This window comes from Triturus cristatus, chromosome 1_1 (genome assembly GCF_964204655.1).
Source record: "Triturus cristatus chromosome 1_1, aTriCri1.1, whole genome shotgun sequence".
NCBI lineage: Eukaryota > Metazoa > Chordata > Amphibia > Caudata > Salamandridae > Triturus > Triturus cristatus.
In genome coordinates this window covers 649,985,394-650,129,572 of record NC_140579.1, presented here as the reverse complement: position 1 = coordinate 650,129,572, position 144,179 = coordinate 649,985,394, and positions in this window count along the sequence as shown.

Genomic DNA, 144,179 nt, shown 5'->3' with positions numbered 1-144,179 from the left:
AAACCCTAAAACACTACCCACAACATGACCCACTACACTACACAAACACCAGTGCACTACCCTAAACCCTTAAAAACTACCCCCAGCACAACACCCTACACTACACAAGCACCACCGCACTACCCTGAACCCTAAAACTCGACACCCTACACTACACAAATACCACTGCACTACCCTAAACCCTAAAACACTACCCCCTACACTACACAAACACCACTGCACTACCCTAAACCCTAAAACACTACCCCCTGAGACGACCCCCTACACTGCACAAACACCAAGGCACCTCCCTAAACCCTAAAACACTTCCCACAACATGACCCACTACACTACACAAACACCAGTGCACTACTCTAAACCCTTAAGAACTACCCCCAGCACAACACCCTACACTTCACAAGCACCACCGCACTACCCTAAACCCTAAAACACTACCCCAAGCACGACCACCTACACTACCAACACACCACTGCACTACCCTAAACCCTAAAACACTACCCCAGTACGAAACCCTATACTACACAAACACCACTGCACTATCCTAAACCCTAAAACACTACCCCCAGCATGAATCCCTACTGTGCACAAACACCACTGCACTACCGTAAACCCTAAAACACTACCCAAAGCACAACCACCTACACTACACAAACACCACTGTACTACCCTAAACCCTAAAACCCTACCCCAGCACGACCCCCTTCACTACCCAAACACAACTGTTCTTCCCTAATCCCCAAAGCACTACCCCCAGAGCGACCCCCTACACTACCCAAACACCACTGCACTACCCTAAACCCTAAAACACGATCCCCTACACTACACAAACACCACTGCACTACCCTAAACCCTAAAACACTACCCCCAGGACGACCCCCTACACTACACAAACACCACGGCACCACCCTAAACCCTAAAACACTTGCCCCTACACTACACAAACCCCACTGCACTACCCTAAATCCTAAGACACTATCCCCAGCATGACCCACTACACTACACAAACACCAGTGCACCACCCTAAACCCTTAAAAACAACCCCAGCGCAACACCCTACACTACACAAGCACCACTGCACTACCCTAAACCCTAAAATTCGACACCCTACACTACACAAATACCACTGCACTACCCTAAACCCTAAAACACTACCCCCTACACTACACAAACACCACTGCACTACCCTAAACCCTAAAACACTACCCCCAGTACGACCCCCTACACGACACAAACACCAAGGCACCACCCTAAACCCTAAAACACTACCCACAACATGACCCACTACACTACACAAACACCAGTGCACTACCCTAAACCCTTAAAAACTACCCCCAGCACAACACCCTACAATACACAAGCACCACCGCACTACCCTAAACCCTAAAACTCGACACCCTACACTACACAAATACCACTGCACTACCCTAAACCCTAAAACACTACCCCTACACTACACAAACACCACTGCACTACCCTAAACCCTAAAACACTCCACCCTGAGACGACCCCCTACACTACACAAACACCAAGGCACCACCCTAAACCCTAAAACACTACCCACAACATGACCCACTAAACTACACAAACACCAGTGCACTACCCTAAACCCTTAAAAACTACACCCAGCACAACACCCTACACTTCACAAGCACCACCGCACTACCCTAAACCCTAAAACACTACCCCAAGCACGACCGCCTACACTACCAACACACCACTGCACTACCCTAAACCCTAAAACACTACCCCAGTATGAAACCCTATACTACACAAACACCACTGCACTATCCTAAACCCTAAAACACTACTCCCAGCATGAATCCCTACTGTGCACAAACACCACTGCACTACCGTAAACCCTAAAACACTACCCAAAGCACAACCACCTACACTACACAAACACCACTGTACTACCCTAAACCCTAAAACCCTACCCCAGCACGACCCCCTTCACTACCCAAACACAACTGTTCTTCCCTAATCCCCAAAACACTACCCCCAGCGCGACCCCCTACACTACCCAAACACCACTGCACTACCCTAAACCCTAAAACACGATCCCCTACACTACACAAACACCACTGCACTACCCTAAACCCTAAAACACTACCCCCAGGACGACCCCCTACACTACACAAACACCACGGCACCACCCTAAAACACTTCCCCCTACACTACACAAACCCCACTGCACTACCCTAAATCCTAAGACACTACCCCCAGCATGACCCACTACACTACACAAACACCAGTGCACCACCCTAAACCCTTAAAAACGACCCCAGCGCAACACCCTACACTACACAAGCTCCACTGCACTACCCTAAACCCTAAAACTCGACACCCTACACTACACAAATACCACTGCACTACCCTAAACCCTAAATCTACCCCCAGCAATACCCCCAACACTACCGCAACACCACTGCACTACCCTAAACCCTAAAACACTACCCTCAGCACTACCCCTACACTACCCAAAAACCACTGCACTACCCTAAAACACTACCTGCAGCACGACCCCCTACACGACCCAAACACCACTTCACTACCCTAAAACCTAAAACACTACTCCCAGCACGACCCCTTACACTACCCAAACACCACTGCACTACCCTAAACCGTAAGACACGACCCCCTACACCACACAAACACCACAGCAATACCCTAAACCCTAAAACACTACCCCCAGCACGACCCCCTAAACTACACAAACACCACTGCACTACCCTAAACCCTAAAACACTATCTCCAGCACGACTCCCTACTCTACCGAAACACCACTGACCTGCTCTAAACCCTAAAACACTTCCACCAGCACGATCCCCCTACACTACCCAAACACCACTGCACTGCACTAAATCCTAAAACCCTACCCCCAGCAAGACCCCCTACACTACCCAAACACCACTGCACAATTCTAAACCCTAAAACACTACCCCAGCACGTCCCCCTACACTACACAAACACTACTGCACTACCCTAAACCCTAAAACACTACGTCCAGCATGACCCCTACACTACACAAACACCACTGCACTGCAGTAAACCCTAACACACAACCTGCAGCACGACCACCTTCACTACCCAAACACCAGTGCATTACCCTAAACCCTAAATCTACCCCCAGCATGACCCCCTACACTACACAAACACCACTGCACTACCCTAAACCCTAAAACACTAACCCCAGCTTGACCCCCTACACTGCACAAACACCACTGCACTGCCCTAAACCCTAAAACACGACCCCCAGCACGACCCCCTACACTACCAAAACACGACTGCACTACCCTAAACCCAAGAACACTACCCCCAGCATGACTCCCTACACTACCCAAACACCACTGCACTATCCTAAACCCTAAAACACAACCCCCTCCACTACACAAACACCACTGCACTATCCTAAACCCTAAATCAATACTCTGCAGCACGACCCCTACACTACACAAACACCATGGCACTACCCTAAACCACTACCCCAGCCTGAACCCCTATACTACACAAACACCACTGCACTACCCTAAACCCTAAAACGCTACCACCAGCATGAACCACTATACTACACAAACACCACTGCACTACCCTAAACTCTAAAACACTTCCCCAAGCATGACCCCCTACACTACACAAACACCACTGTATTACCATAAACCCTAAAACACTACCCCCAATACGACCCCTTTCACTACCCAAACACAACTGCACTACCCTAAACCCAAGAACACTACCCCCAGCATGACTCCCTACACTACCCAAACACCACTGCACTATCCTAAACCCTAAAACACGACCCCCTCCACTACACAAACACCCCTGCACTATCCTAAACCCTAAATCAATACCCCGCAGCACGACCCCTACAACACACAAACACCATGGCACTACCCTAAACCACTACCCCCTACACTACACAAACACCACTGCACGACCCTAAACCCTAAAACACTACCCCCAGCACGACCCCCTACACTACACAAACACCACTGCACTACGCTTAACCCTAAAACACTACCCCTAGCATGACCCCCTACACTACCCAAACACCACTGCACTACCCTAAACCCTAAAAGACTTACCACAGCACGACACCCTACAGCACACATACACTACTGCACTACCCTAAACCCTAAAACACTACCCCCGTACGACCCCCTATAGTACCCAATCACCACTCCACTACCCTAAACCCTAAAACACTTACCCCAGCACGACCCCCTACACTACCCAAACACCACTGCACTACCCTAAACTCTAAAACACTACCCCCAGCACTACCCGTACACTACCCAAACACGGCTGCACTACCCTAAACCCTAAAACACTACCCCCAGAACTACCCCCAATACTACACAAACACCACACACTACCCTAAACCCTACACCTACCCCCAGCATGACCCGCTACACTACACAAACACCACTGCACTGCCCTAAACCCTAAAAGACGATCCCCTACACTACACAAACACCAGTGCACTACCCTAAACCCTAATAGACTACCCCCATCTTGACCCCCTACATTATACAAAAACCACTGCACTACCCTAAATATTAAAACACTACCCCCAGAAAGACCCCCTAGACTACACAAACAACACTGCACTATCCTTAACCCTAAAACACTACCCCTAGCACGACCGTCTACACTGCACATACACCACTGCACTACCCTAAACCCTAAAACACTACCCCAGCACGAACCCCTATACTACACAAACACCACTGCACTTCCCTAAACCCTAAAACACTACCGCCAGCATGAATCCCTACTGTACACAAACACCACTGCACTACCGTAAACCCTAAAACACCACCCAAAGCACAACCATATACACTACACAAACACCACTGCACTACCCTAAACCCTAAAACACTAACCCCAGCTTGACCCCCTACACTGCACAAACACCACTGCACTGCCCTAAACCCTAAAACACGACCCCCAGCACGACCCCCTACACTACCAAAACACAACTGCACTACCCTAAACCCTAAAACACTACCCCAGCCTGAACCCCTATACTACAAAAACACCACTGCACTACCCTAAACCCTAAAACGCTACCACCAGCATGACCCCCTACACTACACAAACACCACTGTATTACCCTAAACCCTAAAACACTACCCCCAACACGACCCCTTTCACTACCCAAACACAACTGCACTACCCTAAACCCAAGAACACTACCCCCAGCATGACTCCCTACACTACCCAAACACCACTGCACTATCCTAAACCCTAAAACACGATCCCCTCCACTACACAAACACCACTGCAGTATCCTAAACCCTAAATCAATACCCCGCAGCACGACCCCTACACTACACAAACACCATGGCACTGCCCTAAACCACTACCCCCTACACTACACAAACACCACTGCACGACCCTAAACCCTAAAACACTACCCCCAGCACGACCCCCTACACTACACAAACACCACTGCACTACGCTTAACCCTAAAACACTACCCCTAGCATGACCCCCTACACTACCCAAACACCACTGCACTACCCTAAGCCCTAAAAGACTTACCACAGCACGACACCCTACAGCACACAAACACTACTGCACTACCCTAAACCCTAAACCACTACCCCCATACGACCCCCTATAGTACCCAATCACCACTCCACTACCCTAAACCCTAAAACACTTACCCCAGCACGACCCCCTACACTACCCAAACACCACTGCACTACCCTAAACTCTAAAACACTACCCCCAGCACTACCCGTACACTACCCAAACACCGCTGCACTACCCTAAACCCTAAAACACTACCCCCAGAACTACCCCCAATACTACACAAACACCACACACTACCCTAAACCCTACAGCTACCCCCAGCATGACCCGCTACACTACACAAACACCACTGCACTGCCCTAAACCCTAAAAGACAACCCCCAGCTTGACCCCCTACTCTACACATATACCACTGCACTGCCCTAAACCCTAAAAGACTACCCCCAGCTTGACCCCCTACACTACACAAACTCTACTGCACCACCCTAAACCCTAAAACACTACCCCCAGCACGACCCCTTACACTACCAAAACACCACGCACTACCCTAAACCCTAAAACACTACCCCAGCATGAACCCCTATATTACACAAACACCACTGCACTACCCTAAACCCTAAAACACTTACTCCAGCATGACCCCTACACCACACAAACACCACTGCACTATCCTAAACCCTAAAACATTACCACTAGCACGACCCCCTACACTACCCACACACCACTGCACTACCCTAATCCCTACATCTACCCCCAGCACAACCCCCTACACTACACAAGCACCACTGCACTACCCTACACCGTAAAGCACTACCCCTAGCACGACCCCTATACTACACAAACACCACTGCACTACCCTAAACCCTAAATCTCTGTCCCCAGCATGACCCGGTACACTACCCAACACCACTGCAGTACCCTAAACCCTAAAACACTACCCCCAGCAGTACCCCCTACACTACCCAACACCACGGCCCTACCCTAAACCCTACATCTACCCCCAGCACAACCCCCTACACTACACCAACGCCACTGCACTACCCTACACCCTAAAACACTATCCCCAGCATGACCCCCTACACTACACAAACACCACTGTACTACCCTAAACCCTAAAACACTACCCCTAGCATGACGCCCTACACTACCCAAACACCACTGCACTACCCTAAACCCTAAAACACTTACTCCAGCATGACCCCTACACAACACAAACACCACTGCACTACCCTAAACCCTAAAACACTACTCCCAGCACGACCCCTTACACTACCCAAACACCACTGCACTACCCTAAAGCCTAAGAGACGACCCCCTACACTACACAAACACCACAGCAATACCCTAAACCCTAAAACACTACCCCCAGCACGACCCCCTAAACTACACAAACACCACTGCACTACCCTAAACCCTAAAACACTACCTCCAGCACGACTCCCTACTCTACCGAAACACCACTGAGTTGCTCTAAACCCTAAAACACTTCCACCAGCACGATCCCCCTACACTACCCAAACACCACTGCACTGCACTAAATCCTAAAACCCTACCCCCAGCATGACCCCCTACACTACCCAAACACCACTGCACTATCCTAAACCCTAAATCTACACTCGTACAACCCCCTACACTACAGAAATACCACTGCACTACCCTACATCCTAAAACACTACCCCAGCACGTCCCCCTACACTACACAAACACCACTGCACTACCCTAAACCCTAAAACACTACGTCCAGCATGACTCCTACACTACACAAACACCACTGCACTGCAGTAAACCCTAACACACTACCTGCATCATGACCTCCTACACTACCCAAACACCAGTGCATTACCCTAAACCCTAAATCTACCCCCAGCATGACCCCCTACACTACACAAACACCACTGCACTGCCCTAAACCCTAAAACACTACCCCCAATACGACCCCCTACACTACCAAAACACGACTGCACTACCCTAAACCCTAAAACACTAACCCCAGCTTGACCCCCTACACTACACAAACACCACTGCACTGCCCTAAACCCTAAAACACTACCCCCAGCACGACCCCCTACACTACCAAAACACGACTGCACTACCCTAAACCCTAAAACACTACCCCCAGCATGAGGCCCTACACTACCCAAACACCACTGCACTACCCTAAACCCTAAAACACTTACTCCAGCATGACCCCTACACAACACAAACACCACTGCACTACCCTAAACCCTAAAACACTACTCCCAGCACGACCCCTTACACTACCCAAACACCACTGCACTACACTAAACCCTAAGACACGACCCCCTACACTACACAAACACCACAGCAATACCCTAATTCCTAAAACACTACCCCCAGCACGACCCCCTAAACTACACAAACACCACTGCACTACCCTAAACCCTAAAACACTACCTCCAGTACGACTCCCTACTCTACCGAAACACCACTGAGCTGCTCTAAACCGTAAAACACTTCCACCAGCACGATCCCCCTACACTACCCAAACACCACTGCACTGCACTAAATCCTAAAACCCTACCCCCAGCATGACCCCCTACACTACCCAAACACCACTGCACTATCCTAAACCCTAAATCTACACTCGTACAACCCCCTAAACTACACAAATACCACTGCACTACCCTACATCCTAAAACACTACCCCAGCACGTCCCCCTACACTACACAAACACCACAGCACTACCCTAAACCCTAAAACATTACGTCCAGCATGACCCCTACACTACACAAACACCACTGCACTGCAGTAAACCCCAACACACTACCTGCAGCACGACCCCCTACACTACCCAAACACCAGTGCATTACCCTAAACCCTAAATCTACCCCCAGCATGACCCCCTATACTACACAAACACCACTGCACTACCCTAAACCCTAAAACACTAACCCCAGCTTGACCCCCTACACTACACAAACACCACTGCACTGCCCTAAACCCTAAAACACTACCCCAGCACGACCCCCTACACTACCAAAACACGACTGCACTACCCTAAACCCTAAAACACTACCCCAGCATGAACCCCTATACTACCCAAACACCACTGCACTACCCTAAACCCTAAAACACTTACTCCAGCATGACCCCTACACAACACAAACACCACTGCACTACCCTAAACCCTAAATCTCTGTCCCCAGCATGACCCGGTACACTACCCAACACCACTGCAGTACCCTAAACCCTAAAACACTACCCCCAGCAGTACCCCCTACACTACCCAACACCACGGCCCTACCCTAAACCCTACATCTACCCCCAGCACAACCCCCTACACTACACCAACGCCACTGCACTACCCTACACCCTAAAACACTATCCCCAGCATGACCCCCTACACTACACAAACACCACTGTACTACCCTAAACCCTAAAACACTACCCCTAGCATGACGCCCTACACTACCCAAACACCACTGCACTACCCTAAACCCTAAAACACTTACTCCAGCATGACCCCTACACAACACAAACACCACTGCACTACCCTAAACCCTAAAACACTACTCCCAGCACGACCCCTTACACTACCCAAACACCACTGCACTACCCTAAAGCCTAAGAGACGACCCCCTACACTACACAAACACCACAGCAATACCCTAAACCCTAAAACACTACCCCCAGCACGACCCCCTAAACTACACAAACACCACTGCACTACCCTAAACCCTAAAACACTACCTCCAGCACGACTCCCTACTCTACCGAAACACCACTGAGTTGCTCTAAACCCTAAAACACTTCCACCAGCACGATCCCCCTATACTACCCAAACACCACTGCACTGCACTAAATCCTAAAACCCTACCCCCAGCATGACCCCCTACACTACCCAAACACCACTGCACTATCCTAAACCCTAAATCTACACTCGTACAACCCCCTACACTACAGAAATACCACTGCACTACCCTACATCCTAAAACACTACCCCAGCACGTCCCCCTACACTACACAAACACCACTGCACTACCCTAAACCCTAAAACACTACGTCCAGCATGACCCCTACACTACACAAACACCACTGCACTGCAGTAAACCCTAACACACTACCTGCATCATGACCCCCTACACTACCCAAACACCAGTGCATTACCCTAAACCCTAAATCTACCCCCAGCATGACCCCCTACACTACACAAACACCACTGCACTGCCCTAAACCCTAAAACACTACCCCCAGCACGACCCCCTACACTACCAAAACACGACTGCACTACCCTAAACCCTAAAACACTAACCCCAGCTTGACCCCCTACACTACACAAACACCACTGCACTGCCCTAAACCCTAAAACACTACCCCCAGCACGACCCCCTACACTACCAAAACACGACTGCACTACCCTAAACCCTAAAACACTACCCCCAGCATGAGGCCCTACACTACCCAAACACCACTGCACTACCCTAAACCCTAAAACACTTACTCCAGCATGACCCCTACACAACACAAACACCACTGCACTACCCTAAACCCTAAAACACTACTCCCAGCACTACCCCTTACACTACCCAAACACCACTGCACTACACTAAACCCTAAGACACGACCCCCTACACTACACAAACACCACAGCAATACCCTAATTCCTAAAACACTACCCCCAGCACGACCCCCTAAACTACACAAACACCACTGCACTACCCTAAACCCTAAAACACTACCTCCAGTACGACTCCCTACTCTACCGAAACACCACTGAGCTGCTCTAAACCGTAAAACACTTCCACCAGTACGATCCCCCTACACTACCCAAACACCACTGCACTGCACTAAATCCTAAAACCCTACCCCCAGCATGACCCCCTACACTACCCAAACACCACTGCACTATCCTAAACCCTAAATCTACACTCGTACAACCCCCTAAACTACACAAATACCACTGCACTACCCTACATCCTAAAACACTACCCCAGCACGTCCCCCTACACTACACAAACACCACAGCACTACCCTAAACCCTAAAACATTACGTCCAGCATGACCCCTACACTACACAAACACCACTGCACTGCAGTAAACCCCAACACACTACCTGCAGCACGACCCCCTACACTACCCAAACACCAGTGCATTACCCTAAACCCTAAATCTACCCCCAGCATGACCCCCTATACTACACAAACACCACTGCACTACCCTAAACCCTAAAACACTAACCCCAGCTTGACCCCCTACACTACACAAACACCACTGCACTGCCCTAAACCCTAAAACACTACCCCAGCACGACCCCCTACACTACCAAAACACGACTGCACTACCCTAAACCCTAAAACACTACCCCAGCATGAACCCCTATACTACCCAAACACCACTGCACTACCCTAAACCCTAAAACACTTACTCCAGCATGACCCCTACACAACACAAACACCACTGCACTACCCTAAACCCTAAAACACTACTCCCAGCACGACCCCTTACACTACCCAAACACCACTGCACTACCCTAAACCCTAAGACACGACCCCGTACACTACACAAACACCACAGCAATACCCTAAACCCTAAAACACTACCCCCAGCACGACCCCCTAAACTACACAAACACCACTGCACTACCCTAAACCCTAAAACACAACCTCCAGTACGACTCCCTACTCTACCGAAACACCACTGAGTTGCTCTAAACCCTAAAACACTTCCACCAGCACGATCCCCCTACACTACCCAAACACCACTGCACTGCACTAAATCCTAAAACCCTACCCCCAGCATGACCCCCTACACTACCCAAACACCACTGCACTATCCTAAACCCTAAATCTACACTCGTACAACCCCCTACACTACAGAAATACCACTGCACTACCCTACATCCTAAAACACTACCCCAGCACGTCCCCCTACACTACACCAACACCACTGCACTACCCTAAACCCTAAAACACTACGTCCAGCATGACCCCTACACTACACAAACACCACTGCACTGCAGTAAACCCTAACACACTACCTGCATCATGACCCCCTACACTACCCAAACACCAGTGCATTACCCTAAACCCTAAATCTACCCCCAGCATGACCCCCTACACTACACAAACACCACTGCACTGCCCTAAACCCTAAAACACTACCCCCAGCACGACCCCCTACACTACCAAAACACGACTGCACTACCCTAAACCCTAAAACACTAACCCCAGCTTGACCCCCTACACTACACAAACACCACTGCACTGCCCTAAACCCTAAAACACTACCCCCAGCACGACCCCCTACACTACCAAAACACGACTGCACTACCCTAAACCCTAAAACACTACCCCCAGCATGAGGCCCTACACTACCCAAACACCACTGCACTACCCTAAACCCTAAAACACTTACTCCAGCATGACCCCTACACAACACAAACACCACTGCACTACCCTAAACCCTAAAACACTACTCCCAGCACGACCCCTTACACTACCCAAACACCACTGCACTACACTAAACCCTAAGACACGACCCCCTACACTACACAAACACCACAGCAATACCCTAATTCCTAAAACACTACCCCCAGCACGACCCCCTAAACTACACAAACACCACTGCACTACCCTAAACCCTAAAACACTACCTCCAGTACGACTCCCTACTCTACCGAAACACCACTGAGCTGCTCTAAACCGTAAAACACTTCCACCAGCACGATCCCCCTACACTACCCAAACACCACTGCACTGCACTAAATCCTAAAACCCTACCCCCAGCATGACCCCCTACACTACCCAAACACCACTGCACTATCCTAAACCCTAAATCTACACTCGTACAACCCCCTAAACTACACAAATACCACTGCACTACCCTACATCCTAAAACACTACCCCAGCACGTCCCCCTACACTACACAAACACCACAGCACTACCCTAAACCCTAAAACATTACGTCCAGCATGACCCCTACACTACACAAACACCACTGCACTGCAGTAAACCCCAACACACTACCTGCAGCACGACCCCCTACACTACCCAAACACCAGTGCATTACCCTAAACCCTAAATCTACCCCCAGCATGACCCCCTATACTACACAAACACCACTGCACTACCCTAAACCCTAAAACACTAACCCCAGCTTGACCCCCTACACTACACAAACACCACTGCACTGCCCTAAACCCTAAAACACTACCCCAGCACGACCCCCTACACTACCAAAACACGACTGCACTACCCTAAACCCTAAAACACTACCCCAGCATGAACCCCTATACTACCCAAACACCACTGCACTACCCTAAACCCTAAAACACTTACTCCAGCATGACCCCTACACAACACAAACACCACTGCACTACCCTAAACCCTAAAACACTACTCCCAGCACGACCCCTTACACTACCCAAACACCACTGCACTACCCTAAACCCTAAGACACGACCCCGTACACTACACAAACACCACAGCAATACCCTAAACCCTAAAACACTACCCCCAGCACGACCCCCTAAACTACACAAACACCACTGCACTACCCTAAACCCTAAAACACAACCTCCAGTACGACTCCCTACTCTACCGAAACACCACTGATCTGCTCTAAACCCTAAAACACTTCCACCAGCACGATCCCCCTACACTACCCAAACACCACTGCACTGCACTAAATCCTAAACCCCTACCCCCAGCATGACCCCCTACACTACCCTAACACCACTGCACTATCCTAAACCCTAAATCCACACTCGTACAACCCCCTAAACTACACAAATACCACTGCACTACCCTACATCCTAAAACGCTACCCCAGCACGTCCCCCTACACTACACAAACACCACTGCACTACCCTAAACCCTAAAACATTACGTCCAGCATGACCCCTACACTACACAAACACCACTGCACTGCAGTAAACCCCAACACACTACCTGCAGCACGACCCCCTACACTACCCAAACACCAGTGCATTACCCTAAACCCTAAATCTACCCTCAGCATGACCCCCTATACTACACAAACACCACTGCACTACCCTAAACCCTAAAACACTAACCCCAGCTTGACCCCTACACTACACAAACACCACTGCACTGCCCTAAACCCTAAAACACTACCCCCAGCACGACCCCCTACACTACCAAAACACGACTGCACTACCCTAAACCCTAAAACACTACCCCAGCATGAACCGCTATACTACACAAACACCACTGCACTACCCTAAACCCTAAAACACTACCCCCAGCATGAACCACTATACTACACAAACACCACTGCACTACCCTAAACTCTAAAACACTTCCCCAAACATGACCCCCTACACTACACAAACACCACTGTATTACCCTAAACCCTAAAACACTACCCCCAACACGACCCCTTTCACTACCCAAACACAACTGCACTACCCTAAACCCAAGAACACTACCCCCAGCATGACTCCCTACACTACCCAAACACCACTGCACTATCCTAAACCACTACCCCCTACACTACACAAACACCACTGCACTACCCTAAACCCTGAAACAATACCCCCAGCACGACCCCTACACTACACAAACACCATGGCACTACCCTAAACCACTACCCCCTACACTACACAAACACCACTGCACGACCCTAAACCCTAAAACACTACCCCCAGCATGACCCCCTACACTACACAAACACAACTGCACTACCCTAAACCCTACATCTACCCCAGCTCAACCCCCTACACTACACAAACACCACTGCACTACGCTTAACCCTAAAACACTACCCCCCGTACGACCCCCTATAGTACCCAATCACCACTCCACCACCGTAAACCCTAAAAAACGTACCCCAGCACAACCCCCTACGCTACCCAAACACCACTGCACTACCCTAAACTCTAAAACACTACCCCCAGCACTACCCGTACACTACCCAAACACCGCTGCACTACCCTAAACCTTAAAACACTACCCCCAGAACTAACCCCAATACTACACAAACACCACACACTACCCTAAACCCTACACCTACCCCCAGCATGACCCCTACACTACACAAACACCACTGCACTGCCCTAAACCCTAAAAGGCAACCCCCAGCTTGACCCCCTACTCTACACATATATCACTGCACTGCCCTAAACCCTAAAAGACTACCCCCAGCTTGACCCCCTACACTACACAAACTCCACTGCACCACCCTAAACCCTAAAACACTACCCCAGCACGACCCCCTACACTACCAAAACACCACTGCACTACCCTAAACCCTAAAACACTACCCCAGCATGAACCCCTATATTACACAAACACCACTGCACTAACCCTAAAACACTTACTCCAGCATGACCCCTACACCACACAAACACCACTGCACTATCCTAAACCCTAAAACATTACCGCTAGCACGACCCCCTACACTACCCACACACCACTGCACTACCCTAATCCCTACATCTATCCCAGCACAACCCCCTACACTACACAAGCACCACTGCACTACCCTACACCGTAAAGCACTACCCCTATCACGACCCCTATACTACACAAACACCACTGCATTACCCTAAACCCTAAATCTCTGCCCCCAGCATGACCCCCTACACTACCCAACACCACTGCAGTATCCTAAACCCTAAAACACTACCCCCAGCAGTACCCCCTACACTACCCAACACCACGGCACTACCCTAAACCCTACATCTACCCCCAGCACAACACCCTACACTACACCAACGCCACTGCATTACCCTACACCCTAAAACACTACCCCCAGCATGACCCCCTACACTACACAAACACCACTGTACTACCCTAAACCCTAAAACACTACCCCTAGCATGATGCCCTACACTACCCAAACACCACTGTACTAACCTAAACCCTAAAACACTTACTCCAGCATTACCCCTACACAACACAAACACCGCTGCACTACCCTAACCCCTAAAACACTACCACCAGCACGACCCCCTACTCTACCAAAACTCCACTTCACTACGCTAAACCCTAAAACACTAACCACAGCACGACCCCTCCACTACTGAAACACCACTGCACTACCCTAAACCCTAAAACTCTACCCCCAGCATGACCCCCTACACTACCCAACACCACTGCAGTACCCTAAACCCTAAAACACTACCCCCAGCAGTACCCTTTCCACTACCCAACACCACGGCACTACCCTAAACCCTAAAACACTACCCCCAGCAGTACCCACTACACTACCCAAACACAACTGCACTACCCTAAACCTTAAAAAATTACCCCCAGCACGATCCCCTACACTACACAAATTCTACTGCACTGCACTAAACCCTAAAACACTACCCCCACCCTGACCCCCTACACTACCCAAACACCACTACACTGCACTGCACTAAACCCTAAAACATTACCTGCAGCATGACCCCCTACACTACCCAAACACCACTGCATTACCCTAAACCCTTAATCTACCCCCAGAATGACCCCCTACACTACACAAATACAACTGCACTACCCTAAACCCTAAAACACTATTCCCAGCATGACCCCTACAATACCCAAACACCACTGCACTACCCTAAACCCTAAAACACTTCCCCCAGCATGACCACCTGCACTACCCAAACACCACTGCACTACCCTAAAGCCTAAAACATGACCCCCTACACTACACAAACAACACTGCACTACCCTAAACACTAAAACACTATCCCAGCACAACCCACTACACTACCCAAACACCACTGCACTACCCTAAACCTTAAAACAAGACCCCCTACACTACACAAACATCACTGCACTACCCCAAACCCTAAATCTACCCCCAGCACAACCCCTACACTACACAAACACCTTTGCACTGCCCTAAAACACTACCTCAGCATGACCCCCTGCACTACCCAAACACCACTGCACTGCCCTAAACCCTAAAACACTTCCAACTGCACGATCCCCCTACACTACCCAAACACCACTGCACTGCCCTAAACTCTAAAACCTTACCCCCAGCACCCCCCCTACACTACACAAACACCACTGCACACCCTAAACCCTGAAACACTACCCCCATCATGACCCCCTACACTACCCAAACACCACATCACTGCCCGAAAGCCTAAAACATTGCCCCCAGCATGACCCCCTATACTACACAAACACCACTGCACTGCCCTAAACCCTAAAACAATACCTGCAGCATGACCCCTTACACTACACAAAGACCACTGCACTACCCTAAACCTTAAAACATTACCCCAGCACGATCCCCTACACTACACAAATTCTACTGCACTGCACTAAACCCTCAAACACTACCCCCACCCTGACCCCCTACACTACCCAAACACCACTACACTGCACTGCACTAAACCCTAAAACATTACCTGCAGAATGACCCCCTACACTACCGAAACACCACTGCATTACCCTAAACCCTTAATCTACCCCCAGAATGACCCCCTACACTACACAAACTCCACTGCACCAACCTAAACCCTAAAACACTACCCCAGCACGACCCCCTACACTACCAAAACACCACTGCACTACCCTAAACCCTAAATCACTACCCTAGCACGAACCCCTATATTACACAAACACCACTGCACTACCCTAAACCCTAAAACACTTACTCCAGCATGACCCCTACACCACACAAACACCACTGCACTATCCTAAACCCTAAAACATTACTGCTAGCACGACCCCCTACACTACCCACACACCACTGCACTACCCTAATCCCTACATCTACCCCCAGCACAACCCCCTACACTACACAAGCACCACTGCACTACCCTACACCGTAAAGCACTACCCCTATCACGACCCCTATACTACACAAACACCACTGCATTACCCTAAACCCTAAATCTCTGCCCCCAGCATGACCCCCTACACTACCCAACACCACTGCAGTACCCTAAACCCTAAAACACTACCCCCAGCAGTACCCCCTACACTACCCAACACCACGGCACTACCCTAAACCCTACATCTACACCCAGCACAACACCCTACACTACACCAACACCACTGCATTACCCTACACCCTAAAACACTACCCCCAGCATGACCCCCTACACTACACAAACACCACTGTACTACCCTAAACCCTAAAACACTACCCCTAGCATGATGCCCTACACTACCCAAACACCACTTGTAGGAAGGTGGATATCTGACTATGGTTACCCCCAAATTTTTGCCTAGTGTCTAGCTGGTTTTTCGACTTAGTTGGCCTGAGATCCTGCCATTCAGGCTCTCAGGCTATCTGCTCTCTCTGTAAAATGGACTCCATGTACCCTAGGTACATACCCAATTGGTTGGATCACCCTGTCAGCCCCTGTACCAGTGTACACTAGGTACCCAGGGCATTGGTGTATCCAAGGCCTGCCAGGGGCTGAAGCATGTATTATGCCACCCCAGGCTTGGCCTAACAATCTGACACAACTGGCTGATCACTCAGCTGGGGTAAGTTGGTGTAATCACCTCTTACTTAGGTGTAGTATACCTATACCTAAACTTAAATGGGACACCTGGTAACCTATAAGTCACTCCTATGGCAGGCCTTAACAATCCTGAAGGCAGAGTGCTTGGTTCCATGTGAGATGGTGCTCTGGCATGAGCTGAGCCTGTCTGCAGTGGTCGGAACAACTTCCTTCTACTGTTTCCAGATATCGTCATACCATATACTCTTAAGTGCATTATGAACCTCGCGGTTAAATGCTATCTTTGGTTTGGCTTTATCAAAACATGTCGAGTAAGGTGTCATACGAATTGGAATACTAACCCCTCGCCAATTCTGGCGACGGGGTTAGCATTCCACCCTTCTAGAGGGACACGACATGTACAGTACCTGAAACCCGGGTAAAATCAGACATAGCCTCAGCTCCACAAAATGGATGCTGCCACCACAGACACAAGTCTGCCCTCCTGCTGCTGGGAGTCCTTCCAGCTTGGGAGGTGTGGACAAAGGGTTTCCTGCCAGGGGAGGTGCATGCACCACCCCAGACAGGATTTTGTGTATTGGTCAGGTAGGGCTTGAAAGAAACCAGACATGCCTGTGGCTCACAAGGAGCCTCGGTGCATATGCCAGTTCAAACCGGTCCTGGGGCACACCAGTCCCGGGCCTGGGGCGAGCTGGACAAAGGATTGGGGGTGTAACCACCCCCCTTCCTGGTCCCACCCATAGGGAGGGACCTAGCAGGTAGTCCGGCCCCTAGAATCCGAATAAAGGTAGGAGCTGTGTCCTAAGACTTCAGACATCCTGGAATCAACTTGAAACTAAGAAGAAGACGGGAACTTCGACATTCTGCTGCACAGAAGACTGAAGAAAATCTCCCCTGTGGTCAGGGAGTGACCACCTTGCTAACGCAAGCACCATCCAGCGCATCAACATCTGCTTTGCCGCCGCCTCCCGCCGGAGCCCGAGCCCAGAGACTGACAAGACCTGGACCTCCAGACCTCTCACCGCCCGATCCACAGTCCCTGCAAAGAGGAGACCCGTGGAGGCACCGAGACACGTGGAGCCAGCCATCTTGGAACGACTACGACAAGCTGACAAGTGCAACAACCGAGGCTCCCTCCAAGTTGTGCTTTGGGTCCTGAGAAGCCCAACCCTCGAGCAGCATCTGCACCAAAGGTGAGCCCTCCAGCATCTCCACGATCTGCGTGGGGCCCTTCTGCATTTTGCCACTCGACGCGCCTAACCGGTTGCTGGCCCGCTGGCTAGTGGCCATCTTGGCGACGAAATCTACGACAAACACCGCTGGTCTGGTTGCTCCAGACTGGCCCTTGCTCCCCTCCAAAGGAGCAATCCCTCTGACCTTGCTGGTCAGAACCAACAGCTGATTTCCGAATCCTCCTGCAATTGCTTTTGCCAAGGCTTGTTTGCTTCGATCAAGTCGCCGACACCGCCGACAGCGAGAGCCTGCGTGGGACAGCTCGTGAGCCGACTCCTGGACGTCGTCGACCTTCAGGGACCACGTGGCTGCGGAGACAAGCTACCCCTCATCACCTGTTTGCACCCGACATCGCCTGGTACCCACCTGGTGCCACGCTGGTCACTGGCTAGTGACTGTGAACACTGTCCCCTCTGCTTACAGGTCTTCAACATCTCCGATCCACTCTTGGATCCACTGCATCTCTTCCCGACCGACCGCCTGCAGCATCTTTGTCCCAGGCTCAACGGAACAGATAGAAGAAACCCGACGCACTTTGAGGCCTATGCACCCGCTTCCTGTGGGTGAGGTAAAGCTGGCACTCCGGTGCCCATGTGTAGTAATACATCTCTAGTGCCTGGGTTCCAAATCTTAAGTTCCTAGGTCATCCGGAAGATTCCTTTTGCAGTAACTTTGTACTTTTTACGCACCCATTGAAACCTATGGGAGCCCGCGTGTGACTATTTGCTCTGCACACGCCACCCGTGGACCTCCTGGTCACTAACTGACGTTAGCTCCTTGTAGGCCCAGCGATTCTAGAGGCCCTAGGCCTTTTCCCTTTTCTGTTCGTGGTACTTATACCACTATTTTAGTATATGGTTCGAGTGGCCACCAGGGCCTATCCATATAAAGTGCAACTTCTGTGTATTCTGTGATAATCTTGTTTGACGATTTGTGCTCCTGTGCTCATAAAGAGACTAGGGGTTACTTTGAGAAATAAATACATATATATTTTGAATATATATCTGTGTGGTGTCCTTTCATTGGTATAAAAGGGGGTTACTATTGGTAAAACAGCTTGCTTAACACGTTTCACGAGTTTAGCCTCAAAGACTGCTTAGCCTACGCTACCACTAGGGCAGCTAGTCCAAAAAGGTTGACTTACAACCACACCATAAGGGTTGCTTGGCATGGTACAAGGTGGTCACTAGAACTAGTGAACAGCATATACCAGGCCAACTTCTCACATTGGTGAGCAGCGGTTGGATTTGAGCTTGCTGTGTTTTACCATTGTAATCTCTTGGTTACCAATTGAAAGATCACATAGGTACCTGTAGGTACATATAAAACAAGATTAGATATACTTAAGTTCTACTGAACTTAGTTGTTGTAGAGCAAAGGGAGTAGCACACCCTGACTACAACTACTAGATAGGTTTAGTAGGTAAACCCAAGTGTAGGTAGATTGCAACACATCCACCCACACTTAAGAGCAATGGCCGGGGCAGAGGGGTCCACTGTACCCATCTCTGTTGAGAGTGACCCCCAGAGGGCACCATCCAGCTTTGCTACCCTTAATCAGAATGAGCTCAGGCATTTGGCAACTCTTAGAGGCCTTAAACAGCCCAAGAACCCAAACTCTGCTGAGCTCAGAGAGCTCTTACAGAATGATGAGAATCAGAGAGCACTCAAGAAAGCTTCCCAGTTAGCCCCCTTAGGGACAGGAACAGGAGGCCCCCCTTCTAAAGATGCCACTGAAGTACCCCTTCCCAATAGTCACCCCTTAGATGGGATGCCTACCACAGAGGATGAGAGTGAAAAGGATACTGACAGTAGTGAGGATGAAGGGAGAACTAGCCCAGTGCCAAGTGTTATACTTGGCCCAGCTAAACTAAGGCTGTTGGGGACTGACAGTGGGTTCACCCCATTGGATCTCCCCAGTGGACTTAACACAGGGCTTGGAAGGCAAAGGAATCGCTCAGGTGACTCCAATGCTTCCCATGGCTCTAGAGGCTCTCAAGGTCACTCCAGAAGGAGACTGACCACCCCTCAGAGGAGGGAACATGAGGCCAGAATGCAGGAAGCCCAGCTGAGGATCAGGAAGCAGGAGCTAGAAGTAGCCCTGATGGAAGAAAAACTGAACAAGGCTAGGCAGCCTAGAGAGAGTGGGTCTATACCCACTGGTGGCAGCAATGTCCCTAGGGACAAAGATAGGGTCTTTGACAATAGGAACCTGTCCAAGATTGTGCCCCCCTACAAAAGTGGGGATGACATCCACAAATGGATGACTGCTCTTGAGAGAGCCTGCAAAGTGCAGCAGGTTCCTGAAGACCAGTGGGCAGCAATCTTATGGCTCTCCTTTGAGGGGAGAGGCAGAGATAGACTCCTCACTGTTAGAGAAGAGGATGTCAGAAATTACAGAGTCCTGAAGAGTGTCCTAGTTGATGGGTTAGGCTTAACCACTGAACAGTACAGGTTAATGTTCAGAGACACCCAGAAGACACAGACTCAGGACTGGTCTGAATATGTGGAATGTGCCACTAAGGCTTTGGAGGGTTGGTTGCTGGGAAGTAAGGTGTCTGATTATACAGGATTGTACAATTTGATGATGAGAGAGCAGATTTTAAGTAATTGTCAAAACCAGCTTCTCCATCAACACCTGGTAGACTCAGATTTGACCTCTCCCCAAGAATTGGGAAAGAGGGCAGATAAATGGGTCAGGACCAGGATCAGGCCTAAAAACCAGGGTGGTGACCAAAAGAAAGATACCACCAAGCCTCAAGAGAAGGGTGGGGATAAAGAAAAAGAGAAACCTTCCTCAGGGCCCCAAAACTCCACACAGGGTGGTGGGTCCCAAGCTCCCTCCTCTACCACAGCTAAAAAGCCCTACTGCCATGAGTGTAAAACTCCTGGGCATTGGAAAACTGACAGCGGTTGCCCAAGGGCTAAAAACAAAACTGTTCCTCCAATTACTCCTGTCACACCACCTATTACTGTCAGCAGTAATCCCCCAGGTGGTGGGAGTGCCCCCAGAAATCTGGGTGGGTTTACTTGGGGAACACAGGGGGACCCTGGCTTAGCCAATTCCCCTACAGCAACCACTCTTGTCTGTGATGGTGGCATGGGGTTTGCCAACTTCACTGCCTGTCCCAACACTTTGGGTAGGTACAGACAGGAGCCCTACATCAATGGTACAAAAGCTGAGGCCTACAGAGACACTGGAGCTAGCATCACAATGGTGGCCCATTGGCTAGTTCCCTCTGAGCAGCTTTTGCCTGGTTTCTCCTACCAGGTGACTAACATTGATGGCAAACAAAACAGTCATCCCATGGCAGAGGTATGTCTCAGCTGGGGAGGGGTCACTGGCCCTAAAAGGGTAGCAGTGTCCCCAACCTTGCCTGTAGACTGCTTACTGGGGAATGACTTAGAACTCTCAGCTTGGGCTGGAGTTGAACAAGACACCCATTCTAAAATGGTAGGCCTTTCACAAAAGGGTAGGGGGGTTGTGCCATTCACAACCCCTGTCCAAATAGATTTCCTCCCTGAAAAGGTTGGAAGGGCAGTGGTAGCCACAGCCCAGGCACAGACAGACTTCCCTGTAGGGACTGGCAGAGCTGTGACAGTCACAGCTCAAACACAAACTGAGTGCCCCCCTGAAAAGGTTGGCAAGGCTGTAATGGTCTCAGCCTATACTCAGACTGACATAGGTGTAGTGAAGCCTGAAACAATGGATCACTCCACACAAACTGAGAGTAGTGGGGAGGAAGAAAAGTCTCCCTCTCCCCAGACATTAGGAAAAGGTCAGCCTCCTCAGGGATCTGACCTCACCCCTTGTGAAGGAACTGCCCCAGAGGTAGCCAGGCCTGGCCTGGCAGAGCCTCTGATGTCAGTGGCCCCTTCCAAGGTGGGATCCAGTCTGGTGCAGGTAGCCTGCCTCTCTCTACCCTGCCTCAGTCAGCCCAGGGCTGCAGAGGTCAGGGAGGCCAGTGGACCCCCAGAGGGCCCCTGTCCACAAGAACCCCCCCATCAAAAGAATGAGGATTGCCTGGCTAGTAGCCCTAGTCAGGTGATGGGTAAAAACATTCCTGAGGGATCTCCTTTACAGGTAGTTAGGGACCTCCCCCAGGGGGATTCTGTTGGGCACAGGCAAACATGGGACCTTAGGGCCCCAAACCTGACCTGTCCCTCCAGTAAGCCCACAAAAGGGACCCAGCCTCCAGCTTTAGGTAGCCAGAGGCTGACCCTGAGAGCACAGTGCAACTCAGTTAAAGAAAGAAAGGCATCCATGGTGGAGGATGATTGGAGGAAGCTGAGGCCTCACTTTGAGGACACTCACTTCAGTACTCCATCTCAACACCAGCCTTTTACTTTGCCAAGACACACCACAGGTAGAGATTCCCTATGGTGGAGACCCTCTGATACCCTTAGGGTGAGGGATTGCTTAGTGGACCATGAGACAGGGGGTAACCATGCCAGTGCTGGTTCCTCCTTATATGGCCACTTGGGCAATATAGGCTTACCTGGTCAAGGTCAGCCTTATCTCCCTTCATTTGGGGGGGGGTTGTGTAGGAAGGTGGATATCTGACTATGGTTACCCCCAAATTTTTGCCTAGTGTCTAGCTGGTTTTTCGACTTAGTTGGCCTGAGATCCTGCCATTCAGGCTCTCAGGCTATCTGCTCTCTCTGTAAAATGGACTCCATGTACCCTAGGTACATACCCAATTGGTTGGATCACCCTGTCAGCCCCTGTACCAGTGTACACTAGGTACCCAGGGCATTGGTGTATCCAAGGCCTGCCAGGGGCTGAAGCATGTATTATGCCACCCCAGGCTTGGCCTAACAATCTGACACAACTGGCTGATCACTCAGCTGGGGTAAGTTGGTGTAATCACCTCTTACTTAGGTGTAGTATACCTATACCTAAACTTAAATGGGACACCTGGTAACCTATAAGTCACTCCTATGGCAGGCCTTAACAATCCTGAAGGCAGAGTGCTTGGTTCCATGTGAGATGGTGCTCTGGCATGAGCTGAGCCTGTCTGCAGTGGTCGGAACAACTTCCTTCTACTGTTTCCAGATATCGTCATACCATATACTCTTAAGTGCATTATGAACCTCGCGGTTAAATGCTATCTTTGGTTTGGCTTTATCAAAACATGTCGAGTAAGGTGTCATACGAATTGGAATACTAACCCCTCGCCAATTCTGGCGACGGGGTTAGCATTCCACCCTTCTAGAGGGACACGACATGTACAGTACCTGAAACCCGGGTAAAATCAGACATAGCCTCAGCTCCACAAAATGGATGCTGCCACCACAGACACAAGTCTGCCCTCCTGCTGCTGGGAGTCCTTCCAGCTTGGGAGGTGTGGACAAAGGGTTTCCTGCCAGGGGAGGTGCATGCACCACCCCAGACAGGATTTTGTGTATTGGTCAGGTAGGGCTTGAAAGAAACCAGACATGCCTGTGGCTCACAAGGAGCCTCGGTGCATATGCCAGTTCAAACCGGTCCTGGGGCACACCAGTCCCGGGCCTGGGGCGAGCTGGACAAAGGATTGGGGGTGTAACCACCCCCCTTCCTGGTCCCACCCATAGGGAGGGACCTAGCAGGTAGTCCGGCCCCTAGAATCCGAATAAAGGTAGGAGCTGTGTCCTAAGACTTCAGACATCCTGGAATCAACTTGAAACTAAGAAGAAGACGGGAACTTCGACATTCTGCTGCACAGAAGACTGAAGAAAATCTCCCCTGTGGTCAGGGAGTGACCACCTTGCTAACGCAAGCACCATCCAGCGCATCAACGTCTGCTTTGCCGCCGCCTCCCGCCGGAGCCCGAGCCCAGAGACTGACAAGACCTGGACCTCCAGACCTCTCACCGCCCGATCCACAGTCCCTGCAAAGAGGAGACCCGTGGAGGCACCGAGACACGTGGAGCCAGCCATCTTGGAACGACTACGACAAGCTGACAAGTGCAACAACCGAGGCTCCCTCCAAGTTGTGCTTTGGGTCCTGAGAAGCCCAACCCTCGAGCAGCATCTGCACCAAAGGTGAGCCCTCCAGCATCTCCACGATCTGCGTGGGGCCCTTCTGCATTTTGCCACTCGACGCGCCTAACCGGTTGCTGGCCCGCTGGCTAGTGGCCATCTTGGCGACGAAATCTACGACAAACACCGCTGGTCTGGTTGCTCCAGACTGGCCCTTGCTCCCCTCCAAAGGAGCAATCCCTCTGACCTTGCTGGTCAGAACCAACAGCTGATTTCCGAATCCTCCTGCAATTGCTTTTGCCAAGGCTTGTTTGCTTCGATCAAGTCGCCGACACCGCCGACAGCGAGAGCCTGCGTGGGACAGCTCGTGAGCCGACTCCTGGACGTCGTCGACCTTCAGGGACCACGTGGCTGCGGAGACAAGCTACCCCTCATCACCTGTTTGCACCCGACATCGCCTGGTACCCACCTGGTGCCACGCTGGTCACTGGCTAGTGACTGTGAACACTGTCCCCTCTGCTTACAGGTCTTCAACATCTCCGATCCACTCTTGGATCCACTGCATCTCTTCCCGACCGACCGCCTGCAGCATCTTTGTCCCAGGCTCAACGGAACAGATAGAAGAAACCCGACGCACTTTGAGGCCTATGCACCCGCTTCCTGTGGGTGAGGTAAAGCTGGCACTCCGGTGCCCATGTGTAGTAATACATCTCTAGTGCCTGGGTTCCAAATCTTAAGTTCCTAGGTCATCCGGAAGATTCCTTTTGCAGTAACTTTGTACTTTTTACGCACCCATTGAAACCTATGGGAGCCCGCGTGTGACTATTTGCTCTGCACACGCCACCCGTGGACCTCCTGGTCACTAACTGACGTTAGCTCCTTGTAGGCCCAGCGATTCTAGAGGCCCTAGGCCTTTTCCCTTTTCTGTTCGTGGTACTTATACCACTATTTTAGTATATGGTTCGAGTGGCCACCAGGGCCTATCCATATAAAGTGCAACTTCTGTGTATTCTGTGATAATCTTGTTTGACGATTTGTGCTCCTGTGCTCATAAAGAGACTAGGGGTTACTTTGAGAAATAAATACATATATATTTTGAATATATATCTGTGTGGTGTCCTTTCATTGGTATAAAAGGGGGTTACTATTGGTAAAACAGCTTGCTTAACACGTTTCACGAGTTTAGCCTCAAAGACTGCTTAGCCTACGCTACCACTAGGGCAGCTAGTCCAAAAAGGTTGACTTACAACCACACCATAAGGGTTGCTTGGCATGGTACAAGGTGGTCACTAGAACTAGTGAACAGCATATACCAGGCCAACTTCTCACACCACTGTACTAACCTAAACCCTAAAACACTTACTCCAGCATTACCCCTACACAACACAAACACCACTGCACTACCCTAAACCCTTAAACATTATCCCTAGCACGTCCCCCTACACTACCCACACACCACTGCACTACCCTAATCCTTACATCTACCCCTAGAACAACCCCCTACACTACACAAGCACCAATTTGCTACCCTACACCGTAAAGCACTACCCCTAGCACGACCCCCTACACTACCCAACACCACTGCAGTACACTCAACCCTAAAACACTACCCCAGCAGTACCCCCTCCACTACCCAACACCACAGCACTAACCTAAACCCTAAAACACTATCCCCAGCATGAACCCCTACACTAAACAAACACCACTACACTACCCTAAACCCTAAAACACTACCCCGAGCTCGACCCCCTACACTACACAAACACCACTGCGCTACCCTAAACCCTAAAACACTACCCCCAGCAATACCCCTACAATACACAAACACCGCTGCACTACCCTAACCCCTAAAACACTACCACCAGCACGAACCCCTACTCTACCAAAACTCCACTTCACTACGCAAAACCCTAAAACACTACCCACAGCACGACCCCTCCACTACTGAAACACCACTGCACTACCCTAAACCCTAAAACTCTACCCCCAGCATGACCCCCTACACTACCCAACACCACTGCAGTACCCTAAACCCTAAAACACTACCCCCAGCAGTACCCTTTCCACTACCCAACACCACGGCACTACCCTAAACCCTAAAACACTACCCCCAGCAGTACCCACTACACTACCCAAACGCAACTGCACTACCCTAAACCTTAAAACATTACCCCAGCACGATCCCCTACACTACACAAATTCTACTGCACTGCACTAAACCCTAAAACACTACCCCCGCCCTGACCCCCTACACTACCCAAACACCACTACACTGCACTGCACTAAACCCTAAAACATTACCTGCAGCATGACCCCCTACACTACCCAAACACCACTGCATTACCCTAAACCCTTAATCTACCCCCAGAATGACCCCCTACACTACACAAATACAACTGCACTACCCTAAACCCTAAAACACTACTCCCAGCATGACCCCTACAATACCCAAACACCACTGCACTACCCTAAACCCTAAAACACTTCCCCCAGTATGACCCCCTGTACTACCCAAACACCACTGCACTACCCTAAAGCCTAAAACATGACCCCCTACACTACACAAACACCACTGCACTGCCCTAAACCCTAAAACACTATCCCAGCACAACCCACTACACTACCCAAACACCACTGCACTACCCTAAACCTTAAAACAAGCCCCCCTACACTACACAAACATCACTGCACTACCCCAAACCCTAAATCTACCCCCAGCACAACCCCTACACTACACAAACACCTTTGCACTGCCCTAAAACACTACCTCAGCATGACCCCCTGCACTACCCAAACACCACTGCACTGCCCTAAACCCTAAAACACTTCCAACTACACGATCCCCCTACACTACCCAAACACCACTGCACTGCCCTAAACTCTAAAACCTTACCCCCAGCACCCCCCCTACACTACACAAACACCACTGCACACCCTAAACCCTGAAACACTACCCCCATCATGACCCCCTACACTACCCAAACACCACATCACTGCCCGAAACCCTAAAACATTGCCCCCAGCATGACCCCCTATACTACACAAACACCACTGCACTGCCCTAAACCCTAAAACAATACCTGCAGCATGACCCCTTACACTACACAAAGACCACTGCACTACCCTAAACCCTAAAACACAACCCCCAGCAAGACCCCCTACACTACCTAAACACCACTGCATTACCCTGAACCCTAAATCTAGCCCTAGCATGACCCCCTACACTACACAAACACCACTGCACTACCCTAAACCCGAAAACACTACCCCCAGCTTGACCCCTTACACTACACAAAGACCACTGCACTACCCTAAACCCTAAAACACAACCCCCAGCAAGACCCCCTACACTACCTAAACACCACTGCACTACCCTAAACCCTAAAACACGACCCCCTACACTACACAAACACCACTGCACTACCCTAAACCCTAAAACACTACCCCAGCACAACCCCCTACACTACCCAAACACCACTGCACTACCCTAAACCGTAAAACAAGACCCCCTGCACTACACAAACACCACGGCACAACCCTAAACCCTAAAACACTACCCCTACACTACACAAACACCACTGCACTACCCTAAACCACTACCCCCAGCATGAACCCCTACACTACGCGAACACCACTGCACCACCCTAAACCCGACATCTACCCCAGAACAACCCTCTACACTACACAAACACCACTGCACTACCCTAAACCCTAAAACACTACCCCCAGTAGACACCCTACACTACACAAACACCACTGCACTACCCTAAACCATAAAACACTACCCTCAGCACGACCCCCTATACTACCCAAGCACTACTCCGCTACCCTAAACCCTAAAACACTTACCCCAGCACGACCCCCTACACCACACAAACACCACTGCACTACCCTAAAAAAAGTACCCCCAGCTCTACCCCTACACTACACATACACCACTGCACTAACCTAAACCCTAAAACACTGCCCCCTACACTACACAAAAACCACTACACTACCCTAAACCCTAAAACACTACCCCGAGCATGACCCACTGCACTACACAAACACCAGTGCACTACCCTAAACCCTTAAAAACTACCCCCAGCACAACACCCTACACTACACAAGCACCACGGCACTACCCTAAACCCTAAAACTCGACACCCTACACTACACAAATACCACTGCACTACCCTAAACCCTAAATCTACCCCACCACGACCCCCTACACTATACAAACACCACTTCACTACCCTAAAACCTAAAACACTACTCCCAGCACGACCCCTTACACTACCCAAACACCACTGCACTACCCTAAACCCTAAGACACGACCCCCTACAATACACAAACACCACAGCAATACCCTAAACCCTAAAACACTACCCCCAGCACGACCCCCTAAACTACACAAACACCACTGCACTACCCTAAACCCTAAAACACTACCTCCAGCACGACTCCCTACTCTACCGAAACACCACTGAACTGCTCTAAACCCTAAAACACTTCCACCAGCACTATCCCCCTACACTACCCAAACACCACTGCACTGCACTAAATCCTAAAACCCTACCCCCAGCAAGACCCCCTACACTACCCAAACACCACTGCACAATTCTAAACCCTAAATCTACACCCGTACAACCCCCTACACTACACAAATACCACTGCACCACCCTACATCCTAAATCACTACGCCAGCACGTCCCCCTACACTACACAAACACTACTGCACTACCCTAAACCCTAAAACACTACGTCCAGCATGACCCCTACACTACACAAACACTACTGCACTGCAGTAAACCCTAACACACTACCTGCAGCACGACCCCCTTCACTACCCAAACACCAGTGCATTACCCTAAACCCTAAATCTACCCCCAGCATGACCCCCTACACTACACAAACACCACTGCACTACCCTAATCCCTAAAACACTAACCCCAGCTTGACCCCCTACACTGCACAAACACCACTGCACTGCCCTAAACCTTAAAACACGACCCCCAGCACGACCCCCTACACTACCAAAACACGACTGCACTACCCTAAACCCTAAAACACTATCCCAGCCTGAACACCTATACTACACAAACACCACTGCACTACCCTAAACCCTAAAACGCTACCACCAGCATGAACCACTATACTACACAAACACCACTGCACTACCCTCTACTCTAAAACACTTCCCCAAGCATGACCCCCTACACTACACAAACACCACTGTATTACCCTAAACCCTAAAACACTACCTTCAACACGACCCCTTTCACTACCCAAACACAACTGCACTACCCTAAACCCAAGAACACTACCCCCAGCATGACTCCCTACACTACCCAAACACCACTGCACTATCGTAAACCCTAAAACACGACCCCCTCCACTACACAAACACCACTGCACTATCCTAAACCCTAAATCAATACCCCGCAGCACGACCCCTACACAACACAAACACCATGGCACTACCCTAAACCACTACCCCCTACACTACACAAACACCACTGCACGACCCTAAACCCTAAAAGACTACCCCCAGCTTGACCCCCTACACTACACAAACTCTACTGCACCACCCTAAACCCTAAAACACTACCCCCAGCATTACCCCTTACACTATCAAAACACCACGCACTACCCTAAACCCTAAAACACTACCCCAGCATGAACCCCTATATTACACAAACACCACTGCACTACCCTAAACCCTAAAACACTTACTCCAGCATGACCCCTACACCACACAAACACCACTGCACTATCCTAAACCCTAAAACATTACCGCTAGCACGACCCCCTACACTACCCACACACCACTGCACTACCCTAATCCCTACATCTACCCCCAGCACAACCCCCTACACTACACAAGCACCACTGCACTACCCTACACCGTAAAGCACTACCCCTAGCACGACCCCTATACTACACAAATACCACTGCACTACCCTAAACCCTAAATCTCTGTCCCCAGCATGACCCGGTACACTACCCAACACCACTGCAGTAACCTAAACCCTAAAACACTACCCCCAGCAGTACCCCCTACACTACCCAACATCACGGCCCTACCCTAAACCCTACATCTACCCCCAGCACAACCCCCTACACTACACCAACCCCACTGCACTACCCTACACCCTAAAACACTATCCCCAGCATGACCCCCTACACTACACAAACACCACTGTACTACCCTAAACCCTAAAACACTACCTCTAGCATGACGCCCTACACTACCCAAACACCACTGCACTACCCTAAACCCTAAAACACTTACTCCAGCATGACCCCTACACAACACAAACACCACTGCACTACCCTAAACCCTAAAACACTACTCCCAGCACGACCCCTTACACTACCCAAACACCACTGCACTACCCTAAAGCCTAAGAGACGACCCCCTACACTACACAAACACCACAGCAATACCCTAAACCCTAAAACACTACCCCCAGCACGACCCCCTAAACTACACAAACAACACTGCACTACCCTAAACCCTAAAAAACTACCTCCAGCACGACTCCCTACTCTACCAAAACACCACTGAGTTTCTCTAAACCCTAAAACACTTCCACCAGCACGATCCCCCTACACTACCCAAACACCACTGCACTGCACCAAATCCTAAAACCCTACCCCCAGCATGACCCCCTACACTACCCAAACACCACTGCACTATCCTAAACCCTAAATCTACACTCGTTCAACCCCCTACACTACAGAAATACCACTGCACTACCCTACATCCTAAAACACTACCCCAGCACGTCCCCCTACACTACACAAACACCACTGCACTACCCTAAACCCTAAAACACTACGTCCAGCATGACCCCTACACTACACAAACACCACTGCACTGTAGTAAACCCTAACACACTACCTGCATCATGACCCCCTACACTACCCAAACACCAGTGCATTACCCTAAACCCTAAATCTACCCCCAGCATGACCCCCTATACTACACAAACACCAATGCACTACCCTAAACCCTAAAACACTAACCCCAGCTTGACCCCTACACTACACAAACACCACTGCACTGACCTAAACCCTAAAACACTACCCCAGCACGACCCCCTACACTACCAAAACACGACTGCACTACCCTAAACCCTAAAACACTACCCCAGCATGAACCCCTATACTACCCAAACACCACTGCACTACCCTAAACCCTAAAACACTTACTCCAGCATGACCCCTACACAACACAAACACCACTGCACTACCCTAAACCCTAAAACACTATTCCCAGCACGACCCCTTACACTACCCAAACACCACTGCACTACCCTAAACCCTAAGACACGACCCCGTACACTACACAAACACCACAGCAATACCCTAAACCCTAAAACACTACCCCCAGCACGACCCCCTAAACTACACAAACACCACTGCACTACCCTAAACCCTAAAACACATCCTCCAGTACGACTCCCTACTCTACCGAAACACCACTGAGCTGCTCTAAACCCTAAAACACTTCCACCAGCACGATCCCCCTACACTACCCAAACACCACTGCACTGCACTAAATCCTAAAACCCTACCCCCAGCATGACCCCCTACACTACCCAAACACCACTGCACTATCCTAAACCCTAAATCTACACTCGTACAACCCCCTAAACTACACAAATACCACTGCACTACCCTACATCCTAAAACACTACCCCAGCACGTCCCCCTACACTACACAAACACCACTGCACTACCCTAAACCCTAAAACATTACGTCCAGCATGACCCCTACACTACACAAACACCACTGCACTGCAGTAAACCCCAACACACTACCTGCAGCACGACCCCCTACACTACCCAAACACCAGTGCATTACCCTAAACCCTAAATCTACCCTCAGCATGACCCCCTATACTACACAAACACCACTGCACTACCCTAAACCCTAAAACACTAACCCCAGCTTGACCCCCTACACTACACAAACACCACTGCACTGCCCTAAACCCTAAAACACTACCCCCAGCACGACCCCCTACACTACCAAAACACGACTGCACTACCCTAAACCCTAAAACACTACCCCAGCATGAACCGCTATACTACACAAACACCACTGCACTACCCTAAACCCTAAAACACTACCCCCAGCATGAACCACTATACTACACAAACACCACTGCACTACCCTAAACTCTAAAACACTTCCCCAAACATGACCCCCTACACTACACAAACACCACTGTATTACCCTAAACCCTAAAACACTACCCCCAACACGACCCCTTTCACTACCCAAACACAACTGCACTACCCTAAACCAAAGAACACTACCCCCAGCATGACTCCCTACACTACCCAAACACCACGGCACTATCCTAAACCCTAAAACACGACCCCCTCCACTACACAAACACCACTGCACTACCCTAAACCCTGAAACAATACCCCCAGCATGACCCCTACACTACACAAACACCATGGCACTACCCCAAACCACTACCCCCTACACTACACAAACACCACTGCACAACCCTAAACCCTAAAACACTACACCCAGCATGACCCCCTACACTACACAAACACAACTGCACTACCCTAAACCCTACATCTACCCCAGCTCAACCCCCTACACTACACAAACACCACTGCACTACGCTTAACCCTAAAACACTACCCCCCGTACGACCCCCTATAGTACCCAATCACCACTCCACCACCCTAAACCCTAAAAAACGTACCCCAGCACAACCCCCTACGCTACCCAAACACCACTGCACTACCCTAAACTCTAAAACACTACCCCCAGCACTACCCGTACACTACCCAAACACCGCTGCACTACCCTAAACCTTAAAACACTACCCCCAGAACTAACCCCAATACTACGCAAACACCACACACTACCCTAAACCCTACACCTACCCCCAGCATGACCCCCTACACTACACAAACACCACTGCACTGCCCTAAACCCTAAAAGGCAACCCCCAGCTTGACCCCCTACTCTACACATATACCACTGCACTGCCCTAAACCCTAAAAGGCTACCCCCAGCTTGACCCCCTACACTACACAAACTCCACTGCACCACCCTAAACCCTAAAACACTACCCCAGCACGACCCCCTACACTACCAAAACACCACTGCACTACCCTAAACCCTAAAACACTACCCCAGCACGAACCCCTATATTACACAAACACCACAGCACTACCCTAAACCCTAAAACACTTATTCCAGCATGACCCCTACACCACACAAACACCACTGCACTATCCTAAACCCTAAAACATTACTGCTAGCACGACCCCCTACACTACCCACACACCACTGCACTACCCTAATCCCTACATCTACCCCCAGCACAACCCCTACACTACACAAGCACCACTGCACTACCCTACACCGTAAAGCGCTACCCCTATCACGACCCCTATACTACACAAACACCACTGCATTACCCTAAACCCTAAATCTCTGCCCACAGCATGACCCCCTACACTACCCAACACCACTGCAGTACCCAAAACCCTAAAACACTACCCCCAGCAGTACCCCCTACACTACCCAACACCACGGCACTACCCTACACCCTACATCTACCCCCAGCACAACACCCTACACTACACCAACGCCACTGCATTACCCTACAACCTAAAACACTACCCCCAGCATGACCCCCTACACTACACAAACACCACTGTACTACCCTAAACCCTAAAACACTACCCCTAGCATGATGCCCTACACTACCCAAAAACCACTGTACTAACCTAAACCCTAAAACACTTACTCCAGCATTACCCCTACATAACACAAACACCACTGCACTACCCTAAACCCTTAAACATTATCCCTAGCACGACCCCCTACACTACCCACACACCACTGCACTACCCTAATCCTTACATCTACCCCTAGAACAACCCCCTACACTACACAAGCACCAATTCGCTACCCTACACCGTAAAGCACTACCCCTAGCACGACCCCCTACGCTACCCAACACCACTGCAGTACACTCAACCCTAAAACACTACCCCCAGCAGTACCCCCTCCACTACCCAACACCACAGCACTAACCTAAACCCTAAAACACTATCCCCAGCATGACCCCCTACACTAAACAAACACCACTACACTACCCTAAATCCTAAAACACTACCCCGAGCTCGACCCCCTACACTACACAAACACCACTGCGCTACCCTAAACCCTAAAACACTACCCCCAGCAATACCCCTACAATACACAAACACCGCTGCACTACCCTAACCCCTAAAACACTACCACCAGCACGAACCCCTACTCTACCAAAACTCCACTTCACTACGCTAAACCCTAAAACACTACCCACAGCACGACCCCTCCACTACTGAAACACCACTGCACTACCCTAAACCCTAAAACTCTACCCCCAGCATGACCCCCTACACTACCCAACACCACTGCAGTACCCTAATCCCTAAAACACTACCCCCAGCAGTACCCTTTCCACTACCCAACACCACGGCACTACCCTAAACCCTAAAACACTACCCCCAGCAGTACCCACTACACTACCGAAACACAACTGCACTACCCTAAACCTTAAAATATTACCCCCAGCACGATCCCCTACACTACACACATTCTACTGCACTGCACTAAACCCTAAAACACTACCCCCACCCTGACCCCCTACACTACCCAAACACCACTACACTGCACTGCACTAAACCCTAAAACATTACCTTCAGCATGACCCCCTACACTACCCAAACACCACTGCATTACCCTAAACCCTTAATCTACCCCCAGAATGACCCCTACACTACACAAATACAACTGCACTACCCTAAACCCTAAAACACTACTCCCAGCATGACCCCTACAATACCCAAACACCACTGCACTACCCTAAACCCTAAAACACATCCCCCAGCACGACCCCCTGCACTACCCAAACACCACTGCACTACCCTAAAGCCTAAAACATGACCCCCTACACTACACAAACAACACTGCACTACCCTAAACACTAAAACACTATCCCAGCACAACCCACTACACGACCCAAACACCACTGCACTACCCTAAACCTTAAAGCAAGACCCCCTACACTACACAAACATCACTGCACTACCCCAAACCCTAAATCTACCCCCAGCACAACCCCTGCACTACCCAAACACCACTGCACTGTCCTAAACCCTAAAACACTTCCAACTGCACGATCCCCCTACACTACCCAAACACCACTGCACTGCCCTAAACTCTAAAACCTTACCCCCAGCACCCCCCCTACACTACACAAACACCACTGCACACCCTAAACCCTGAAACACTACCCCCATCATGACCCCCTACACTACCCAAACACCACATCACTGCCTGAAACCCTAAAACATTGCCCCCAGCATGACCCCCTATACTACACAAACACCACTGCACTGCCCTAAACCCTAAAACAATACCTGCAGCATGACCCCTTACACTACACAAAGACCACTGCACTACCCTAAACCTTAAAACATTACCCCCAGCACGATCCCCTACACTACACAAATTCTACTGCACTGCACTAAACCCTAAAACACTACCCCCACCCTGACCCCCTACACTACCCAAACACCACTACACTGCACTGCACTAAACCCTAAAACATTACCTGCAGCATGACCCCCTACACTACCCAAACACCACTGCATTACCCTAAACCCTTAATCTACTCCCAGAATGACCCCCTACACTACACAAATACAACTGCACTACCCTAAACCCTAAAACACTACTCCCAGCATGACCCCTACAATACCCAAACACCACTGCACTACCCTAAACCCTAAAACACTTCCCCCAGCACGACCCCCTGCACTACCCAAACACCACTGCACTACCCTAAAGCCTAAAACATGACCCCCTACACTACACAAACAACACTGCACTACCCTAATCCCTACATCTACCCCAGCACAACCCCCTACACTACACAAGCACCACTGCACTACCCTACACCGTAAAGCGCTACCCCTATCACGACCCCTATACTACACAAACACCACTGCATTACCCTATACCCTAAATCTCTGCCCACAGCATGACCCCCTACACTACCCAACACCACTGCAGTACCCTAAACCCTAAAACACTACCCCCAGCAGTACCCCCTACACTACCCAACACCACGGCACTACCCTAAACCCTACATCTACCCCCAGCACAACACCCTACACTACACCAACGCCACTGCATTACCCTACACCCTAAAACACTACCCCCAGCATGACCCCCTACACTACACAAACACCACTGTACTACCCTAAACCCTAAAACACTACCCCTAGCATGATGCCCTACACTACCCAAACACCACTGTACTAACCTAAACCCTAAAACACTTACTCCAGCATTACCCCTACACAACACAAACACCACTGCACTACCCTAAACCCTTAAACATTATCCCTAGCACGACCCCCTACACTACCCACACACCACTGCAGTACCCTAATCCCTAAAACACTACCCCCAGCAGTACCCTTTCCACTACCCAACACCACGGCACTACCCTAAACCCTAAAACACTACCCCCAGCAGTACCCACTACACTACCGAAACACAACTGCACTACCCTAAACCTTAAAATATTACCCCCAGCACGATCCCCTACACTACACACATTCTACTGCACTGCACTAAACCCTAAAACACTACCCCCACCCTGACCCCCTACACTACCCAAACACCACTACACTGCACTGCACTAAACCCTAAAACATTACCTGCAGCATGACCCCCTACACTACCCAAACACCACTGCATTACCCTAAACCCTTAATCTACCCCCAGAATGACCCCTACACTACACAAATACAACTGCACTACCCTAAACCCTAAAACACTACTCCCAGCATGACCCCTACAATACCCAAACACCACTGCACTACCCTAAACCCTAAAACACATCCCCCAGCACGACCCCCTGCACTACCCAAACACCACTGCACTACCCTAAAGCCTAAAACATGACCCCCTACACTACACAAACAACACTGCACTACCCTAAACACTAAAACACTATCCCAGCACAACCCACTACACGACCCAAACACCACTGCACTACCCTAAACCTTAAAGCAAGACCCCCTACACTACACAAACATCACTGCACTACCCCAAACCCTAAATCTACCCCCAGCACAACCCCTGCACTACCCAAACACCACTGCACTGTCCTAAACCCTAAAACACTTCCAACTGCACGATCCCCCTACACTACCCAAACACCACTGCACTGCCCTAAACTCTAAAACCTTACCCCCAGCACCCCCCCTACACTACACAAACACCACTGCACACCCTAAACCCTGAAACACTAACCCCATCATGACCCCCTACACTACCCAAACACCACATCACTGCCTGAAACCCTAAAACATTGCCCCCAGCATGACCCCCTATACTACACAAACACCACTGCACTGCCCTAAACCCTAAAACAATACCTGCAGCATGACCCCTTACACTACACAAAGACCACTGCACTACCCTAAACCTTAAAACATTACCCCCAGCACGATCCCCTACACTACACAAATTCTACTGCACTGCACTAAACCCTAAAACACTACCCCCACCCTGACCCCCTACACTACCCAAACACCACTACACTGCACTGCACTAAACCCTAAAACATTACCTGCAGCATGACCCCCTACACTACCCAAACACCACTGCATTACCCTAAACCCTTAATCTACTCCCAGAATGACCCCCTACACTACACAAATACAACTGCACTACCCTAAACCCTAAAACACTACTCCCAGCATGACCCCTACAATACCCAAACACCACTGCACTACCCTAAACCCTAAAACACTTCCCCCAGCACGACCCCCTGCACTACCCAAACACCACTGCACTACCCTAAAGCCTAAAACATGACCCCCTACACTACACAAACAACACTGCACTACCCTAATCCCTACATCTACCCCCAGCACAACCCCCTACACTACACAAGCACCACTGCACTACCCTACACCGTAAAGCGCTACCCCTATCACGACCCCTATACTACACAAACACCACTGCATTACCCTATACCCTAAATCTCTGCCCACAGCATGACCCCCTACACTATCCAACACCACTGCAGTACCCTAAACCCTAAAACACTACCCCCAGCAGTACCCCCTACACTACCCAACACCACGGCACTACCCTAAACCCTACATCTACCCCCAGCACAACACCCTACACTACACCAACGCCACTGCATTACCCTACACCCTAAAACACTACCCCCAGCATGACCCCCTACACTACACAAACACCACTGTACTACCCTAAACCCTAAAACACTACCCCTAGCATGATGCCCTACACTACCCAAACACCACTGTACTAACCTAAACCCTAAAACACTTACTCCAGCATTACCCCTACACAACACAAACACCACTGCACTACCCTAAACCCTTAAACATTATCCCTAGCACGACCCCCTACACTACCCACACACCACTGCACTACCCTAATCCTTACATCTACCCCTAGAACAACCCCCTACACTACACAAGCACCAATTCGCTACCCTACACCGTAAAGCACTACCCCTAGCACGACCCCCTACACTACCCAACACCACTGCAGTACACTCAACCCTAAAACACTACCCCCAGCAGTACCCCCTCCACTACCCAACACCACAGCACTAACCTAAACCCTAAAACACTATCCCCAGCATGACCCCCTACACTAAACAAACACCACTACACTACCCTAAACCCTAAAACACTACCCCGAGCTCGACCCCCTACACTACACAAACACCACTGCGCTACCCTAAACCCTAAAACACTACCCCCAGCAATACCCCTACAATACACAAACACCGCTGCACTACCCTAACCCCTAAAACACTGCCACCAGCACGAACCCCTACTCTACCAAAACTCCACTTCACTACGCTAAACCCTAAAACACTACCCACAGCACGACCCCTCCACTACTGAAACACCACTGGACTACCCTAAACCCTAAAACTCTACCCCCAGCATGACCCGCTACACTACCCAACACCACTGCAGTACCCTAATCCCTAAAACACTACCCCCAGCAGTACCCTTTCCACTACCCAACACCACGGCACTACCCTAAACCCTAAAACACTACCCCCAGCAGTACCCACTACACTACCGAAACACAACTGCACTACCCTAAACCTTAAAATATTACCCCAGCACGATCCCCTACACTACACACATTCTACTGCACTGCACTAAACCCTAAAACACTACCCCCACCCTGACCCCCTACACTACCCAAACACCACTACACTGCACTGCACTAAACCCTAAAACATTACCTGCAGCATGACCCCCTACACTACCCAAACACCACTGCATTACCCTAAACCCTTAATCTACCCCCAGAATGACCCCTACACTACACAAATACAACTGCACTACCCTAAACCCTAAAACACTACTCCCAGCATGACCCCTACAATACCCAAACACCACTGCACTACCCTAAACCCTAAAACACTACTCCCAGCATGACCCCTACAATACCCAAACACCACTGCACTACCCTAAAGCCTAAAACATGACCCCCTACACTACACAAACAACACTGCACTACCCTAAACACTAAAACACTATCCCAGCACAACCCACTACACTACCCAAACACCACTGCACTACCCTAAACCTTAAAGCAAGACCCCCTACACTACACAAACATCGCTGCACTACCCCAAACCCTAAATCTACCCCCAGCACCACCCCTGCACTACCCAAACACCACTGCACTGTCCTAAACCCTAAAACACTTCCAACTGCACGATCCCCCTACACTACACAAACACCACTGCACACCCTAAACCCTGAAACACTACCCCCATCATGACCCCCTACACTACCCAAACACCACATCACTGCCTGAAACCCTAAAACATTGCCCCCAGCATGACCCCCTATACTACACAAACACCACTGCACTGCCCTAAACCCTAAAACAATACCTGCAGCATGACCCCTTACACTACACAAAGACCACTGCACTACCCTAAACCCTAAAACACTTCCCCCAGCACGACCCCCTGCACTACCCAAACACCACTGCACTACCCTAAAGCCTAAAACATGACCCCCTACACTACACAAACAACACTGCACTACCCTAAACACTAAAACACTATCCCAGCACAACCCACTACACTACCCAAACACCACTGCACTACCCTAAACCTTAAAACAAGACCCTCTACACTACACAAACATCACTGCACTACCCCAAACCCTAAATCTACCCCCAGCACAACCCCTACACTACACAAACACCTTTGCACTGCCCTAAAACACTACCTCAGCATGACCCCCTGCACTACCCAAACACCACTGCACTGCCCTAAACCCTAAAACACTTCCAACTGCACGATCCCCCTACACTACCCAAACACCACTGCACGGCCCTAAACTCTAAAACCTTACCCCCAGCACTCCCCCTACACTACACAAACACCACTGCACACCCTAAACCCTGAAACACTACCCCCATCATGACCCCCTACACTACCCAAACACCACATCACTGCCCGAAACCCTAAAACATTGCCCCCCGCATGACCCCCTATACTACACAAACACCACTGCACTGCCCTAAACCCTAAAATAATACCTGCAGCATGACCCCTTACACTACACAAAGACCACTGCACTACCCTAAACCCTAAAACACAACCCCCAGCAAGACCCCCTACACTACCTAAACACCACTGCATTACCCTAAACCCTAAATCTAGCCCTAGCATGACCCCCTACACTACACAAACACTACTGCACTACCCTAAACCCGAAAACACTACCTCCAGCTTGACCCCTTACACTACACAAAGACCACTGCACTATCCCAAACCCTAAAACACAACCCCCAGCAAGACCCCCTACACTACCTAAACACCACTGCACTACCCTAAACCCTAAAACACGACCCCCTACACTACACAAACACCACTGCACTACCCTAAACCCTAAAACACTACCCCCAGCACAACCCCCTACACTACCCAAACACCACTGCACTACCCTAAACCGTAAAACAAGACCCCCTGCACTACACAAACACCACGGCACAACCCTAAACCCTAAAGTTCGAGGCATGTGGGCTGCTGAATTCATATCTGTGCATAGATCGCCGCCTAGTGTTGGGCCTGGATGATTGCACATTGTTGTCCTGGAAGAGTCTTCGAAGTATCCTGAGATGGGTGACTCCTCCCCTGGACCACAGTGCGCATGGGCATCCTCTCCATCCTCAGATTGTTTTTTGCCGCCATTGGGTTCGGATGCAACTATCTTAGCTCAACTTCGGAATACTTAGTTTTCGGCCAAAAGGCCTATAGTTTTCGTCGGTACAGTTACCGTTCGGTGTCAACTACTAGTTCTAGTGCTCCACACCCTTCTTCCCAATTTCGAATCGAATTGGTCCAAACTTCGACGCTCCATCGACGATGGAATCGAGAACTCCGTTCAAGAGGTGTCCGTTGTGCCACGCCAAGTACCCTCACATCGATGTCCACCCGGTCTGTAATAAATGCCTCTCGCCGGATCACGACGAATCAAAGTGCATGGCCTGCGCGCGGTTCCGATCCAAGAAAACTCTACGGAACCGACGGGCAGCGAGGCTCGAGGCGCAGCAGGCAGCGCCCGCACCCACCAACATATTCAGCACCGAGGACGAGGACGCCGAGAGCGTGGAAGAAATACTATCTAGCCCCGCTTCGGAGCATGGTTCCCAATCAGACGACGATGACGAAGAACTCTTTCGACGTGAAGAAGCCGTCGACGAGGTAGGGGACATCGACGAAGCCTATGGGGCTGAAGAAGACAGCTCTCCCGAGGAGTTAGGCCAATCCGTCGAAACGGAGGCCGAAATTAGTCGTCAGGCTCCGGTCGAGGGATCGCCTTCGGGCCTTACCCAAGACCTAATCCATGGTTCCTCGGCCCCGCCTTCCGGCCCGGCACTGAACACTATGCAAGAGCCAATATTACCCAAGACGACCGGGTTGTTAAACCCGAAAACATCCATCGCTCCAGTCCCTTCCAAATCGAAAGCGAAACTGGTGTTGGTCGGATCAAAGGCGTCGAAACAGTCCACTGCCTCGGCGCCAACGCCGAAGAAAGTCGTCGGCTCCGAACGCGCACAAAAAGACTTCGGCGCCGAGCTCACCGCAGCAGACACGGTCGACGCACTGAAGAAGCGCGCCCCCGTGCACCACAAGGCACCGACACCTTCGGCGCCGACACCGAAGCCCGTCGCCTCCACAGTCAAAATGGCCGCCTCGGCTACGTCGAAGCCTAAAGCACCGATGCCAAAGAAGTCCTCGACTACGTCGACTATCGATGCATCCCTTCAAACCAGTGACCCCCTTCCGACAAAAAAGTCGGGGTCGGCCTCCACACCTACTACCAAGATGCCCACCAAACCACCATCTCAGTTTGCTGTGCAACAGGTCTCTGCATCTCTCCAACGTATCCGGGACCAGGTGGCCCTCCACTCTACCTCGGGTCCCCACACTACCTCACACGGTACAGTGCACTCGGAGCCCACCAACATTACCTTTGGGCTGCCACCGACATCGGCACCGAAACTCTTTCAAATTCGGACACGTGTCCTCCACACACAATCCACCACCTCTGGCCTACCAGAACACGAACCTTCAGGGCCACAGTTTATCGACGCCGACACTGGCAGGCTCATGCTCCACAAGCGCAAGATCACTCCAGTCAGGGAAGAGGTGCCATACAAAATTCCTCTTAAACGCAAGCTACCGGCGGAGCAGGAACCAGTGCTACAAGAGCACCTCCATCCCCTCCACTTAGATCCGCAGTCCTTTTCTCCTACCCCTTCTGAATCGGACCCAATGCAGGAATATGGCGGGGACGATGCCATCTACCTCGGGGACGAGGATCCCGATGAAACACAGGATCCTGATCAGGCATGGGATGACCCCACAGACCCAAGTGTCACGCCACATGCTCAGGACGCACAACTCTACAATATTAAAACTTCCCCTACAGAGGACACGGCCGCATTTAATGCCCTTATCGAACGGGCTGCTGCTCATCATGGGGTGGAACTGCACTCTGACGCCATTGAGGAGGACTTTCTGCTTGACACTTTCGCATCTTCGGAAAGAACTGTCAAGACCCTACCCATGCTTAAAGGGGTTCTGAAGCCTGCCAAAGACATTTTCAAAGACACCACAAGAGCCCGAGTCTTAAACCCCAGGATTGAAAAGAAATATAAGCCTGCACCTGGTGACCCTAAATACATTAGGGGTCGGTTGCCATTAGACTCTATGGTGGTTGCCAACGCTCGCAAAAGAGCCCACTCACAGACAACTGGTGATGCTCCTCCCCCAGACAAAGAGTCTAAGGTCCTTGAAACATCTGGCAAACGTGTGGCAGCGCAAGCAGCCAATATCCTGCGCATTGCCAATACACAGGCACTCCTGGCACGTTATGACAGGTCACATTATGACACGCTAGAGTCACTGCTCCAACACCTACCAGAGGAGTATAAAGAGTCAGCGGAGCTCCTCATTAGAGAAGGACAACTCCTCACTAACGCGTCCATAAAATGCGCCCTAGACGCAGCTGACACAGCGGCCAGGGTAATAAACACTAGTGTCATGCTACGACGCCATGCCTGGTTACGCATCTCAGGCTTCAAACCCGAGATACAAAACAATATCCTCAACTTACCGGTTAACACGGAATTTTTATTTGGCCCAGACGTTGACACTACCCTGGAGAAAATAAAAAAAGACACAGATACTGCCAAATCTATGGGGGCGCTACAAACCCAACAATTTCGTAGTGGCTCCTTTCGTCGCACTGGAAATAGGGGAACATCAAGAGGCCAGGGGTCACAACAACAGTATGCCAAAGGTGGCACACAAACCACCTACGACAAAAACAACAGGGGTGGATACCGTGGATCCAGTGCCAAAGGCAGGGGACGTGGATATGGCAACACCAGGTCCTCCCCAAAAAACAAACAGTGACGCCATCTCCCTACCCCCGACCACTTAACACCTGTCGGGGGGCGACTCCAGCTGTTCCTGCCCGCATGGAAGAACATCACCACGGACAGGTGGGTCAGGGACATCATTCAACATGGGTACTGTCTGGAACTAACTTCCACTCCACCCAATATACCACCAAAGCACCGCCCTATGTCAGCCGAACACTTACATTTACTCCAGCAAGAAGTGCTTGCTATGCTCGCAAAAGGGGCCATAGAAGTAGTGCCCACCACCCAGCAGGGCACAGGAGTGTACTCTCTGTACTTCTTGATCCCAAAAAAGGACGGCTCGCTCCGACCTATCCTAGACCTGCGACCCCTAAACCTATATATACTGTCGGAGCATTTCCATATGCTCACCCTCCAACAGGTTCTCCCACTACTCACTCAGGGGGATTTCCTAGCTACACTAGACCTGAAGGATGCATACTTCCACATACCAATACACCCTTCACACAGGAAATACCTCAGATTCACCATTCAAGGGAATCACTATCAGTTCAAAGTTCTCCCCTTCGGAGTAACAACAGCGCCCAGGGTCTTTACCAAGTGCCTGGCGACAGTGGCCGCGCATCTACGAAGACAAAATATTCACGTCTTCCCTTATTTGGACGACTGGCTAGTTCAGGCCAAATCAGCACAACAATGTGCCGCCCACATGTCCCACACCATTCACCTTCTTCACGATCTGGGATTCTTACTAAATTACCCAAAATCAAGTCTCCAACCTGCGCACGTACAACAGTACTTAGGCGCGACAATCAACACTCTGGCTGCCACAGCTCAGCCAACTTTAGTGAGAATCAACAGCATGCAACTGCTGATCTCAAAATTCAAACCTCAACACTCCCTTTCGGCGCGAGTGTTCATGCAGTTGATAGGCATGATGGCCTCCTGCATCTTCATAGTCCCACACGCGAGACTACATATGCGCCCACTTCAGGAGTGCTTAGCACGGCAGTGGAATCAGGCTCAAGGACAGTTGAAAGACCTAGTGTTGGTGAGCGGTCGGGCATACAACTCTCTGCATTGGTGGAATCCACAAAACCTTTGCAAGGGCCGACCGTTCCAAGAGCCTGTCCCACAAATAATACTGACAGCGGACGCGTCTCTCCAGGGATGGGGAGCTCATGTACTCAATTACACAGTGCAGGGACTATGGACTACACAACAGAAAAAGATGCACATCAACCTTCTGGAACTGATGGCAATCTTCCTGGCAATGAAAGCATTAAAAGTACACCCGTGCAACAAGGTCGTGTTGATCCGGACGGACAACATGACTGCCATGTACTACATACAGAAGCAGGGAGGAACACACTCTCCACAGCTGTCTCATCTGGCTCAGAGCATGTGGAAGTGGGCCATCCAGAGGAACATATTCCTCATGGCGGAACACCTCCCCGGCAAGGACAACCAGATGGCGGATCTGCTCAGCAGACACAGCCACCAAATGCACGAGTGGGAGTTACACCCATCAGTACTCCAACCGTACTTCCAGCAGTGGGGTCATCCAGAGATAGACCTATTCGCCACAAGGGAAAACGCAAAATGCCAAAGCTTTGCCGCCAGGTTCCCACATCCACAGTCGCAGGGCAATGCGATATGGATGAACTGGTCCGGCAGATTTGCGTACGCTTTTCCCCCAGCGCCGCTGATACCGCTGGTGGCACGCAAACTGCGACAGCACTCACTGACACTCATCCTGGTTACTCCAACATGGGCACGCCAGCCATGGTACACCACCTTTCTGGAACTTTCCGTGGTGCCGCATCAAAGACTGCGGATCAAACCCGCGCTTTTGACGCAGAACCATGGAGAAATTCAACACCCAGATCCGCAACAGCTGAACCTGGCAATCTGGCTCCTGAAGTCCTAGAGTTTGGCTACCTAAACCTGCCACCTGAATGTATGGACATCATTAAGGAAGCTAGGAGACCCACTACCAGAGCTTGCTATGCAGCCAAATGGAAGCGGTTTGTCGTTTATTGCACCAACAATCACATTAACCCGCTAGACGCATCTATTCAGAACATAATCTGCTATCTATTACACCTATACCGATGCAATCTAGCATACACCTCAATACGTGTCCATTTAACCGCAATAGCAGCCTATCTCCAAAACAGGCAGCACCTCTCTTTATTCAGAGTGCCTGCCATCAAAGCCTTCTTGGAAGGCCTTAAACGGGTGATTCCCCCAAGGCACCCCCCAGCCCCGGTGTGGAACCTCAACTTGGTCCTCACCAGACTAATGGGTCCACCCTTTGAACCTCTCCATTCTTGTGAGATTCAATTCCTTACCTGGAAAGTGGCTTTCCTGGTTGCCATCACTTCCTTAAGAAGAGTTAGTGAACTCCAGGCACTAACCATTCAAGAGCCATTTATACAAGTTCACGCAAACCGGGTCGTACTGCGTACCAACCCCAAATTCATGCCTAAAGTGATATCGCAGTTCCACATGAACCAAACCATCGAACTGCCTGTTTTCTTTCAAAACCCACAAAATGTCGCTGAGAGGATGCTCCACACACTAGATGTAAAGAGGGCCCTCATGTACTATATTGACAGAACTAAAAACTTTAGGAAGACTAAACAACTCTTTGTTGCCTTCTCTCCACAACACAAAGGCAACGCCATTTCCAAAGCAGGTATAGCCAGATGGATCGTTAAATGTATCCAAATTTGTTATCAAAAAGCTAAACGCACATTAACGATTCCACCACGAGCCCACTCAACACGGAAGTTAGGGGCCTCCATGGCTTTCCTGGGAAACATTCCTTTACAAGAAATATGTAGAGCAGCCACATGGTCCACTATACATACATTTACAAAACACTACTGTGTAGATGTACACTCAAAACAGCAGGCAGCTGTTGGACAGGCTGTTCTCAAAACTCTTTTTCAGACTGCTGCAGCTGGCACGGGTAGCCGCCGCTAATAGGAGGTACTGCTGTGTATTCTATGCACAGATATGAATTCAGCAGCCCACATGCCTCGAACTGAATATGCTACTTACCAGTATGCATCTGTTCTTGGCATGTAGGGCTGCTGACATTCATATCGCCCACCCTCCTCCCCGGCGCCTGTCGCAGCTGCAGCTCTCAGAATTACTGTATAGCATGGTCATCACTTCCTGTATCTACTCCATCACTGCCACAATGGCGAAAAACAATCTGAGGATGGAGAGGATGCCCATGCGCACTGTGGTCCAGGGGAGGAGTCACCCATCTCAGGATACTTCGAAGACTCTTCCAGGACAACAATGTGCAATCATCCGGACCCAACACTAGGCAGCGATCTATGCACAGATATGAATGTCAGCAGCCCTACATGCCAAGAACAGATGCATACTGGTAAGTAGCATATTCAACACTACCCCCTACACTACACAAACACCACTGCACTACCCTAAACCCTAAAGCACTACCCCCAGCATGAACCCCTACACTACGCAAACACCACTGCACCACCCTAAACCCTACATCTACCCCAGCACAACCCTCTACACTACACAAACACCACTGCACTACCCTAAACCCTAAAACACGACCCCCAGTAGACACCCTACACTACACAAACACCACTGCACTACCCTAAACCATAAAACACTACCCCCAGCACGACCCCCTATACTACCCAAGCACCACTCCACTACCCTAAACCCTAAAACACTTACCCCAGCACGACCCCCTACACCACACAAACACCACTGCACTACCCTAAAAAAACTACCCCCAGCTCTACCCCTACACTACACATACACCACTGCACTACCCTAAACCCTAAAACACTGCCCCCTACACTACACAAAAACCACTACACTACCCTAAACCCTAAAACACTACCCCGAGCATGACCCACTGCACTACACAAACACCAGTGCACTACCCTAAACCCTTAAAAACTACCCCCAGCACAACACCCTACACTACACAAGCACCACCGCACTACCCTAAACCCTAAAACTCGACACCCTACACTACACAAATACCACTGCACTACCCTAAACCCTAAATCTACCCCACCACGACCCCCTACACTATACAAACACCACTTCACTACCCTAAAACCTAAAACACTACTCCCAGCACGACCTCTTACACTACTCAAACACCACTGCACTACCCTAAACCCTAAGACACGACCCCCTACACTACACAAACACCACAGCAATACCCTAAACCCTAAAACACTACCCCCAGCATGACCCCCTAAACTACACAAACACCACTGCACTACCCTAAACCCTAAAACACTACCTCCAGCACGACTCCCTACTCTACCGAAACACCACTGAACTGCTCTAAACCCTAAAACACTTCCACCAGCACTATCCCCCTACACTACCCAAACACCACTGCACTGCACTAAATCCTAAAACCCTACCCCCAGCAAGACCCCCTACACTACCCAAACACCACTGCACAATTCTAAACCCTAAATCTACACCCGTACAACCCCCTACACTACACAAATACCACTGCACTACCCTACATCCTAAAACACTACCCCAGCACGTCCCCCTACACTACACAAACACTACTGCACTACCCTAAACCCTAAAACACTACGTCAAGCATGACCCCTACACTACACAAACACCACTGCACTGCAGTAAACCCTAACACACTACCTGCAGCACGACCCCCTTCACTACCCAAACACCAGTGCATTACCCTAAACCCTAAATCTACCCCCAGCATGACCCCCTACACTACACAAACACCACTGCACTACCCTAAACCCTAAAACACTAACCCCAGCTTGACCCCCTACACTGCACAAACACCACTGCACTGCCCTAAACCATAAAAAACGACCCCCAGCACGACCCCCTACACTACCAAAACACGACTGCACTACCCTAAACCCTAAAACACTACCCCAGCCTGAACCCCTATACTACACAAACACCACTGCACTACCCTAAACCCTAAAACACTACCCCCAACACGACCCCTTTCACTACCCAAACACAACTGCACTACCCTAAACCCAAGAACACTACCCCCAGCATGACTCCCTACACTACCCAAACACCACTGCACTATCCTAAACCCTAAAACACGACCCCCTCCACTACACAAACACCACTGCACTATCCTAAACCCTAAATCAATACCCCGCAGCACGACCCCTACACAACACAAACACCATGGCGCTACCCTAAACCACTACCCCCTACACTACACAAACTCCACTGCACGACCCTAAACCCTAAAAGACTACCCCCAGCTTGACCCCCTACACTACACAAACTCTACTGCACCACCCTAAACCCTAAAACACTACCCCAGCACGACCCCTTACACTACCAAAACACCACGCACTACCCTAAACCCTAAAACACTACCCCAGCACGAACCCCTATATTACACAAACACCACTGCACTACCCTAAACCCTAAAACACTTACTCCAGCATGACCCCTACACCACACAAACACCACTGCACTATCCTAAACCCTAAAACATTACCGCTAGCACGACCCCCTACACTACCCACACACCACTGCACTACCCTAATCCCTACATCTACCCCCAGCACAACCCCCTATACTACACAAGCACCACTGCACTACCCTACACCGTAAAGCACTACCCCTAGCACGACCCCTATACTACACAAACACCACTGCACTACCCTAAACCCTAAATCTCTGTCCCCAGCATGACCCGGTACACTACCCAACACCACTGCAGTACCCTAAACCCTAAAACACTACCCCCAGCAGTACCCCCTACACTACCCAACACCACGGCCCTACCCTAAACCCTACATCTACCCCCAGCACAACCCCCTACACTACACCAATGCCACTGCACTACCCTACACCCTAAAACACTATCCCCAGCATGACCCCCTACACTACACAAACACCACTGTACTACCCTAAACCCTAAAACACTACCCCTAGCATGACGCCCTACACTACCCAAACACCACTGCACTACCCTAAACCCTAAAACACTTACTCCAGCATGACCCCTACACAACACAAATACCACTGCACCACCCTAAACCCTAAAACACTACTCCCAGCACGACCCCTTACACTACCCAAACACCACTGCACTACCCTAAAGCCTAAGAGACGACCCCCTACACTACACAAACACCACTGCACTACCCTAAACCCTAAAACACTACCTCCAGCACGACTCCCTACTCTACCGAAACACCACTGAGTGGCTCTAAACCCTAAAACACTTCCACCAGCACGATCCCCCTACACTACCCAAACACCACTGCACTGCACTAAATCCTAAAACCCTACCCCCAGCATGACCCCCTACACTACCCAAACACCACTGCACTATCCTAAACCCTAAATCTACACTCGTACAACCCCCTACACTACAGAAATACCACTGCACTACCCTACATCCTAAAATACTACCCCAGCACGTCCCCCTACACTACACAAACACAACTGCACTACCCTAAACCCTAAAACACTACGTCCAGCATGACCCCTACACTACACAAACACCACTGCACTGCAGTAAACCCTAACACACTACCTGCATCATGACCCCCTACACTACCCAAACACCAGTGCATTACCCTAAACCCTAAATCTACCCCCAGCATGACCCCCTACACTACACAAACACCACTGCACTGCCCTAAACCCTAAAACACTACCCCCAGCACGACCCCCTACACTACCAAAACACGACTGCACTACCCTAAACCCTAAAACACTAACCCCAGCTTGACCCCCTACACTACACAAACACGACTGCACTGCCCTAAACCCTAAAACACGACCCCCAGCACGACCCCCTACACTACCAAAACACGACTGCACTACCCTAAACCCTAAAACACTACCCCAGCCTGAACCCCTATACTACAAAAACACCACTGCACTACCCTAAACCCTAAAACGCTACCACCAGCATGAACCACTATACTACACAAACACCACTGCACTACCCTCTACTCTAAAACACTTCCCCAAGCATGACCCCCTACACTACACAAACACCACTGTATTACCCTAAACCCTAAAACACTACCCCCAACACGACCCCTTTCACTACCCAAACACAACTGCACTACCCTAAACCCAAGAACACTACCCCCAGCATGACTCCCTACACTACCCAAACACCACTGCACTATCCTAAACCCTAAAACACGACCCCCTCCACTACACAAACACCACTGCACTATCCTAAACCCTAAATCAATACCCCCCAGCACGACCCCTACACAACACAAACACCATGGCACTACCCTAAACCACTACCCCCTACACTACACAAACTCCACTGCACGACCCTAAACCCTAAAAGACTACCCCCAGCTTGACCCCCTACACTACACAAACTCTACTGCACCACCCTAAACCCTAAAACACTACCCCCAGCACGACCCCTTACACTACCAAAACACCACGCACTACCCTAAACCCTAAAACACTACCCCAGCACGAACCCCTATACTACACAAGCACCACTGCACTACCCTACACTGTAAAGCACTACCCCTAGCACGACCCCTATACTACACAAACACCACTGCACTACCCTAAACCCTAAATCTCTGTCCCCAGCATGACCCGGTACACTACCCAACACCACTGCAGTACCCTAAACCCTAAAACACTACCCCCAGCAGTACCCCCAACACTACCCAACACCACGGTCCTACCCTAAACCCTACATCTACCCCCAGCACAACCCCCTACACTACACCAACGCCACTGCACTACCCTACACCCTAAAACACTATCCCCAGCATGACCCCCTATACTACACAAACACCACTGTACTACCCTAAACCCTAAAACACTACCCCTAGCATGACGCCCTACACTACCCAAACACCACTGCACTACCCTAAACCCTAAAACACTTACTCCAGCATGACCCCTACACAACACAAACACCACTGCACTACCCTAAACTCTAAAACACTACTCCCAGCACGACCCCTTACACTACCCAAACACCACTGCACTACCCTAAAGCCTAAGAGACGACCCCCTACACTACACAAACACCACTGCACTACCCTAAACCCTAAAACACTACCTCCAGCACGACTCCCTACTCTACCGAAACACCACTGAGTTGCTCTAAACCCTAAAACACTTCCACCAGCACGATCCCCCTACACTACCCAAACACCACTGCACTGCACTAAATCCTAAAACCCTACCCCCAGCATGACCCCCTACACTACCCAAACACCACTGCACTATCCTAAACCCTAAATCTACACTCGTACAACCCCCTACACTACAGAAATACCACTGCACTACCCTACATCCTAAAACACTACCCCAGCACGTCCCCCTGCACTACACAAACACCACTGCACTACCCTAAACCCTAAAACACTACGTCCAGCATGACCCCTACACTACACAAACACCACTGCACTGCAGTAAACCCTAACACACTACCTGCATCATGACCCCCTACACTACCCAAACACCAGTGCATTACCCTAAACCCTAAATCTACCCCCAGCATGACCCCCTACACTACACAAACACCACTGCACTGCCCTAAACCCTAAAACACTACCCCCAGCACGACCCCCTACACTACCAAAACACGACTGCACTACCCTAAACCCTAAATCACTAACCCCAGCTTGACCCCCTACACTACACAAACACCACTCCACTACCCTAAACCCTAAAACACTTACCCCAGCACGACCCCCTACACCACACAAACACCACTGCACTACCCTAAAAAAACTACCCCCAGCTCTACCCCTACACTACACATACACCACTGCACTACCCTAAACCCTAAAACACTGCCCCCTACACTACACAAAAACCACTACACTACCCTAAACCCTAAAACACTACCCCGAGCATGACCCACTGCACTACACAAACACCAGTGCACTACCCTAAACCCTTAAAAACTACCCCCAGCACAACACCCTACACTACACAAGCACCACCGCACTACCCTAAACCCTAAAACTCGACACCCTACACTACACAAATACCACTGCACTACCCTAAACCCTAAATCTACCCCACCACGACCCCCTACACTATACAAACACCACTTCACTACCCAAAAACCTAAAACACTACTCCCAGCACGACCCCTTACACTACTCAAACACCACTGCACTACCCTAAACCCTAAGACACGACCCCCTACACTACACAAACACCACAGCAATACCCTAAACCCTAAAACACTACCCCCAGCACGACCCCCTAAACTACACAAACACCACTGCACTACCCTAAACCCTAAAACACTACCTCCAGCACGACTCCCTACTCTACCGAAACACCACTGAACTGCTCTAAACCCTAAAACACTTCCACCAGCACTATCCCCCTACACTACCCAAACACCACTGCACTGCACTAAATCCTAAAACCCTACCCCCAGCAAGACCCCCTACACTACCCAAACACCACTGCACAATTCTAAACCCTAAATCTACACCCGTACAACCCCCTACACTACACAAATACCACTGCACTACCCTACATCCTAAAACACTACCCCAGCACGTCCCCCTACACTACACAAACACTACTGCACTACCCTAAACCCTAAAACACTACGTCCAGCATGACCCCTACACTACACAAACACCACTGCACTGCAGTAAACCCTAACACACTACCTGCAGCACGACCCCCTTCACTACCCAAACACCAGTGCATTACCCTAAACCCTAAATCTACCCCCAGCATGACCCCCTACACTACACAAACACCACTGCACTACCCTAAACCCTAAAACACTAACCCCAGCTTGACCCCCTACACTGCACAAACACCACTGCACTGCCCTAAACCCTAAAACACGACCCCCAGCACGACCCCCTACACTACCAAAACACGACTGCACTACCCTAAACCCTAAAACACTACCCCAGCCTGAACCCCTATACTACACAAACACCACTGCACTACCCTCTACTCTAAAACACTTCCCCAAGCATGACCCCCTACACTACACAAACACCACTGTATTACCCTAAACCCTAAAACACTACCCCCAACACGACCCCTTTCACTACCCAAACACAACTGCACTACCCTAAACCCAAGAACACTACCCCCAGCATGACTCCCTACACTACCCAAACACCACTGCACTATCCTAAACCCTAAAACACGACCCCCTCCACTACACAAACACCACTGCACTATCCTAAACCCTAAATCAATACCCCGCAGCACGACCCCTACACAACACAAACACCATGGCACTACCCTAAACCACTACCCCCTACACTACACAAACTCCACTGCACGACCCTAAACCCTAAAAAACTACCCCCAGCTTGACCCCCTACACTACACAAACTCTACTGCACCACCCTAAACCCTAAAACACTACCCCAGCACGACCCCTTACACTACCAAAACACCACGCACTACCCTAAACCCTAAAACACTACCCCAGCACGAACCCCTATATTACACAAACACCACTGCACTACCCTAAACCCTAAAACACTTACTCCAGCATGACCCCTACACCACACAAACACCACTGCACTATCCTAAACCCTAAAACATTACCGCTAGCACGACCCCCTACACTACCCACACACCACTGCACTACCCTAATCCCTACATCTACCCCCAGCACAACCCCCTATACTACACAAGCACCACTGCACTACCCTACTCCGTAAAGCACTACCCCTAGCACGACCTCTATACTACACAAACACCACTGCACTACCCTAAACCCTAAATCTCTGTCCCCAGCATGACCCGGTACACTACCCAACACCACTGCAGTACCCTAAACCCTAAAACACTACCCCCAGCAGTACCCCCTACACTACCCAACACCACGGCCCTACCCTAAACCCTACATCTACCCCCAGCACAACCCCCTACACTACACCAATGCCACTGCACTACCCTACACCCTAAAACACTATCCCCAGCATGACCCCCTACACTACACAAACACCACTGTACTACCCTAAACCCTAAAACACTACCCCTAGCATGACGCCCTACACTACCCAAACACCACTGCACTACCCTAAACCCTAAAACACTTACTCCAGCATGACCCCTACACAACACAAATACCACTGCACTACCCTAAACCCTAAAACACTACTCCCAGCACGACCCCTTACACTACCCAAACACCACTGCACTACCCTAAAGCCTAAGAGACGACCCCCTACACTACACAAACACCACTGCACTACCCTAAACCCTAAAACACTACCTCCAGCACAACTCCCTACTCTACCGAAACACCACTGAGTGGCTCTAAACCCTAAAACACTTCCACCAGCACGATCCCCCTACACTACCCAAACACCACTGCACTGCACTAAATCCTAAAACCCTACCCCCAGCATGACCCCCTACACTACCCAAACACCACTGCACTATCCTAAACCCTAAATCTACACTCGTACAACCCCCTACACTACAGAAATACCACTGCACTACCCTACATCCTAAAACACTACCCCAGCACGTCCCCCTACACTACACAAACACAACTGCACTACCCTAAACCCTAAAACACTACGTCCAGCATGACCCCTACACTACACAAACACCACTGCACTGCAGTAAACCCTAACACACTACCTGCATCATGACCCCCTACACTACCCAAACACCAGTGCATTACCCTAAACCCTAAATCTACCCCCAGCATGACCCCCTACACTACACAAACACCACTGCACTGCCCTAAACCCTAAAACACTACCCCCAGCACGACCCCCTACACTACCAAAACACGACTGCACTACCCTAAACCCTAAAATACTAACCCCAGCTTGACCCCCTACACTACACAAACACCACTGCACTGCCCTAAACCCTAAAACACGACCCCCAGCACGACCCCCTACACTACCAAAACACGACTGCACTACCCTAAACCCTAAAACACTACCCCAGCCTGAACCCCTATACTACACAAACACCACTGCACTACCCTAAACCCTAAAACACTTCCCCAAGCATGACCCCCTACACTACACAAACACCACTGTATTACCCTAAACCCTAAAACACTACCCCCAACACGACCCCTTTCACTACCCAAACACAACTGCACTACCCTAAACCCAAGAACACTACCCCCAGCATGACTCCCTACACTACCCAAACACCACTGCACTATCCTAAACCCTAAAACACGACCCCCTCCACTACACAAACACCACTGCACTATCCTAAACCCTAAATCAATACCCCGCAGCACGACCCCTACACAACACAAACACCATGGCACTACCCTAAACCACTACCCCCTACACTACACAAACTCCACTGCACGACCCTAAACCCTAAAAGACTACCCCCAGCTTGACCCCCTACACTACACAAACTCTACTGCACCACCCTAAACCCTAAAACACTACCCCCAGCACGACCCCTTACACTACCAAAACACCACGCACTACCCTAAACCCTAAAACACTACCCCAGCACGAACCCCTATATTACACAAACACCACTGCACTACCCTAAACCCTAAAACACTTACTCCAGCATGACCCCTACACCACACAAACACCACTGCACTATCCTAAACAATAAAACATTACCGCTAGCACGACCCCCTACACAACCCACACACCACTGCACTACCCTAATCCCTACATCTACCCCCAGCACAACCCCCTACACTACACAAACACCACTGCACTGCCCTAAACCCTAAAACACTACCCCAGCACGACCCCCTACACTACCAAAACACGACTGCACTACCCTAAACCCTAAAACACTACCCCAGCATGAACCCCTATACTACCCAAACACCACTGCACTACCCTAAACCCTAAAACACTTCCCCAAGCATGACCCCCTACACTACACAAACACCACTGTATTACCCTAAACCCTAAAACACTACCCCCAACACGACCCCTTTCACTACCCAAACACAACTGCACTACCCTAAACCCAAGAACACTACCCCCAGCATGACTCCCTACACTACCCAAACACCACTGCACTATCCTAAACCCTAAAACACGACCCCCTCCACTACACAAACACCACTGCACTATCCTAAACCCTAAATCAATACCCCGCAGCACGACCCCTACACAACACAAACACCATGGCACTACCCTAAACCACTACCCCCTACACTACACAAACTCCACTGCACGACCCTAAACCCTAAAAGACTACCCCCAGCTTGACCCCCTACACTACACAAACTCTACTGCACCACCCTAAACCCTAAAACACTACCCCCAGCACGACCCCTTACACTACCAAAACACCACGCACTACCCTAAACCCTAAAACACTACCCCAGCACGAACCCCTATATTACACAAACACCACTGCACTACCCTAAACCCTAAAACACTTACTCCAGCATGACCCCTACACCACACAAACACCACTGCACTATCCTAAACAATAAAACATTACCGCTAGCACGACCCCCTACACAACCCACACACCACTGCACTACCCTAATCCCTACATCTACCCCCAGCACAACCCCCTACACTACACAAACACCACTGCACTGCCCTAAACCCTAAAACACTACCCCAGCACGACCCCCTACACTACCAAAACACGACTGCACTACCCTAAACCCTAAAACACTACCCCAGCATGAACCCCTATACTACCCAAACACCACTGCACTACCCTAAACCCTAAAACACTTACTCCAGCATGACCCCTACACAACACAAACACCACTGCACTACCCTAAACCCTAAAACACTACTCCCAGCACGACCCCTTACACTACCCAAACACCACTGCACTACCCTAAACCCTAAGACACGACCCCGTACACTACACAAACACCACAGCAATACCCTAAACCCTAAAACACTACCCCAGCACGACCCCCTAAACTACACAAACACCACTGCACTACCCTAAACCCTAAAACACAACCTCCAGTACGACTCACTACTCTACCGAAACACCACTGAGCTGCTCTAAACCCTAAAACACTTCCACCAGCACGATCCCCCTACACTACCCAAACACCACTGCACTGCACTAAATCCTAAAACCCTACCCCCAGCATGACCCCCTACACTACCCAAACACCACTGCACTATCCTAAACCCTAAATCTACACTCGTACAACCCCCTAAACTACACAAATACCACTGCACTACCCTACATCCTAAAACACTACCCCAGCACGTCCCCCTACACTACACAAACACCACTGCACTACCCTAAACCCTAAAACATTACGTCCAGCATGACCCCTACACTACACAAACACCACTGCACTGCAGTAAACCCCAACACACTACCTGCAGCACGACCCCCTACACTACCCAAACACCAGTGCATTACCCTAAACCCTAAATCTACCCTCAGCATGACCCCCTATACTACACAAACACCACTGCACTACCCTAAACCCTAAAACACTAACCCCAGCTTGACCCCCTACACTACACAAACACGACTGCACTGCCCTAAACCCTAAAACACTACCCCCAGCACGACCCCCTACACTACCAAAACACGACTGCACTACCCTAAACCCTAAAACACTACCCCAGCATGAACCGCTATACTACACAAACACCACTGCACTACCCTAAACCCTAAAACACTACCCCCAGCATGAACCACTATACTACACAAACACCACTGCACTACCCTAAACTCTAAAACACTTCCCCAAGCATGACCCCCTCCACTACACAAACACCACTGTATTACCCTAAACCCTAAAACACTACCCCCAACACGACCCCTTTCACTACCCAAACACAACTCCACTACCCTAAACCCAAGAACACTACCCCCAGCATGACTCCCTACACTACCCAAACACCACTGCACTATCCTAAACCCTAAAACACGACCCCCTCCACTACACAAACACCACTGCACTATCCTAAACCCTAAATCAATACCCCGCAGCACGACCCCTACACAACACAAACACCATGGCACTACCCTAAACCACTACCCCCTACACTACACAAACTCCACTGCACGACCCTAAACCCAGAAGACTACCCCCAGCTTGACCCCCTACACTACACAAACTCTACTGCACCACCCTAAACCCTAAACCACTACCCCTAGCACGACCCCTTACACTACCAAAACACCACGCACTACCCTAAACCCTAAAACACTACCCCAGCACGAACCCCTATATTACACAAACACCACCGCACTACCCTAAACCCTAAAACACTTGCTCCAGCATGACCCCTACACCACACAAACACCACTGCACTATCCTAAACAATAAAACATTACCGCTAGCACGACCCCCTACACTACCCACACACCACTGCACTACCCTAATCCCTACATCTACCCCCAGCACAACCCCCTATACTACACAAGCACCACTGCACTACCCTACACCGTAAAGAACTACCCCTAGCACGACCCCTATACTACACAAACACCACTGCACTACCCTAAACCCTAAATCTCTGTCCCCAGCATGACCCGGTACACTACCCAACACCACTGCAGTACCCTAAACCCTAAAACACTACCCCCAGCAGTACCCCCTACACTACCCAACACCACGGCCCTACCCTAAACCCTACATCTACCCCCAGCACAACCCCCTACACTACACCAACGCCACTGCACTTCCCTACACCCTAAAACACTATCCCCAGCATGACCCTCTACACTACACAAACACCACTGTACTACCCTAAACCCTAAAACACTACCCCTAGCATGACGCCCTACACTACCCAAACACCACTGCACTACCCTAAACCCTAAAACACTTACTCCAGCATGACCCCTACACAACACAAACACCACTGCACTACCCTAAACCCTAAAACACTATTCCCAGCACGACCCCTTACATTACCCAAACACCACTGCACTACCCTAAAGCCTAAGAGATGACCCCCTACACTACACAAACACCACTGCACTACCCTAAACCCTAAAACACTACCTCCAGCACGACTCCCTACTCTACCGAAACACCACTGAGTTGCTCTAAACCCTAAAACACTTCCACCAGCACGATCCCCCTACACTACCCAAACACCACTGCACTGCACTAAATCCTAAAACCCTACCCCCAGCATGACCCCCTACACTACCCAAACACCACTGCACTATCCTAAACCCTAAATCTACACTTGTACAACCCCCTACACTACAGAAATAGCACTGCACTACTCTACATCCTAAAACACTACCCCAGCACGTCCCCCTACACTACACAAACACCACTGCACTACCCTAAACCCTAAAACACTACGTCCAGCATGACCCCTACACTACACAAACACCACTGCACTGCAGTAAACCCTAACACACTACCTGCATCATGACCCCCTACACTACCCAAACACCAGTGCATTACCCTAAACCCTAAATCTCCCCCCAGCATGACCCCCTACACTACACAAACACCACTGCACTGCCCTAAACCCTAAAACACTACCCCCAGCATGACCCCCTACACTACCAAAACACGACTGCACTACCCTAAACCCTAAAACCCTAACCCCAGCTTGACCCCCTACACTACACAAACACCACTGCACTGCCCTAAACCCTAAAACACGACCCCCAGCACGACCCCCTACACTACCAAAACACGACTGCACTACCCTAAACCCTAAAACACTACCCCAGCCTGAACCCCTATACTACACAAACACCACTGCACTACCCTAAACCCTAAAACGCTACCACCAGCATGAACCACTATGCTACACAAACACCACTGCACTACCCTCTACTCTAAAACACTTCCCCAAGCATGACCCCCTACACTACACAAACACCACTGTATTACCGTAAACCCTAAAACACTACCCCCAACACGACCCCTTTCACTACCCAAACACAACTGCACTACCCTAAACCCAAGAACACTACCCCCAGCATGACCCCCTACACTACCCAAACACCACTGCACTATCCTAAACCCTAAAACACGACCCCCTCCACTACACAAAAACCACTGCACTATCCTAAACCCTAAATCAATACCCTGCAGCACGACCCCTACACAACACAAACACCATGGCACTACCCTAAACCACTACCCCCAACACTACACAAACTCCACTGCACGACCCTAAACCCTAAAAGACTACCCCCAGCTTGACCCCCTACACTACACAAACTCTACTGCACCACCCTAAACCCTAAAACACTACCCCCAGCACGACCCCTTACATTACCAAAACACCACGCACTACCCTAAACCCTAAAACACTACCCCAGCACGAACCCCTATACTACACAAGCACCACTGCACTACCCTACACTGTAAAGCACTACCCCTAGCACGACCCCTATACTACACAAACACCACTGCACTACCCTAAACCCTAAATCTCTGTCCCCAGCATGACCCGGTACACTACCCAACACCACTGCAGTACCCTAAACCCTAAAACACTACCCCCAGCAGTACCCCCTACACTACCCAACACCACGGCCCTACCCTAAACCCTACATCTACCCCCAGCACAACCCCCTACACTACACCAACGCCACTGCACTACCCTACACCCTAAAACACTATCCCCAGCATACTACCCTAAACCCTAAAACACTACCCCTAGCATGAGGCCCTACACTACCCAAACACCACTGCACTACCCTAAACCCTAAAACACTTACTCCAGCATGACCCCTACACAACACAAACACCACTGCACTACCCTAAACCCTAAAACACTACTCCCAGCACGACCCCTTACACTACCCAAATACCACTGCACTACCCTAAAGCCTAAGAGACGACCCCCTACACTACACAAACACCACTGCACTACCCTAAACCCTAAAACACTACCTCCAGCACGACTCCCTACTCTACCGAAACACCACTGAGTTGCTCTAAACCCTAAAACACTTCCACCAGCACGATCCCCCTACACTACCCAAACACCACTGCACTGCACTAAATCCTAAAACCCTACCCCCAGCATGACCCCCTACACTACCCAAACACCACTGCACTATCCTAAACCCTAAATATACACTCGTACAACCCCCTACACTACAGAAATACCACTGCACTACCCTACATCCTAAAACACTACCCCAGCACGTCCCCCTGCACTACACAAACACCACTGCACTACCCTAAACCCTAAAACACTACGTCCAGCATGACCCCTACACTACACAAACACCACTGCACTGCAGTAAACCCTAACACACTACCTGCATCATGACCCCCTACACTACCCAAACACCAGTGCATTACCCTAAGCCCTAAATCTACCCCCAGCATGACCCCCTACACTACACAAACACCACTGCACTGCCCTAAACCCTAAAACACTACCCCCAGCACGACCCCCTACACTACCAAAACACGACTGCACTACCCTAAACCCTAAAACACTAACCCCAGCTTGACCCCCTACACTACACAAACACCACTGCACTGCCCTAAACCCTAAAACACTACCCCCAGCACGACCCCCTACACTACCAAAACACGACTGCACTACCCTAAACCCTAAAACACTACCCCCAGCATGACGCCCTACACTACCCAAACACCACTGCACTACCCTAAACCCTAAAACACTTACTCCAGCATGACCCCTACACAACACAAACACCACTGCACTACCCTAAACCCTAAAACACTACTCCCAGCACGACCCCTTACACTACCCAAACACCACTGCACTACACTAAACCCTAAGACACGACCCCCTACACTACACAAACACCACAGCAATACCCTAAACCCTAAAACACCACCCCCAGCACGACCCCCTAAACTACACAAACACCACTGCACTACCCTAAACCCTAAAACACAACCTCCAGTACGACTCCCTACTCTACCGAAACACCACTGTGCTGCTCTAAACCGTAAAACACTTCCACCAGCACGATCCCCCTACACTACCCAAACACCACTGCACTGCACTAAATCCTAAAACCCTACCCCCAGCATGACCCCCTACACTACCCAAACACCACTGCACTATCCTAAACCCTAAATCTACACTCGTACAACCCTCTAAACTACACAAATACCACTGCACTACCCTACATCCTAAAACACTACCCCAGCACGTCCCCCTACACTACACAAACACCACAGCACTACCCTAAACCCTAAAACATTACGTCCAGCAGGACCCCTACACTACACAAACACCACTGCACTGCAGTAAACCCCAACACACTACCTGCAGCACGACCCCCTACACTACCCAAACACCAGTGCATTACCCTAAACCCTAAATCTACCCCCAGCATGACTCCCTATACTACACAAACACCACTGCACTACCCTAAACCCTAAAACACTAACCCCAGCTTGACCCCCTACACTACACAAACACCACTGCACTGCCCTAAACCCTAAAACACTACCCCAGCACGACCCCCTACACTACCAAAACACGACTGCACTACCCTAAACCCTAAAACACTACCCCAGCATGAACCCCTATACTACCCAAACTCCACTGCACTACCCTAAACCCTAAAACACTTACTCCAGCATGACCCCTACACAACACAAACACCACTGCACTACCCTAAACCCTAAAACACTACTCCCAGCACGACCCCTTACACTACCCAAACACCACTGCACTACCCTAAACCCTAAGACACGACCCCGTACACTACACAAACACCACAGCAATACCCTAAACTCTAAAACACTACCCCCAGCACGGCCCCCTAAACTACACAAACACCACTGCACTACCCTAAACCCTAAAACACAACCTCCAGTACGACTCCCTACTCTACCGAAACACAACTGAGCTGCTCTAAACCCTAAAACACTTCCACCAGCACGATCCCCCTACACTACCCAAACACCACTGCACTGCACTAAATCCTAAAACCCTACCCCCAGCATGACCCCCTACACTACCCAAACACCACTGCACTATCCTAAACCCTAAATCTACACTCGTACAACCCCCTAAACTACACAAATACCACTGCACTACCCTACATCCTAAAACACTACCCCAGCACGTCCCCCTACACTACACAAACACCACTGCACTACCCTAAACCCTAAAACATTACGTCCAGCATGACCCCTACACTACACAAACACCACTGCACTGCAGTAAACCCCAACACACTACCTGCAGCACGACCCCCTACACTACCCAAACACCAGTGCATTACCCTAAACCCTAAATCTACCCTCAGCATGACCCCCTATACTACACAAACACCACTGCACTACCCTAAACCCTAAAACACTAACCCCAGCTTGACCCCCTACACTACACAAACACCACTGCACTGCCCTAAACCCTAAAACACTACCCCCAGCACGACCCCCTACACTACCAAAACACGACTGCACTACCCTAAACCCTAAAACACTACCCCAGCATGAACCGCTATACTACACAAACACCACTGCACTACCCTAAACCCTAAAACACTACCCCCAGCATGAACCACTATACTACACAAACACCACTGCACTACCCTAAACTCTAAAACACTTCCCCAAGCATGACCCCCTCCACTACACAAACACCACTGTATTACCCTAAACCCTAAAACACTACCCCCAACACGACCCCTTTCACTACCCAAACACAACTGCACTACCCTAAACCCAAGAACACTACCCCCAGCATGACTCCCTACACTACCCAAACACCACTGCACTATCCTAAACCCTAAAACACGACCCCCTCCACTACACAAACACCACTGCACTATCCTAAACCCTGAAACAATACCCCCAGCACGACCCCTACACTATACAAACACCATGGCACTACCCTAAACAACTACCCCCTACACTACACAAACACCACTGCACGACCCTAAACCCTAAAACACTACCCCCAGCATGACCCCCTACACTACACAAACACAACTGCACTACCCTAAACCCTACATCTACCCCAGCTCAACCCCCTACACCACACAAACACCACTGCACTACGCTTAACCCTAAAACACTACCCCCCGTACGACCCCCTATAGTACCCAATCACCACTCCACCACCCTAAACCCTAAAAATTTACCCCAGCACAACCCCCAACGCTACCCAAACACCACTGCACTACCCTAAACTCTAAAACACTACCCCCAGCACTACCCGTACACTACCCAAACACCGCTGCACTACCCTAAACCTTAAAACACTACCCCCAGAACTAACCCCAATACTACACAAACACCACACACTACCCTAAACCCTACACCTACCCCCAGCATGACCTCCTACACTACACAAACACCACTGCACTGCCCTAAATCCTAAAAGGCAACCCCCAGCTTGACCCCCTACTCTACACATATACCACTGCACTGCCCTAAACCCTAAAAGACTACCCCCAGCTTGACCCCCTACACTACACAAACTCCACTGCACCATCCTAAACCCTAAAACACTACCCCAGCACGACCCCCTACACTACCAAAACACCACTGCACTACCCTAAACCCTAAAACACTACCCCAGCACGAACCCCTATATTACACAAACACCACTGCACTACCCTAAACCCTAAAACACTTACTCCAGCATGACCCCTACACCACACAAACACCACTGCACTATCCTAAACAATAAAACATTACCGCTAGCACGACCCCCTACACTACCCACACACCACTGCACTACCCTAATCCCTACATCTACCCCCAGCACAACCCCCTATACTATACTAACACCACTGCACTACCCTACACCGTAAAGCACTACCCCTAGCACGACCCCTATACTACACAAACACCACTGCACTACCCTAAACCCTAAATCTCTGTCCCCAGCATGACCCGGTACACTACCCAACACCACTGCAGTACCCTAAACCCTAAAACACTACCCCCAGCAGTACCCCCTACACTACCCAACACCACGGCCCTACCCTAAACCCTACATCTACCCCCAGCACAACCCCCTACACTACACCAATGCCACTGCACTACCCTACACCCTAAAACACTATCCCTAGCATGACCCCCTACACTACACAAACACGACTGTACTACCCTAAACCCTAAAACACTACCCCTAGCATGACGCCCTACACTACCCAAACACCACTGCACTACCCTAAACCCTAAAACACTTACTCCAGCATGACCCCTACACAACACAAACACCACTGCACTACCCTAAACCCTAAAACACTACTCCCAGCACGACCCCTTACACTACCCAAACACCTCTGCACTACCCTAAAGCCTAAGAGACGACCCCTACACTACACAAACACCACAGCACTACCCTTAACCCTAAAACGCTACCACCAGCATGAACCACTATACTACACAAACACCACTGCACTACCCTCTACTCTAAAACACTTCCCCAAGCATGACCCCCTACACTACACAAACACCACTGTATTACCCTAAACCCTAAAACACTACCCCCAACACGACCCCTTTCACTACCCAAACACAACTGCACTACCCTAAACCCAAGAACACTACCCCCAGCATGACTCCCTACACTACCCAAACACCACTGCACGATCCTAAACCCTAAAACACGACCCCCTCCACTACACAAACACCACTGCACTATCCTAAACCCTAAATCAATACCCCGCAGCACGACCCCTACACAACACAAACACCATGGCACTACCCTAAACCACTACCCCCTACACTACACAAACTCCACTGCACGACCCTAAACCCAGAAGACTACCCCCAGCTTGACCCCCTACACTACACAAACTCTACTGCACCACCCTAAACCCTAAAACACTACCCCCAGCTCGACCCCTTACACTACCAAAACACCACGCACTACCCTAAACCCTAAAACACTACCCCAGCACGAACCCCTATATTACACAAACACCACTGCACTACCCTAAACCCTAAAACACTTACTCCAGCATGACCCCTACACCACACAAACACCACTGCACTATCCTAAACAATAAAACATTACCGCTAGCACGACCCCCTACACTACCCACACACCACTGCACTACCCTAATCCCTACATCTACCCCCAGCACAACCCCCTATACTACACAAGCACCACTGCACTACCCTACACCGTAAAGCACTACCCCTAGCACGACCCCTATACTACACAAACACAACTGCACTACCCTAAACCCTACATCTACCCCAGCTCAACCCCCTACACTACACAAACACCACTGCACTACGCTTAACCCTAAAACACTACCCCCCGTACGACCCCCTATAGTACCCAATCACCACTCCACCACCCTAAACCCTAAAAATTTACCCCAGCACAACCCCCAACGCTACCCAAACACCACTGCACTACCCTAAACTCTAAAACACTACCCCCAGCACTACCCGTACACTACCCAAACACCGCTGCACTACCCTAAACCTTAAAACACTACCCCCAGAACTAACCCCAATACTACACAAACACCACACACTACCCTAAACCCTACACCTACCCCCAGCATGACCCCCTACACTACACAAACACCACTGCACTGCCCTAAATCCTAAAAGGCAACCCCCAGCTTGACCCCCTACTCTACACATATACCACTGCACTGCCCTAAACCCTAAAAGACTACCCCCAGCTTGACCCCCTACACTACACAAACTCCACTGCACCATCCTAAACCCTAAAACACTACCCCAGCACGACCCCCTACACTACCAAAACACCACTGCACTACCCTAAACCCTAAAACACTACCCCAGCACGAACCCCTATATTACACAAACACCACTGCACTACCCTAAACCCTAAAACACTTACTCCAGCATGACCCCTACACCACACAAACACCACTGCACTATCCTAAACAATAAAACATTACCGCTAGCACGACCACCTACACTACCCACACACCACTGCACTACCCTAATCCCTACATCTACCCCCAGCACAACCCCCTATACTATACTAACACCACTGCACTACCCTACACCGTAAAGCACTACCCCTAGCACGACCCCTATACTACACAAACACCACTGCACTACCCTAAACCCTAAATCTCTGTCCCCAGCATGACCCGGTACACTACCCAACACCACTGCAGTACCCTAAACCCTAAAACACTACCCCCAGCAGTACCCCCTACACTACCCAACACCACGGCCCTACCCTAAACCCTACATCTACCCCAGCACAACCCCCTACACTACACCAATGCCACTGCACTACCCTACACCCTAAAACACTATCCCTAGCATGACCCCCAACACTACCCAAACACGACTGTACTACCCTAAACCCTAAAACACTACCCCTAGCATGACGCCCTACACTACCCAAACACCACTGCACTACCCTAAACCCTAAAACACTTACTCCAGCATGACCCCTACACAACACAAACACCACTGCACTACCCTAAACCCTAAAACACTACTCCCAGCACGACCCCTTACACTACCCAAACACCACTGCACTACCCTAAAGCCTAAGAGACGACCCCCTACACTACACAAACACCACAGCACTACCCTTAACCCTAAAACGCTACCACCAGCATGAACCACTATACTACACAAACACCACTGCACTACCCTCTACTCTAAAACACTTCCCCAAGCATGACCCCCTACACTACACAAACACCACTGTATTACCCTAAACCCTAAAACACTACCCCCAACACGACCCCTTTCACTACCCAAACACAACTGCACTACCCTAAACCCAAGAACACTACCCCCAGCATGACTCCCTACACTACCCAAACACCACTGCACTATCCTAAACCCTAAAACACGACCCCCTCCACTACACAAACACCACTGCACTATCCTAAACCCTAAACCAATACCCCGCAGCACGACCCCTACACAACACAAACACCATGGCACTACCCTAAACCACTACCCCCTACACTACACAAACTCCACTGCACGACCCTAAACCCAGAAGACTACCCCCAGCTTGACCCCCTACACTACACAAACTCTACTGCACCACCCTAAACCCTAAAACACTACCCCCAGCTCGACCCCTTACACTACCAAAACACCACGCACTACCCTAAACCCTAAAACACTACCCCAGCACGAACCCCTATATTACACAAACACCACTGCACTACCCTAAACCCTAAAACACTTACTCCAGCATGACCCCTACACCACACAAACACCACTGCACTATCCTAAACAATAAAACATTACCGCTAGCACGACCCCCTACACTACCCACACACCACTGCACTACCCTAATCCCTACATCTACCCCCAGCACAACCCCCTATACTACACAAGCACCACTGCACTACCCTACACTGTAAAGCACTACCCCTAGCACGACCCCTATACTACACAAACACCACTGCACTACCCTAAACCCTAAATCTCTGTCCCCAGCATGACCCGGTACACTACCCAACACCACTGCAGTACCCTAAACCCTAAAACACTACCCCCAGCAGTACCCCCTACACTACCCAACACCACGGCCCTACCCTAAACCCTACATCTACCCCCAGCACAACCCCCTACACTACACCAACACCACTGCACTATCCTAAACCCTAAATCTACACTCGTACAACCCCCTAAACTACACAAATACCACTGCACTACCCTACATCCTAAAACACTACCCCAGCACGTCCCCCTACACTACACAAACACCACTGCACTACCCTAAACCCTAAAACATTACGTCCAGCATGACCCCTACACTACACAAACACCACTGCACTGCAATAAACCCCAACACACTACCTGCAGCACGACCCCCTACACTACCCAAACACCAGTGCATTACCCTAAACCCTAAATCTACCCTCACCATGACCCCCTATACTACACAAACACCACTGCACTACCCTAAACCCTAAAACACTAACCCCAGCTTGACCCCTACACTACACAAACACCACTGCACTGCCCTAAACCCTAAAACACTACCCCCAGCACGACCCCCTACACTACCAAAACACGACTGCACTACCCTAAACCCTAAAACACTACCCCAGCATGAACCGCTATACTACACAAACACCACTGCACTACCCTAAACCCTAAAACACTACCCCCAGCATGAACCACTATACTACACAAACACCACTGCACTACCCTAAACTCTAAAACACTTCCCCAAGCATGACCCCTCCACTACACAAACACCACTGTATTACCCTAAACCCTAAAACACTACCCCCAACACGACCCCTTTCACTACCCAAACACAACTGCACTACCCTAAACCCAAGAACACTACCCCCAGCATGACTCCCTACACTACCCAAACACCACTGCACTATCCTAAACCCTAAAACACGACCCCCTCCACTACACAAACACCACTGCACTACCCTAAACCCTGAAACAATACCCCCAGCACGACCCCTACACTACACAAACACCATGGCACTACCCAAACAACTACCCCCTACACTACACAAACACCACTGCACGACCCTAAACCCTAAAACACTACCCCCAGCATGACCCCCTACACTACACAAACACAACTGCACTACCCTAAACCCTACATCTACCCCAGCTCAACCCCCTACACTACACAAACACCACTGCACTACGCTTAACCCTAAAACACTACCCCCCATACGACCCCCTATAGTACCCAATCACCACTCCACCACCCTAAACCCTAAAAAACTTACCCCAGCACAACCCCCTACGCTACCCAAACACCACTGCACTACCCTAAACTCTAAAACACTACCCCCAGCACTACCCGTACACTACCCAAACACCGCTGCACTACCCTAAACCTTAAAACACTACCCCCAGAACTAACCCCAATACTACACAAACACCACACACTACCCTAAACCCTACACCTACCCCCAGCATGACCCCCTACACTACACAAACACCACTGCACTGCCCTAAACCCTAAAAGGCAACCCCCAGCTTGACCCCCTACTCTACACATATACCACTGCACTGCCCTAAACCCTAAAAGACTACCCCCAGCTTGACCCCCTACACTACACAAACTCCACTGCACCATCCTAAACCCTAAAACACTACCCCAGCACGACCCCCTACACTACCAAAACACCACTGCACTACCCTAAACCCTAAAACACTACCCCAGCACGAACCCCTATATTACACAAACACCACTGCACTACCCTAAACCCTAAAACACTTACTCCAGCATGACCCCTACACCACACAAACACCACTGCACTATCCTAAACAATAAAACATTACCGCTAGCACGACCCCCTACACTACCCACACACCACTGCACTACCCTAATCCCTACATCTACCCCCAGCACAACCCCCTATACTACACAAGCACCACTGCACTACCCTACACCGTAAAGCACTACCCCTAGCACGACCCCTATACTACACAAACACCACTGCACTAGCCTAAACCCTAAATCTCTGTCCCCAGCATGACCCGGTACACTACCCAACACCACTGCAGTACCCTAAACCCTACATCTACCCCCAGCACAACCCCCTACACTACACCAATGCCACTGCACTACCCTACACCCTAAAACACTATCCCTAGCATGACCCCCTACACTACACAAACACCACTGTACTACCCTAAACCCTAAAACACTACCCCTAGCATGACGCCCTACCCTACCCAAACACCACTGCAGTACCCTAAACCCTAAAACACTTACTCCAGCATGACCCCTACACAACACAAACACCACTGCACTACCCTAAACCCTAAAACACTACTCCCAGCACGACCCCTTACACTACCCAAACACCACTGCACTACCCTAAATCCTAAGAGACGACCCCCTACACTACACAAACACCACTGCACTACCCTAAACCCTAAAACGCTACCACCAGCATGAACCACTATACTACACAAACACCACTGCACTACCCTCTACTCTAAAACACTTCCCCAAGCATGACCCCCTACACTACACAAACACCACTGTATTACCCTAAACCCTAAAACACTACCCCCAACACGACCCCTTTCACTACCCAAACACAACTGCACTACCCTAAACCCAAGAACACTACCCCCAGCATGACTCCCTACACTACCCAAACACCACTGCACTATCCTAAACCCTAAAACACGACCCCCTCCACTACACAAACACCACTGCACTATCCTAAACCCTAAATCAATACCCCGCAGCACGACCCCTACACAACACAAACACCATGGCACTACCCTAAACCACTACCCCCTACACTACACAAACTCCACTGCACGACCCTAAACCCAGAAGACTACCCCCAGCTTGACCCCCTACACTACACAAACTCTACTGCACCACCCTAAACCCTAAAACACTACCCCCAGCACGACCCCTTACACTACCAAAACACCACGCACTACCCGAAACCCTAAAACACTACCCCAGCACGAACCCCTATATTACACAAACACCACTGCACTACCCTAAACCCTAAAACACTTACTCCAGCATGACCCCTACACCACACAAACACCACTGCACTATCCTAAACAATAAAACATTACCGCTAGCACGACCCCCTACACTACCCACACACCACTGCACTACCCTAATCCCTACATCTACCCCCAGCACAACCCCCTATACTACACAAGCACCACTGCACTACCCTACACCGTAAAGCACTACCCCTAGCACGACCCCTATACTACACAAACACCACTGCACTACCCTAAACCCTAAATCTCTGTCCCCAGCATGACCCGGTACACTACCCAACACCACTGCAGTACCCTAAACCCTAAAACACTACCCCCAGCAGTACCCCCTACACTACCCAACACCACGGCCCTACCCTAAACCCTACATCTACCCACAGTACAACCCCCTACACTACACCAACGCCACTGCACTTCCCTACACCCTAAAACACTATCCCCAGCATGGCCCCCTACACTACACAAACACCACTGTACTACCCTAAACCCTAAAACACTACCCCTAGCATGACGCCCTACACTACCCAAACACCACTGCACTACCCTAAACCCTAAAACACTTACTCCAGCATGACCCCTACACAACACAAACACCACTGCACTACCCTAAACCCTAAAACACTACTCCCAGCACGACCCCTTACACTACCCAAACACCACTGCACTACCCTAAACCCTAAAACACTACCTCCAGCACGACTCCCTACTCTACCGAAACACCACTGAGTTGCTCTAAACCCTAAAACACTTCCACCAGCACGATCCCCCTACACTACCCAAACACCACTGCACTGCACTAAATCCTAAAACCCTACCCCCAGCATGACCCCCTACACTACCCAAACACCACTGCACTATCCTAAACCCTAAATCTACACTCGTACAACCCCCTACACTACAGAAATACCACTGCACTACTCTACATCCTAAAACACTACCCCAGCACGTCCCCCTACACTACACAAACACCACTGCACTACCCTAAACCCTAAAACACTACGTCCAGCATGACCCCTACACTACACAAACACCACTGCACTGCAGTAAACCCTAACACACTACCTGCATCATGACCCCCTACACTACCCAAACACCAGTGCATTACCCTAAACCCTAAATCTACCCCCAGCATGACCCCCTACACTACACAAACACCACTGCACTGCCCTAAACCCTAAAACACTACCCCCAGCACGACCCCCTACACTACCAAAACACGACTGCACTACCCTAAACCCTAAAACCCTAACCCCAGCTTGACCCCCTACACTACACAAACACCACTGCACTGCCCTAAACCCTAAAACACGACCCCCAGCACGACCCCCTACACTACCAAAACACGACTGCACTACCCTAAACCCTAAAACACTACCCCAGCCTGAACCCCTATACTACACAAACACCACTGCACTACCCTAAACCCTAAAACGCTACCACCAGCATGAACCACTATACTACACAAACACCACTGCACTACCCTCTACTCTAAAACACTTCCCCAAGCATGACCCCCTACACTACACAAACACCACTGTATTACCCTAAACCCTAAACCACTACCCCCAACACGACCCCTTTCACTACCCAAACACAACTGCACTACCCTAAACCCAAGAACACTACCCCCAGCATGACTCCCTACACTACCCAAACACCACTGCACTATCCTAAACCCTAAAACACGACCCCCTCCACTACACAAACACCACTGCACTATCCTAAACCCTAAATCAATACCCCGCAGCACTACCCCTACACAACACAAACACCATGGCACTACCTTAAACCACTACCCCCTACACTACACAAACTCCACTGCACGACCCTAAACCCAGAAGAATATCCCCAGCTTGACCCCCTACACTACACAAACTCTACTGCACCACCCTAAACCCTAAAACACTACCCCCAGCACGACCCCTTACACTACCAAAACACCACGCACTACCCTAAACCCTAAAACACTACCCCAGCACGAACCCCTATATTACACAAACACCACTGCACTACCCTAAACCCTAAAACACTTACTCCAGCATGACCCCTACACCACACAAACACCACTGCACTATCCTAAACAATAAAACATTACCGCTAGCACGACCCCCTACACTACCCACACACCACTGCACTACCCTAATCCCTACATCTACCCCCAGCACAACCCCCTATACTACACAAGCACCACTGCACTACCCTACACCGTAAAGCACTACCCCTAGCACGACCCCTATACTACACAAACACCACTGCACTACCCTAAACCCTAAATCTCTGTCCCCAGCATGACCCGGTACACTACCCAACACCACTGCAGTACCCTAAACCCTAAAACACTACCCCCAGCAGTACCCCCTACACTACCCAACACCACGGCCCTACCCTAAACCCTACATCTACCCCCAGCACAACCCCCTACACTACACCAACGCCACTGCACTTCCCTACACCCTAAAACACTATCCCCAGCATGGCCCCCTACACTACACAAACACCACTGTACTACCCTAAACCCTAAAACACTACCCCTAGCATGACGCCCTACGCTACCCAAACACCACTGCACTACCCTAAACCCTAAAACACTTACTCCAGCATGACCCCTACACAACACAAACACCACTGCACTACCCTAAACCCTAAAACACTACTCCCAGCACGACCCCTTACACTACCCAAACACCACTGCACTACCCTAAAGCCTAAGAGATGACCCCCTACACTACACAAACACCACTGCACTACCCTAAACCCTAAAACACTACCTCCAGCACGACTCCCTACTCTACCGAAACACCACTGAGTTGCTCTAAACCCTAAAACACTTCCACCAGCACGATCCCCCTACACTACCCAAACACCACTGCACTGCACTAAATCCTAAAACCCTACCCCCAGCATGACCCCCTACACTACCCAAACACCACTGCACTATCCTAAACCCTAAATCTACACTCGTACAACCCCCTACACTACAGAAATACCACTGCACTACTCTACATCCTAAAACACTACCCCAGCACGTCCCCCTACACTACACAAACACCACTGCACTACCCTAAACCCTAAAACACTACGTCCAGCATGACCCCTACACTACACAAACACCACTGCACTGCAGTAAACCATAACACACTACCTGCATCATGACCCCCTACACTACCCAAACACCAGTGATTACCTTAAACCCTAAATCTACCCCCAGCATGACCCCCTACACTACACAAACACCACTGCACTGCCCTAAACCCTAAAACACTACCCCCAGCACGACCCCCTACACTACCAAAACACGACTGCACTACCCTAAACCCTAAAACCCTAACCCCAGCTTGACCCCCTACACTACACAAACACCACTGCACTGCCCTAAACCCTAAAACACGACCCCCAGCACGACCCCCTACACTACCAAAACACGACTGCACTACCCTAAACCCTAAAACACTACCCCAGCCTGAACCCCTATACTACACAAACACCACTGCACTACCCTAAACCCTAAAACGTTACCACCAGCATGAACCACTATACTACACAAACACCACTGCACTACCCTCTACTCTAAAACACTTCCCCAAGCATGACCCCCTACACTACACAAACACCACTGTATTATCCTAAACCCTAAAACACTACCCCCAACACGACCCCTTTCACTACCCAAACACAACTGCACTACCCTAAACCCAAGAACACTACCCCCAGCATGACTCCCTACACTACCCAAACACCACAGCACTATCCTAAACCCTAAAACACGACCCCCTCCACTACACAAACACCACTGCACTATCCTAAACCCTAAAACACTACCCCCAGCACGACCCCTTACAGTACCAAAACACCACGCACTACCCTAAACCCTAAAACACTACCCCAGCACAAACCCCTATATTACACAAACACCACTGCACTACCCAAAACCCTAAAACACTTACTCCAGCATGACCCCTACACCACACAAACACCACTGCACTATCCAAAACAATAAAACATTACCGCTAGCACGACCCCCTACACTACCCACACACCACTGCACTACCCTAATCCCTACATCTACCCCCAGCACAACCCCCTATACTACACAAGCACCACTGCACTACCCTACACCGTAAAGCACTACCCCTAGCACGACCCCTATACTACACAAACACCACTGCACTACCCTAAACCCTAAATCTCTGTCCCCAGCATGACCCGGTACACTACCCAACACCACTGCAGTACCCTAAACCCTAAAACACTACCCCCAGCAGTACCCCCTACACTACCCAACACCACGGCCCTACCCTAAACCCTACATCTACCCCCAGCACAACCCCCTACACTACACCAACGCCACTGCACTACCCTACACCCTAAAACACTATCCCCAGCATGACCCCCTACACTACACAAACACCACTGTACTACCCTAAACCCTAAAACACTACCCCTAGCATGACGCCGTACACTACCCAAACACCACTGCACTACCCTAAACCCTAAAACACTTACTCCAGCATGACCCCTACACAACACAAACACCACTGCACTACCCTAAACCCTAAAACACTACTCCCAGCACGACCCCTTACACTACCCAAACACCACTGCACTACCCTAAAGCCTAAGAGACGACCCCCTACACTACACAAACACCACTGCACTAGCCTAAACCCTAAAACACTACCTCCAGCACGACTCCCTACTCTACCGAAACACCACTGAGTTGCTCTAAACCCTAAAACACTTCCACCAGCACGATCCCCCTACACTACCCAAACACCACTGCACTGCACTAATTCCTAAAACCCTACCCCCAGCATGACCCCCTACACTACCCAAACACCACTGCACTATCCTAAACCCTAAATCTACACTCGTACAACCCCCTACACTACAGAAATACCACTGCACTACCCTACATCCTAAAACACTACCCCAGCACATTCCCCTGCACCACACAAACACCACTGCACTACCCTAAACCCTAAAACACTACGTCCAGCATGACCCCTACACTACACAAACACCACTGCACTGCAGTAAACCCTAACACACTACCTGCATCATGACCCCCTACACTACCCAAACACCAGTGCATTACCCTAAACCCTAAATCTACCCCCAGCATGACCCCCAACACTACACAAACACCACTGCACTGCCCTAAACCCTAAAACACTACCCCCAGCACGACCCCTACACTACCAAAACACGACTGCACTACCCTAAACCCTAAAACCCTAACCCCAGCTTGACCCCCTACACTACACAAACACCACTGCACTGCCCTAAACCCTAAAACACGACCCCCAGCACGACCCCCTACACTACCAAAACACGACTGCACTACCCTAAACCCTAAAACACTACCCCAGCCTGAACCCCTATACTACACAAACACCACTGCACTACCCTAAACCCTAAAACGCTACCACCAGCATGAACCACTATACTACACAAACACCACTGCACTACCCTCTACTCTAAAACACTTCCCCAAGCATGACCCCCTACACTACACAAACACCACTGTATTACCCTAAACCCAAGAACACTACCCCCAGCATGACTCCCTACACTACCCAAACACCACTGCACTATCCTAAACCCTAAAACACGACCCCCTCCACTACACAAACACCACTGCACTATCCTAAACCCTAAATCAATACCCCGCAGCACGACCCCTACACAACACAAACACCATGGCACTACCCTAAACCACTACCCCCTACACTACACAAACTCCACTGCACGACCCTAAACCCTAAAAGACTACCCCCAGCTTGACCCCCTACACTACACAAACTCTACTGCACCACCCTAAACCCTAAAACACTACCCCCAGCACGACCCCTTACACTACCAAAACACCACGCACTACCCTAAACCCTAAAACACTACCCCAGCACAAACCCCTATATTACACAAACACCACTGCACTACCCTAAACCCTAAAACACTTACTCCAGCATGACCCCTACACCACACAAACAGCACTGCACTATCCAAAACAATAAAACATTACCGCTAGCACGACCCCCTACACTACCCACACACCACTGCACTACCCTAATCCCTACATCTACCCCCAGCACAACCCCCTATACTACACAAGCACCACTGCACTACCCTACACTGTAAAGCACTACCCCTAGCACGACCCCTATACTACACAAACACCACTGCACTACCCTAAACCCTAAATCTCTGTCCCCAGCATGACCCGGTACACTACCCAACACCACTGCAGTACCCTAAACCCTAAAACACTACCCCCAGCAGTACCCCCTACACTACCCAACACCACGGCCCTACCCTAAACCCTACATCTACCCCCAGCACAACCCCCTACACTACACCAACGCCACTGCACTACCCTACACCCTAAAACACTATCCCCAGCATGACCCCCTACACTACACAAACACCACTGTACTACCCTAAACCCTAAAACACTACCCCTAGCATGACGCCGTACACTACCCAAACACCACTGCACTACCCTAAACCCTAAAACACTTACTCCAGCATGACCCCTACACAACACAAACACCACTGCACTACCCTAAACCCTAAAACACTACTCCCAGCACGACCCCTTACACTACCCAAACACCACTGCACTACCCTAAAGCCTAAGAGACGACCCCCTACACAACACAAACACCACTGCACTAGCCTAAACCCTAAAACACTACCTCCAGCACGACTCTCTACTCTACCGAAACACCACTGAGTTGCTCTAAACACTAAAACACTTCCACCAGCACGATCCCCCTACACTACCCAAACACCACTGCACTGCACTAAATCCTAAAACCCTACCCCCAGCATGACCCCCTACACTACCCAAACACCACTGCACTATCCTAAACCCTAAATCTACACTCGTACAACCCCCTACACTACAGAAATACCACTGCACTACCCTACATCCTAAAACACTACCCCAGCACATTCCCCATCACTACACAAACACCACTGCACTACCCTAAACCCTAAAACACTACGTCCAGCATGACCCCTACACTACACAAACACCACTGCACTGCAGTAAACCCTAACACACTACCTGCATCATGACCCCCTACACTACCCAAACACCAGTGCATTACCCTAAACCCTAAATCTACCCCAGCATGACCCCCTACACTACACAAACACCACTGCACTGCCCTAAACCCTAAAACACTACCCCCAGCACGACCCCCTACACTACCAAAACACGACTGCACTACCCTAAACCCTAAAACACTAACCCCAGCTTGACCCCCTACACTACACAAACACCACTGCACTGCCCTAAACCCTAAAACACTACCCCCAGCACGACCCCCTACACTACCAAAACACGACTGCACTACCCTAAACCCTAAAACACTACCCCCAGCATGACGCCCTACACTACCCAAACACCACTGCACTACCCTAAACCCTAAAACACTTACTCCAGCATGACCCCTACACAACACAAACACCACTGCACTACCCTAAACCCTAAAATACTACTCCCAGCACGACCCCTTACACTACCCAAACACCACTGCACTACACTAAACCCTAAGACACGACCCCCTACACTACACAAACACCACAGCAATACCCTAAACCCTAAAACACTACCCCCAGCACGACCCCCTAAACTACACAAACACCACTGCACTACCCTAAACCCTAAAACACAACCTCTAGTACGACTCCCTACTCTACCGAAACACCACTGAGCTGCTCTAAACCGTAAAACACTTCCACCAGCACGATCCCCCTACACTACCCAAACACCACTGCACTGCACTAAATCCTAAAACCCTACCCCCAGCATGACCCCCTACACTACCCAAACACCACTGCACTATCCTAAACACTAAATCTACACTCGTACAACCCCCTAAACTACACAAATACCACTGCACTACCCTACAACCTAAAACACTACCCCAGCACGTCCCCCTACACTACACAAACACCACAGCACTACCCTAAACCCTAAAACATTACGTCCAGCATGACCCCTACACTACACAAACACCACTGCACTGCAGTAAACCCCAACACACTACCTGCAGCACGACCCCCTACACTACCCAAACACCAGTGCATTACCCTAAACCCTAAATCTACCCCCAGCATGACCCCCTATACTACACAAACACCACTGCACTACCCTAAACCCTAAAACACTAACCCCAGCTTGACCCCCTACACTACACAAACACCACTGCACTGCCCTAAACCCTAAAACACTACCCCAGCACGACCCCCTACACTACCAAAACACGACTGCACTACCCTAAACCCTAAAACACTACCCCAGCATGAACCCCTATACTACCCAAACACCACTGCACTACCCTAAACCCTAAAACACTTACTCCAGCATGACCCCTACACAACACAAACACCACTGCACTACCATAAACCCTAAAACACTACTCCCAGCACGACCCCTTACACTACCCAAACACCACTGCACTACCCTAAACCCTAAGACACGACCCCGTACACTACACAAACACCACAGCAATACCCTAAACCCTAAAACACTACCCCCAGCACGACCCCCTAAACTACACAAACACCACTGCACTGCCCTAAACCCTAAAACACAACCTCCAGTACGACTCCCTACTCTACCGAAACACCACTGAGCTGCTCTAAACCCTAAAACACTTCCACCAGCACGATCCCCCTACACTACCCAAACACCACTGCACTGCACTAAATCCTAAAACCCTACCCCCAGCATGACCCCCTACACTACCCAAACACCACTGCACTATCCTAAACCCTAAATCTACACTCGTACAACCCCCTAAACTACACAAATACCACTGCACTACCCTACATCCTAAAACACTACCCCAGCACATCCCCCTACACTACACAAACACCACTGCACTACCCTAAACCCTGAAACATTACGTCCAGCATGACCCCTACACTACACAAACACCACTGCACTACCCTAAACCCTAAAACACTAACCCCAGCTTGACCCCCTACACTACACAAACACCACTGCACTGCCCTAAACCCTAAAACACTACCCCCAGCACGACCCCCTACACTACCAAAACACGACTGCACTACCCTAAACCCTAAAACACTACCCCAGCATGAACCGCTATACTACACAAACACCACTGCACTACCCTAAACCCTAAAACACTACCCCCAGCATGAACCACTATACTACACAAACACCACTGCACTACCCTAAACTCTAAAACACTTCCCCAAGCATGACCCCCTACACTACACAAACACCACTGTATTACCCTAAACCCTAAAACACTACCCCCAACACGACCCCTTTCACTACCCAAACACAACTGCACTACCCTAAACCCAAGAACACTACCCCCAGCATGGCTCCCTACACTACCCAAACACCACTGCACTATCCTAAACCCTAAAACACGACCCCCTCCACTACACAAACACCACTGCACTACCCTAAACCCTGAAACAATACCCCCAGCACGACCCCTACACTACACAAACACCATGGCACTACCCTAAACAACTACCCCCTACAATACACAAACACCACTGCACGACCCTAAACCCTAAAACCCTACCCCCAGCATGACCCCCTGCACTACACAAACACAACTGCACTACCCTAAACCCTACATCTACCCCAGCTCAACCCCCTACACTACACAAACACCACTGCACTACGCTTAACCCTAAAACACTACCCCCCGTACGACCCCCTATAGTACCCAATCACCACTCCACCACCCTAAATCCTAAAAAACTTACCCCAGCACAACCCCCTACGCTACCCAAACACCACTGCACTACCCTAAACTCTAAAACACTACCCCCAGCACTACCCGTACACTACCCAAACACCGCTGCACTACCCTAAACCTTAAAACACTACCCCCAGAACTAACCCCAATACTACACAAACACCACACACTACCCTAAACCCTACACCTACCCCCAGCATGACCCCCTACTCTACACATATACCACTGCACTGACCTAAACCCTAAAAGACTACCCCCAGCTTGACCCCCTACACTACACAAACTCCACTGCACCATCCTAAACCCTAAAACACTACCCCAGCACGACCCCCTACACTACCAAAACACCACTGCACTACCCTAAACCCTAAAACACTACCCCAGCACGAACCCCTATATTACACAAACACCACTGCACTACCCTAAACCCTAAAACACTTACTCCAGCATGACCCCTACACCACACAAACACCACTGCACTATCCTAAACCCTAAAACATTACCGCTAGCACGACCCCCTACACTACCCACACACCACTGCACTACCCTAATCCCTACATCTACCCCCAGCACAACCCCCTACACTACACAAGCACCACTGCACTACCCTACACCGTAAAGCACTACCCCTATCACGACCCCTATACTACACAAACACCACTGCATTACCCTAAACCCTAAATCTCTGCCCCCAGCATGACCCCCTACACTACCCAACACCACTGCAGTACCCTAAACCCTAAAACACTACCCCCAGCAGTACCCCCTACACTACCCAACACCACGGCACTACCCTAAACCCTACATCTACCCCCAGCACAACACCCTACACTACACCAACGCCACTGCATTACCCTACACCCTAAAACACTACCCCCAGCATGACCCCCTACACTACACAAACACCACTGTACTATCCTAAACCCTAAAACACTACCCCTAGCATGATGCCCTACACTACCCAAACACCACTGTACTAACCTAAACCCTAAAACACTTACTCCAGCATTACCCCTACACAACACAAACACCACTGCACTACCCTAAACCCTTAAACATTATCCCTAGCACAACCCCCTACACTACCCACACACCACTGCACTACCCTAATCCTTACATCTACCCCTAGAACAACCCCCTACACTACACAAGCACCAATTCGCTACCCTACACCGTAAAGCACTACCCCTAGCACGACCCCCTACACTACCCAACACCACTGCAGTACACTCAACCCTAAAACACTACCCCCAGCAGTACCCCCTCCACTACCCAACACCACGGCACTACCCTAAACCCTAAAACACTAACCCCAGCATGACCCCCTACACTAAACAAACACCACTACACTACCCTAAACCCTAAAACACTACCCCGAGCTCGACCCCCTACACTACACAAACACCACTGCGCCACCCTAAACCCTAAAACACTACCCCCAGCAATACCCCTACAATACACAAACACCGCTGCATTAACCTAACCCCTAAAACACTACCACCAGCACAACCCCCTACTCTACCAAAACTCCACTTCACTACGCTAAACCCTAAAACACTACCCACAGCACGACACCTCCACTACTGAAACACCACTGCACTACCCTAAACCCTAAAACTCTACCCCCAGCATGACCCCCTACACTACCCAACACCACTGCAGTACCCTAAACCCTAAAACACTACCCCCAGCAGTACCCTTTCCACTACCCAACACCACGGCACTACCCTAAACCCTAAAACACTACCCCCAGCAGGACCCACTACACTACCCAAACACAACTGCACTACCCTAAACCTTAAAACATTACCCCCAGCAAGATCCCCTAAACTACACAAATTCTACTGCACTGCACTAAACCCTAAAACACTACCCCCACCCTGACCCCCTACACTACCCAAACACCACTACACTGCACTGCACTAAACCCTAAAACATTACCTGCAGCATGACCCCCTACACTACCCAAACACCACTGCATTACCCTAAACCCTTAATCTACCCCCAGAATGACCCCCTACACTACACAAATACAACTGCACTACCCTAAACCCTAAAACACTACTCCCAGCATGACCCCTACAATACCCAAACACCACTGCACTACCCTAAACCCTAAAACACTTCCCCCAGCACGACCCCCTGCACTACCCAAACACCACTGCACTACCCTAAAGCCTAAAACATGACCCCCTACACTACACAAACAACACTGCACTACCCTAAACACTAAAACACTATCCCAGCACAACCCACTACACTACCCAAACACCACTGCACTACCCTAAAACTTAAAACAAGACCCCCTACACTACACAAACATCACTGCACTACCCCAAACCCTAAATCTACCCCCAGCACAACCCCTACACTACACAAACACCTTTGCACTGCCCTAAAACACTACCTCAGCATGACCCCCTGCACTACCCAAACACCACTGCACTGCCCTAAACCCTAAAACACTTCCAACTGCACGATCCCCCTACACTACCCAAACACCACTGCACTGCCCTAAACTCTAAAACCTTACCCCCAGCACCCCCCCTACATTACACAAACACCACTGCACACCCTAAACCCTGAAACACTACCCCCATCATGACCCCCTACACTACCCAAACACCACATCACTGCCCGAAACCCTAAAACATTGCCCCCAGCATGACCCCCTATACTACACAAACACCACTGCACTGCCCTAAACCCTAAAACAATACCTGCAGCATGACCCCTTACACTACACAAAGACCACTGCACTACCCTAAACCCTAAAACACAACCCCCAGCAACACCCCCTACACTACCTAAACACCACTGCATTACCCTAAACCTAGCCCTAGCATGACCCCCTACACTACACAAACACCACTGCACTACCCTAAACCCGAAAACACTACCCCCAGCTTGACCCCTTACACTACACAAAGACCACTGCACTACCCTAAAACACAACCCCCAGCAAGACCCCCTACACTACCTAAACACCACTGCACTACCCTAAACCCTAAAACACGACCCCCTACACTACACAAACACCACTGCACTACCCTAAACCCTAAAACACTACCCCAGCACAACCCCCTACACTACCCAAACACCACTGCACTACCCTAAACCGTAAAACAAGACCCCCTGCACTACACAAACACCACGGCACAACCCTAAACCCTAAAACACTACCCCCTACACTACACAAACACCACTGCACTACCCTAAACCCTAAAGCACTACCCCCAGCATGAACCCCTACACTACGCAAACACCACTGCACCACCCTAAACCCTACATCTACCCCAGCACAACCCTCTACACTACACAAACACCACTGCACTACCCTAAACCCTAAAACACTACCCCCAGTAGACACCCTACACTACACAAACACAACTGCACTACCCTAAACCATAAAACACTACCCCCAGCACGACCCCCTATACTACCCAAGCACCACTCCACTACCCTAAAACACTTACCCCAGCACGACCCCTACACCACACAAACACCACTGCACTACCCTAAAAAAACTACCCCCAGCTCTACCCCTACACTACACATACACCACTGCACTACCCTAAACCCTAAAACACTGCCCCTACACTACACAAAAACCACTACACTACCCTAAACCCTAAAACACTACCCCGAGCATGACCCACTGCACTACACAAACACCAGTGCACTACCCTAAACCCTTAAAAACTACCCCCAGCACAACACCCTACACTACACAAGCACCACCACACTACCCTAAACCCTAAAACTCGACACCCTACACTACACAAATACCACTGCACTACCCTAAACCCTAAATCTACCCCACCACGACCCCCCACACTATAAAAACACCACTTCACTACCCTAAAACCTAAAACACTACTCCCAGCATGACCCCTTACACTACCCAAACACCACTGCACTACCCTAAAGCCTAAGAGACGACCCCCTACACTACACAAACACCACAGCAATACCCTAAACCCTAAAACACTACCCCCAGCACGACCTCCTAAACTACACAAACACCACTGCACTACCCTAAACCCTAAAACACTACCTCCAGCACGACTCCCTACTCTACCGAAACACCACTGAGCTGCTCGAAACCCTAAAACACTTCCACCAGCACGATCCCCCTACACTACCCAAACACCACTGCACTATCCTAAACCCTAAATCAATACCCCGCAGCACGACCCCTACACAACACAAACACCATGGCACTACTCTAAACCACTACCCCCTACACTACACAAACACCACTGCACGACCCTAAACCCTAAAACACTACCCCCAGCACGACCCCCTACACTACACAAACACCACTGCACTACGCTTAACCCTAAAACACTTACCCCAGCACGACCCCCTACACTACCCAAACACCACTGCACTACCCTAAACTCTAAAACACTACCCCCAGCACTACCCGTACACTACCCAAACACAGCTGCACTACCCTAAACCCTAAAACACTACCCCCAGAACTACCCCCAATACTACACAAACACCACACACTACCCTAAACCCTACACCTACCCCCAGCATGACCCGCTACATTACACAAACACCACTGCACTGCCCTAAACCCTAAAAGACAACCCCCAGCTTGACCCCCTACTCTACACATATACCACTGCACTGCCCTAAACCCTAAAAGACTACCCCCAGCTTGACCCCCTACACTACACAAACTCTACTGCACCACCCTAAACCCTAAAACACTACCCCCAGCACGACCCCCTACACTACCAAAACACCACGGCAATACCCTAAACCCTAAAACACTACCCCCAGCACGACCTCCTAAACTACACAAACACCACTGCACTACCCTAAACCCTAAAACACTACCTCCAGCACGACTCCCTACTCTACCGAAACACCACTGAGCTGCTCGAAACCCTAAAACACTTCCACCAGCACGATCCCCCTACACTACCCAAACACCACTGCACTATCCTAAACCCTAAATCAATACCCCGCAGCACGACCCCTACACAACACAAACACCATGGCACTACTCTAAACCACTACCCCCTACACTACACAAACACCACTGCACGACCCTAAACCCTAAAACACTACCCCCAGCACGACCCCCTACACTACACAAACACCACTGCACTACGCTTAACCCTAAAACACTTACCCCAGCACGACCCCCTACACTACCCAAACACCACTGCACTACCCTAAACTCTAAAACACTACCCCCAGCACTACCCGTACACTACCCAAACACAGCTGCACTACCCTAAACCCTAAACACCGTAAAGCACTATCCCTAGCACGACCCCTGTACTACACAAACACCACTGCACTACCCTAAACCCTAAATCTCTGTCCCCAGCATGACCCTGTACACAGCCCAACACCACTGCAGTACCCTAAACCCTAAAACACTACCCCCAGCAGTACCCCCTACACTACCCAACACCACGGCCCTACCCTAAACCCTACATCTACCCCCAGCACAACCACCTACACTACACCAACGCCACTGCACTACCCTACACCCTAAAACACTATCCCCAGCATGACCCCCTACACTACACAAACACCAGTGTACTACCCTAAACCCTAAAACACTACCCCTAGCATGACGCCCTACACTACCCAAACACCACTGCTCTACCCTAAACCCTAAAACACTTACTCCCAGCACGACCCCTTACACTACCCAAACACCACTGCACTACCCTAAAGCCTAAGAGAGGACCCCCTACACAAAACAAACACCACTGCACTACCCTAAACCCTAAAACACTACTCCCAGCACGACCCCTTACACTACCCAAACACCACTGCACTACCCTAAAGCCTAAGAGAGGACCCCCTACACTACACAAACACCACAGCAATACCCTAAACCCTAAAACACTACCTCCAGCACGACTCCCTACTCTACCGAAACACCACTGAGCTGCTCGAAACCCTAAAACACTTCCACCAGCACGATCCCCCTACACTACCCAAACACCACTGCACTGCACTAAATCCTAAAACCCTACCCCCAGCATGACCCCCTACACTACCCAAACACCACTGCACTATCCTAAACCCTAAATCTACACTCGTACAACCCCCTACACTACACAAATACCACTGCACTACCCTACATCCTAAAACACTACCCCAGCACGTCCCCCTACACTACACAAACACCACTGCACTACCCTAAACCCTAAAACACTACGTCCAGCATGACCCCTACACTAACCAAACACCACTGCACTGCAGTAAACCCTAACACACTACCTGCATCATGACCCCCTACACTACCCAAACACCAGTGCATTACCCTAAACCCTAAATCTACCACCAGCATGACCCCCTACACTACACAAACACCACTGCACTACCCTAAACTCTAAAACACTAACCCCAGCTTGACCCCCTACACTACACAAACACCACTGCACTGCCCTAAACCCTAAAACACTACCCCCAGCACGACCCCCTACACTACCAAAACACCACTGCACTACCCTAAACCCTAAAATACTTACTCCAGCATGACCCCTACACAACACAAACACTACTGCACTACCCTAAACCCTAACACACTACTCCTAGCACGACCCCTTACACCACCCAAACACCACTGCACTACACTAAACCCTAAGACACGACCCCCTACACTACACAAACACCACAGCAATACCCTAAACCCTAAAACACTACCCCCAGCACGACCCCCTAAACTACACATACACCACTGCACTACCCTAAACCCTAAAACACTACCTCAGTACGACTCCCTACTCTACCGAAACACCACTGAGCTGCTCTAAACCCTAAAAAACTTCCACCAGCACCATCCCCCTACACTACCCAAACACCACTGCACTGCACTAAATCCTAAAACCCTACCACCAGCATGACCCCCTACACTACCCAAACACCACTGCACTATCCTAAACCCTAAATCTACACTCGTACAACCCCCTAAACTACACAAATACCACTGCACTACCCTACATCCTAAAACAGTACCCCAGCACGTCCCCCTACACTACACAAACACCACTGCACTGCCCTAAACGCTAAAACATTATGTCCAGCATGACCCCTACACTACACAAACACCACTGCACTTCAGTAAACCCCAACACACTACCTGCAGCACGACCCCCTACACTACCCAAACACCAGTGCACTACCCTAAACCCTAAAACACTAACCCCAGCTTGACCCCCTACACTACACAAACACCACTGCACTGCCCTAACCCCTAAAACACTACCCCCAGCACGACCTCCTACACTACCAAAACACGAATGCACTACCCTAAACCCTAAAACACTACCCCAGCATGAACCGCTATACTACACAAACCCCACTGCACTACCCTAAACCCTAAAACACTACCCCCAGCATGAACCACTATACTACACAAACACCACTGCACTACCCTAAACCCTAAAACACAACCTCCAGTACGACTCCCTACTCTACCGAAACACCACTGTGCTGCTCTAAACCGTAAAACACTTCCACCAGCACGATCCCCCTACACTACCCAAACACCACTGCACTGCACTAAATCCTAAAACCCTACCCCCAGCATGACCCCCTACACTACCCAAACACCACTGCACTATCCTAAACCCTAAATCTACACTCGTACAACCCTCTAAACTACACAAATACCACTGCACTACCCTACATCCTAAAACACTACCCCAGCACGTCCCCCTACACTACACAAACACCACAGCACTACCCTAAACCCTAAAACATTACGTCCAGCATGACCCCTACACTACACAAACACCACTGCACTGCAGTAAACCCCAACACACTACCTGCAGCACGACCCCCTACACTACCCAAACACCAGTGCATTACCCTAAACCCTAAATCTACCCCCAGCATGACTCCCTATACTACACAAACACCACTGCACTACCCTAAACCCTAAAACACTAACCCCAGCTTGACCCCCTACACTACACAAACACCACTGCACTGCCCTAAACCCTAAAACACTACCCCAGCACGACCCCCTACACTACCAAAACACGACTGCACTACCCTAAACCCTAAAACACTTACTCCAGCATGACCCCTACACAACACAAACACCACTGCACTACCCTAAACCCTAAAACACTACTCCCAGCACGACCCCTTACACTACCCAAACACCACTGCACTACCCTAAACCCTAAGACACGACCCCGTACACTACACAAACACCACAGCAATACCCTAAACTCTAAAACACTACCCCCAGCACGACCCCCTAAACTACACAAACACCACTGCACTACCCTAAACCCTAAAACACAACCTCCAGTACGACTCCCTACTCTACCGAAACACAACTGAGCTGCTCTAAACCCTAAAACACTTCCACCAGCACGATCCCCCTACACTACCCAAACACCACTGCACTGCACTAAATCCTAAAACCCTACCCCCAGCATGACCCCCTACACTACCCAAACACCACTGCACTATCCTAAACCCTAAATCTACACTCGTACAACCCCCTAAACTACACAAATACCACTGCACTACCCTACATCCTAAAACACTACCCCAGCACGTCCCCCTACACTACACAAACACCACTGCACTACCCTAAACCCTAAAACATTACGTCCAGCATGACCCCTACACTACACAAACACCACTGCACTGCAGTAAACCCCAACACACTACCTGCAGCACGACCCCCTACACTACCCAAACACCAGTGCATTACCCTAAACCCTAAATCTACCCTCAGCATGACCCCCTATACTACACAAACACCACTGCACTACCCTAAACCCTAAAACACTAACCCCAGCTTGACCCCCTACACTACACAAACACCACTGCACTGCCCTAAACCCTAAAACACTACCCCCAGCACGACCCCCTACACTACCAAAATACGACTGCACTACCCTAAACCCTAAAACACTACCCCAGCATGAACCGCTATACTACACAAACACCACTGCACTACCCTAAACCCTAAAACACTACCCCCAGCATGAACCACTATACTACACAAACACCACTGCACTACCCTAAACTCTAAAACACTTCCCCAAGCATGACCCCCTCCACTACACAAACACCACTGTATTACCCTAAACCCTAAAACACTACCCCCAACACGACCCCTTTCACTACCCAAACACAACTGCACTACCCTAAACCCAGGAACACTACCCCCAGCATGACTCCCTACACTACCCAAACACCACTGCACTATCCTAAACCCTAAAACACGACCCCCTCCACTACACAAACACCACTGCACTATCCTAAACCCTGAAACAATACCCCCAGCACGACCCCTACACTATACAAACACCATGGCACTACCCTAAACAACTACCCCCTACACTACACAAACACCACTGCACGACCCTAAACCCTAAAACACTACCCCCAGCATGACCCCCTACACTACACAAACACAACTGCACTACCCTAAACCCTACATCTACCCCAGCTCAACCCCCTACACTACACAAACACCACTGCACTACGCTTAACCCTAAAACACTACCCCCCGTACGACCCCCTATAGTACCCAATCACCACTCCACCACCCTAAACCCTAAAAATTTACCCCAGCACAACCCCCAACGCTACCCAAACACCACTGCACTACCCTAAACTCTAAAACACTACCCCCAGCACTACCCGTACACTACCCAAACACCGCTGCACTACCCTAAACCTTAAAACACTACCCCCAGAACTAACCCCAATACTACACAAACACCACACACTACCCTAAACCCTACACCTACCCCCAGCATGACCCCCTACACTACACAAACACCACTGCACTGCCCTAAATCCTAAAAGGCAACCCCCAGCTTGACCCCCTACTCTACACATATACCACTGCACTGCCCTAAACCCTAAAAGACTACCCCCAGCTTGACCCCCTACACTACACAAACTCCACTGCACCATCCTAAACCCTAAAACACTACCCCAGCACGACCCCCTACACTACCAAAACACCACTGCACTACCCTAAACCCTAAAACACTACCCCAGCACGAACCCCTATATTACACAAACACCACTGCACTACCCTAAACCCTAAAACACTTACTCCAGCATGACCCCTACACCACACAAACACCACTGCACTATCCTAAACAATAAAACATTACCGCTAGCACGACCCCCTACACTACCCACACACCACTGCACTACCCTAATCCCTACATCTACCCCCAGCACAACCCCCTATACTATACTAACACCACTGCACTACCCTACACCGTAAAGCACTACCCCTAGCACGACCCCTATACTACACAAACACCACTGCACTACCCTAAACCCTAAATCTCTGTCCCCAGCATGACCCGGTACACTACCCAACACCACTGCAGTACCCTAAACCCTAAAACACTACCCCCAGCAGTACCCCCTACACTACCCAACACCACGGCCCTACCCTAAACCCTACATCTACCCCCAGCACAACCCCCTACACTACACCAATGCCACTGCACTACCCTACACCCTAAAACACTATCCCTAGCATGACCCCCTACACTACACAAACACGACTGTACTACCCTAAACCCTAAAACACTACCCCTAGCATGACGCCCTACACTACCCAAACACCACTGCACTACCCTAAACCCTAAAACACTTACTCCAGCATGACCCCTACACAACACAAACACCACTGCACTACCCTAAAACACTACTCCCAGCACGACCCCTTACACTACCCAAACACCACTGCACTACCCTAAAGCCTAAGAGACGACCCCCTACACTACACAAACACCACAGCACTACCCTTAACCCTAAAACGCTACCACCAGCATGAACCACTATACTACACAAACACCACTGCACTACCCTCTACTCTAAAACACTTCCCCAAGCATGACCCCCTACACTACACAAACACCACTGTATTACCCTAAACCCTAAAACACTACCCCCAACACGACCCCTTTCACTACCCAAACACAACTGCACTACCCTAAACCCAAGAACACTACCCCCAGCATGACTCCCTACACTACCCAAACACCACTGCACGATCCTAAACCCTAAAACACGACCCCCTCCACTACACAAACACCACTGCACTATCCTAAACCCTAAATCAATACCCCGCAGCACGACCCCTACACAACACAAACACCATGGCACTACCCTAAACCACTACCCCCTACACTACACAAACTCCACTGCACGACCCTAAACCCAGAAGACTACCCCCAGCTTGACCCCCTACACTACACAAACTCTACTGCACCACCCTAAACCCTAAAACACTACCCCCAGCTCGACCCCTTACACTACCAAAACACCACGCACTACCCTAAACCCTAAAACACTACCCCAGCACGAACCCCTATATTACACAAACACCACTGCACTACCCTAAACCCTAAAACACTTACTCCAGCATGACCCCTACACCACACAAACACCACTGCACTATCCTAAACAATAAAACATTACCGCTAGCACGACCCCCTACACTACCCACACACCACTGCACTACCCTAATCCCTACATCTACCCCCAGCACAACCCCCTATACTACACAAGCACCACTGCACTACCCTACACCGTAAAGCACTACCCCTAGCACGACCCCTATACTACACAAACACAACTGCACTACCCTAAACCCTACATCTACCCCAGCTCAACCCCCTACACTACACAAACACCACTGCACTACGCTTAACCCTAAAACACTACCCCCCGTACGACCCCCTATAGTACCCAATCACCACTCCACCACCCTAAACCCTAAAAATTTACCCCAGCACAACCCCCAACGCTACCCAAACACCACTGCACTACCCTAAACTCTAAAACACTACCCCCAGCACTACCCGTACACTACCCAAACACCGCTGCACTACCCTAAACCTTAAAACACTACCCCCAGAACTAACCCCAATACTACACAAACACCACACACTACCCTAAACCCTACACCTACCCCCAGCATGACCCCCTACACTACACAAACACCACTGCACTGCCCTAAATCCTAAAAGGCAACCCCCAGCTTGACCCCCTACTCTACACATATACCACTGCACTGCCCTAAACCCTAAAAGACTACCCCCAGCTTGACCCCCTACACTACACAAACTCCACTGCACCATCCTAAACCCTAAAACACTACCCCAGCACGACCCCCTACACTACCAAAACACCACTGCACTACCCTAAACCCTAAAACACTACCCCAGCACGAACCCCTATATTACACAAACACCACTGCACTACCCTAAACCCTAAAACACTTACTCCAGCATGACCCCTACACCACACAAACACCACTGCACTATCCTAAACAATAAAACATTACCGCTAGCACGACCCCCTACACTACCCACACACCACTGCACTACCCTAATCCCTACATCTACCCCCAGCACAACCCCCTATACTATACTAACACCACTGCACTACCCTACACCGTAAAGCACTACCCCTAGCACGACCCCTATACTACACAAACACCACTGCACTACCCTAAACCCTAAATCTCTGTCCCCAGCATGACCCGGTACACTACCCAACACCACTGCAGTACCCTAAACCCTAAAACACTACCCCCAGCAGTACCCCCTACACTACCCAACACCACGGCCCTACCCTAAACCCTACATCTACCCCAGCACAACCCCCTACACTACACCAATGCCACTGCACTACCCTACACCCTAAAACACTATCCCTAGCATGACCCCCAACACTACACAAACACGACTGTACTACCCTAAACCCTAAAACACTACCCCTAGCATGACGCCCTACACTACCCAAACACCACTGCACTACCCTAAACCCTAAAACACTTACTCCAGCATGACCCCTACACAACACAAACACCACTGCACTACCCTAAACCCTAAAACACTACTCCCAGCACGACCCCTTACACTACCCAAACACCACTGCACTACCCTAAAGCCTAAGAGACGACCCCCTACACTACACAAACACCACAGCACTACCCTTAACCCTAAAACGCTACCACCAGCATGAACCACTATACTACACAAACACCACTGCACTACCCTCTACTCTAAAACACTTCCCCAAGCATGACCCCCCACACTACACAAACACCACTGTATTACCCTAAACCCTAAAACACTACCCCCAACACGACCCCTTTCACTACCCAAACACAACTGCACTACCCTAAACCCAAGAACACTACCCCCAGCATGACTCCCTACACTACCCAAACACCACTGCACTATCCTAAACCCTAAAACACGACCCCCTCCACTACACAAACACCACTGCACTATCCTAAACCCTAAACCAATACCCCGCAGCACGACCCCTACACAACACAAACACCATGGCACTACCCTAAACCACTACCCCCTACACTACACAAACTCCACTGCACGACCCTAAACCCAGAAGACTACCCCCAGCTTGACCCCCTACACTACACAAACTCTACTGCACCACCCTAAACCCTAAAACACTACCCCCAGCTCGACCCCTTACACTACCAAAACACCACGCACTACCCTAAACCCTAAAACACTACCCCAGCACGAACCCCTATATTACACAAACACCACTGCACTACCCTAAACCCTAAAACACTTACTCCAGCATGAACCCTACACCACACAAACACCACTGCACTATCCTAAACAATAAAACATTACCGCTAGCACGACCCCCTACACTACCCACACACCACTGCACTACCCTAATCCCTACATCTACCCCCAGCACAACCCCCTATACTACACAAGCACCACTGCACTACCCTACACCGTAAAGCACTACCCCTAGCACGACCCCTATACTACACAAACACCACTGCACTACCCTAAACCCTAAATCTCTGTCCCCAGCATGACCCGGTACACTACCCAACACCACTGCAGTACCCTAAACCCTAAAACACTACCCCCAGCAGTACCCCCTACACTACCCAACACCACGGCCCTACCCTAAACCCTACATCTACCCCCAGCACAACCCCCTACACTACACCAACACCACTGCACTATCCTAAACCCTAAATCTACACTCGTACAACCCCCTAAACTACACAAATACCACTGCACTACCCTACATCCTAAAACACTACCCCAGCACGTCCCCTACACTACACAAACACCACTGCACTACCCTAAACCCTAAAACATTACGTCCAGCATGACCCCTACACTACACAAACACCACTGCACTGCAATAAACCCCAACACACTACCTGCAGCACGACCCCCTACACTACCCAAACACCAGTGCATTACCCTAAACCCTAAATCTACCCTCACCATGACCCCCTATACTACACAAACACCACTGCACTACCCTAAACCCTAAAACACTAACCCCAGCTTGACCCCTACACTACACAAACACCACTGCACTGCCCTAAACCCTAAAACACTACCCCCAGCACGACCCCCTACACTACCAAAACACGACTGCACTACCCTAAACCCTAAAACACTACCCCAGCATGAACCGCTATACTACACAAACACCACTGCACTACCCTAAACCCTAAAACACTACCCCCAGCATGAACCACTATACTACACAAACACCACTGCACTACCCTAAACTCTAAAACACTTCCCCAAGCATGACCCCCTCCACTACACAAACACCACTGTATTACCCTAAACCCTAAAACACTACCCCCAACACGACCCCTTTCACTACCCAAACACAACTGCACTACCCTAAACCCAAGAACACTACCCCCAGCATGACTCCCTACACTACCCAAACACCACTGCACTATCCTAAACCCTAAAACACGACCCCCTCCACTACACAAACACCACTGCACTACCCTAAACCCTGAAACAATACCCCCAGCACGACCCCTACACTACACAAACACCATGGCACTACCCAAACAACTACCCCCTACACTACACAAACACCACTGCACGACCCTAAACCCTAAAACACTACCCCCAGCATGACCCCCTACACTACACAAACACAACTGCACTACCCTAAACCCTACATCTACCCCAGCTCAACCCCCTACACTACACAAACACCACTGCACTACGCTTAACCCTAAAACACTACCCCCCATACGACCCCCTATAGTACCCAATCACCACTCCACCACCCTAAACCCTAAAAAACTTACCCCAGCACAACCCCCTACGCTACCCAAACACCACTGCACTACCCTAAACTCTAAAACACTACCCCCAGCACTACCCGTACACTACCCAAACACCGCTGCACTACCCTAAACCTTAAAACACTACCCCCAGAACTAACCCCAATACTACACAAACACCACACACTACCCTAAACCCTACACCTACCCCCAGCATGACCCCCTACACTACACAAACACCACTGCACTGCCCTAAACCCTAAAAGGCAACCCCCAGCTTGACCCCCTACTCTACACATATACCACTGCACTGCCCTAAACCCTAAAAGACTACCCCCAGCTTGACCCCCTACACTACACAAACTCCACTGCACCATCCTAAACCCTAAAACACTACCCCAGCACGACCCCCTACACTACCAAAACACCACTGCACTACCCTAAACCCTAAAACACTACCCCAGCACGAACCCCTATATTACACAAACACCACTGCACTACCCTAAACCCTAAAACACTTACTCCAGCATGACCCCTACACCACACAAACACCACTGCACTATCCTAAACAATAAAACATTACCGCTAGCACGACCCCCTACACTACCCACACACCACTGCACTACCCTAATCCCTACATCTACCCCCAGCACAACCCCCTATACTACACAAGCACCACTGCACTACCCTACACCGTAAAGCACTACCCCTAGCACGACCCCTATACTACACAAACACCACTGCACTAGCCTAAACCCTAAATCTCTGTCCCCAGCATGACCCGGTACACTACCCAACACCACTGCAGTACCCTAAACCCTACATCTACCCCCAGCACAACCCCCTACACTACACCAATGCCACTGCACTACCCTACACCCTAAAACACTATCCCTAGCATGACCCCCTACACTACACAAACACCACTGTACTACCCTAAACCCTAAAACACTACCCCTAGCATGACGCCCTACCCTACCCAAACACCACTGCACTACCCTAAACCCTAAAACACTTACTCCAGCATGACCCCTACACAACACAAACACCACTGCACTACCCTAAACCCTAAAACACTACTCCCAGCACGACCCCTTACACTACCCAAACACCACTGCACTACCCTAAAGCCTAAGAGACGACCCCCTACACTACACAAACACCACTGCACTACCCTAAACCCTAAAACGCTACCACCAGCATGAACCACTATACTACACAAACACCACTGCACTACCCTCTACTCTAAAACACTTCCCCAAGCATGACCCCCTACACTACACAAACACCACTGTATTACCCTAAACCCTAAAACACTACCCCCAACACGACCCCTTTCACTACCCAAACACAACTGCACTACCCTAAACCCAAGAACACTACCCCCAGCATGACTCCCTACACTACCCAAACACCACTGCACTATCCTAAACCCTAAAACACGACCCCCTCCACTACACAAACACCACTGCACTATCCTAAACCCTAAATCAATACCCCGCAGCACGACCCCTACACAACACAAACACCATGGCACTACCCTAAAACACTACCCCCTACACTACACAAACTCCACTGCACGACCCTAAACCCAGAAGACTACCCCCAGCTTGACCCCCTACACTACACAAACTCTACTGCACCACCCTAAACCCTAAAACACTACCCCCAGCACGACCCCTTACACTACCAAAACACCACGCACTACCCGAAACCCTAAAACACTACCCCAGCACGAACCCCTATATTACACAAACACCACTGCACTACCCTAAACCCTAAAACACTTACTCCAGCATGACCCCTACACCACACAAACACCACTGCACTATCCTAAACAATAAAACATTACCGCTAGCACGACCCCCTACACTACCCACACACCACTGCACTACCCTAATCCCTACATCTACCCCCAGCACAACCCACTATACTACACAAGCACCACTGCACTACCCTACACCGTAAAGCACTACCCCTAGCACGACCCCTATACTACACAAACACCACTGCACTACCCTAAACCCTAAATCTCTGTCCCCAGCATGACCCGGTACACTACCCAACACCACTGCAGTACCCTAAACCCTAAAACACTACCCCCAGCAGTACCCCCTACACTACCCAACACCACGGCCCTACCCTAAACCCTACATCTACCCCCAGCACAACCCCCTACACTACACCAACGCCACTGCACTTCCCTACACCCTAAAACACTATCCCCAGCATGGCCCCCTACACTACACAAACACCACTGTACTACCCTAAACCCTAAAACACTACCCCTAGCATGACGCCCTACACTACCCAAACACCACTGCACTACCCTAAACCCTAAAACACTTACTCCAGCATGACCCCTACACAACACAAACACCACTGCACTACCCTAAACCCTAAAACACTACTCCCAGCACGACCCCTTACACTACCCAAACACCACTGCACTACCCTAAACCCTAAAACACTACCTCCAGCACGACTCCCTACTCTACCGAAACACCACTGAGTTGCTCTAAACCCTAAAACACTTCCACCAGCACGATCCCCCTACACTACCCAAACACCACTGCACTGCACTAAATCCTAAAACCCTACCCCCAGCATGACCCCCTACACTACCCAAACACCACTGCACTATCCTAAACCCTAAATCTACACTCGTACAACCCCCTACACTACAGAAATACCACTGCACTACTCTACATCCTAAAACACTACCCCAGCACGTCCCCCTACACTACACAAACACCACTGCACTACCCTAAACCCTAAAACACTACGTCCAGCATGACCCCTACACTACACAAACACCACTGCACTGCAGTAAACCCTAACACACTACCTGCATCATGACCCCCTACACTACCCAAACACCAGTGCATTACCCTAAACCCTAAATCTACCCCCAGCATGACCCCCTACACTACACAAACACCACTGCACTGCCCTAAACCCTAAAACACTACCCCCAGCACGACCCCCTACACTACCAAAACACGACTGCACTACCCTAAACCCTAAAACCCTAACCCCAGCTTGACCCCCTACACTACACAAACACCACTGCACTGCCCTAAACCCTAAAACACGACCCCCAGCACGACCCCCTACACTACCAAAACACGACTGCACTACCCTAAACCCTAAAACACTACCCCAGCCTGAACCCCTATACTACACAAACACCACTGCACTACCCTAAACCCTAAAACGCTACCACCAGCATGAACCACTATACTACACAAACACCACTGCACTACCCTCTACTCTAAAACACTTCCCCAAGCATGACCCCCTACACTACACAAACACCACTGTATTACCCTAAACCCTAAACCACTACCCCCAACACGACCCCTTTCACTACCCAAACACAACTGCACTACCCTAAACCCAAGAACACTACCCCCAGCATGACTCCCTACACTACCCAAACACCACTGCACTATCCTAAACCCTAAAACACAACCCCCTCCACTACACAAACACCACTGCACTATCCTAAACCCTAAATCAATACCCCGCAGCACTACCCCTACACAACACAAACACCATGGCACTACCTTAAACCACTACCCCCTACACTACACAAACTCCACTGCACGACCCTAAACCCAGAAGAATATCCCCAGCTTGACCCCCTACACTACACAAACTCTACTGCACCACCCTAAACCCTAAAACACTACCCCCAGCACGACCCCTTACACTACCAAAACACCACGCACTACCCTAAACCCTAAAACACTACCCCAGCACGAACCCCTATATTACACAAACACCACTGCACTACCCTAAACCCTAAAACACTTACTCCAGCATGACCCCTACACCACACAAACACCACTGCACTATCCTAAACAATAAAACATTACCGCTAGCACGACCCCCTACACTACCCACACACCACTGCACTACCCTAATCCCTACATCTACCCCCAGCACAACCCCCTATACTACACAAGCACCACTGCACTACCCTACACCGTAAAGCACTACCCCTAGCACGACCCCTATACTACACAAACACCACTGCACTACCCTAAACCCTAAATCTCTGTCCCCAGCATGACCCGGTACACTACCCAACACCACTGCAGTACCCTAAACCCTAAAACACTACCCCCAGCAGTACCCCCTACACTACCCAACACCACGGCCCTACCCTAAACCCTACATCTACCCCCAGCACAACCCCCTACACTACACCAACGCCACTGCACTTCCCTACACCCTAAAACACTATCCCCAGCATGGCCCCCTACACTACACAAACACCACTGTACTACCCTAAACCCTAAAACACTACCCCTAGCATGACGCCCTACGCTACCCAAACACCACTGCACTACCGTAAACCCTAAAACACTTACTCCAGCATGACCCCTACACAACACAAACACCACTGCACTACCCTAAACCCTAAAACACTACTCCCAGCACGACCCCTTACACTACCCAAACACCACTGCACTACCCTAAAGCCTAAGAGATGACCCCCTACACTACACAAACACCACTGCACTACCCTAAACCCTAAAACACTACCTCCAGCACGACTCCCTACTCTACCGAAACACCACTGAGTTGCTCTAAACCCTAAAACACTTCCACCAGCACGATCCCCCTACACTACCCAAACACCACTGCACTGCACTAAATCCTAAAACCCTACCCCCAGCATGACCCCCTACACTACCCAAACACCACTGCACTATCCTATACCCTAAATCTACACTCGTACAACCCCCTACACTACAGAAATACCACTGCACTACTCTACATCCTAAAACACTACCCCAGCACGTCCCCCTACACTACACAAACACCACTGCACTACCCTAAACCCTAAAACACTACGTCCAGCATGACCCCTACACTACACAAACACCACTGCACTGCAGTAAACCATAACACACTACCTGCATCATGACCCCCTACACTACCCAAACACCAGTGCATTACCTTAAACCCTAAATCTACCCCCAGCATGACCCCCTACACTACACAAACACCACTGCACTGCCCTAAACCCTAAAACACTACCCCCAGCACGACCCCCTACACTACCAAAACACGACTGCACTACCCTAAACCCTAACCCCAGCTTGACCCCCTACACTACACAAACACCACTGCACTACCCTAAACCCTAAAACACTACCCCAGCCTGAACCCCTATACTACACAAACACCACTGCACTACCCTAAACCCTAAAACGTTACCACCAGCATGAACCACTATACTACACAAACACAACTGCACTACCCTCTACTCTAAAACACTTCCCCAAGCATGACCCCCTACACTACACAAACACCACTGTATTATCCTAAACCCTAAAACACTACCCCCAACACGACCCCTTTCACTACCCAAACACAACTGCACTACCCTAAACCCAAGAACACTACCCCCAGCATGACTCCCTACACTACCCAAACACCACTGCACTATCCTAAACCCTAAAACACGACCCCCTCCACTACACAAACACCACTGCACTATCCTAAACCCTAAAACACTACCCCCAGCACGACCCCTTACAGTACCAAAACACCACGCACTACCCTAAACCCTAAAACACTACCCCAGCACAAACCCCTATATTACACAAACACCACTGCACTACCCAAAACCCTAAAACACTTACTCCAGCATGACCCCTACACCACACAAACACCACTGCACTATCCAAAACAATAAAACATTACCGCTAGCACGACCCCCTACACTACCCACACACCACTGCACTACCCTAATCCCTACATCTACCCCCAGCACAACCCCCTATACTACACAAGCACCACTGCACTACCCTACACCGTAAAGCACTACCCCTAGCACGACCCCTATACTACACAAACACCACTGCACTACCCTAAACCCTAAATCTCTGTCCCCAGCATGACCCGGTACACTACCCAACACCACTGCAGTACCCTAAACCCTAAAACACTACCCCCAGCAGTACCCCCTACACTACCCAACACCACGGCCCTACCCTAAACCCTACATCTACCCCCAGCACAACCCCCTACACTACACCAACGCCACTGCACTACCCTACACCCTAAAACACTATCCCCAGCATGACCCCCTACACTACACAAACACCACTGTACTACCCTAAACCCTAAAACACTACCCCTAGCATGACGCCGTACACTACCCAAACACCACTGCACTACCCTAAACCCTAAAACACTTACTCCAGCATGACCCCTACACAACACAAACACCACTGCACTACCCTAAACCCTAAAACACTACTCCCAGCACGACCCCTTACACTACCCAAACACCACTGCACTACCCTAAAGCCTAAGAGACGACCCCCTACACTACACAAACACCACTGCACTAGCCTAAACCCTAAAACACGTCCCTCCAGCACGACTCCCTACTCTACCGAAACACCACTGAGTTGCTCTAAACCCTAAAACACTTCCACCAGCACGATCCCCCTACACTACCCAAACACCACTGCACTGCACTAATTCCTAAAACCCTACCCCCAGCATGACCCCCTACACTACCCAAACACCACTGCACTATCCTAAACCCTAAATCTACACTCGTACAACCCCCTACACTACAGAAATACCACTGCACTACCCTACATCCTAAAACACTACCCCAGCACATTCCCCTGCACCACACAAACACCACTGCACTACCCTAAACCCTAAAACACTACGTCCAGCATGACCCCTACACTACACAAACACCACTGCACTGCAGTAAACCCTAACACACTACCTGCATCATGACCCCCTACACTACCCAAACACCAGTGCATTACCCTAAACCCTAAATCTACCCCCAGCATGACCCCCTACACTACAAAAACACCACTGCACTGCCCTAAACCCTAAAACACTACCCCCAGCACGACCCCTACACTACCAAAACACGACTGCACTACCCTAAACCCTAAAACCCTAACCCCAGCTTGACCCCCTACACTACACAAACACCACTGCACTGCCCTAAACCCTAAAACACGACCCCCTACACTACCAAAACACGACTGCACTACCCTAAACCCTAAAACACTACCCCAGCCTGAACCCCTATACTACACAAACACCACTGCACTACCCTAAACCCTAAAACGCTACCACCAGCATGAACCACTATACTACACAAACACCACTGCACTACCCTCTACTCTAAAACACTTCCCCAAGCATGACCCCCTACACTACACAAACACCACTGTATTACCCTAAACCCTAAAACACTACCCCCAACACGACCCCTTTCACTACCCAAGCACAGCTGCACTACCCTAAACCCAAGAACACTACCCCCAGCATGACTCCCTACACTACCCAAACACCACTGCACTATCCTAAACCCTAAAACACGACCCCCTCCACTACACAAACACCACTGCACTATCCTAAACCCTAAATCAATACCCCGCAGCACGACCCCTACACAACACAAACACCATGGCACTACCCTAAACCACTACCCCCTACACTACACAAACTCCACTGCACGACCCTAAACCCTAAAAGACTACCCCCAGCTTGACCCCCTACACTACACAAACTCTACTGCACCACCCTAAACCCTAAAACACTACCCCCAGCACGACCCCTTACACTACCAAAACACCACGCACTACCCTAAACCCTAAAACACTACCCCAGCACAAACCCCTATATTACACAAACACCACTGCACTACCCTAAACCCTAAAACACTTACTCCAGCATGACCCCTACACCACACAAACACCACTGCACTATCCAAAACAATAAAACATTACCGCTAGCACGACCCCCTACACTACCCACACACCACTGCACTACTCTAATCCCTACATCTACCCCCAGCACAACCCCCTATACTACACAAGCACCACTGCACTACCCTACACTGTAAAGCACTACCCCTAGCACGACCCCTATACTACACAAACACCACTGCACTACCCTAAACCCTAAATCTCTGTCCCCAGCATGACCCGGTACACTACCCAACACCACTGCAGTACCCTAAACCCTAAAACACTACCCCCAGCAGTACCCCCTACACTACCCAACACCACGGCCCTACCCTAAACCCTACATCTACCCCCAGCACAACCCCCTACACTACACCAACGCCACTGCACTACCCTACACCCTAAAACACTATCCCCAGCATGACCCCCTACACTACACAAACACCACTGTACTACCCTAAACCCTAAAACACTACCCCTAGCATGATGCCAAACACTACCCAAACACCACTGCACTACCCTAAACCCTAAAACACTTACTCCAGCATGACCCCTACACAACACAAACACCACTGCACTACCCTAAACCCTAAAACACTACTCCCAGCACGACCCCTTACACTACCCAAACACCACTGCACTACCCTAAAGCCTAAGAGACGACCCCCTACACAACACAAACACCACTGCACTAGCCTAAACCCTAAAACACTACCTCCAGCACGACTCCCTACTCTACCGAAACACCACTGAGTTGCTCTAAACACTAAAACACTTCCACCAGCACGATCCCCCTACACTACCCAAACACCACTGCACTGCACTAAATCCTAAAACCCTACCCCCAGCATGACCCCCTACACTACCCAAACACCACTGCACTATCCTAAACCCTAAATCTACACTCGTACAACCCCCTACACTACAGAAATACCACTGCACTACCCTACATCCTAAAACACTACCCCAGCACATTCCCCATCACTACACAAACACCACTGCACTACCCTAAACCCTAAAACACTACGTCCAGCATGACCCCTACACTACACAAACACCACTGCACTGCAGTAAACCCTAACACACTACCTGCATCATGACCCCCTACACTACTCAAACACCAGTGCATTACCCTAAACCCTAAATCTACCCCCAGCATGACCCCCTAAACTACACAAACACCACTGCACTGCCCTAAACCCTAAAACACTACCCCCAGCACGACCCCCTACACTACCAAAACACGACTGCACTACCCTAAACCCTAAAACACTAACCCCAGCTTGACCCCCTACACTACACAAACACCACTGCACTGCCCTAAACCCTAAAACACTACCCCCAGCACGACCCCCTACACTACCAAAACACGACTGCACTACCCTAAACCCTAAAACACTACCCCCAGCATGACGCCCTACACTACCCAAACACCACTGCACTACCCTAAACCCTAAAACACTTACTCCAGCATGACCCCTACACAACACAAACACCACTGCACTACCCTAAACCCTAAAATACTACTCCCAGCACGACCCCTTACACTACCCAAACACCACTGCACTACACTAAACCCTAAGACACGACCCCCTACACTACACAAACACCACAGCAATACCCTAAACCCTAAAACACTACCCCCAGCACGACCCCCTAAACTACACAAACACCACTGCACTACCCTAAACCCTAAAACACAACCTCCAGTACGACTCCCTACTCTACCGAAACACCACTGAGCTGCTCTAAACCGTAAAACACTTCCACCAGCACGATCCCCCTACACTACCCAAACACCACTGCACTGCACTAAATCCTAAAACCCTACCCCCAGCATGACCCCCTACACTACCCAAACACCACTGCACTATCCTAAACCCTAAATCTACACTCGTACAACCCCCTAAACTACACAAATACCACTGCACTACCCTACAACCTAAAACACTACCCCAGCACGTCCCCCTACACTACACAAACACCACAGCACTACCCTAAACCCTAAAACATTACGTCCAGCATGACCCCTACACTACACAAACACCACTGCACTGCAGTAAACCCCAACACACTACCTGCAGCACGACCCCCTACACTACCCAAACACCAGTGCATTACCCTAAACCCTAAATCTACCCCCAGCATGACCCCCTATACTACACAAACACCACTGCACTACCCTAAACCCTAAAACACTAACCCCAGCTTGACCCCCTACACTACACAAACACCACTGCACTGCCCTAAACCCTAAAACACTACCCCAGCACGACCCCCTACACTACCAAAACACGACTGCACTACCCTAAACCCTAAAACACTACCCCAGCATGAACCCCTATACTACCCAAACACCACTGCACTACCCTAAACCCTAAAACACTTACTCCAGCATGACCCCTACACAACACAAACACCACTGCACTACCATAAACCCTAAAACACTACTCCCAGCACGACCCCTTACACTACCCAAACACCACTGCACTACCCTAAACCCTAAGACACGACCCCGTACACTACACAAACACCACAGCAATACCCTAAACCCTAAAACACTACCCCCAGCACGACCCCCTAAACTACACAAACACCACTGCACTGCCCTAAACCCTAAAACACAACCTCCAGTACGACTCCCTACTCTACCGAAACACCACTGAGCTGCTCTAAACCCTAAAACACTTCCACCAGCACGATCCCCCTACACTACCCAAACACCACTGCACTGCACTAAATCCTAAAACCCTACCCCCAGCATGACCCCCTACACTACCCAAACACCACTGCACTATCCTAATCCCTAAATCTACACTCGTACAACCCCCTAAACTACACAAATACCACTGCACTACCCTACATCCTAAAACACTACCCCAGCACGTCCCCCTACACTACACAAACACCACTGCACTACCCTAAACCCTGAAACATTACGTCCAGCATGACCCCTACACTACACAAACACCACTGCACTACCCTAAACCCTAAAACACTAACCCCAGCTTGACCCCCTACACTACACAAACACCACTGCACTGCCCTAAACCCTAAAACACTACCCCCAGCACGACCCCCTACACTACCAAAACACGACTGCACTACCCTAAACCCTAAAACACTACCCCAGCATGAACCGCTATACTACACAAACACCACTGCACTACCCTAAACCCTAAAACACTACCCCAGCATGAACCACTATACTACACAAACACCACTGCACTACCCTAAACTCTAAAACACTTCCCCAAGCATGACCCCCTACACTACACAAACACCACTGTATTACCCTAAACCCTAAAACACTACCCCCAACACGACCCCTTTCACTACCCAAACACAACTGCACTACCCTAAACCCAAGAACACTACCCCCAGCATGGCTCCCTACACTACCCAAACACCACTGCACTATCCTAAACCCTAAAACACGACCCCCTCCACTACACAAACACCACTGCACTACCCTAAACCCTGAAACAATACCCCCAGCACGACCCCTACACTACACAAACACCATGGCACTACCCTAAACAACTACCCCCTACAATACACAAACACCACTGCACGACCCTAAACCCTAAAACCCTACCCCCAGCATGACCCCCTACACTACACAAACACAACTGCACTACCCTAAACCCTACATCTACCCCAGCTCAACCCCCTACACTACACAAACACCACTGCACTACGCTTAACCCTAAAACACTACCCCCCGTACGACCCCCTATAGTACCCAATCACCACTCCACCACCCTAAATCCTAAAAAACTTACCCCAGCACAACCCCCTACGCTACCCAAACACCACTGCACTACCCTAAACTCTAAAACACTACCCCCAGCACTACCCGTACACTACCCAAACACCGCTGCACTACCCTAAACCTTAAAACACTACCCCCAGAACTAACCCCTATATTACACAAACACCACTGCACTACCCTAAACCCTAAAACACTTACTCCAGCATGACCCCTACACCACACAAACACCACTGCACTATCCTAAACCCTAAAACATTACCGCTAGCACGACCCCCTACACTACCCACACACCACTGCACTACCCTAATCCCTACATCTACCCCCAGCACAACCCCCTACACTACACAAGCACCACTGCACTACCCTACACCGTAAAGCACTACCCCTATCACGACCCCTATACTACACAAACACCACTGCATTACCCTAAACCCTAAATCTCTGCCCCCAGCATGACCCCCTACACTACCCAACACCACTGCAGTACCCTAAACCCTAAAACACTACCCCCAGCAGTACCCCCTACACTACCCAACACCACGGCACTACCCTAAACCCTACATCTACCCCCAGCACAACACCCTACACTACACCAACGCCACTGCATTACCCTACACCCTAAAACACTACCCCCAGCATGACCCCCTACACTACACAAACACCACTGTACTATCCTAAACCCTAAAACACTACCCCTAGCATGATGCCCTACACTACCCAAACACCACTGTACTAACCTAAACCCTAAAACACTTACTCCAGCATTACCCCTACACAACACAAACACCACTGCACTACCCTAAACCCTTAAACATTATCCCTAGCACAACCCCCTACACTACCCACACACCACTGCACTACCCTAATCCTTACATCTACCCCTAGAACAACCCCCTACACTACACAAGCACCAATTCGCTACCCTACACCGTAAAGCACTACCCCTAGCACGACCCCCTACACTACCCAACACCACTGCAGTACACTCAACCCTAAAACACTACCCCCAGCAGTACCCCCTCCACTACCCAACACCACGGCACTACCCTAAACCCTAAAACACTATCCCCAGCATGACCCCCTACACTAAACAAACACCACTACACTACCCTAAACCCTAAAACACTACCCCGAGCTCGACCCCCTACACTACACAAACACCACTGCGCTACCCTAAACCCTAAAACACTACCCCCAGCAATACCCCTACAATACACAAACACCGCTGCATTAACCTAACCCCTAAAACACTACCACCAGCACAACCCCCTACTCTACCAAAACTCCACTTCACTACGCTAAACCCTAAAACACTACCCACAGCACGACACCTCCACTACTGAAACACCACTGCACTACCCTAAACCCTAAAACTCTACCCCCAGCATGACCCCCTACACTACCCAACACCACTGCAGTACCCTAAACCCTAAAACACTACCCCCAGCAGTACCCTTTCCACTACCCAACACCACGGCACTACCCTAAACCCTAAAACACTACCCCCAGCAGGACCCACTACACTACCCAAACACAACTGCACTACCCTAAACCTTAAAACATTACCCCCAGCAAGATCCCCTAAACTACACAAATTCTACTGCACTGCACTAAACCCTAAAACACTACCCCCACCCTGACCCCCTACACTACCCAAACACCACTACACTGCACTGCACTAAACCCTAAAACATTACCTGCAGCATGACCCCCTACACTACCCAAACACCACTGCATTACCCTAAACCCTTAATCTACCCCCAGAATGACCCCCTACACTACACAAATACAACTGCACTACCCTAAACCCTAAAACACTACTCCCAGCATGACCCCTACAATACCCAAACACCACTGCACTACCCTAAACCCTAAAACACTTCCCCCAGCACGACCCCCTGCACTACCCAAACACCACTGCACTACCCTAAAGCCTAAAACATGACCCCCTACACTACACAAACAACACTGCACTACCCTAAACACTAAAACACTATCCCAGCACAACCCACTACACTACCCAAACACCACTGCACTACCCCAAACCCTAAATCTACCCCCAGCACAACCCCTACACTACACAAACACCTTTGCACTGCCCTAAAACACTACCTCAGCATGACCCCCTGCACTACCCAAACACCACTGCACTGCCCTAAACCCTAAAACACTTCCAACTGCACCCCCCCTACATTACACAAACACCACTGCACACCCTAAACCCTGAAACACTACCCCCATCATGACCCCCTACACTACCCAAACACCACATCACTGCCCGAAACCCTAAAACATTGCCCCCAGCATGACCCCCTATACTACACAAACACCACTGCACTGCCCTAAACCCTAAAACAATACCTGCAGCATGACCCCTTACACTACACAAAGACCACTGCACTACCCTAAACCCTAAAACACAACCCCCAGCAACACCCCCTACACTACCTAAACACCACTGCATTACCCTAAACCTAGCCCTAGCATGACCCCCTACACTACACAAACACCACTGCACTACCCTAAACCCGAAAACACTACCCCCAGCTTGACCCCTTACACTACACAAAGACCACTGCACTACCCTAAACCCTAAAACACAACACCCAGCAAGACCCCCTACACTACCTAAACACCACTGCACTACCCTAAACCCTAAAACACGACCCCCTACACTACACAAACACCACTGCACTACCCTAAACCCTAAAACACTACCCCAGCACAACCCCCTACACTACCCAAACACCACTGCACTACCCTAAACCGTAAAACAAGACCCCCTGCACTACACAAACACCACGGCACAACCCTAAACCCTAAAACACTACCCCCTACACTACACAAACACCACTGCACTACCCTAAACCCTAAAGCACTACCCCCAGCATGAACCCCTACACTACGCAAACACCACTGCACCACCCTAAACCCTACATCTACCCCAGCACAACCCTCTACACTACACAAACACCACTGCACTACCCTAAACCCTAAAACACTACCCCCAGTAGACACCCTACACTACACAAACACAACTGCACTACCCTAAACCATAAAACACTACCCCCAGCACGACCCCCTATACTACCCAAGCACCACTCCACTACCCTAAAACACTTACCCCAGCACGACCCCTACACCACACAAACACCACTGCACTACCCTAAAAAAACTACCCCCAGCTCTACCCCTACACTACACATACACCACTGCACTACCCTAAACCCTAAAACACTGCCCCTACACTACACAAAAACCACTACACTACCCTAAACCCTAAAACACTACCCCGAGCATGACCCACTGCACTACACAAACACCAGTGCACTACCCTAAACCCTTAAAAACTACCCCCAGCACAACACCCTACACTACACAAGCACCACCACACTACCCTAAACCCTAAAACTCGACACCCTACACTACACAAATACCACTGCACTACCCTAAACCCTAAATCTACCCCACCACGACCCCCCACACTATAAAAACACCACTTCACTACCCTAAAACCTAAAACACTACTCCCAGCATGACCCCTTACACTACCCAAACACCACTGCACTACCCTAAAGCCTAAGAGACGACCCCCTACACTACACAAACACCACAGCAATACCCTAAACCCTAAAACACTACCCCCAGCACGACCTCCTAAACTACACAAACACCACTGCACTACCCTAAACCCTAAAACACTACCTCCAGCACGACTCCCTACTCTACCGAAACACCACTGAGCTGCTCGAAACCCTAAAACACTTCCACCAGCACGATCCCCCTACACTACCCAAACACCACTGCACTATCCTAAACCCTAAATCAATACCCCGCAGCACGACCCCTACACAACACAAACACCATGGCACTACTCTAAACCACTACCCCCTACACTACACAAACACCACTGCACGACCCTAAACCCTAAAACACTACCCCCAGCACGACCCCCTACACTACACAAACACCACTGCACTACGCTTAACCCTAAAACACTTACCCCAGCACGACCCCCTACACTACCCAAACACCACTGCACTACCCTAAACTCTAAAACACTACCCCCAGCACTACCCGTACACTACCCAAACACAGCTGCACTACCCTAAACCCTAAAACACTACCCCCAGAACTACCCCCAATACTACACAAACACCACACACTACCCTAAACCCTACACCTACCCCCAGCATGACCCGCTACATTACACAAACACCACTGCACTGCCCTAAACCCTAAAAGACAACCCCCAGCTTGACCCCCTACTCTACACATATACCACTGCACTGCCCTAAACCCTAAAAGACTACCCCCAGCTTGACCCCCTACACTACACAAACTCTACTGCACCACCCTAAACCCTAAAACACTACCCCCAGCACGACCCCCTACACTACCAAAACACCACGGCAATACCCTAAACCCTAAAACACTACCCCCAGCACGACCTCCTAAACTACACAAACACCACTGCACTACCCTAAACCCTAAAACACTACCTCCAGCACGACTCCCTACTCTACCGAAACACCACTGAGCTGCTGGAAACCCTAAAACACTTCCACCAGCACGATCCCCCTACACTACCCAAACACCACTGCACTATCCTAAACCCTAAATCAATACCCCGCAGCACGACCCCTACACAACACAAACACCATGGCACTACTCTAAACCACTACCCCCTACACTACACAAACACCACTGCACGACCCTAAACCCTAAAACACTACCCCCAGCACGACCCCCTACACTACACAAACACCACTGCACTACGCTTAACCCTAAAACACTTACCCCAGCACGACCCCCTACACTACCCAAACACCACTGCACTACCCTAAACTCTAAAACACTACCCCCAGCACTACCCGTACACTACCCAAACACAGCTGCACTACCCTAAACCCTAAACACCGTAAAGCACTATCCCTAGCACGACCCCTGTACTACACAAACACCACTGCACTACCCTAAACCCTAAATCTCTGTCCCCAGCATGACCCTGTACACTACCCAACACCACTGCAGTACCCTAAACCCTAAAACACTACCCCCAGCAGTACCCCCTACACTACCCAACACCACGGCCCTACCCTAAACCCTACATCTACCCCCAGCACAACCACCTACACTACACCAACGCCACTGCACTACCCTACACCCTAAAACACTATCCTCAGCATGACCCCCTACACTACACAAACACCAGTGTACTACCCTAAACCCTAAAACACTACCCCTAGCATGACGCCCTACACTACCCAAACACCACTGCTCTACCCTAAACCCTAAAACACTTACTCCCAGCACGACCCCTTACACTACCCAAACACCACTGCACTACCCTAAAGCCTAAGAGAGGACCCCCTACACAAAACAAACACCACTGCACTACCCTAAACCCTAAAACACTACTCCCAGCACGACCCCTTACACTACCCAAACACCACTGCACTACCCTAAAGCCTAAGAGAGGACCCCCTACACTACACAAACACCACAGCAATACCCTAAACCCTAAAACACTACCTCCAGCACGACTCCCTACTCTACCGAAACACCACTGAGCTGCTCGAAACCCTAAAACACTTCCACCAGCACGATCCCCCTACACTACCCAAACACCACTGCACTGCACTAAATCCTAAAACCCTACCCCCAGCATGACCCCCTACACTACCCAAACACCACTGCACTATCCTAAACCCTAAATCTACACTCGTACAACCCCCTACACTACACAAATACCACTGCACTACCCTACATCCTAAAACACTACCCCAGCACGTCCCCCTACACTACACAAACACCACTGCACTACCCTAAACCCTAAAACACTACGTCCAGCATGACCCCTACACTACACAAACACCACTGCACTGCAGTAAACCCTAACACACTACCTGCATCATGACCCCCTACACTACCCAAACACCAGTGCATTACCCTAAACCCTAAATCTACCCCCAGCATGACCCCCTACACTACACAAACACCACTGCACTACCCTAAACTCTAAAACACTAACCCCAGCTTGACCCCCTACACTACACAAACACCACTGCACTGCCCTAAACCCTAAAACACTACCCCCAGCACGACCCCCTACACTACCAAAACACCACTGCACTACCCTAAACCCTAAAATACTTACTCCAGCATGACCCCTACACAACACAAACACTACTGCACTACCCTAAACCCTAACACACTACTCCTAGCACGACCCCTTACACCACCCAAACACCACTGCACTACACTAAACCCTAAGACACGACCCCCTACACTACACAAACACCACAGCAATACCCTAAACCCTAAAACACTACCCCCAGCACGACCCCCTAAACTACACATACACCACTGCACTACCCTAAACCCTAAAACACTACCTCAGTACGACTCCCTACTCTACCGAAACACCACTGAGCTGCTCTAAACCCTAAAAAACTTCCACCAGCACCATCCCCCTACACTACCCAAACACCACTGCACTGCACTAAATCCTAAAACCCTACCACCAGCATGACCCCCTACACTACCCAAACACCACTGCACTATCCTAAACCCTAAATCTACACTCGTACAACCCCCTAAACTACACAAATACCACTGCACTACCCTACATCCTAAAACAGTACCCCAGCACGTCCCCCTACACTACACAAACACCACTGCACTGCCCTAAACGCTAAAACATTATGTCCAGCATGACCCCTACACTACACAAACACCACTGCACTGCAGTAAACCCCAACACACTACCTGCAGCACGACCCCCTACACTACCCAAACACCAGTGCACTACCCTAAACCTTAAAACACTAACCCCAGCTTGACCCCCTACACTACACAAACACCACTGCACTGCCCTAACCCCTAAAACACTACCCCCAGCACGACCTCCTACACTACCAAAACACGAATGCACTACCCTAAACCCTAAAACACTACCCCAGCATGAACCGCTATACTACACAAACCCCACTGCACTACCCTAAACCCTAAAACACTACCCCCAGCATGAACCACTATACTACACAAACCCCACTGCACTACCCTAAACCCTAAAACACTACCCCCAACAAGACCCTCTATACTACAGAAACACCACTGCACTACCCTAAACCCTAAAACACTACCCCCAGCACGACCCACTACACTACCAAAACACCACTGCACTACCCTAAACCCTTAAACACTACACCAGCACGAACCACTATACTACACAAACACCACTGCACTACCCTACACCCTAAAACACAACCCCAAGCTCGACCCCCTGCACTACACAAACACCACTGTACTTCCCTAAACCTGAAAACACTACCCCCAGCACGACCCCAACACAAACCAAACACAACTGCACTACCCTAATCCCAAAAAACACTACGCCCAGCACGACCCCCAGATCTACCCAAACACCACTGCACTACCCTAAACCCTAAAACACGACCCCTACACTACACAAACACCACTGCACTACCCTAAACCCTAAAACACTATCCCCAGCACGACCCCCTACACTACACAAACACCACAGCACTAACCTAAACCCTAATACACTACCCCCTACACTACACAAACACCACTGCACTACCCTAAACCCTAAAACACTACCCCAGCACAAACCCCTACACTACACAAACACCACTGCACTACCCTAAAGCATTACCCCTACACGACCCCCTATACTACCCAAACACCACTGCACTACCCTAGACCCTACATCTACCCCCAGCACAACCCCCTACACTACACAAACACCACTGCACTATCCTAAACCCTAAAACACTACCCCCAGCACGACACCCTGCACTACACAAACACCACTGCACTACACTAAACCCTAAAACACTACCCCTAGCATGACCCCCTGCACTACCCAAACAACACTGCGCTACCCTAAACCCTAAAACACTTACCTGAGCACGACCCCTATACCACACAAACACCACTGCACTACCCTAAACCCTAAAACACTACCCCCAGCTCGACCCCCTACACTACACAAACACCATAGCACTACCCTAAACCACTACGCCCTACTCTACACAAACACCACTGCACGACCCTAAACCCTAAAACACTACCCCCAGCACGACTCCCTACACTACACAAACACCACTGCCCTAAACCCTAAAACATTACCCTTAGCACGACCCCCTACACTATCCAAACACCACTGCACTACCCTTAACCCTAAAACACTACCCCCAGTACGCCCCCTATACTACCAAAACACCACTCCACTACTCTAAACCCTAAAACACAACCCCCTCCACTACACAAACACCACTGCACTACCCTAAACCCTAAAACACTATCCCCAGCACGACCCCCTACACTACACAAACACCATGGCACTACCCTAAACCACTACCCCCTACACTACAGAAACACCACTGCACGACCCTAAACCCTAAAACACTATCCCCAGCATGACCCCACCACTACCCAAACACCACTCCACTACCCTCAACCCTAAAACACTTACCCCAGCAAGTCCCCCTACACTACACAAACACCACTGCACTACCAAAAACCCTAAAACACTACCCCAAGCACGATCCCCTACACTACACAAACACCACAGTACTACTCTAAACCCTAAAACACTTCCCCCAGAACGACCCCCTTCACTACACAAACACCACTGTACTACCCTAAACCCTAAAACACTACCCCCAGCTTGACCCCCTACACTACACAAACACCACTGCACTACCCTAAACCCTAAAACACAACCCCTAGCAAGACCCCCTACACTACAAAAACACCACTGCACTACCCTAAAACCCTAAAACACTACCCCCAACATGACCCCCTACACTACCAAAACACCACTGCACTACCCTAAACCCTAAAACACTACCCCAGCATAAACCCCTATACAACACAAACACAACTGCACTACCCTACACCCTAAAACACTATCCCCAGCATGAACCCCAACACAAACCAAACACAACTGCACTACCCTAATCCCAAAAAACACTACGCCCAGCACGACCCCCAGATCTACCCAAACACCACTGCACTACCCTAAACCCTAAAACACGACCCCTACACTACACAAACACCACTGCACTACCCAAAACCCTAAAACACTATCCCCAGCACGACCCCCTACACTACACAAACACCACAGCACTAACCTAAACCCTAATACACTACCCCCTACACTACACAAACACCACTGCACTACCCTAAACCCTAAAACACTACCCCAGCACAAACCCCTACACTACACAAACACCACTGCACTACCCTAAAGCATTACCCCTACACGACCCCCTATACTACCCAAACACCACTGCACTACCCTAAACCCTACATCTACCCCCAGCACAACCCCCTACACTACACAAACACCACTGCACTATCCTAAACCCTAAAACACTACCCCCAGCACGACACCCTGCACTACACAAACACCACTGAACTACACTAAACCCTAAAACACTACCCCTAGCATGACCCCCTGCACTACCCAAACAACACTGCGCTACCCTAAACCCTAAAACACTTACCTGAGCACGACCCCTATACCACACAAACACCACTGCACTACCCTAAACCCTAAAACACAACCCCTAGCAAGACCCCCTACACTACAAAAACACCACTGCACTACCCTAAAACCCTAAAACACTACCCCCAACATGACCCCCTACACTACCAAAACAACACTGCACTACCCTAAACCCTAAAACACTACCCCAGCATAAACCCCTATACAACACAAACACAACTGCACTACCCTACACCCTAAAACACTATCCCCAGCATGAACCCCTACACTATACAAACACCACTGCACTACCCTAAACCCTAAAACACTATCCCAAGCTCGATACCCTATACTACACAAACACCACCGTACTACCTTAAACCCTAAAACACTACCCTCAGCACGACCCCCTTCACTACCCAAACACAACTGCACTGCCCTAAACCCCAAAACACTACCTCCAGCATGACCCACTACACTACCCAAACACCACTGCATTACCCTAAACCCTAAATCTACCTCCAGCATGACCCCCTACACTACACAAACAACACTGCACTACCATAAATCCTAAAAGACTACCCTCAGCTTGACCCCCTACACTACACAAACCCCACTGCACTCCCCTAAACTCTAAAACACTCCCCCCAACAAGACCCTCTATACTACAGAAACACCACTGCACTACCCTAAACCCTAAAACACTACCCCCAGCACGACCCACTACACTACCAAAACACCACTGCACTACCCTAAACCCTTAAACACTACACCAGCACGAACCACTATACTACACAAACACCACTGCACTACCCTACACCCTAAAACACAACCCCAAGCTCGACCCCCTGCACTACACAAACACCACTGTACTTCCCTAAACCTGAAAACACTACCCCCAGCACGACCCCAACCCAAACCAAACACAACTGCACTACCCTAATCCCAAAAAACACTACGCCCAGCACGACCCCCAGATCTACCCAAACACTACTGCACTACCCTAAACCCTAAAACACGACCCCTACACTACACAAACACCACTGCACTACCCTAAACCCTAAAACACTATCCCCAGCACGACCCCCTACACTACACAAACACCACAGCACTAACCTAAACCCTAATACACTACCCCCTACACTACACAAACACCACTGCACTACCCTAAACCCTAAAACACTACCCCAGCACAAACCCCTACACTACACAAACACCACTGCACTACCCTAAAGCATTACCCCTACACGACCCCCTATACTACCCAAACACCACTGCACTACCCTAAACCCTACATCTACCCCCAGCACAACCCCCTACACTACACAAACACCACTGCACTATCCTAAACCCTAAAACACTACCCCCAGCACGACACCCTGCACTACACAAACACCACTGCACTATACTAAACCCTAAAACACTACCCCTAGCATGACCCCATGCACTACCCAAACAACACTGCGCTACCCTAAACCCTAAAACACTTACCTGAGCACGACCCCTATACCACACAAACACCACTGCACTACCCTAAACCCAAAAACACTACCCCCAGCTCGACCCCCTACACTACACAAACACCATAGCACTACCCTAAACCACTACGCCCTACTCTACACAAACACCACTGCACGACCCTAAACCCTAAAACACTACCCCCAGCACGACTCCCTACACTACACAAACACCACTGCCCTAAACCCTAAAACATTACCCTTAGCACGACCCCCTACACTATCCAAACACCACTGCACTACCCTTAACCCTAAAACACTACCCCCAGTACGCCCCCTATACTACCAAAACACCACTCCACTACTCTAAACCCTAAAACACAACCCCCTCCACTACACAAACACCACTGCACTACCCTAAACCCTAAAACACTATCCCCAGCACGACCCCCTACACTACACAAACACCATGGCACTACCCTAAACCACTACCCCCTACACTACAGAAACACCACTGCACGACCCTAAAACACTATCCCCAGCATGACCCCTCCACTACCCAAACACCACTCCACTACCCTCAACCCTAAAACACTTACCCCAGCAAGTCCCGCTACACTACACAAACACCACTGCACTACCAAAAACCCTAAAACACTACCCCAAGCACGATCCCCTACACTACACAAACACCACAGTACTACTCTAAACCCTAAAACACTTCCCCCAGAACGACCCCCTTCACTACACAAACACCACTGTACTACCCTAAACCCTAAAACACTACCCCCAGCTTGACCCCCTACACTACACAAACACCACTGCACTACCCTAAACCCTAAAACACAACCCCTAGCAAGACCCCCTACACTACAAAAACACCACTGCACTACCCTAAAACCCTAAAACACTACCCCCAACATGACCCCCTACACTACCAAAACAACACTGCACTACCCTAAACCCTAAAACACTACCCCAGCATAAACCCCTATACAACACAAACACCACTGCACTACCCTACACCCTAAAACACTATCCCCAGCATGAACTCCTACACTATACAAACACCACTGCACTACCCTAAACCCTAAAACACTATCCCAAGCTCGATACCCTATACTACACAAACACCACCGTACTACCTTAAACCCTAAAACACTACCCTCAGCACGACCCCCTTCACTACCCAAACACAACTGCACTGCCCTAAACCCCAAAACACTACCCCCAGCACGACCCACTACACTACCAAAACACCACTGCACTACCCTAAACCCTAAAACACTACACCAGCACGAACCACTATACTACACAAACACCACTGCACTACCCTACACCCTAAAACACAACCCCAAGCTCGACCCCCTGCACTACACAAACACCACTGTACTTCCCTAAACCTGAAAACACTACCCCCAGCACGACCCCAACACAAACAAAACACAACTGCACTACCCTAATCCCAAAAAACACTACGCCCAGCACGACCCCCAGATCTACCCAAACACCACTGCACTACCCTAAACCCTAAAACACGACCCCTACACTACACAAACACCACTGCACTACCCTAAACCCTAAAACACTATCCCCAGCACGACCCCCTACACTACACAAACACCACAGCACTAACCTAAACCCTAATACACTACCCCCTACACTACACAAACACCACTGCACTACCCTAAACCCTAAAACACTACCCCAGCACAAACCCCTACACTACACAAACACCACTGCACTACCCTAAAGCATTACCCCTACACGACCCCCTATACTACCCAAACACCACTGCACTACCCTAAACCCTACATCTACCCCCAGCACAACCCCCTACACTACACAAACACCACTGCACTATCCTAAACCCTAAAACACTACCCCCAGCACGACACCCTGCACTACACAAACACCACTGCACTACACTAAACCCTAAAACACTACCCCTAGCATGACCCCCTGCACTACCCAAACAACACTGCGCTACCCTAAACCCTAAAACACTTACCTGAGCACGACCCCTATACCACACAAACACCACTGCACTACCCTAAACCCTAAAACACTACCCCCAGCTCGACCCCCTACACTACACAAACACCACTGCACTACCCTAAACCCTAAAACACAACCCCTAGCAAGACCCCCTACACTACAAAAACACCACTGCACTACCCTAAAACCCTAAAACACTACCCCCAACATGACCCCCTACACTACCAACACAACACTGCACTACCCTAAACCCTAAAACACTACCCCAGCATAAACCCCTATACAACACAAACACCACTGCACTACCCTACACCCTAAAACACTATCCCCAGCATGAACCCCTACACTATACAAACACCACTGCACTACCCTAAACCCTAAAACACTATCCCAAGCTCGATACCCTATACTACACAAACACCACCGTACTACCTTAAACCCTAAAACACTACCCTCAGCACGACCCCCTTCACTACCCAAACACAACTGCACTGCCCTAAACCCCAAAACACTACCTCCAGCATGACCCCCTACACTACCCAAACACCACTGCACTACCCTAAACCCTAAAACACGACCCCCTACACTACACAAACAACACTGCACTACCCTAAAACACTACCCACAGCATGACCCCCTACACTACCCAAACACCACTGCACTACCCTAAACCCTAAAACACGACCCCCTACACAACACAAACAACACTGCACTACCCTAAAACACTGCACCCAGCTTGACCCCTACACTACACAAACACCACTGCACTACCCTAAACTCTAAAACACTACCCCCAGCACGACCCCCTACACTACCAAAACACCACTGCACTACCCTAAACCCTAAAACACTACCCCAAGCCCGACACCCTGCACTACACAAACACTACTGTACTACCCTAAACCCTAAAACACTACCCCCAGCACGACCCCTTCACTACCCAAACACAACTGCGGTACCCTAATCCCAAAAAACACTACCCCAGCACACCCCCTAATCTATCCACACACCACTAAACTACCGTAAACCCTAAAACACGAACCCCTACACTACACAAACACCACTGCACTACCCTAAAACACTACCCCCAGCATGACCCCCTACACTACACAAACACCATGGCACTACCCTAAACCCTAAAACACTACCCCAGTACAAACCCCTACACTACACAAACACCACTGCACTACCCTAAACTCTAAAATATTACCCCTACACGACCCCCTACACTACCTAAACACCACTGCACTACCCTAAACACTACATCTACCCCCAGCACAACCCCCTACACTACACAAACACCTCTGCACTACCCTAAACCCTAAAACACTACCCCCAGCATGACCTCCCACACCACACAAACACCACTGCACTACCCTAAACCCTAAAACACTACCCCCAGCATGACCCCCTATACTACCCAAACACCACTCCACTACCCTGAAACTCTTACCCCAGCACGAACCCCTACACCATACAAACACCACTGCAGTACCCTAAACCCTTAAACACTACCCCCATCTCGACCCCTACACTACACAAACACCACTGCACTACCCTAAACCCTAAAACACTACCCCCAGCACGACCCCCTACACTACCCAAACACCACTGCACTACCCTAAACACTAAAACACTAGCCCTAGCACTGCCCCTACACCACCCAAACACCACTGCACTACCCTCAACCCTAAAACACTACCTCTAGCATGACACCCTACACTACCCAAACACCACTGCACTGCCCTGAACCCTAAAACACTACCTGCAGCACGGCCCCCTACACTGCACAAACACCCCTGCACTACCCTAAACGCTAAAAGACTGCCCCAGCTTGACCCTCTACACTACACAAACACCAGTGCACTACCCTAAACCCTAAAACACTACGCCCAGCACGACCCCTACACTACCAAAACACCACTGCACTACCCTAAACCCTGAAACACTACCCCAGCACAAACCCCTATACTACACAAACACCAATGCACTACCCTAAACCCTAAAACACTGCCCCAGCATGAATCCCTACACTACACAAACACTACTGAAATACCCTAAACCCTAAACCACTACCCCCAGCATGACCCCCTACACTACACAAGCACCATTGCACTACCCTAAACCCTAAAACACTAACCCCAGCATGACCCCCTACACTACACAAACACCACTGCACTACCCAAACCCTAACACATTACCCCTACATGACCCCTACACTTCCCAAACACCACTGCACTACCCTAAACACTACATCTACCCCAGCACAACCCCCTACACTACACAAACACCACTGCACTACCCAAAACCCTAAAACAACTACTCCCAGCATGACCCCCTGCACTACACAAACACCACTGCACTACCCTAAACCCTAAAACACTTACCCCAGCACGACCTCCCACACCACACAAACACCACTGCACTACCCTAAACCCTAAAACACTACCCCCAGCATGACCCCCTATACTACCCAAACACCACTGCACTACCCTAAAACTCTTACCCCAGCACGAACCCCTATACCACACAAACACCACTGCAGTACCCTAAACCCTAAAACACTACCCCCATCTCGACCCCTACACTACACAAACACCACTGCACTACCCTAAACCCTAAAACAGGACCCCAGCACGACCCCCTACACTACCCAAACATCACTGCACTACCCTAAACCCTAAAATACTAGCCCCAGCACTGCCCCTACACTACCCAAACACCACTGCACTAACCTCAACCCTAAAACACTACCCCTAGCACGACACCCTACACTACCCAAACACCACTGCACTACCCTAAACCCTAAATCACTTACCCCTACATGACCCCCTACACTAGCAAAACACCACTGCACTGCCCTGAACCCTAAAACACTACCTGCAGCACGGCCCCCTACACTGCACAAACACCACTGCACTACCCTAAACCCTAAAAGACTGCCCCCAGCTTGACCCTCTACACTACACAAACACCAGTGCACTACCCTAAAACACTACGCCCAGCATGACCCCCTATACTACCCAAACACCACTCCACTACCCTAAAACTCCTACCCCAGCACGAACCCCTACACCACACAAACACCACTGCAGTACCCTAAACCCTAAAACACTACCCCCACCTCGACCCCTACACTAGCCAAACACCACTGCACTGAACCCTAAAACACTACCTGCAGCACGGCCCCCTACACTGCACAAACACCACTGCACTACCCTAAACCCTAAAAGACTGCCCCCAGCTTGACCCTCTACACTACACAAACACCAGTGCACTACCCTAAACCCTAAAACACTACGCCCAGCACGACCCCCTACACTACCAAAACACCACTGCACTACCCTAAACCCTGAAACACTACCCCAGCACAAACCCCTATACTACACAAACACCAATGCACTACCCTAAACCCTAAAACACTGCCCCCAGCATGAATCCGTACACTACACAAACACCACTGCACTACCGTAAACCCTAAAACACTACCCCAAGCACGACCCCCTACACTACACAAACACCACTGTACTACTCTTGTAGTATGGGTTAACCACTCCCTATGTACAACGCTAAGTTAGCATAACCTCGTCGGCTGTTAGAAAGCCAGCTTGCCGCTTCTGCTGCTTTTGCACGCGACACTGTTACATGTTATTAATTCGAGAACTGCTGACTCGACTTTGCTTCACATGAGAACCGTCTGTTGTTTCACATCCTTAACAGTGAGCAGTGACCTTGGTCTGTACACTGTGTAAAGAACGAGTCTGGGTCACTAGACGGTGCAGGTTGTTGTGTTGAGGTTGATCGTACTACTTCTTAGCCATAACATACATACAGCTGCCAATACCTGAAAGACGAGTCCTTTAATATTGCAGAGCAGCATGTTTTCTGTTACATTCGAAACGAAGAGCTGTTGCAGGAGAGAGCCTAGCTGATCCTGTGATGTGATTCCACTAAGCTGATCTATAAGGTATGGGGTCCCCCATGTAAGCCTAAGAGACCTTCTTTTAGTCTAATAATAACTTATTAGTTAGAGAAAGGAGGGTGGTCACTTTCCACTGTCATTATTATTATGATTGCTCCTTTCATTTTCTATGGTATTGTAACAATGCTGATGGTGCTGATCCTAACCATTTGCCTGCTTGTGTTAGCCAAAGTACTGCATCTTAGGACGCGAGGTTTATAAAATAAACTCTTTAAATTTTACCGTGTCTTTGTTATTCTGTTGTGGACTGATATATAGCTACCAACGGGTATTTCGGATTCCCACCACTCCTGAGAGTATCTAAGTCGCTTGTTCTGGGTTGTCTATACATTGGGACCGCCGAGCTAAATCTCGGATAACGAATGGGACACTAAGCTAGTCGGATAGGGGTTCTTGGTTCTGAGGGGAGTTTCTGGTACACCACAATTCTCTGAGGTCCTGGTTTCCTGCGCATAGTTCTGTGCATAAGCAGAATCCCTGCAACATGGCGCACCTAACGTTTGGTCTTTTGATCCGAAACGCCTTAGTAGTGCTTTTATTAGTCCACAACGCCCTCACTCTAGTTTCCGGACAACGGGAGTGACGGCTTAACCTACCTAGGTTTCGACTAAAGGTTCTTTCAAGCTTGATAATTAAAAAGGTTTTCTTTTTCTGAACCCCAGTGCTACAGTAGAGCTTGTTGTTGTTCTTCTGTGTGTCCCGATGGCGGTCAACGTTGCCGCGCATAGTCGGGTTCCCCTGACCGCACATTTACGGGTCTATGGGGTTGCTGATGATGGGTTGGCTGTAATTTTTGTGGTAGGAGCTGATGCAGCGTTCCCATATGAGTTGTTTTACTCTTGGGTGACGTTTGAGAAGGTGGATGCAAATGACAATTTGTTCCACGAATATACTCATACAGCGGTGCCTGCAGCCTATGCTCCATATCGGACACTTGAAATTCCTCTCACTGCCTGGCAGCATACTATTTGGTTTAATGGCGCCCTTCCCCATGCGGTAGTACCGGCGAGAATGGGCCCGTTGTCTATTGCAGGGGCCACATGGCCGGTGCTGGCCGGTTAAACACCCCATCCCCGCTACATGACTGTGGCGGTGGCAGAGTTACGAGTGCTACACACTGCCCTGATTACGGTCCATAGGGCGTTAGTGCAGTACGTGTCTCGCAATGTACAGGTGGGGGCACCTGCAGTTGCGGGCCACACGACTGACCCTCACGCGGTGGTCATCAGTCCTGTTATGGTTAATGCGGTTGTCGGCAAGCGCCCCCAAAATAGGGATGAATTTCCTTACTGGCTTGCTGAAAAATTTGATCAATTAGAAGCCGTGTTTCCACATACTTCTCCTGTGGATAAACACAGCATACTCACTATTACTTTGCCGAAGGATCTGGTCCCGGATATTGTCGACTGTGACAATTGGGGCAAGGTCTTTGCTGCGACCTATGCGAAGTGCTATGGCACTCCGTCTGTGTCTGTACTGCAGCAATTGGTTTGGGAATGAGGCTTGTCGACAGCTTCAATGTGGTTTGTTCCATGCTTATGGGCAACCTCAAAGGACATGCCATGCAATTCCAAGTGTGCAATATGTTGGCACTTGTGGATCCGGGCGACAGGCCAAATGAATTCGCTAAAATTATAGCGAAAGCCTACAGAATGGTGGGTCGTAGAGCCTTGGGTGTGAAACCCGCCGTGATCATTCCTACTGTGGTGCAGCAGCCTAAAGTGAGTTTGTCTACCAAAGACGAGAAGCCCAACTTTCCAAAACAAAGTTGGCGAGCCAAAAAACAAGGGAAGCAGCAAGAGAAACGGAGGTCTCGTTCTGCCTCGCCGGTGCAGATACAAAGTGAACGCACTTATGATTTGCGCGATCGTTCTAATATTAAGTCACCTGATAGATTTCAGGTTCCTGAACAACGCTCTCCTCGTTCTTCACAGGAAACATCGGCTTTTCAATCCGGTGGCAGAGATCGTGGGAAGGGAAGGGGTGCTCAAGGTCATGAGCAGCCCCGTCAGACTGACGGTAAAGGCAAGCAGGACGAATCTGCACGTCAACGACCCCCGTTTCAGAAGAAAAAAGTTGCTGCTCTGACGGCGAGATATGCCTCAGATGGTACGGACACAGCTTCTGAACCAGACATGGGCGCTAACGCTACTAGACAGCGCAGCGGAAGTTACAGTAGTGTGACAAGCGCTGCGTCCATTTCTGGCGGCGACAGCAACTGATACATTTGTAAGTGTTGAAACTGCTGATACTCGCGTAGCTCCCCCTGAACGGATGTTTGAAATTGTCCTTTTAATTGAGGGTGACATACATCGTAAAATTAAAGTGGTGTTTTGGGATAATCTAACCTCCACCTATGATATCCTTTTGGCGGAGGCAGATTGGCCCCCGGCTTTCGTTTTAGAGGCGCCTAGAGGGGAGGTAGTGATCCTCCCGTCCTTTGGCCACACAGTGCCACTGGAACATTCTAATAGGTTAGCCGGGGAGTAGGCGCAGGTGCTCGCGCCTGCGTTGTACCGTACTCAGGTGGGCTGGGACAAATTTTCTCCCAATCATACGATTCCGTTGCGGTCGGAACCCCAGCCACAGCCCCAATACCCCATGCATCGCGAGGCTCGATCTCACGTCACGTCCATCCTTGAACAATTGGAATATCAGGGAGTAATTGAAACGTGTGTCACCCATGAATAATCCTTTATTCACTGTGACGAAGCCTGACGGATCGTACCGCTTAGTTTTGGATTACCGGCACTTAAATTTGCACTGCCGGACCTGTGCGGTACAAAATACTCATAGTTCGGCTCTCGTCGATAGTCTCGTGAGAAAACGGTTTAAAACCACACTTGACATCTCCAATGGCTTTTATAGCCATAATCTGTCCCCTCATAGCTATGAGGGGACGGCGTTTACCTCGGTGGCAAACAAAAGAAGTTCAAAAGGCTCCCGATGGGCTATAAAAATAGCTCCGGGGACTTTGCTGCTCGTGTGGTCTCTCTCTTGGAGATGGTTGACCCGGAAGCATATTCGTATGTAGATGACATCTACCTGACGGACGACGAGTTGCTTCCACACCTTGCTCGCGTGGATAACATAATAACTATGTTTGCTGACTTTGGATACAAGTTCAACTTTGCGAAGTCCCACATTGCCGAGTTCACAATGTTGTTCTTGGGGTACGAACTCAATCCTCAAGTTCCTTTAGAAATGCGCACGCCTTAGTACTCCTACGACACTGAAGAAATTACAATCTTTGCTGGGTTTTCTGAATTTCGGTCGTACCTGCATTCCTGATTATGCCCAGCGTATCAAGTCGCTTTATGCCTTGGTACAACCTACTTTTACCAAATCATGCTGGCTGCCTGAGCATTCGGCTGCATTGCAATCGTTGCAGTCTGATCTTCTTGCTTCAAAATTCTTACAAACTCGTGATAACCACACTAACCTGGTCATTAGAATTGTACCGGGTGCAGTGGGTTTCACCTACTTGACGTTCAATGAGGGCGACACCGTCCCCATTGCATACAAATCTCATCTGTACACTTCGGCTGAGCTGCGCTTCTCCGCTGTCGAAAAAGTACTGACAGCTGTTCAGATGGCGATCCTGAAAGAGCGAGCGCTATCACAGGGGAAGCACATGCTGGTGGTAACACCGTACCCTGCCCTTGAGGCGGTTACTAAAGCGAGTGTACCGAATTCTAAGGCTTTCGCATCCAAGGTGGATACAATGGGCAACCTCCTTGACCTCGCCTGACGTCACATATATCTTTGACGCGGCATTACAGACACAGGAGTTTTTGGAATATGAATTTGTTCATCCGGCTCCTCTGACTTTGCGCCCCGCTCGAGGAGTACCATTGTGTCATTTACACTGATGGGTCTGCGCAACCCGCAACTGGATCAAAGCACGCCTATTCAGCGGCCTGCGCAATTGTAGTGGGTACTTTCGTGAACGGTGAGTTCCAATCTGATGTCGTGCATACGCAGTCATTGGGTGATTGTACCGCGCAGTTGGCTGAACTGAAAGCTCTGGTGCTTGCACTGGAGTTTGCTGAGCCTCGAGTCACCACTCTGATAGTGTGACTCGTACTATTGTGTTCAATCATACAACGAGAATCTACACTTTTGGAGTCACAATGACTTTCGTGATTCGAAGGGTAGCACAGTAAAGCATAAAACGCTTTGGGTTCGAGTGGTAGAACTTAAAGAAGCTTTGCCCCTCGTGAATGTTATTCACACTCTTGGTCACCAACAAGTTGGTGTCCATGCTGTCGGTAACAGTTTGGCTGACGAGGCAGCAAAAACCGCAGTGGCGACATATTTAGTAGCAGCAGTTACAAGATCCAAAACTAGGATTGATGATGACATCTTGGCAGCTATTGCTGCGTCCGAGACAGGGACGGGATTTCCGAAAGTATTCCCTTCTCGCTACCATTATCGTTTAAGTCCTGATAACGTCCCGTTAGTGAGGATTAACGACGTTGGTGACAGATTGATTCCCAACGCGGACTTCAGACCATCTCTGATTACAGCGGCCCACGAAGGTGTTGCGTCTGCGCATGCCGGAGTTTTGGCGACTGTATCTCTTTTGCAGCAACGTTACTAGTGGTACGGTTTGTACAAACAAGCGCGAGCTTATGTCCTTTTATGTGACATTTGCCAGCAGATTAAACCTTCTTCTGTCGCGCGTCCGCCACAAACGCAACTGTATATATCTAATCAACCACTTGCGTGTGTTTATTTAGATCACTGCGGTCCTTTTTCCTCTGATACTGCGTACAAGTACATCTTGGTTGCAGTGGATTCGTGCACACGTTTTCTGTGGGTGTGGCCGCAAAGGAGTACTGATGCCGGACGGTCATCAAGGATTTGCGTGTCTTTATTGGGAGTTTTGCATGTGGTACCCTTCATTCTGACCAGGGCCCTGCGTTTGCCTCTAGGGCTTACAAAGAAGCCATGAGAAGTTTGGGGGTCCAAGTCAAATTTTCATCTCCATACCGGCCTGAGGGCAATAGTGTTGTGGAGCGAATGAACCGTGACCTAAAGCAATCTTTGACAGCAAGGGTTTTAGGTACAGGCCGAAGCTGGCTAACCCACTTGTATGACGTGCAACGTGCACTTAATAATCTCCCTAGAAGGTCTCTGGGTGGGCGGACCCCATACATGATGCTCTTTGGAGTACGAATGTTTGTTCCGGACCTTGAGGGTCTAGACATGGCGGCGGCTGCCGCGCCTTTTGACCTAGATGATCACTGTGCTGTATTGCAGAATCTTCAAGAAGCCAGAGACACTCTAGCAAAGGAACACATACCCTCTACATGCGAAGCTGAGCTCCAGATTCCGGTAGTCGGCTGGCTACCTCGAGTTGGTGACCTGGTCCGTGAGAAGGTGGAGAACAAGAAGGAGTTTGGCCCCTCTTATCGTGCACCGGTCCCGGTGCTTGGAGTCCAGGGTACACGTACAGTTATTTTACCTCCACTTCCTGGTCGCAAGGATAACAGGTACATCTCAATTGACAATGTCAAGCTACAGCGGGTGGCCGATTCTCCATAGTATGACACCTTCAGTTTCTTGCCCTTCCATTCTGCGAAATTCTGTTGTGATGCCGCCCTCGAACATCATGCCTGAGGTTGCCGTTGAGATGCATGCAGTTACTGCCCCTTCTATGCCGCCTACTGATGGTGGTTTGCCTGATGATCCTGAGTATGCTTATCCTGCAGGTGTCCCGTTGCCTCTGTTACATTCGACAGCGATTAACCAGTCCCGTTCTTCCTTTGACACTGAATCAATGACTTCCACTGCCCCTTCCAAAATTTCTATATTTTTTGCCTGGTTCAAGAGACATTTTTTGGTGGCACCATGGACTTACATCTGGCTGGTGCTAATATGTATTTTTTTGTTCATGACAATTGGCTTTGTGGTAGTGTTTTTTAAACTTATCAATGGACACTACCTGACTGAAAGATCTACGATTGGATTAATTGATGGAACTTTGGCCCCCCATTCCTCATCACACATTATGAAAAGGGACCAGACTTTTGTGAACATAACTGCCTGGCCTGTGCGTGATAGGATCGCTTGGGATGCTGTTAAATTTCAAATTCATGGACCTACCGAAGTGAATAATGTGCCTAATGTATTTCGTGTTTCTATGGGTGATGTAGCCAAACAGAATATCCGATCTGATGATTGGGATGTACAAGCAATAGAAGCACTGTTTTCTGATCTAAAATATTATGCTGCATTTGATGCTGAAGATTTGTATTTAAATTCTGCTAATTATGGTGAACAATTTTGTTATCAACATTATGGCACACATTTCCTACACAGAGCAAATACCTTTCGTAATTTTGTTAATTACACGCAATGGGAACATTGTCCGGCCCCTTCTCATGGCAGTTCTACCACATTAGTGAACAAGTTCACATATTTTTCGGATTTTAGTGTGTCTAAACCGACCTCCTTTTATTTTAAAGTGGCGGCTGAGACCGCCTCTAAGGTTAGGTTGACACATACCAAATTATTATATTCTAAGTCCTTTATGGACGAATTGGCTATCGGAGGCTATGAGCTATGGAAAGCTACTATCGATCTTAAATCGGTTTGGGGTACTAAACCATGGCAGGTTCAGGGAACAGAAGCTTTGCATCGCGCCTGTCTTATCCCAAACCACATTTTGTTTTTGAATTCATCTATACTTCAGACAACCTGTTTTGGTTTGGCAACGTCTAAAAAATTTAATTCCCCCACGATCCTGGATCTGGGTGTTTATCCCGGCTGGGGTAATTACACAGATCTTTCCCTTAGTAGGTTGCAGTCCCTCATTTCCAACACCACCTTTAATGTTTCAGCGTTTAATCCTGAAGGGTGGTTGGTATGGCAAACTGGTTCAGATTCCTGTCAACGTCGATTTTTAGCCTTGGCACCTGGGTACACTCAAGTCAGGGTAGATCCTCGTTTTGAATCATCACACACTATAACTACCTACTCTGTGGGTAAGTTATGCCAGTCGTGGCTGCAAAATTCCACATTAGCATCTGTTAAACTTCATTTGTCACGTTTAAACGACAAAATTGATCTGAACGATTTTATTAAAGGTCCTGCAATAGGCAGGTCCAAAAGATGGGTATATGCTATTTACAACAAAGTTTGGAAAATGTCGCAAATTGAGGCTGCGTCCAGGTTACGTGCTATTGACCAGGCCAATATGGAAAAAGTATTGGCTGTGATTGATAATAGTATAAATACCTTGTCTTCTAGAATTTACACTTTAGATAATATTGTTTCATCTGTCGTAGACATTGTGCAGGATGATTTGTCTGTATTGTATCATGGCCAGAATCAGTTGTGTTCTGTTATGCAGTTTGCATGGACTTTGCAAACGTTAAAGGCAGGGAAGGACCCATGGGATTACATGAATGTTTCATCTTTGTTCCTCCCTTTTAATTTAACTGCAAAACAACAGTTTATGTCTAGGAAGGATGCTACTTATTCATTACTGCACATTGAGAAATTAGAACCATTGCCATTCTCTATTGCTGAGTTAAATTCGGCGGTGTGGCTTATCCACGGAGTGATCACTTTACCTTTTCCTCTTTTTAAGTTTAGTTCGTGCATGAAACATTATGCTCTTGGCAGATATGAACAGCTTGGTAGTGCGTTCCTGCACGAAGTTTGGTCGCTCCCGTTCACATATAGATGCATGCGGGAGGGCACTGAGGTTTATCTGAAGGGTGAGGAATGCACTTCTGCTCCTGATCATTCTGTGGTGTGTAGACATATACAATTACATGGTGCTTGCAATGTACACGCTCCTAATTTGGCTTGCGTCCTGAAAGGTGTACCGGTGCCGGTTATAACCCAGTCATTCACGCTGCTTGCTAACGGTTGTTATTTGCTTTTAAATAATGAGAATTGCTGCGGGATGCTGAAGGGCATACCATACATAGTCACTGTTTCACAGCGTGTTGTTTGCTGTAAAAATATCCTTTTCCCGCCCCCGCATGGCCGGCTCGATGTTTCTATCTGGCCTTCGATTCCAACCTTGAGCGCAGAGTTCAACCAGATGAGCAGAATAAGGGCTCTTTTGTCTCAAAGGGAGGTCGCTTTGACTTCATCCCGTGAAACCTTTCTTCTTCACGTGGCAAACACCCGCACAGAGGTGCAGGCGCTTTTGAATACTGACCTCCCCTTCCATTTTGGAACATTGATACAGACTATCTTTAATGCCTCGTCCACGACTGGCATAGTTCATTTTTTTAAACTTGTGGGTTCCGGCCTCGTGACCTCCTTTCAAACTATTTTTGGTGTGATTCCCGCATTTTTTCATTCTATTTTTTCCAGCGTCTTCAGAGGTCTTCCGTTGCTTCTCGCCCTTATAGCTGGAATACTTCTATTGGTTTGCGTGCTACGCAATGGATGCGCAACTTGCGTACCGAGACAACATGCCCCGGCTGTTACATCTGCGTAACCGGATGCTTGAATACTATGGCACGTTGACCCTGGCGACTTTAGGTGTCTCGTACGGATTGTCCTTCCGGTTTCCCTTCTTTACTCGTGTGCAACCAGTCTTTCACTGCCTGGATTGTCCATTCCAGTGGGCTCTGGATTTATGCCTGTCAAACTCGGTGTCACCTGTACCGGATTTTGGTCAACTAATGGGCCCCTTAACGGCTCATGAGTTTGAATGTTCTGGTGTCGGGTTTATGGCCTTGGGTGCGGCACATGGAGTCCTTGGAAATTGGGCCATTGAAGAGGCTGCGAATGACTTGCTGGAACGAAGTTATATCAAAGAACCTTCCTGTTGTCCCCGTGTGGTGCTGGAAGCTCCAATTGTGAGTGAACACGTGTGTTCCTTTCCCTTGCTGGATTTGATGGCGGATAATTTTGCGCAACGCTCCAATGATTTCCTCTTGGAGGCTGTTGCAACCTATTGTGCCTATACCTTGATGGATTGACTCTTTGTCTTGGTCAACTCATGGTGCATCCATCGATGTCATTTTTTCCCCATTTTTTCATGTTTTTTTTTTCTCCTGACGACATCATTTTTCTGTTTTTGATTTTTTTCTTTTCGAACTTACACTTACCTTATATGGACTTATAGTTCATGCCCTTGGTTCCGTTCTTTCTAACTTGAACTCTGCGTTTTTGATAAGTGCGCCCCTAGTGGTTAGTAGTCTGATCAAGGGGGGGTGTAGTATGGATTAACCACTCCCTATGTACAACGCTAAGTTAGCATAACCTCGTCGGCTGTTAGAAAGCCAGCTTGCCGCTTCTGCTGCTTTTGCACGCGACACTGTTGTTACATGTTATTCATTCGAGAACTGCTGACTCGACTTTGCTTCACATGAGAACCGTCTGTTGTTTAACATCCTTAACAGTGAGCAGTGACCTTGGTCTGTACACCGTGTAAAGAACGAGTCTGGGTCACTAGACAGTGCAGGTTGTTGTGTTCAGGTTGATCGTACCACTTCTTAGCCATAACATACATACAGCTGCCAATACCTGAAAGACGAGTCCTTTAATATTGCAGAGCAACATGTTTTCTGTTACATTCGAAACAAAGAGCTGTTGCAGGAGAGAGCCTAGCTGATCCTGTGTTGTGATTCCACTAAGCTGATCTATAAGGTATGGGGTCCCCCATGCAAGCCTAAGAGACCTTCTATTAGTCTAATAATAACTTATTAGTTGTTAGAGAAAGGAGGGTGGTCGCTTTCCACTGTCATTATTATTATGATTGCTCCTTTCATTTTCTATGGTATTGTAACAATGCTGATGGTGCTGATCCTAACCATTTGTCTGCTTGTGTTAGCCAAAATACTGCATCTTAGGACGCGAGGTTTATAAAATAAACTCTTTAAACTTTACCGTGTCTTTGTTATTCTGTTGTGGACTGATATATAGCTACCAACGGGTATTTCGGATTCCCACGACTCCTGAGAGTATCTAAGTCGCTTGTTCTGGGTTGTCTATACATTGGGACCGCCGTGCTAAATCTCGGATAACGAATGGGACACTAAGCTAGTCGGATAGGGGTTCTTGATTCTGAGGGGAGTTTCTGGTACACCACAATTCTCTGAGGTCCTGGTTTCCTGCGCATAGTTCTGTGCATAAGCAGAATCCCTGCAACACTCTAAACCCTAAAACACTTCCCCCAGCATGTCTCCCTTCACTACCCAAACATCACTGCACTACCCTAAACCCTAAAACACTAACCCCTACACTACACAAGCACCACTGCACTACCCTAAACCCTAAAACACTAACCCCAGCATGACCCCCCTACACTACACAAACACCACTGCACTACCCTAAACCCTAACACATTACCCCTACATGACCCCCTACACTTCCCAAACACCACTGCACTACCCTAAACACTACATCTACCCCCAGCACAACCCCCTGCACTACACAAACACCACTGCACTACCCGAAACCCTAAAACAACTACTCCCAGCATGACCCCCTGTACTACACAAACACCACTGCACTACCCTAAACCCTAAAACACTTACCCCAGCACGACCTCCCACACCACACAAACACCACTGCACTACCCTAAACCCTAAAACACTACCCCCAGCACGACCCCTATACTACCCAAACACCACTCCACTACCCTAAAACTCTTACCCCAGCACGAACCCCTACACCACACAAACACCACTGCAGTACCCTAAACCCTAAAACACTACCCCCATCTCGCCCCTACACTACACAAACACCACTGCACTACCCTAAACCCTAAAACACGACCCCCAGCACGACCCCCTACACTACCCAAACACCACTGCACTACCCTAAACCCTAAAACACTAGCCCCAGCACTGCCCCTACACTACCCAAACACCACTGCACTACCCTCAACCCTAAAACACTACCCCTAGCATGACACCCTACACAACCCAAACACCACTGCACTACCCTAAACCCTAAATCACTTACCCCTACATGACCCCCTACACTAGCCAAAGACCACTGCACTGCCCTGAACCCTAAAACACTACCTGCATCACGGCCCCCTACCCTGCACAAACACCACTGCACTACCCTAAACTCTAAAAGACTGCCCCAAGCTTGACCCTCTACACTACACAAACACCAGTGCACTACCCTAAACCCTAAAACACTATGCCCAGCACGACCCCCTACACTACCAAAACACCACTGCACTACCCTAAACCCTGAAACACTACCCCAGCACAAACCCCTATACTACACAAACACCAATGCACTACCCTAAACCCTAAAACACTGCCACCAGCATGAATCCCTACACTACACAAACACCACTGCACTACCGTAAACCCTAAAACTCTACCCCAAGCACGACCCCCTACTCTACACAAACACCACTGTACTACTCTATACCCTAAAACACTTCCCCCAGCATGTCCCCCTTCACTACCCAAAAACCACTGCACTACCCTAAACCCTAAAACACTACCCCCTACACTACACAAACACTACTGAAATACCCTAAACCCTAAACCACTACCCCCAGCATGACCCCCTACACTACACAAGCACCACTGCACTACCCTAAACCCTAAAACACTAACCCCAGCTTGACCCCCTACACTACACAAACACCACTGCACTACCCTAAACACTACATCTACCCCCAGCACAACCCCCTACACTACACAAACACCACTGCACTACCCGAAACCCTAAAACAACTACTCCGAGCATGACCCCCTGCACTACACAAACACCACTGCACTACCCTAAACCCTAAAACAGTACCCCTAGCACAACCCACTACACTACCCAAGCACCACTGCACTACCCTAAACCCTAAAACACTACCCCCAGCATGAACACCTACACTACACAAACACCACTGCACTACCCTAAACCCTAAAACACTACCCCAAGCACGACCCCCTACACTACACAAACAACACTGTATTACCCTAAACCCTAAAACACTACCCCCAGCACAATCCCCTTCACGACCCAAACACAACTGCTCTACCCTAAACCCTAAAACACTACCCTCAGCTTGACCCCCTACACTACACAAACACCACTGCACTACCCTAAACCCTAAAACACTACCCCCAGCAATACCCCTACAATACACAAACACCACTGCACTACCCTAAACCCTAAAACACTACCCCAAGCACGACCCCCTACACTACACAAACAACACTGTATTACCCTAAACCCTAAAACACTACCCCCAGCACAATCCCCTTCACGACCCAAACACAACTGCTCTACCCTAAACCCTAAAACACTACCACCAGCACGACCCCCTACACTACCAAAACTCCACTTCACTACGCTAAACCCTAAAACACTACCCACAGCACGACCCCTCCACCACAGAAACACCACTGCACTACCCTAAAACAAAAAACATTACCCACAGCACGACCCCTACACTACCCAAACTCAACTGCACTACGCTAAACCCTAAAACACTACCCCTAGCACTACCCCTACACTACCCAAACACCACTGCACTAGCCTAAACCCTAAAACACTACCCCCAGAACTACCTCCAATACTACACAAACACCACTACACTACCCTAAACCCTAAATCTAACCCCAGCATGACCCCCTGCACTGCACAAACACCACTGCACTGCCCTAAACCCTAAAAGACAACCCCCAGCTTGACCCCCTACTCTACACATACACCACTGCACTGCCCTAAACCCTAAAAGACTACCCCCAGCTTGACCCCCTACACTACACAAACTCCACTGCACCACCCGAAACCCTAAAACACTACCCACAGCACGACCCCCTACACTACCAAAACACCACTGCACTACCCTAAACCCTAAAACACTACCCCCAGCACGACCCCCTACACTACCAAAACACCACTGCACTACCCTAAACCCTAAAACACTACCCCAGCACGAACCCCTATATTACACAAACACCACTGCACTACCCTAAACCCTAAAACACTACCCCTAGCATGAATCCCTACAATACACAAACCCCAGTGCACTACCAAAAACCCTAAAACACTACACCAAGCACGATCCCCTACACTACACAAACACCACAGTACTACTCTAAACCCTAAAACACTTCCCCCAGAACGAGGCCCTTCACTACACAAACACCACTGTACTACCCTAAACCCTAAAACACTACCCCCAGCTTGACCCCCTACACTACACAAACACCACTGCACTAAACCCTAAAACACAACCCCCAGCAAGACCCCCTACACTACAAAAACACCACTGCACTGCCCTAAACCCTAAAACACTACCCCCAACATGACCCCCTACACTACCAAAACAACACTGCACTACCCTAATCCCTAAAACACTACCCCAGCACAAACCCCTATACAACACAAACACCACTGCACTACCCTACACCCTAAAACACTACCCCCAGCATGAACCCCTATACTATACAAACACCACTGCACTACCCTAAACCCTAAAACACTATCCCAAGCTCGACACCCTATACTACACAAACACCACTGTACTACCTTAAACCCTAAAACACTACCCTCAGCACGACCCCCTTCACTACCCAAACACAACTGTACTACCCTACACCCTAAAACACTACCCCAGCATGAACCCCTATACTATACAAACAACACTGCACTACCCTTATCCCTAAAACACTACCCCAGCACAAACCCCTATACAACACAAACACCACTGCACTACCCTACACCCTAAAACACTACCCCCAGCATGAACCCCTATACTATACAAACACCACTGCACTACCCTAAACCCTAAAACACTATCCCAAGCTCGACACCCTATACTACACAAACACCACTGTACTACCTTAAACCCTAAAACACTACCCTCAGCACGACCCCCTTCACTACCCAAACACAACTGTACTACCCTACACCCTAAAACACTACCCCAGCATGAACCCCTATACTATACAAACACCACTGCACTACCCTAAACCCTAAAACACTACCCCCAGCATGACCCCCTACACTACCCATACACCACTGCACTACCCTAAACCCTAAAACACGACCCCCTACACTACACAAACAACACTGCACTACCCTAAAACACTACCCACAGCACGACCCCTACACTACCCAAACACCACTGCACTACTCTAAACCCTAAAACACGACCCCCTACACTACACAAACAACACTGCACTGCCCTAAAACACTTCCCCCAGCTTAACCCCCTACACTACACAAACACCACTGCACTACCCTAAACTCTAAAACACTACCCCCAGCACGACCCCCTACACTACCAAAACACCACTTCACTACCCTCAACCCTAAAACACTACCCCAAGCCCGACACCCTGCACTACACAAACACTACTGTACTACCCTAAACCCTAAAACACTACCCCAGTACGACCCCTTCACTACCCAAACACAACGGTACCCTAATCCCAAAAAACACTACCCCAGCACGACCCCCTACACTATCCACACACCACTAAACTACCGTAAACCCTAAAACACGAACCCCTACACTACACAAACACCACTGCACTACCCTAAACCCTAAAACACTACCCCCAGCATGACCCTCTACACTACCCAAACACCACGGCACTACCCTAAACCCTTAAACACTGCCCCAGTACACACCCCTACACTATACAAACACCACTGCACTACCCTAAACTCTAAAATATTACCCCTACACGACCCCCTACACTACCTAAACACCACTGCACTACCCTAAACACTACATCTACCCCCAGCACAACTCCCTACACTACACAAACACCTCTGGACTACCCTAAACCCGAAAGCACTACCCCCAGCACGACACCCTACACTACACAAACACAACTGCGCTACCCTAAACCCTAAAACACTACCCCCATCTCGACCCCTACACTACACAAACACCACTGCACTACCCTAAACCCTAAAACACTACCCCCAGCACAACCCCCTACACTACCCAAACACCACTGCACTACCCTAAACCCTAAAACACTAGCCCCAGCACTACCCCTACACTACCCAAACACCACTGCACTACCCTCAACCCTAAAACACTACCCCTAGCACGACACCCTACACTACCCAAACACCACTGCACTACCCTAAACCCTAAATCACTTACCCCTACGTGACCCCCCTACACTAGCCAAACACCACGGCACTGCCCTGAACCCTAAAACACTACCTGCAGCACGGCCCCCTATACTGCACACACACCACTGCACTACCCTAAACCCTAAAAGACTGCCCCCAGCTTGACCCTCTACACTACACAAACACCAGTGCACTACCCTAAACCCTAAAACACTACGCCCAGCACGACCCCCTACACTACCAAAACACCACTGCACTACCCTAAACCCTGAAATACTACCCCAGCACAAACCCCTATACTACACAAGCACCAATGCACTACCCTAAACCCTAAAACACTGCCCACAGCATGAATCCCTACACTACACAAACACCACTGCACTACCGTAAACCCTAAAACACTACCCCAAGCACGACCCCCTACACTACACAAATACCACTGTACTACTCTAAACCCTAAAACACTTCCCCCAGCATGTCCTCCTTCACTGCCCAAACACCACTGCACTACCCTAAACCCTAAAACACTACCCCCTACACTACACAAACACTACTGAAATACCCTAAACCACTACCCCCAGCATGACCCCCTACACTACACAGGCACCACTGCACTACCCTAAACCCTAAAACACAACCCCCAGCATGACCCCCTACACTACACAAACACCACTCTACTACCCTAAACCCTAACACATTACCCCTACATGACCCCCTACACTTCCCAAACACCACTGCACTACCCTAAACTCTACAACTACCCCCAGCACACCCCCCTACACTACACAAACACCACTGCACTACCCGAAACCCTAAAACAACTACACCCAGCATGACCCCCTGCACTACACAAACACCACTGCACTACCCTAAACCCTAAAACAGTACCCCTAGCACAACCCACTACACTACCCAAGCACCACTGAACTACCCTAAACCCTAAAACACTACCCCAAGCACGACCCTCTACACTACACAAACAACGCTGTATTACCCTAAACCCTTAAACACTACCCCCAGCACAATCCCCTTCACGACCCAAACACCACTGCACTACCCTAAACCCTAAAACATGACCCCTTCCCTACACAAACACCACTGCACTACCCTAAACCCTAAAACACTACCCCAGCACGACCCCTGCACTATACAAACACCACTGCACTACCCTAAACTCTAAAACATGACCCCCTAACCTACACAAACAAAACTGCCCTACCCTAAACACTAAAACACTACCCCCAGCACAACCCCTTACACTATCCAAACACCACTGCACTACCCTAAACCCTAAAACACGACCCGCTACACTACGAAAACCCCACTGCACTACCCTAAACCCTAAAACCCTACACCCAGCATGACCCCCTACACTACACAAACACCACTGCACTACCTTAAACCCTAAATCTACGCCAGCACGATCCCCTACACTACACAAACACCACATCACTACCCTAAACCCTAAAACACTACTCCCAGCACGACCACTTACACTACCCAATCACCACTGCACTACCCTAAACTCTAAAACATGACCCCCTACACTACACAAACACTACTGCACTACCCTAAACCCTAAACCCTAAAACACTACCCCCAGCACGACCCCCCTACATTACACAATCACCTCTGCATTGCCCTAAAACACTACCACAGCACAATCCCCTACACTACCCAAACACCACTGCACTGCCCTAAACCCTAAAACACTTCCACCAGCATGATCCCCTACACTACTCAAACACAACTGCACTACCCTAAACCGAAAAACACTACCCCCAGCACAACCCCCTACACTACCCAAACACCACTGCACTACCCTAAACCCTAAAACACAACCCCCTACACTACACAAACAACACTGCACTACCCTAAACCCTAAAACACTACCCCCAGCATGACACCCTGCACTACCCAAACACCACTGTACTACCCTAGACCCTAAGATGCGACCCCCTACACTACACAAACACCACAGCAATACCCTAAACCCTAAAACACTACCACCAGTGCGACCCCCTACACCACACAAACACCACTGCACTACCCTAAACCCTAAAACACTACCCCCAGCACGACCCCCTACTCTACCCAAACACCACTACACAGCACTAAACCCTAAAACACTTCCACCAGCACGATCCCTCTACACTACCCAAACACCACTGCACTATCCTAAACCCTAAATCTACCCCAGTACGATCCCCTACACTACAGAAACATCACTGCACTACCCTAAACCCTAAAACACTACCCCAGCACGTCCCCCTACACTTCACAAACACCACTGCACTACCCTAAACCCTAAAACACTACCCCCAGCTTGACCC